The following is a 124,451-nucleotide window of genomic DNA, read 5'->3' as shown; positions in this document are numbered from 1 at the left end:
GTCCCCTCTGCAGACGTCTGAAGGATCGGCATCGCTGCTCTGCCTGCTGTCTGGCTACTCTCCACAGGGGGCGCTGGTGAGCTGGACAGTGGACGGCTCCGAGGTGAAGAACGGGGTTCTGACCAGCGCTGAAGAAGAGAAGTACGGCCGTTACAGCCGCAGCAGCACCCTGACCCTCAGCAAAGACCTCTGGGAAAAGGGGGTGGAGTTCAGCTGTAAGGTCTCCCATAACAACGCCAATCATCCAGTCACGTTCAGAAAGAGTCAGTGTGAAGGCTAGTGGATCCAAGATAGAGTTTAACATAGAGCTGCTTATCATCCATCCTAAATAGAGTTTCAGTTCTACACAATGCTGACATTTCTGTCTTTACTCTGTTCACTGTCCTGTTGCTCTTCCTGTAGTTTTTGCTGAAATAAAGCTGAGTTTTGGACGTTGTTTGTTCTTTTATTCCAGTTAATAGTGATGATCAGTGTGATGAGAGAGTGGGATTAGCTGTAGATTCAGTGCTGTGTGTTGTGCTTCAGTGAGTTTGACTGAAGGAAGTTGAACATCTGGTGAACTTTCTGCTCTATTCTGGGAGAAATGAAACTCTTCAGTCCTGTTCATGTAAATCTCACTTCCACCTCACTGCTCTCTCCATCTACCTCATTCTGACTTAACACTAACACTGACAGAATCAGTCATGAAGCTTCATTCATCACGTTCTTTTCAATGTTGAACACTTGCAAGATCTTCAATGTTGCTGCAGAAAAATAGTCTAAGACTTTAGAAGCATTCTTATCATCTGATATAAAGCCTAAACAAATCTAAGGACAGTGTAGAGGGTGAACAAGAACGGTGCCAGTACTGTTTCCTGGGGTGTAAAAGTGCTGCTCATCACCACATCTGACAAGGAGCTGTAATGCCTTATGCACTGTGTCCTGTTGGTGACCTAATCTGTATTATAGCGCACAAAGTCCTGATCCACCTTCATCACAGAGAACTCGAGTGGCTGGACTTTGTTAAAGGACTCGTCAATAAACATGATCCTCAAAGTGTTTTGCGGACTTTAAAAGTTTATATAAGCTAAATGGAGTGATTATTTGTTGGTATTTTCAAATCAACTCAAGCTTTATTGTCATTCTTCCACATACACATTATACAAAAGAACAAAATGCCATTTCTACAGACCAAGCTGCATAAGTAGTTACAGAACAAGTAAAAAACACAAATTAAAAGTCCACCTAAAGTGATCGGGGGTGTAGTCGCAAAGCCAAAGCTAAAGCTTGCTCTCGGAGCACCACTCCTCTCCGCTTCACATGTCTAACAGTTTTGCCCTCCTCAGTGAAGCACACGCTAAGATACCATGAAAGGGGTCTGGTTATAGGATACTTTATCTTAAAGCATGTGAATTTAGCTAAGCTTTTAGGAGCTCCAGCAGCACTGGTTAGGTGTATTCTGGGAGCCAGTGCGCTGGTGAAGCAGGTAATCTTAGGGTCTTAGACAAGCATAGGTAGTTTTCCACGTAGGAGCTAACGGTATACACCTTCTTCAGTCAGAGATTGCTAAGAGTAATTGTAATGAGTCTGTCTGTGTTTTGCCCTGTTTCTGTCTGCTGCTTTGCCCTGCTGTTAATTATTTGCCCCGCCCACTTGTTTGTTGCCATGGACACTCATTGAACTCATTCCTTCCCTCGGGTGTGTTGTCTTAGTCACTGATTGTCTCTGCTTGGTGATTGGTTCCTGTTTGTTATATCTACTCTGTTTGTTCACTTCCCTGGTGCTAGTCGTTGTCTATTGTTTAACGGCCTCATATTGTAATGTGGTCAGTCAGACATCACTACAACAACCTCAAAAATTTGTCATTCAATCAGAATTTGACATAATATATAAAAAACCCTGGAATAAACAGTACAATATCTAAAAGCACCAACTTGCAGCCTTGACACCCTCCCCACATTCTTTCTCAAAAAGGTACTTAACTGCTTAGAAACTGACCTCGTAAAAATAGTAAATACCTCTCTGCTCACAGGCACTTTTCCAGAGTCCCTAAAAACGGCAGTTGTTAAGCCTCTCCTAAAAAAGAGTAACCTAGACAAAACCATACTTAGCAACTACAGACCAATCTCTAATCTTCCTTTTATAGGCAAGATCATTGAAAAGGTTGTTTTCAATCAGCTGAACAAATTCTTAAACTCGAATGGCTATCTGAACAATTTTCAATCTGGTTTCCGCCAGCATCATAGCACAGAGAGAGTGCTCATAAAGATAATACATGATATTCGCTTAAACTCTGATTCAGGTAAAATATCAGTGCTGGTGCTACTAGATCTTAGTGCTGCCTTTGACACAGTAGATCACACCATACTCTTACATAGACTGGAAAACTTGGTAGGGCTTTCTGGGATGGTCCTCAAATGGTTTAAATCATACCTAAAAGGGAGAGGTTACTATGTGAGCATAGGTAACCATAAATCTGAGTGGACATCCATGACATGTGGAGTCCCACAGGGCTCAATTCTTGCACCGCTTCTCTTTAATTTGTATATGCTCCCAATTGGTCAAATAATGAAAAAGAACCAAATTGCTTACCACAGCTATGCAGATGACACCCAGATATACTTAGCCCTGTCCCCTAATGACTACAGCCCCATTGACTCTCTATGTAAGTGCATTGATGAAATTAACAGTCGGATGCGTCAAAACTTCCTCCAGGTAAACAAAGACGAAACCAAAGTCATTGTATTCGGAAATAAAGATGAAACTCTCAAGGTTAACACACACCTTGACTCTAGGGGTCTAAAGACACAAAAAAAAGTCAGAAATTTTTGTGTAATTTTAGAGTCTGACCTTAATTCCAGTAGTCATGTGAAAGCAATAAACAAATCAGCTTACTACCATCTCAGAAATCTAGCCAGAATTAGATGTTTTGTCTCAAGACAGGACTTAGAAAAACTTGTTCATGCTTTCATCACCAGCAGGGTGGATTATTGCAATGAACTCTATACTGGGATCCCCAAAAAGACCATTAGACAGCTGCAGCTCATACAGAACGCTGCAGCCAGAATTCTGACCAGAACAAAAAAATCTGAGCACATCACTCCAGTCCTCAGGTCCTTACACTGGCTTCCAGTTACATTTAGAATATATTTTAAAGTATTGTTACTGGTTTATAAATCACTTCATGGCTTAGGACTGAAATACATGACAGATATGCTAATTGAATATAAACCAAGCAGATTACTCAGATCATTAGGATCAGGTCAGTTAGAGATACCAAGGGTTCACTCAAAACAAGGTGCGTCAGCATTTAGTTATTACGCCACCTAGAGGTGGAATCAGCTTCCAGAAGAGATCAGATGTGCTTCAACAGTAGACACTTTTAAATCATGATTAAAAACACATCTGTTTAACTCTGCATTTACTGAATGAGCGCTGTGCTGCTTCACCCTGACTGCACACTTTTATCCAAATCATGTTTACTCCTGTTTTATTCTTTTTTTACCTTTTTTTAAATTGTTTTTATTAAAATCACATTTATTTTCTTTAATTGTTCTTTGTTTTTATTATGATTTTATCGTGTGTCTCTTATTTTTACATATTTTTTTCTCTCTTATAAATTGTTTTTCTAATTTCTATGTAAAGCACTTTGAATGACCTCTGTGTATGAAATATGCTATACAAATAAACTTGCCTTTCTTTGCCTAGCTTTTTGATATCGCTTATTTTGGGGGCTTGGCTACACGTGACATCACGTGAATACCTGGTGGGGTGCCAATACTTTTGGAGAAAAGTGTCTACTGAGGTTTTGGACATTTCATGTGAATACTACAGACATTATGGGATTCTACTTATTATTATACTGCATATAACAGTACATGCAATTCTTAATGTTGAACGAACAATAGATAGATAGATAGATAGATAGATAGATAGATAGATAGATAGATAGATAGATAGATAGATAGAGAGGTGGAAAATGTATTGACTGGGGGCCAATACTTTTGGAATAATTGGATTGATAGTGAGGAGTTGATAGTTACATGGATTGAGAGTCTCCTTTACATCTACAGTCACTAGGAGAACATAGAAGAGAAGCCGTGCCTGAGCTCTGTGCACGCTGCGTGTTTGAGAGCTTAAAGGAATTTTAGGAATTTCCCATTCATTTCTATGGGATTTGATTTTTTGGCCACTTTTCCGTCCGCTGTGCGAACATCGTTGGTTGGATCGTTTATAAAAGTCATAGCACACCTCTCCTCAATGAGCCGGTCAATTTGACACCTCATTCATGGGTCTAAGACAAAAGCTGCGGGACAAGTTACGCGCCGAATTATTGTCTGGCAAGATAATAAGAATGTTGCTTTGCAAACACCATTAATAATGTGAAATAATTTGTACATATGGTGTGTGTGTGTGTGTGTGTGTGTGTGTGTGTGTGTGTGTGCATTAGTGAGTTAGTGTGGTGTGTTTTCTCTGGTCCACAGTGTGTGTCATTGTGCTGTATCACATCCTCCCCCTCAGCACCTGCAGTCACTCCCAGCTGCAGCAGTGTTTCTCTGTGCAGTCTCACTGACCGAGGTTTTTGTACGACGCTCTAACACTGTGTGATCAGCAAGTTACCACTGATCCAATGTTTACTCTGACAGTAGTAATCTCCTGTATCTTCAGTCTGGACTCCTCTGATGGTCAGAGTGAAGTCAGTATTAGATCCACTGCCACTGAAACGATCTGGAATCCTTGAATGTCTGCTAGTAGCTCTGTAGATCAGGAGTTTAGGAGCTTCTCCAGGTTTCTGCAGATACCAGGCGAGGTCGGTACCATCATCCACTCTGCTACTGAATTTACAGTTGATGGTGACTGTGTTTCCTGGAGTAACAGTTTGCACTGAAGGAGTCTGAGTCACAGTCACCTGACCTCTGGATCCTGAAGAGAAACATAGATTGTGTTTCTGTGCTCTAAAGTGGTGTAGAATTAGTATGAAATGAAGTGTGTGAGGCTGTGAGTTGATGTTAAACTCTCACCTTGAGTCCAGAGGGCCAGTGTGCAGATGAAGACGCTGATCAAAGTCATGGTTGCTGTGCGTGAAGTTGCTGAGCAGCAGCTCTCAGTCATGAAGTGTTAAAGTCACAGGGCTATAAACACTCACAGAGCACTGAAGCATGGGCCACCAATGCAAAGTGTGTGTGTGTGTGTGTGTGTGTGTGTGTGTGTGTGTGTGTGTGTGTGTGTGTGTGTGTGTGTGTGTGTGTGTGCACTGTAGTGTGATGGAGGTTTTTGTACGATGGTTTCATTAGAATGTATCACTGTGGATGACTTTTGGTGGAGGCTCCAAACTCATTGTGAACAGTAAGTGTGTTTTCTTCTTTTTAAAACTAAACCAGTTTAGTTCATTACTAATTCCATGAAGAAATAAACTTAAACTAGATGATTTATGTTTAGAATGACATCATTGATGTTATTGTGTATTATTATGCTGTGTTGAGGAAAACATTTCAGTATCAGAACAGATCCCATATAAATGTTCTTCAACATTCAACAAATACACAATAATTGATGTTAAATATGTAATAATGACACACTTGCTATATATTCAACATGCAATAACTCTGCAGTTACTCTATAATAAACATTTAATAAATATAGTGACTTTGTGCTGATGTCAAATCCAGATGAAAGCTGCTGTGTGTGTTTGTGTTAAACAATGAATATTTCTGTAATCAGCTCCATTTGGATTTGCTGCAGTTAAATATGCTGAAGGTTTGAACTATAAAGTAATAAGACTTGTTATGAGAAATGATTTTTCCAGATAAATGACAGTGTGGAACATGTTTGTTTTGTCTCCGCACTGAAACTGAGGTCCAATAATAAAATACTCAATGAAACTCAGTCATGAAGTCAGACTTTATTAGACTTTATTACTCTGTAAGATCAGTCAGTTCCACAGAGTTACAGAAATATTTCAGAATCCTTTCTAACTGTGTGTGTGTGTGTGTGTGTGTGTGTGTGTGTGTGTGTGTGTGTGTGTGTGTTTGTGTGTGTGTGTGTGTGTGTGTGTGTATGTGTGTGTGTGTGTGTGTGTTTGTGTGTGTGTGTGTGTTTCTCCTCTACAGCTGGTCCTGTGGTGAATCCCTCCGTGTCTCTGCTCCCTCCGTCCCCTCTGCAGACGTCTGAAGGATCGTCATCGCTGCTCTGCCTGCTGTCTGGCTACTCTCCACAGGGGGCGCTGGTGAGCTGGACAGTGGACGGCTCCGAGGTGAAGAACGGGGTTCTGACCAGCGCAGAAGAAGAGAAGAACGGCCGTTACAGCCGCAGCAGCACCCTGACCCTCAGCAAAGACCTCTGGGAAAAGGGGAAGGAGTTCAGCTGTAAGGTCTCCCATAACAACGCCAATCATCCAGTCACGTTCAGAAAGAGTCAGTGTGAAGGCTAGTGGATCCAAGATAGAGTTTAACATAGAGCTGCTTATCATCCATCCTAAATAGAGTTTCAGTTCTACACAATGCTGACATTTCTGTCTTTACTCTGTTCACTGTCCTGTTGCTCTTCCTGTAGTTTTTGCTGAAATAAAGCTGAGTTTTGGACGTTGTTTGTTCTTTTATTCCAGTTAATAGTGATGATCAGTGTGATGAGAGAGTGGGATTAGCTGTAGATTCAGTGCTGTGTGTTGTGCTTCAGTGAGTTTGACTGAAGGAAGTTGAACATCTGGTGAACTTTCTGCTCTATTCTGGGAGAAATGAAACTCTTCAGTCCTGTTCATGTAAATCTCACTTCCACCTCACTGCTCTCTCCATCTACCTCATTCTGACTTAACACTAACACTGACAGAATCAGTCATGAAGCTTCTTTCATATATAACTATTACTTTTCTTTGATATTTGTTTGTTAAAAACATGTTTAAAAGTTGAAAAATGTTTAACCTTTTCAACTGCACCATCATTATTTCAGTTTTTCCCCTCATTAAAATGTATTTCATTTCAAAATGAAATCATATTTTTATCACTCACTGTATTTAAAAGTCAGTGTAATCATCAGTTAATCGTCAGTTGTGGCTCAACATGTTCCTAAGGATAAAAAAACGTTTCAGTAAATCCGTAAAATGGTTTACAATTTATTGTGTGCTGCTGCGCAACAGGACCCAACGCTCATCGTGTAGCAGGAGAGAAAATGGGCCCATAATAGTGTAATATGTTACACTGAGTTTTTATAAACATGATTCAAACACAGGATCTGAAGAAAGGAAAACATCATCTACCATTGGCTAGACAACACCTGATTACCTTATGATCAGGATAATCTTACCAAGGTCTGCCTAGAGTTATTTATGAGCTAACTTGGCTCCAACTCATTGTGACCCTCTAATAAGTTTCAACAAACAATCTTTGCTAATCACAATCCCTAGTCACATCCAATGTCTAGTCTTGTACACAGAAGGTCAGAACATCACAAACAGCTTCTTTGTAAAAATTTGTAAGGATGGTTGGTGGCAGGCTGTGGGAAGTAAAGATGTTGTTGTGCCCTCTCTACTGTGAGGTTGGTATTAATAATCCAGATACATTCATCAGAAATGTCAACCCCAAGAAAGCTGGCACTACTGACTCTCTAGTTAGTAACCCTTCAACTCCAGCGTTAGAGCCCTCACAGCAGGGCGAATGGGTGACGACTCGGTGGCATAGTCGCAAAGCCAAAGCTAACGCATTAGCTTGCCCATGGGAGCACCACTTCTCTCCTCTTCACGTGTCTAACAGGTTTGCTCTCCTCAGTGAAGCACCTTCTGAGAAACCTAATAGAGCTCTGGTTATAGAAGACTTCATCTTAAGGCATGTGAAATTAGCTAGGCCTTTAGGGCTTCAGCAGCACTGGTTAGGTGTGTTCTGGGAGCCAGGGCAAAAGACATAGCAGGTAATGTTGGGGTCTTAGACAAGCATAAGTACTCGAAGGTAGTTTTTTCACATAGGAGCTAACGGTATACGCCTTTGTCTATGGGTGGCTATGTTTTTTTTCAGTTTTTACAAAGACTTTCTGCCCCCACAGTGCAAGGTGCTACAACAGACAAAACACATTAACATTCAAAAATAACAGAACACACAATGACATAAAACAGAGGCAAGAAAACAGTTAAATATCAGAATCTAAATGTTTCATACAGATGTAGGTCTGAAGATATGAAGGAAAAATATCCAGGATGAGGACATGCCAGTGTTTTAGGGACATGCCAGTGGCAGACAATCAAATATGAGAATACAACACATAATAATGAGTGTGGGTTTTAATATTTGTTATGGGCTTCAGTGCTCTATGGAAAAAAGTGTGTAAAGCACTTGATAATACAGCTTTTAAGCTGGGCAGATCGCCATGGCAACATATACTGTACACAGCTAACCTGGTCTGAAGCAGCATCAATTCAAGACACACTGAGGAATTACAAACACTGAGCTTTAATAGAACATGAATATAAAGCTCAATCCTCCCTTTTTTCCTGTTCACACAAACCTGTGTTCAGTCCTGACTACCAGCATTAAGGCCAATGTCCTGAGTCAGGTCATGACCCATTTACTCAGAGAGTGTAGACTATATCACCATGTAGAGCTTGGAATGAACACTGACTCTCTTACTGTATGTATATGGATTTGATTTAAACATTTTTCTTCAAATGTTCCTGTCCATTCTGCATCGTAGTTCAGTTCCATTGGGCTACCTGGAGACACCTGAGAGGATTCACCTGCAAGAAGGTCCTGAAGGTCCTTGCTGGTTTTTCTTTATTTTTTCTATATTTTATGTTTTTTCTGCCGTGCACAAAAGCGGTGCACTGATTACGTACAACAGCAGGCATTACTGGACATCGCCAATTCGTCCAACCACCACAAATTTACTGATTTTATTCCTCCGGAGCTACAACACATCAGTCCCTCCCAGAACCACCACCACCATCATCAGGAAGGCCCCGAGGCAGCGAGTTCGAGTGTGATAGCTGACTTGAGGAGAGCGCTCTGGAGACGTTGACGCAAACAAGGCAAGAGGGGAGGGCTTCATGCTCACCTAAAAGCTTGTGTTAGCCGACCACCGTTACCAAGCCTGTTGTTAGCCAATGTGCGATCTCTGGAAAACAAACTGGATGAGCTGAGAGCTAGGACTATCACAGTGGGAAATACGAGAGTGCTGTGCTCTAATTTTTAACGAGACCTGGCTTTCAGATAAAGCTGCAGCGTCCGGTAAGGCCAAAGGGGGTGGTGTGTGTGTTTATTAACAAGTGTTGTGAGGACATACAAACTGGTTTTAGGCATTGCTCGCCTGATGTGGAGTTTTTATTGCTGAAATGCCATCCTATTATTTACCGAGGAAATTCAACACTGTTTTTATAGCCGATGTTTACATCCCCCCACAAGCTAACACCACAGTAGCGCTAGGCAAGCTCCACGATGTACTAAAAGCACTAGAGACGTCTCACCCTGATGCTGTCTTTATTGCACCTGGCAACTTTAATCAGTCTAAACTACAGACTGGTCTTCCCAAATATCATCATCATGTGGACAGTCCAACCCGTAAAAACACATTGAACAATGTTTATAGCAAGATATTGGCTGCAAACAGGGCTGCACACCGCCCCCACTTTGGACACTCAGATGACATACCTCTGTTTATATACCGGGTCTACAGACAAAGACTTATTAAGCAAACAAACCCTGTTAACAAACAGGTTAAGCTTTGGACCCCACAAACTGAGGGCATCTTGCAGGACTGCTTTTCTCTGACAGACTGGGATGTGTTTAAAACTGTAGCCACTTTGGAGGACTCTTCTGTCAGTATACAGGATTACGCTGAGTATGTGAACGGGTACATTAGCACGGGTGTTGATAACACTGTACCCACCATACAAATCAGGAAGTTCCCCAACGAGAAGCCCTGGATAAACAGTCAGGTACAACACATGCTTGATCACTTGCATTTACATCAGGCAACGAGACAGAGTACAAAGCTGCAAAAAGTACCGTCTGAGAAAAGCAGCCAAGTGTGGACTGATTACAGTGGCCAAGAGACGGTACAGAGAGAATCTGGACAGTTTCTACTCTAATGCTGAGGCCGGGCGCATGTGGCAAGGCATGCAGCACATCACAGACTACAGGACCACTGCAAGCACTAATTTCAACTCCTCAGACAGCCTACCGGATGACCTCAACACCTTTTATGCCCGCTTCGAAACCTCCAACACCAACACAGAGATGAGGCACACACACTCAGTCCACCCAACCCCCCTCCCTGCCCCCTACTGTCTCATCAGCTGAGGTACACAAAGCATTAAGGAAAATCATCCCCGCAAAGCAGCAGGACCAGACAACATCCCTGGGCAGGTCCTCAGAGCTTGTGCTACGGAGCTGACTGATGTATTCACTTACTTCCGTTTCAACCTCTCCCTCAGTCAGAGCATCGTCCCCACCTGCTTTAAAGGACAGGAACCTTTCGCACTATAATTTTGCCTAAATTCTGGGTCCTTTCTCACTCCCTGCACCTGCCTATCATTGGAGTCTTTATCTCTGAATTGAAAGAAACCAGAATATACCTCATGCTGCTGAGTATCGCTACTGCTTGCCAAACAGAATCTGCAGAACTTTTTAACCGTAAAGCTCTCCAGGAATCCTGCAAGAAATTGAGCACTCAGATTATCAGCAGCAACAAATAATACTGTCTAGTTTCTCCAGGGAAACTCTGTTTTGGTCCAAAAGCTTTAGATCACAGATAAGAGAACTGTTGCATAACCAGAGATTTTGACAGTGGAAGTATTGCATAGAGAAATCTGGATTCAGTTGAGGGTTGACCTACATTTTGCAGGTATGTTGGTAATGACTCAGTATACAGCACACATTTTGTGTTTCAGCTTTGATGCTCCTAGAGGATTTACGATTTGGAAATCATCAATGTAAAGTCCAAGAACAACTGTGAACTCATCGCTTGTAAGAAGAGAGTTTTCATTAAAGTACTGGCCATCTACAGATGATCTGTATTCATGTAGCACATGGACTTCTTCTGACATAGCATGCTTTAACACGTCAGTTTCGTTAAGCAACTTCTGTATCATGGGAAGAACAGAGACATATTGTTGTAAGAATGGGACCTTTAGTAGGAGTAGGTACAACACACATGAGGAAGGACTTAGTAAGATGGTATTGCAAGCTTGAGCTTTTTGAAAGGAAGTATACCTTATAAGGAATACAGCCGGTTGCTGACCACAGGGTCACCGACTTTGAGAGAAATGGTGGAGAATGTTAATTTTGTGAGAGAGGAATGGAAAGGAATGTTGGTTTTAAAGTCAGTAAGAATGGCATATTGGTGAAAGGCTTGAAAATGTATAAAAGCTTATCTTGAAGTACATTGTGTGTGCATTCTAGTGTGAACAAGCTCAGTACATGCTATACTCTGTGTGCATCAGAGAACAAACGCAAGCTTACACTTATTTATTAGGATATTACTAATATATTGTTATAATCTTTGCATTTTAATTACTTTTACTTAATACTGTTTGATTATTGAAGATTTTATTTGTAATTTTCTTTTATTTTACTTTACATATATTACACACATTTATCTGTATTTTGTTGCTTTTAATTAAAACAAGGCCTCCCGTTGTGAGGACCCTGAAAAGACAAAAAGGTCTAAGTTTGTCTCCTTCATTTAAAGATTCAAACAATAGATTTGGGGGAAGAACTTGAACCTTTGTTAGAAGACCGAGGGACTTTGAAAGAAACCTGCGTTCAAGGTGAGACCAACTCTGATAGTCGATCTTGTGTTTTCAAAACTAACCCGTGCAAACTAGGACACATCCCTTAGTGGGATTGTGGACTGGTTTCCTATCCAATAAAAAAACAAGTGTCACTATTGGACAAGTACGTCAGTATAAATTACTTCAATATGAAAACATTAGAAAAAGTTTCCACAAAACATTCAATGGGGTTTACCAGTGGAAACTCTCTGAGTACACCGGCTGCTCTCTTTTTAGCAGTTACTAAGGATCCATCTTTGGCAAAAAATGTCATGATATTACTTTCTGACACAGCACTTGTAACAGCTCTTACAATGGTTTGATCCATGTCTGTATGTATACTTAACACGGTCCTGACTCTGTTGTGCAATAGTGGCTGTGATAGCTTATGAATTTGACAAAGTCATTAAGATCATTATTGCTAGGTTCATCACTCAGCTCTTCTAAATCCTCTAACTCATCAGCATGTGATATTTGCTCTTAATCATCAGGGCTTATAAAATCTTGACAAACAATTTAAATCTCTGAGTTCTGTTCTTTGTGTACTTTACTCTTGTGGGCTCTGAAAGTGGAGTAGACAGCACTTGTCTGTAAGGACACATGACTTTATGATTTACTTTTAAATGTGCATTACGCAGGTGAGTGAAGTAATCAGCCTCAGAACAATACTCAGCAAACCCACATGACAAACTGATAAAGTTAACTGGTACATCTGCACTTGGCTGTTGATGTGATGATTTGGTGTGAAAGAAGGATAAATGCACTTTTCTGTCCTCACAAACAGCCCCCAATAAAAAACCCTAAAAACAATGAACAAATGACTGAGGAACTGGATTGGGGAGCGAGTGGGATCGTGTCTGCCGCACACGAGTGAAAACAAACTTGTTAACTAAAAGGTTAAATGTTTTTCACTGCTCACAAACATGACTTTAATGGGGAGATAAAGAAAAAACAATGAACAGAAAAAAAATATTTCTGCCAAATTCAGATGCAGATCTGGTGTAATTAATTTAAATAAAAAAAAAATACACAACTTAAAGTAACGTTAAACTTTTTACATATCTCACTGCTCTAAACTGAGAAACCAGTGTGAGGTTTTTTTTTTTTTTTAAGAAATTCATAAAGGGGTCAATTACCTATAAAGTTCAGGAACCTTGAATAAAAATAAACCTGCAGATCTAGTGTAAATAATTTAAATAAAAAAATATACAAATTAAAGTAACTTTAAACTTTACCCATCTAATAATGAAATAAAAAAGTGTAGATGATAACGTCTTGGGGGTCACAGGACATTCATAAAGGCCATTTGGGGTCAATTACCTATAAAGTTCAGTAACCCCTCAGGAACCCCTGTTCTATCTTCTCTTCAAACACAATCAGCTTTGCAGCTCATGTGCTAATGTGGTACATCAAAACAAGTACTTTCAAAATGCAGCATTATTTTGTGTTATAAAGTCTTTAGGTTAGAGAAAATACAGAGATCTTCCTTGTTTCCTACCAAGTTACAGTTCTGATTGTGTTTGTAGAAAAGTTTGATCATCAAATCATCAGAGTGATCATGTCATAAACAGCACAACCTTTAGACATGTATTTATCTGTGCTGAATTTGATGAAAAAAGAAGTAAAGCTATTTATTACATGTGAGTTATGTTGATGTAGTTTAGTGGTAGAGGTGGGTGTGGTTAAATTACATTAGTGTAGAATGGGACATACGGAGCAGTCAAGTGAAAGTTTGATACTTTGCTATGCAACATGTTCTTGTGCCAATACACTGATACTCAACATACAGAAGGTTCTGCAAATAAGTTGTATGGAAACGTTTGTTCTGTGAGACTGAGTGAAGTGGGATTCATCAGGAGCACAAGGGATTAATCACACTTTCTGTAAGACCTGGTGGGATTAGTCAAACTTTACATGTGGTTGTTATGTTCAGGTTGTTGACTGTGCTGCTGATTTTTTGTCTTTGATAACTTTATAAAGAAAATCCTAATCTAATAGTTTTAACTATAATAAATACATCCTTAAGATAATTAATACACAGTTAATCAGAATAATCAGGAATTGTTTGTATGCAGTGCTGTATAAAGTACTAGAAAGCAATACTATTTTTTCTAGAAGTAAAAGTACAAGTATCGTACTAGAAAAAGACTTTGGTAGAAGTGAAAGTTGCCTTTTAGAATATTACTCAAGTAAAAGTCTTAAAGTATCTGATATTTACTGTACTTAAGTATCAAAAGTAATTTTCTGATATTTAATGTACTTAAGTATTTGAAGTAAAAGTAAAAAGTAAAATTTCAGTGATTTTCAGTAGGCATAAGAGGCACTTCATCCGGTAGGAAGAATCTTTCATTCTAATGTACATTTCTTGCAAATACGGCCAAGGGTGTATAACGTTATCTTCTTCACTCTGTTCACCGAGTTCAACGCTATCGTCGGGGTGGTCGTCTACGGTAACGGGAGGTCCTCAAGTCGGTGCCTCCATGGCGGTTTCAGTTGTGCTTCCGCTACCTTTGGTAACATTACGCTGAAATAGAGCATGCGGAGCTGCGTAATGCAATCTAGGGGCAGTGATTGGCCAAACCTCCCTTATTGCAGTCGTACACATTTCTTCTGATTTTATTTTGTAGTAACGAGTACCGAAGATGCTTGGTGGAAATATAATGTAGTAAAAGTATACATTTTATCTAGGAAATGTAGTGGAGTAAAAGTGAAAGTTGACATGAATTTAAATAGTAAGTTAAAGTACAGATACGTGACATTTCTACTTAAGTACAGTAACGAAGTATTTGTACTCCGTTACATTACAACACTGTTTGTATGTGAGAAACGTGGGCTGTGTGTGTGTGTGTGTGTGTGTGTGTGTGTGTGTGTGTGTGTGTGTGTGTGTGTGTGTGTGCATTAGTGAGTTAGTGTGGTGTGTTTTCTCTGGTCCACAGTGTGTGTCATTGTGCTGTATCACATCCTCCCCCTCAGCACCTGCAGTCACTCCCAGCTGCAGCAGTGTTTCTCTGTGCAGTCTCACTGACCGAGGTTTTTGTACGACGCTCTAACACGGTGTTAACACCGGGCCACTATGTGCACTCTGACAGTAGTAATCTCCTGTATCTTCAGTCTGGACTCCTCTGATGGTCAGAGTGAAGTCAGTATTAGATCCACTGCCACTGAAACGATCTGGAATCCCTGACTGTCTGCTAGTAGCCAAGTAGATCAGGAGTTTAGGAGCTTCTCCAGGTTTCTGCAGGTACCAGTGTAGATAGCTACCACCATGCACACTGCTACTGGTTTTACAGTTGATGGTGACTGTGTTTCCTGCAGCAACAGTTTGCACTGAAGGAGTCTGAGTCACAGTCACCTGACCTCTGGATCCTGAAGAGAAACATAGATTGTGTTTCTGTGCTCTAAAGTGGTGTAGAATTAGTATGAAATGAAGTGTGTGAGGCTGTGAGTTGATGTTAAACTCTCACCTTGAGTCCAGAGGGCCAGTGTGCAGATGAAGACGCTGATCAAAGTCATGGTTGCTGTGGGTGAAGTTGCTGAGCAGCAGCTCTCAGTCATGAAGTGTTAAAGTCACAGGGCTATAAACACTCACAGAGCACTGAAGCATGGGCCACCAATGCAAAGTGTGTGTGTGTGTGTGTGTGTGTGTGTGTGTGTGTGTGTGTGTGTGTGTGTGTGTGTGTGTGTGTGTGTGTGTGTGCACTAGAGTGTGATGGAGGTTTTTGTACGATGGTTTCATTAGAATGTATCACTGTGGTTGACTTTTGGTGGAGGCTCCAAACTCATTGTGAACAGTAAGTGTGTTTTCTTCTTTTTAAAACTAAACCAGTTTAGTTCATTACTAATTCCATGAAGAAATAAACTTAAACTAGATGATTTATGTTTAGAATGACATCATTGATGTTATTGTGTATTATTATGCTGTGTTGAGGAAAACATTTCAGTATCAGAACAGATCCCATATAAATGTTCTTCAACATTCAACAAATACACAATAATTGATGTTAAATATGTAATTAATGACACACTTGCTATATATTCAACATGCAATAACTCTGCAGTTACTCTATAATAAACATTTAATAAATATAGTGACTTTGTGCTGATGTCAAATCCAGATGAAAGCTGCTGTGTGTGTTTGTGTTAAACATGAATATTTCTGTAATCAGCTCATTTGGATTGCTGCAGTAAATATGCTGAAGGTTTGAACTATAAGTAATAAGACTTGTTATGAGAAAGATTTTTTCCAGCTAAATGACAGTGTGGACATGTTTGTTTTGTCTCTGCACTGAAACTGAGGTCCAATAATAATAAGTACTCAATGAACTCAGTCATGAAGTCCAGACTTATAGACTTTATACTCTGTAAGATCAGTCAGTTCCACAAAGTTACAGAAATATTTCGAATCCTATCTAACTGTGTGTGGTGGTGTGTGTGTGTGTGTGTGTGTGTGTGGGTGTTGGTGTGTGTGTGTGTGTGTGTATGTTTTGTGTTGCTTCTCCACTCCAGCTAGTCCTGTGGTGATTCCCTCTGTGTCTCTGCTCCCTCCGTCCCCTCTGCAGCCATGTGAAGGATCGTCCATCGCTGCTCTGCCTGCTGTCTGGCTACTCTCCACAGGGGGCGCTGGTGAGCTGGACAGTGGACGGTTGTCCGAGGTGAAGAACGGGGTTCTGACCAGCGCTGAAGAAGAGAAGGATGGTCGTTACAGCCGCAGCAGCACCTGACCCTCAGCAAAGACCTCTGGGAAAAGGGGGAGGAGTTCAGCTGTAAGGTCTCCCATAACAACGCCAATCATCCAGTCACGTTCAGAAAGAGTCAGTGTGAAGGCTAGTGGATCCAAGATAGAGTTTAACATAGAGCTGCTTATCATCCATCCTAAATAGAGTTTCAATTCTACACAAGCTGACTTTCTGTCTTACTCGTTCACTGTCCTGTTGCTCTCCTGTAGTTTTGCTGAAATAAAGCTGAGTTTTGGACGTTGTTTGTTTCTTTTATTCCAGTTAATAGTGATGATCAGTGTGATGAGAGAGAGTGGGATTAGCTGTAGATTCAGTGCTGTGTGTTGTGCTTCAGTGAGTTTGACTGAAGGAAGTCGAACATCTGGTGAACTTTCTGCTCTATTCTGGGAGAAATGAAACTCTTCAGTCCTGTTCATGTAAATCTCACTTCCACCTCACTGCTCTCTCCATCTACCTCATTCTGACTAACACTAACACTGACAGAATCAGTCATTAATTTAACCTGATCGTGAGTTAATACTTGGTTTAAATTCTATTATCTGAACCAGATTTTCCTTTCAGATGATACAGGGCTACAAAACTAGTGTTCATCAAATTACATTTAACTTCAGATTTACATGAAAACACTGAACTCTTCATTATTAAATAGTGCATTATAAAACTATATATAGCTAATAATTGGCCCCAATATAGGCTTTGTTACTTAACCATTTAGCATAGAAAACTGCCTCTTGTTTAAGTTTAATCTCTAGCACTAGCAAAGATCAATGAAATCTGTGTTGTGTGTGTGTGTGTGGTGTGTGTGGGTGTGTGTGTGTGTGTGTGTGTGGGTGTGGTGTGTTTCATCAATTTTATTAGCTGATCTTGTGTTTTAAAAGGATTTAATTCTGAAGTAACTCCCCATAAGTAATATATGCTGCCTGCGCTGCCCTGATACTGAAAACACAGCACATTTCAACTCCCTGAATGTACTGGAAAGCGGAGGAGTGCAGAGCTGCATGGTTGGAGAGCGGCCTAAAACACATTAAAACTAAACAGAATTATAGCATTCACGGTGAAGTCTGCAGATGAAGTGTTTCAACCCTCATTGTGGCCAGGACCCGACAGCGAAATACTAGTTGCAATAGCAATGTAACAAAGTGTATATAAGGAAATGTCTGAAATGTCATCTGGGTGTGAATTCACTAGAGGCAAGCTTAGTATGTTATACTCAGTTATTGCTAATAGCGAGTGCATCATAAAACGAACGTAAGCTTACACTTGGAGAGTGTTTCTTGGTTTGTTAGTATCTTTGCATTTTAATTACTTTTACTTATTCTAATACTTTTGATTATTGAAGGAGATTTTATTTGTAATTTTCTTTCATTTTACTTACATATATTACACACATTTATCTGTATTACGTTGCTTTTAATAAAACAAGGCCTCCATTGTGAGGACCCTGTAAAGACAAAAAAGTCTAAGTCTGTCTCCTTCATTTAAAGATTCAAACAATAGATTAAGTAGAAGAACTTGAAGAGGATCCTTGTTAGAGACCGAGGGACTTCGAAGGACACCTGCGTTCAAGGTAAGACCAACTCTGATAGCTGATCTTGTGTTTTCAAAAATAACCCGTGCAAACTAGACACATTCCTTAGTGGGATTGTGGAAGGGTTTTCTACGCAATCCGAAAACATGTGTCACTAAAGGACATGTATGTCAGTATAAATTACTTAACATGTGATGTGATTTTGTAGCTATTTACGGCCTTATGCCCTGCCTCACGTGTCTGGGGTCCTGAAGTGATTGTTAATTTTCTGTGCAAAAATGGAGTTTGGGGGGGGCTTTCTTCATGGTTTGGAAAGCAGAAGCCCTTGAGTGACCTGAGAGTTGACAGTTTGCACTTTCTGTACATAAAAACATCATCAAAATTAAATTAATTTAAAATATAATAAAATGTATAACAAGACCAGGATCAATAAGAGTACATAACAGAATCAGATGAAGCATCTACACCTTATCGCCAAGCCATTTAAAATCCTTTAAAATCATATATAAACATAAGCTCCATAAATTTCAGGCAGCATGAACAGCACATTTAAATCCTTTTTTTCCCAGTTCGGTGTGCACCAATGGAACAGACAGTAGGACTATTCTTGTGATGGAAGGCTGTAGCTACCCACATGTTTCCTACAGATGTAGATCAGACACAGGATAGATTCATAAATGAGGACATGGCAGTGTTTTAGTCTGTGGATGGACAAGGCAGAGCATCAAAAACGAGAATACAACACACCATGATGAGCAATGTCTTTTATGAAGGTAGTGCCTCTATGAAAAAAATGTAAAAGCTTGTAACATTGAAAAGATGCATGCATATATATCACAATCTCAATAATACAGCACAAGCAAAAGAAAGGCAGGACTGTTTGTCATGGATGGTTTGGACTTTTCCCTGCCTGAACACCAGGGGGACATTCTGTAGGCTTTGTTTATGTCTTGTGCCAGTGAGTGTGTTTATGTTTTGGAGGATGTCACCAGCCAAATCTACTTTTTTTGTTTCCTCTGTGACCTGTGGCATCACTCCTCACCTGTTTCTGAGGGGTCGCTGCTTCACTTCCTGTATTTCGTGGAAGACGCAGCCCCACTTCTTGCATGCCAGGGATGTCCAGGCCTGATTTTTTTTCTTTTTTTCCCTTTCCTTTTTTGTGGACATTTTAATGCTCCTGTGGGGTAGATGGCTTGGTAACAGCATTTAGCAGAGGATTTTGCCCTTCTGCTCGGCTGTGGACTTCGCATAGCCCTTCTGCTCGACTTTTGCTCCCCCAACTTGTCTCACTGTGTTCCTCGCTTCACCCTACATGCCTTGCTGTGTTCCTTGCTCTGTTCCTTGCACTGTTATGGACATCTTGGACTATTCCCTGCCTGAACACCAGGAGGACATTCTGTCAGGCTTTGTTTATGTCTTTGTTTGTGTTTTTTTTTTTGGGTTGTATTTGTGCTCACGTGTTTGCCCTGCCCGATCCTTAATTTGTTCCCACCTCTGCACACCTGTTCCTTGTGTTTCTTTGTTTGTTTCCTCTATTTATATCAGTGTCTGTTTGTGTGCTTTCTGAGACTAGATGTTTCTTGTATGTCATTTATAAGCTATTCTTTTATATTCTTTTCATTTTGTTTGTAGATATTGTTAATTTTCTTAATAATGCCCCTTTTTATGTTATCCCTGTATTTGTGTCCATGGAGATGCCTGTTTTTCTGACATGGTTTTAAAATATAGTCCCCAGATTAAATTCTTTTTTCCAGTTGCTGTACATGGGGCACAAAGCAGAGAGTGTGTTAAAGGACGCTGTGATGCCTTTGGCCCTGTGGCACACTTTTGGTTACACTGAGTGAACAGGAGGTAAGATCTGCTGACTGTAATCATTGAGTTCTGTTTGAGAGAGCAATAGTATGTTTAGACAGTCCAGTGCTGATGAGCTGATGGTATGATCTACAGTATTGATGCTTTGGACAGATCAAAGAACAAGGCTGCTCAGTGTTGCTTGTTGTCAACAGATTTGATTAAATCATTTAGTACTTCTAAAGCTGCAGTAATTTTTCTGTGCTGCGGTGTGTTTTCTGAAACCATAAAAAAATCAGACAGGATGTTATTAGCTGTCATGGATCAGCTCGGACTTCTGGCCATGTGCTATTGTTGTTGTCATGTGTCTGCTCCACCTTTGTCTGTTCCTCCCTGTCTCCACAACTGTCCCTGATTGTCTCTTGTATTTAAGTGTGTCGCGTTGCCGATGGAGGGCGAATCATTTGTGTGTGTGGTCACGTCTAGTCGTGTTAACCGTTGTTAAGTGTCGTCATTTGTATTGTTTATTCCGCGTATTTTACCGTGTTGTCTTTATTGTTTATTAAACCCCTGTCATTTGAAACTATCCTGCGTATGGGTCTGTCTTCCGCCTACCCAGACTGTGACATTAGCAAAAATTAATTGATTGCTGACAAGTGATTTGAGAACTTTAACCAGGACAGACAGCTCAGAAATGGACAAGTAAATATTTAAGTCAGCATACCTGTGCTGCTAAAGAGACAACACTGTACTGTTAGCCTGGATAAGTTGAATTTACTTGGAGCAAACTTGTTGACCTAAAGAAATAAAGTAATGTGTAATTGATAACTTGAGAAAACGTAACTTAAAAATTCCAGCCCATCTAACAAAATCTGTGAAGAATACTCCTGAGAACATTTTCCCCATAAAACATGCTATATAAAGTCTATACTAATATAACATTAAAACTATAGTCTGCATTCATGCATTTGCATTCACCTGCATTCATTCAAAAATAAAAGTTATTATCTTCAATTGAACATCTTACTTACAATCCCAAGACTAACCTTCTTTTCTCTTTTTCAAGGGACCTAATCTCTGAAATTGTTCTTCTTCTGCAGATATAGTCAGTGTAAGGAAACTTGTGCAGAAACGTGTTATTCTCAAAGTGAAACAATGCAAAGATTCTCAGATCAGGAGGAAGAACTATGGACCTACTGATCAAAATAAATAAAAACAAACCTTTGGGTTGACCAACCAAACTTTGAAATGACCATGTAATATCTTGTTGATGAAGCCACATTACACTGTAACTGCAAGCTGGTTTTTTAGAGAGTGAATTTTAGATGTCAGCTCACCCTTTTCCCAGATTAAGAAATACATGCTGAATGAAGTGGAAAGTGTTTTTCATATACTTCAGATAGTCCAAGTGCAGGGCATAAGTGTTGCAGATTTCATGTAATTAATATAAATAAAAAATATACAAATGAAAGTAACTTTAAACTTTTTACTTATCTCACTACTCTAGACTGATAAACCAGTGTGAGGGTTTTTTCACAAGAAATTCATAAAGGGGTCAATTACCTATAAAGTTCAGGAACCCTGAATAAAAAATAATTCTGCCGATCTGTTGTAAATAATTTAAATAAAAAATATACAAATTAAAGTAACTTTAAACTTTACCCATCTAATAATGAATTAAAAAAGTGTAGATGATAACGTCTTGGGGGTCACATGACATTCATAAAGGCCATTTGGGGTCAATTACCTATAAAGTTCAGGAACCCCTCAGGAACCCCTGTTCTATCTTCTCTTCAAACACAATCAGCTTTGCAGCTCATTTGCTAATGTGGTACATCAAACAAGTACTTTTCAAAATGCAGCATTATTTTGTGTTATAAAGTCTTTAGGTTAGAGAAAATACAGAGATCTTCCTTGTTTCCTACCAAGTTACAGTTCTGATTGTGTTTGTAGAAAAGTTTGATCATCAAATCATCAGAGTGATGATGTCATAAACAGCACAACCTTTAGACATGTATTTATCTGTGCTGAATTTGATGAAAAAAGAAGTAAAGCTATTTATTACATGTGAGTTATGTTGATGTAGTTTAGTGGTAGAGGTGGGTGTGGTTAAATTACATTAGTGTAGAATGGGACATACGGAGCAGTCAAGTGAAAGTTTGATACTTTGCTATGCAACATGTTCTTGTGCCAATACACTGATACTCAACATACAGAAGGTTCTGCAAATAAGTTGTATGGAAACGTTTGTTCTGTGAGACTGAGTGAAGTGGGATTCATCAGGAGCACAAGGGATTAATCACACTTTCTGTAAGACCTGGTGGGATTAGTCAAACTTTACATGTGGTTGTTATGTTCAGGTTGTTGACTGTGCTGCTGATTTTTTGTATTTGATAACTTTATAAAGAAAATTATAATCTAATAGTTTATTAATAATAAAAATGTTGTCAGTGTCTTTAATTAATGAATGTTAATGTTATGTGCATTAGTCAGTTAGTGTGTGTGTGTGTGTGTGTGTGTGTGTGTGTGTGTGTGTGTGTGTGTGTGTGTGTGTGTGTGTGTGTGTGTGCATTAGTGAGTTAGTGTGGTGTGTTTTCTCTGGTCCACAGTGTGTGTCATTGTGCTGTATCACATCCTCCCCCTCAGCACCTGCAGTCACTCCCAGCTGCAGCAGTGTTTCTCTGTGCAGTCTCACTGACCGAGGTTTTTGTACGACGCTCTAACACTGTGTGAACACCCAGTTACTACTGATCTGATGTTCACTCTGACAGTAGTAATCTCCTGTATCTTCAGTCTGGACTCCTCTGATGGTCAGAGTGAAGTCAGTATCAGATCCACTGCCACTGAAACGATCTGGAATCCCTGACTCTAATGTATCAGCAGCGTAGATCAGGAGTTTAGGAGCTTCTCCAGGTTTCTGCAGGTACCAGTGTAGGTTGCTACCACTAGCCACACTGGTTTTACAGTTGATGGTGACTGTGTTTCCTGGAGCAACAGTTTGCACTGAAGGAGTCTGAGTCACAGTCACCTGACCTCTGGATCCTGAAGAGAAACATAGATTGTGTTTCTGTGCTCTAAAGTGGTGTAGAATTAGTATGAAATGAAGTGTGTGAGGCTGTGAGTTGATGTTAAACTCTCACCTTGAGTCCAGAGGGCCAGTGTGCAGATGAAGACGCTGATCAAAGTCATGGTTGCTGTGGGTGAAGTTGCTGAGCAGCAGCTCTCAGTCATGAAGTGTTAAAGTCACAGGGCTATAAACACTCACAGAGCACTGAAGCATGGGCCACCAACTGCTATTCTGGGAAAAATGTTCATGCAAATCTCTCTTACACCTCACTGCTCTCTCTCTCTCTCTCTCTCTCTCTCTCTCTCTCTCTCTCTCTCTCTCTCTCTCTTGATTGTCTTCTCATCGTGGTCTGACACTTGTCATGATCCACATCATGAACCTTATTCTGAATTAATAATCACACAGCAGGTCTTCAACACTACTACTGAAAAACTGTCTGTAACTTTATAAGGAATCAGATTTACACTTAATTCATGTCATTTAGTCTGAGACAGAACAGCAGCAGTAGGAGGAGGACAATCCTACAGAGTACAGAGGATTCATAACTTTGTGAGATTTTACCAGAACAGTTTAAACAAGTCCTGGATCCAGCTGCAATCATGAATCTGGTCTTTTATGAATTTCCAGCTGTTTAGCAGCTGCCTGATTTCAGCATTGAATGTATTTAAGGTGTCACACTGCACCCTGGTGGTTAAGATTCATGTAAATCTAGACACGTTTTTAACTTAATCTACAACCAACACAACTCCCATGATCCTCAGTGTGTAACTTCATCACATGATCTGACAGCCTGCTTCTCTTCCAAACCTGTGAGCTTTAGTTAGGGGCTCCTGTCTTTGCCCGTTTGTCACCTTCCCTGAACAAACAAAACGAACAAAGATGGAAGTGTCCAGACACCTGATGCATGCATAAGACGAATTCAGTTTAGAGTTAATGACTTGCAGAGTACACATCTCCATCTTGGAGCATGCAAAAATGAAAAGACGATTTAGGACAAGCCAAGCTCTGGATCATATCTTTGCTGAAAATGAGGCAGAGGACAGAGAACAGCATAGTGATATGGACAAGCAGGTTTCTGTTGACAAAGATGATGTAAAGTATTAACAGAAGACACAGACACTTTTGAGTCTGATGAAGTGGTTGCCAGTGCTGAAGCTGCTCCTGCTCCTGCTGAAACATTCAGATCCAAAAGTGGTAACATCTATTGGAGCTCAGTACCTCCTGCCTTTCATGGCAGGGCAACTGCTGCAAATGTCATCAAAATCTACAGATTTACACAGGAAAACTTGGGAGTGGCATCCCTGAGAAAAAACAAGGGAAACATGTAATACTCAATATGACTACTGGACTGCAGGATCACAATATCACGTTTGACATTTTTTTTTACCAGCTTTGACCTTGGACAAGAACTTCTTAGAAGGAAACTTACCATGGTGAGTAAAAAATAAAAATAAACCTGAGTTGCCCATTGAAATTTTGCAGGTGAAGCACAGGACTCCTCTTTCTTAAAAATTCATTTTTACAGACACCACCACTGTTGTTTCATATTGTCCAAAAAAAACAACCGGAATGTCGTACTTATGTCCACTTATCACAAAGATGCAGCTGTGTCATCATGAAGTGACAAAAAGCCCATACTGATCCTGGACTATAATAAAAACAAAGGAGAGGTGGACAACCTGGACAAACTGACTGCCACACAGAATCACCAGCAAATGACCAGGAGATGGCCAATGGTTGTGTTTTATAACATGCTAGATGTTTCAGCATACAACACATTTATGTTTTGGACCCACATCCACCTAGGGTGGAACCAAAAAAAAACAAGCAAAGAATTTTTCTTGAGAACGTAGGAATTTCCATTGTCAAGTCACACATTGAGCGAAGGGAACGGCTGCCCCGAGACCCAGCCGCGCGGCCTTGGTCAGACAGCTACAGAGTTCACCTAGCACCACATCCACGCCATCAGCAACACAAAGAGCATCACTGCCTGCCAGAGGTGGCAAAAGTACACACATCCTTTACTCAAGTAGAAGTACAGATACTCATTTTTTAAAAGACTCCAGTAAAAGTAGAAGTAGTGACTACACTCTTACTCAAGTTAAAGTAAAGAATTATGGGCTCTGACATACTCCGATACTACTACCTGTTTAGTGTCATGCTGGTAACTGGACGTCATGTTTTATATATACACACACACATATAATTATTCATTCATTCATTCATTCATTTTCTATCGCTTTATCCGAACTACCTCGGGTCACGGGGAGCCTGTGCCTATCTCAGGCGTCATCGGGCATCAAGGCAGGATACACCCTGGATGGAGTGCCAACCCATCGCAGGGCACACACACTCTCATTCACTCACGCAATCACACACTACGGACAATTTTCCAGAGATGCCAATCAACCTACCATGCATGTCTTTGGACCGGGGGGAGGAAACCGGAGTACCCGGAGGAAACCCCCGAGGCACGGGGAGAACATGCAAACTCCGCACACACAAGGCGGAGGCAGGAATCGAACCCCGACCCTGGAGGTGTGAGGCGAACGTGCTACCCACTAAGCCACCGTGCCCCCCACATATAATTATATATATATAATTTTGTGCAGATGGATATTTGTGTTCATCAGCCACAAGAGTGTTACAAAAGGCAGGCACTGATGTAGGTGAGGTAGGGTGGAGTCAGCGTTCACATTCATCTCAAAGGTGTTCAGTAGGGATGAGATCAGAAAACAACCACATATAGCAGGAAACGTCAGGTGACCCAATACTTTTGGAAATATAATGTATACCAAGTGTATCACCAAGGCCATATCCCAAACTGTAGGGAGATTCCAGATCTGTCCTTGAAAACAACTCAAAATTATTGTGATGTTTTACAAATGACAAAATTAATGTTCATTAAATTAAGCACTTTGTGGTTTTTTTTTCAATGAGAAGAAATAATATTAAAACTAACGAGTCCGTATGGAAAATGTAAGAAGTAAAAAGTACAGACATTTGTGTAAAAATGTAACGAGTAAAAGTAAAAAGTTGTCCGAAAAATAAATAGTGGAGTAAAGTACTGATACCAGAAAAATGTACTTAAGTACAGTAAGGAAGTATTTTTACTCCGTTACTTCCCACCTCTGCTGCCTGCGTCCCCCTCCACCAGCCCTGTATCAACCAGCACAGCCACAACCCACTGAGGACACCTGATTCTAAAAGAAAGCGGTGTCAGGTCTACCCTAGCAATAAGGACAGAAAGACAAATATATTGTGCTTCTACTGCAAAATATATCTCTGCAAAGAACACACTAAAAGTGTCATTTTTGCCACACATGCATCTAAACACTCAAACATACTCCTGCATATTTTTGCACACAAAGGCTTTTTTGGATTTAGAAGTAATATGTAACCTCAGGCTTAGGTTAATGTAATTAATAACTAATTGAACCTTCCTATTGTCCCTGGGTCTTTTTGACCCGGATGGAAGATTTTAATGTGTCATAACGGGTTTTCTTCCACATATTTGCCTGAAATTTACCAGGATTGTCCCAAATTATGAACTTTGCAAGCAAAATTAATTGTCTATTTTCGTTGGTCTATGTATTCAGAACAATATATACTTTGCGCCTTGGATCTGCTTGGGTCATTTTGACCCGGCCACATTTAGTGGGGCAATAGGTCACACTTTTGCCCTTTTTAACCCGATAAACATACATACAGACACAAAAATACACACATAAAATGTCCACTAACACACGCACCCAAAACACACACTAACACCCTCCCCCCCACACACACGCAAGCACACACACACACACACACACACACACACACAAACACACATTGCACACGCATTGCATTTCACACGCATTGCATTTCATTAGGCCTCCAGAAAAGAAAAAAAGGCAAATATTTGTAAATATTTGTAAATATGATCTACCAAAATGATGCTACACACACACACACCCACGCACACACACGCGCACACATATGCACACACAAACACACACACACACACACACACAAACACACGTATTGGGCATTGCATTTCTTTAGGCCTCCAGAAAAAAAAAGCTAAACATTTGTAAATATTTCTCACTTTTGATGTACCTTTGCCTAGCAGAGGGCAAATATGTTCTACCGAAATGATGCTACACACACACACACACACAAACACACACACACACACACACACACACACACACACACACACAAGCATTGGGCATTGTATGGAATAAAAACACTGTCAATAATAATCGTACGTAATACAAAACCATTTGTTCAAACCATTTGTGTGTAAATTTTTATTTAGTTGTGCGTAATTTAAAACTATTGTACGTAATTATGTTTTTTGTGAAGTTGGATCCCAAAACCTACGGCCACGACAGCTTACAGATACGAGATTTTGTGTGTTTGTTCAAATACGACTCCAAAATGTACGACTATGACAGTTTACACACACAACGCTTGTTTTCACAACACCTCTTTTTCACACACGAAAACGGTCTGCGAAACAACTGTCAGAAATACGTCATCACGTTCACAGGCATTACTATCCGAGGGAAGATAAATCGATTCCACGAAGTGCACATGTGCCCCGCCCTCTTCTAAAATACTGCCGCCGAAATGGCGTGTTAGTTATCATTAATAACAGAGAGAATTTTGTGCTAACACTTTAAAATAATGGTTTTTATTTTATTTCTTGACTTTTACAAGCCATTTGTTTCTGTTGAACATACTTTTTTATTTGAAATCTTAGATTTTTTAGGTTTTGGGAGTAATTTTTGTAAAATAATAAAGATGTTTTATACTGACATATAGTTCTGTGTCCCTGAATCCTAGTATAACTCCTAGGTTTGAAGTGCTCCGTATTAGGCAGGGATGCCTGATTTCTCCCAAACTGTTTATTCTGGCCACTCAATCACTTATATTACTCATTAATCATAACGCCGATTTGCATGGGATCTCAATATTTGACAAGGAATTTAAAATTAGTCAATTTGCAGACGACACAGCAATCCTTTTAAAGAATAAATTCATGGTTGATGTTGCCCTAAATTCAGTCTCTATTTTCTCTAAAGCTTCAGGATTTACCCTTAATATTAAAAAATGTGAGCTACTTCCCATTCACTCATCAACGGACTCTATCATCTCTTCAATTGAGGTTAAAGGCGGAGTGAAATATTTAGGAATAGTTTTGTCTAAAAATGCTATTAGAAGAGAAGACATTAACTTTTCTAACCAGTTAATAGATACGAGGAAATCTTTGAGCCGCTGGAGTCACTCTGTCTAAATCGGATGGTATTTCCAAAATAATCTCTCCATGCCACTCCCTGTATGTTTCTACAGTTAATGTTAAGAAAGCTAATTCGATCGTTTTCCAATTTCTGTGGAAAAACAAAACTCATTACATTAAGAAATCACAGCTGGTTAAAGACTATGATGTGGGTGGTATTAAAGCATTGGATTTTGAAGCAATGTTTGGGACATTCGAGATTAACTGGTTGAAAACATATCTATCACAACCAGATTCTATGTGGTTTCACATACCTAGAAATCTATTTAAACAAGTAGGAGGGCTTGATTTTCTTTTGCATTGTGATTTTGAGGTGACCAAAATTCCAGTTATGTTGTCAAAATTCAACAAACAAGTTCTTCAATATTGGAAAATGATATTCACCCATAACTTTTCTCCTCATGGATCTACCTTATGGAACAATAGGGTCATTATAATCAATAGGAAATCACTGTTCAGGTATGATTGGTATGAAAAGGGATTTGTTTTTGTGAATGATAGATGACAAGGGTATCCTTTTGGATTACAAAGCCTTCCTAGACAAATAATATTTGAACTGTACATATAGAAAATACAATATGATATGTAAAGCAATACCTGCACCGTTATTACAGTTAATTCAAAACACATTGTTAAATGCAAGTACAAGACCCTTACCAACAATACCAAATTTAGTTATTAATGATTGCACTTTATTTCACAATAAATGTAATAATAAATGTATTAGTGATGCTTTGAAATCTATACAGTATTGTTATTTGGTTACAACAGAGGAGTGTGTATACAGATTCTAAACATGGATACATTGTCCATAAAAAAATCACATTTTAATATCATTAAATGGCCCATTTCCACAAAAATTAAAGAGACTCACTTTAAAATAATCTATAAGATATATCCAGTCGCTGACATTCTTAGAAGAAGATTTAAATTTGATGTAGACCCTTGTGTTTTTTGTGAGGTGGCTGATGAGACTCTGGAACACATGTTCTTTTTTTGCCCCGTATCTAACAGTTTCTGGTCTGAGATACACAATTGGCTGTCACTTAAGATGGATAATATCCCTACTTTCAACCTGTCACACATACTCTTTTATATGAACAATACAGATTCATCAGTATCTGATTTACTCAATATGATTATTATGATGGGTAAATATCATATTCATTGCAGTAAGTGGAGGTGTTCTAAGCCTTCGTTTGTTTGGTTTATGAATGACTTTAAACTGTTATTTTCCTCACTGAAAAAGATCAAATCTGCTAAAATTGCAAGGAAAATGCTCTCTCCTTGTTCTAGATATTTGCTTTCTACCTTCTTTAGCCGTTTTTGATTTGTGTATTTAAGCGCCCCCCCCCCTATACTCTTTGTTCTTTTTTTAAGAGATTCTTTTGTACAGTGACAACATTTGTATTGTATATACACATGTATATCCTGTTCCCTAACGAGAGTTTTGTATGTTGGTGCTTTTGGTTAATAAAAATAAATAAATAAATAAATAAATAAATAAATAAATAAATAAATAAATAAATAATGGTCTGTTGGTAACGAGTGACTATGCAGGAAGTAATAGGTAGTACTGCATTAGCACTGAGCTTAATACTACTAACTAATATGGAAGCAAGATGAACTGTTGTGATTAGTAATTAAGTGGTTCTTTATTACTTTATCATAAATAGCAAGTAGTTCTTAATCAGGATATTTTTATTTGGTAATTATTGAATACCAAATAAAGAATTACCTTTGTCCTAAATGTGCTATTACTTATACTGCTTAGTTCATCTTGCTTCCATATTAGTTAGTAGTATTAAGCTCAGTGTTACCTATTACTACCTATTACTTCCTGCATAGTCACTCGTTACCAACAGACCATTATTTTAAAGTGTTAGCACAAAATTCTCTCTGTTATTAGTGATAACTAACCCGCCATTTCGGAGACAGTGGTTTAGAAGAGGGCGGGGCACATGCGCACTTCGTGGAATCGATTTATCTTCCCTCGGATAGTAATGCCTGTGAACGTGATGACGTATTTTTGACAGTTGTTTCGCAGACCGTTTTCGTGTGTGAAAAAGAGGTGTTGTGAAAGCAAGCGTTGTGTGTGTAAACTGTCATAGTCGTACATTTTGGAGTCGTATTTGAACAAACACACAAAATCTCGTATCTGTAAACTGTCGTGGCCGTAGGTTTTGGGATCCAACTCTGCAAAATTTAAATTTACACACAAATGCTTTGAATTAACTACGATTATTATTGACTTTTTTTTAATTCTATACATTGCAATACATTCGATCTCCAAAAAAACAAAAACAATCATTTGTAAATATTTCACACTGTTATATACATTTGTCCAGCTGGGGACAATATCTTCTCTTTTCATCTACCAACAATCTTTACACACACACACACACACACACACACACACACACACACACACACACACACACACACACACACACACATGTTGTGTTTTCTAATTCAAATCATATTTGTTTCCTGTCTCTTATTTATGAATTTAGTTGCATCAGTCAGCTTTGGCCTGGAGATATGCTGAGTAATGTTTGACATTTATCAGTCAGCGGTTATCCAAAATAATATGTAATAATTTCTGCTTATTTTACTCAAAACATGGCAAAATAAGGTTTATTGATCATAAATTAAGTATAATAAAAAACATAAGTAGGTAAACAAAGTTTTATTCACATGAAAGTGATAATTGTAGAATTTTTGATTTATAAGCATTCAAGTCAATTCGGCCTGGAAAAAAACAGGTTTTATTATTTACTGACTTTAAAAATGGTCAAAATGGTTTCAAAACAATCTCCTTCCTTTGAAATATACCAGCTTGTAATTCAGCATCAACTTTTGTGCCTCTATCGTGAAAATAATTCAAAATTTCTGTTTTTTTTTTTTTTTTTTTACTAAAGAACGAGGTATTTTTGTATATAAATAAGGTTTATTATACCAAATATAATTTGGAAACAAGTTAGACTAAAAAGGTGAAGAAAAAAAAGGCTATCATATGTACATCATTTTTAATAAGAGTCAAAACAGACAAGGCCGAGTTGACTCAGTGCTCCTAATTTGTATAGGAGGACAATAGGAGGGTTAAGTATTAAGAAATTAAAGCTGGGCTAGTATCAGAAGCTCTAGATCTGACAATGGAGCCTGAAATATTAAACGGTCATCAGAGAACAGACAACACAAAACAGATAAATTTGAAAATTGTATTATACAAAATGAATGGCAATTATTTACATCCCCTGCCTTCCTAAGTCGGCTTCCTGAGTGCACAATAAAATCAAAATAAAACCTCAAGTAAAGAAAGAGTCCATGGAAGTTCTTGATGTGTGTGTTTCCTAGAGTAAGTTCTCTTCATTACCCGGGTAGGTTTACGTGTGTTCTTATCTGTATCACAAATGAAGACACAGGATGATGCTAGTTCCAAAGATGCCACGGCTGGCCACACCGGGTTCTCGATCCGTTCACTTCTGCGGTTGGCTCGCCACTGACCGCCAGGGTCAGATTCAGATGGTCTATCCCTTTCTAAAAACCAATCAGAGGTATCTTGAGAAGCTCGCTGCCATGCGGCTTAACTCTCTCTCACACAGTCCTTGTTTGCTTTCTAGCAACATCTTTACTGGAGGAAAAGCGTGTTTGTTTTTACAGTAAGTGAACTCCCTGGGTGTATGCGCCACCTGCAGGCAGAGTAGAGAGTTGCACTCCAGTTACCTTGTGTGGGTTACAAATAGATTTCTATTGGTTTGATTTGCTTAATTGTTTGTTTGACCTTGTAAATCTACATTTTGTATTATTAATTGTTCTGCTTTTCATTTTATATTTGTATTAATGTTCTAGTTTAAAAAAAAAAAAAAGACTTTTTGTGAACTAAAAATATATGGGTCATAATTTACCCGTAACACCATTGATGCTAATTTAATTAAAATAAAATAATAAATATATATATATATATATATATATATATATATATATATATATATATATATATATATATATATATATATATAACAAATTTATTTAAGAGGTGTGTCCTACGGTAATACCTCTCAGTAATAGTCAGGAAACAAAACAACATTTCATTTATTTTTGTAATTCCTTTGAATTTTATCATTCACACCAAAATAGTAAAACCAATCTTTTTATGGATAAGGAAGCCTAACATGGTATCTAAGAGGTAAGAAACAAATCATATGATAAATAATTGTTTTGATGCAATTTTATGACTGATTTAGGACACAGTTCAAAACTGACCCGTTAACATAAGAGATAGTAACAAAGAGCTAACATAAGAGGAAGGTTAATAGAACATGAATATAAATCACAATCCTCCCTTTTTTCCTGTTCACACAAACCTGTGTTCAGTCCTGACTACCAGCATTAAGGCCAATGTCCTGAGTCAGGTCATGACCCATTTACTCAGAGAGTGTAGACTATATCACCATGTAGAGCTTGGAATGAACACTGACTCTCTTACTGTATGTATATAAATTTGATTTAAACATTTTTCTTCAAATGTTCCTGTCCATTCTGCATCGTAGTTCAGTTCCATTGGGCTACCTGGAGACACCTGAGAGGATTCACCTGCAAGAAGGTCCTGATGACTCCATTTCCTCTGCCACTGCTGGACCTCAGGGGTGATTTAAACAGATCAGGACAAGACTAGAATCAGGATAGAAATGAACTTTGGGATTCTCAAGACTCACTTCAGTAGTTTAAGGCTGTAAAGTGTCGACCCATCCAAGGCAGGTGACATGACAGTGGTGCACAGTAGAAGCAGGATTAGGAAGGAGAAACTCCCTGATGTGCTGCATCCTGTCACCGTGGACCAATCAGAGGGCAGGGCTGTGAGACAGAACTTTTACTGAACAATTCTTCTGTTACTTAATACATTTATGTTAGAGTTCAACATCACACATTAAACAGTGGAGACAGTCTTTATTTCACTAATTATAATTATATTTCAGAAAAAAGTCACATTAAGAAGTAGATTAAAGCACATTTCAACATGACAAAACTACACCGTTTATAAATCTGTTCAATTTACAGATTAATTTATTAAATTAAAATGATTAATAATGACTAATAATTTACTGCTGATTATTTCATTTCTTATTACATTAACGTCAAGTGTCTTGTGAATTGTAATAAAATAAAGTTCCACATTTATAGTCAGCTGTTTTTTCACACTCACCCTGGCAGCAGTGACAGTACTGATTTTTGTCCTTATTGTTTATCTTGAATTCTTGTTCTTCTGCAGCAAAATGTACAGATTTAACACAATACATCTCCAGTTTGTCCAACAAGTATTAGAAGCAGTGTGAGATGTGTTCTTTTTAAAGTGAATGTACACAGGAGCTGATGATGGAAGTCTGGATCACATTAACGAGTTGTTAACACACATCATGATACCAATGAACCCAGTTTATGAGTGTTTGTGAAGTGAAGTCGGCTCTCATACTGAGACCCCAAGTCTGCTGAGCTTGTTCTGTGGAACAGTCCTCAGGTGGGATTGGTCAAACTCTGAACAGGAGCAGGAGGTGATTGGTCAAACTGTCTGTAGAAAAGGCTGGGATTGGTTTCTGTAAGAGTGGGCGGAATTGTTTAATTATTCTGCAGGAGCAGATGGGATTGGTCAAATGTTCTTCAAGAGAGGATGGGATTGATCACACTTTATGCAGGAGTTGGTGTGGTGGGGTTTCTCAAAGGTTCTGCTTAAGTGGACAGGATTGGTCAGTTATTCTGTAGGTGACAGTAATATTGGTCAGCTTTCTTCAAGAGTGTGTGTGAAGGGTTAAACTTCATGTGTTTGTGGGTGAGAATGGAGATACTTTGAGCAGGAGAAGTTTGGGACTGGTCAGGAGCAGACAGGACTGGTCAGAGTTTCTGTGTGGTTCTTGTAGTGTTCAGGTTGGTGACTGTGCTGATGATGTTACAGTGTTTTTGTGAAATCTCTACAGAAAACCAGTTTTTTACATTTCACACTGAAATCATGTCAAAAACCTACAAATCACTGATGTTACTAATAATGTAGAAATACAACCCAGTGCCTTACAGAGTTTCTAATGAATGTCATCTAGTTACAGATAAAGAATCATTGTGATGTTTCACACAAACTGCTGTAGAACTCAAGGTCATCAGTGCAGATCTGAAATAAATGTATAGATTTTAAAAAGATATGTTTTGTCATATTTTATATAATTCTCTGGTTTATACTGGTTAAAAAATGTTAATTAATTCTTCTCAAATACTTTCTTAATAAACACGACATGTTCGGATAAAGTCCTAATTTGGGTATTAAAGTTAATGAAATAATGAAATGGAAAGTCTATATTAATTACACTAAGAACACTTATAATAATGTGTAATAATTTGTGTTTGTTGTGTGTGTGTGTGTGTGTGTGTGTGTGTGTGTGTGTGTGTGTGTGTGTGTGTGTGTGTGTGTGTGTGTGTGTGTGCATTAGTGAGTTAGTGTGGTGTGTTTTCTCTGGTCCACAGTGTGTGTCATTGTGCTGTATCACATCCTCCCCCTCAGCACCTGCAGTCACTCCCAGCTGCAGCAGTGTTTCTCTGTGCAGTCTCACTGACCGAGGTTTTTGTACGACGCTCTAACACTGTGTGAACACCAAGTTACTACTGATATAATGGAAACTCTGACAGTAGTAATCTCCTGTATCTTCAGTCTGGACTCCACTGATGGTCAGCATGAAGTCAGTATCAGATCCACTGCCACTGAAACGATCTGGAATCCCTGACTCTAATGTATCAGCATCGTAGATCAGGAGTTTAGGAGCTTCTCCAGGTTTCTGCAGGTACCAGGCGAGAGCGCTACCACTAGCCACACTGGTTTTACAGTTGATGGTGACTGTGTTTCCTGGAGCAACAGTTTGCACTGAAGGAGTCTGAGTCACAGTCACCTGACCTCTGGATCCTGAAGAGAAACATAGATTGTGTTTCTGTGCTCTAAAGTGGTGTAGAATTAGTATGAAATGAAGTGTGTGAGGCTGTGAGTTGATGTTAAACTCTCACCTTGAGTCCAGAGGGCCAGTGTGCAGATGAAGACGCTGATCAAAGTCATGGTTGCTGTGGGTGAAGTTGCTGAGCAGCAGCTCTCAGTCATGAAGTGTTAAAGTCACAGGGCTATAAACACTCACAGAGCACTGAAGCATGGGCCACCAATGCAAAGTGTGTGTGTGTGTGTGTGTGTGTGTGTGTGTGTGTGTGTGTGTGTGTGTGTGTGTGTGTGTGTGTGTGTGTGTGCACTAGAGTGTGATGGAGGTTTTTGTACGATGGTTTCATTAGAATGTATCACTGTGGTTGACTTTTGGTGGAGGCTCCAAACTCATTGTGAACAGTAAGTGTGTTTTCTTCTTTTTAAAACTAAACCAGTTTAGTTCATTACTAATTCCATGAAGAAATAAACTTAAACTAGATGATTTATGTTTAGAATGACATCATTGATGTTATTGTGTATTATTATGCTGTGTTGAGGAAAACATTTCAGTATCAGAACAGATCCCATATAAATGTTCTTCAACATTCAACAAATACACAATAATTGATGTTAAATATGTAATAATGACACACTTGCTATATATTCAACATGCAATAACTCTGCAGTTACTCTATAATAAACATTTAATAAATATAGTGACTTTGTGCTGATGTCAAATCCAGATGAAAGCTGCTGTGTGTGTTTGTGTTAAACAATGAATATTTCTGTAATCAGCTCCATTTGGATTTGCTGCAGTTAAATATGCTGAAGGTTTGAACTATAAAGTAATAAGACTTGTTATGAGAAATGATTTTTCCAGATAAATGACAGTGTGGAACATGTTTGTTTTGTCTCTGCACTGAAACTGAGGTCCAATAATAATAAAGTACTCAATGAAACTCAGTCATGAAGTCAGACTTTATTAGACTTTATTACTCTGTAAGATCAGTCAGTTCCACAAAGTTACAGAAATATTTCAGAATCCTTTCTAACTGTGTGTGTGTGTGTGTGTGTGTGTGTGTGTGTGTGTGTGTGTGTGTGTGTGTGTGTGTGTGTGTGTGTGTTTGTGTGTGTTTGTGTGTTTCTCCTCTCCAGCTGGTCCCACAGCTCCCTCCGTGTCTCTGCTCCCTCTGTCCCCTCTGCAGACGTCTGAAGGATCGTCATCGCTGCTCTGCCTGCTGTCTGGCTACTCTCCACAGGGGGCGCTGGTGAGCTGGACAGTGGACGGCTCCGAGGTGAAGAACGGGGTTCTGACCAGCGCTGAAGAAGAGAAGTACGGCCGTTACAGCCGCAGCAGCACCCTGACCCTCAGCAAAGACCTCTGGGAAAAGGGGGAGGAGTTCAGCTGTAAGGTCTCCCATAACAACGCCAATCATCCAGTCACGTTCAGAAAGAGTCAGTGTGAAGGCTAGTGGATCCAAGATAGAGTTTAACATAGAGCTGCTTATCATCCATCCTAAATAGAGTTTCAATTCTACACAATGCTGACATTTCTGTCTTTACTCTGTTCACTGTCCTGTTGCTCTTCCTGTAGTTTTTGCTGAAATAAAGCTGAGTTTTGGACGTTGTTTGTTCTTTTATTCCAGTTAATAGTGATGATCAGTGTGATGAGAGAGTGGGATTAGCTGTAGATTCAGTGCTGTGTGTTGTGCTTCAGTGAGTTTGACTGAAGGAAGTTGAACATCTGGTGAACTTTCTGCTCTATTCTGGGAGAAATGAAACTCTTCAGTCCTGTTCATGTAAATCTCACTTCCACCTCACTGCTCTCTCCATCTACCTCATTCTGACTTAAGAGAATCAGTCATGAAGATCTTCAACACCGCTGCAGAAAAATGGGTTTGTGTTCCACCTCTTTAATCAGCTGATATTGGGTTTAAAGCATGGGTGTCAAACTCATTTTGGTCTGGGGGCCGCATACAGCTTAATCTGATCTAAAGGGGGCAAGACCACTAAACTAATAGCAAAATTACATAGAGCTAACAATAAGTCCACGTTTTTCTTTGTATTAGTGCAAAGAAGAAGTAAATTATAAAAATCTTTATATTAAATGAATTGTCCTTTTACAAAAATATATTATGAACAACCTAAGTAGTATGTGCAACAACACTTTTACCCAGTTTAACATTTTTTAAGGGCATTATGCATAAAACTGAACACAGTTATTGTACAATGGTGCAAAACATTTAGTCACAGGTTTGTGGAACTTAAAAACACTGTCCTGCATTTTAACATAAATCAAACTTGAAAATATAGAAATTGTTTAAAATCCAATTTCCAATTCAGGGAAGTAATTCTGAATACATGAATTGACTCCACTCACTTAAAATCTTAAGTGGCAGCAGTTTTAAAAAGAAAATCTTTGTAAAAATTGTTAAGTTATACATAAGTATGAATGTTTTTTAAAGTAAACAAATTTATTTTATTATTTTGCCCCTGAAACTTGACATCTTTTAGCCTGCACAAGTGCATCATTATTAGGCATTATGTCCTGAGTAGCAGCCAATTTTAGAATCTCATTTAAAAGGTGGGGTCTCCGATATTTGAGAGATGCTTTAGAAAACTGCTTTGGGCCACCAAACAAAACAAAAATCAAAATAAATGTGTAGCCAATGAGCAGAAAGGGGCGTGTCTTGTCAATATGGGGAGAGAGTGTTCAGTGCACATGTGTGACGTTAGCAGAAAGCGGTTTTAACATCGACATGGAGGATAAAAACAAAGAAAGAAAGAGAAGAAAGACTTACGATAAGGACAAGAAGTAGGACGTGTTAATATAGGATCAGCTTTCCAGCGCTGGAGAGAACTGAAGGAGCAGGAAGTTGGCCACATATTCACAGGTTGGAGTTTCCCGAGTCAATAACTCCTGAGCTAAACGCTGTTACTACACAAAACGCCGGTTGTAGCTGCCTCTCTACATTACTACCATAGAAAAGAGGTGTTATTTATGTAGTAACAGCGTTTAGCTCAGGAGTTATTGACTAAAATGCCACTTAGACCCTTAAGCTCAGTACTACCATCTGCTGGTAGTTCCACCGAAAATGAAAATAATTTTTTCCATATTGCAGATTTTTCCCCCGGGTCGGACTGAACTCCCTGGTGGGCCTGTTCCGGCCCATGGGCCATATGTTTGACACCCCTGGTTTAAAGGGACTTGAATTTCATGTGAATCCTGCAAAAACTTTTTGAATATTTGTTAGAGTGTTTGATGTTTTGGAGTTTCCCCCAAGTTACATAAGCAAATATTTGAGATAATGGGATGAGATTAATTGTGCCTTTATTTATATTAATTAACATTCACACAGCAGTGCAAGTAGGTGGCACTGGGTACTGCTGCATGGTGGAATCTGGTGGTTGATGGAACTAAAGAGCCCCCCAGACATCTTGAGGCACAGGCCTGGATGAAGCTGTGGCTGAACTTGTTCCTAAGGATTATTTCTGATAGTTTTCAGCTTCTCTCTCATCCTCATATTATTCAATGTCTCCACACTGTTCAGTTCCATCCCCACCACACAGCTGGTCTTCCTCGTCAGCTTGCCCAGTTTGGACCACCGGTCCAAAAAAAACAACACAAAAAACCACACCAGAGCAAACACAACACTGGTTATCTATATCAGCCTAGTACACACATTATTAAAGTACCTGACACTACTCAAAAATAATATCCTGCTCTGTCTTTAACTTTAGAGGGACACAGTCTGATCAGTACAGTTTGTTCTTGAGTTTAACCCTTTTTCGGTTACTAGTAGCTTGACAGTGAAAGACCTCGGTGTTATATTAGACAGTAACTTGTCTTTAAAAATCATATCGCCCATACTACAAAAACAGCCTCCTTCCACTTTATAAATATTGCCAAGCTGAGAAACATCCTGTCTGTCTCTGATGCTGAGAAGCTAGTTCATGCATTCATGACCTCTAGACTGGACTATTGTAATGCATTACTAGGTGGTTGTCCTGCATCATTAATAAATAGGTTACAGTTAGTCCAAAATGCAGCTGCCAAAGTTCTCATTAGGACAAGAAAGTATGATCATATAACCTCAATTTTATCATCTCTACACTGGCTACCTGTTAAGTTTTGAATTGATTACAAACTGCTGCTACTTACGTACAAGGCTCTTAATGGTTTAAAGCTCCCATGTATCTAAATCAAGCATCACGTTAGTCCAGGCAGCCCACGTAGTAAGCTGCTTCAGCTGCTAATCAGCTTTTCTTCTTCCATCCCCGACTCCCCAGGCCAAGCCAGAACCCGTCGCTAGCGCCGATCGTATTCCTCACTTATTCGTCTTCCCCCCCTTTTCATTTCTATTAAAAAAAATAAAAATTCTGCACAGTAATGGGGGTCTATTCATTCCCCAGCACTTCCTCCCCGCCCCGTCCATGCATGCGCACGGACAGGCGCGTGGGAAAAATTCTCCCAGAACAGAACCATCCCGCCAACACTAACTGTATGCTTGCAATAAACCTTCATTGACAAACTACAAACCTTGTCCTGACTGAACTAGTCTTCTAACACATTACAATCCTTCATGCTCTCTGAGATCACAAAACTCAGGACTTCTGGTAGTTCCCAGAATATCTAAAAGAACCGGGTGCTGGTTCAGAGCTCGTGCTGGTGCTGGTTCAAAGTTGGTTCCACTGGCGAACCTTCTAAGAACCGGTTTGCCTTTTCACCGGCTAGAGAGCATCACAGAGCCGAGTTTGACGTCACTGTATACGTCTCACGTTTCCCAGCAACTTTGGCGCAACAACACAAACACAACAACAATGGCGGATGTTGCTTTACTGTTAATGGTCATGGCTTTGTGAACCTACATTGGCATCCAAACGCGGCGAATCCAACGTGTACGTGCAGCTCCGTGTAATCTGTATAAACGGAAGTTGTAATCGAGAAAGTATATAACATTATTTTATCATTAACACAGAAAAAATTTAGCCTTAGCATGTGGCTACCTACTATCATGTGTGCTGATAAGTGATTATATTGCGGTAAAGTAAAAGTGTATTAAACATTAGTAAACTTTAGGTACATTATCAAATGCACTAACAGTAGTCCCGCCCACAGCCCCTGACGCAAGCGGTTCTTAAGTCTAGACCAGCAACGTTTTGGTGCTACTTAAGAACCACTTTTCCTGGTTCAGAGCCGGTGCTTTGGCGGTCGAAACAGAAAGAACTGGTTCTAAATTAGGCTCTGGCTCCGAACCAGCACTCAAACTGCCTCTGTGGAAAAGGGGCAATAATGGACTATAAGATTTTCCCAAAGAGCTTTTTCTACAGTGCATGATTTCTGGTTATACGTAGGAACTGCAACTGCGTGTTTCGTAAAGAAATCAATAATTTCCAGAACATCCTTGGTGTTCTTAGAATCTGGTTCAATAGACAATAAATCCATGCATACCAGCTCAAGTGGTCAGGTCACTTTGATATTAACTACAGGAGCAGCTTTCTCAGGAAGGGACTTATGACAAACACATCTAGGGCATGTTCTAATCCTTTGCTCCACATCCACAATCATTATCATCCAGTAGAACCTAGATCTTACCAGATCAAGTGTACATTCTTTACCTAAATGTCCCATGTCATAATGTAGACATGCACGAACCATACCACACAAGGATTCAGGAAGAACCAATTGGTACTGGATGTGTTCTCCCTCCTGTCTCTTCCTATAGAGGATTCCGTTTTGTAACTCCAATTTTCCCAACTCCCTCATCAACAAAGGAAGTGTAGGAAGTTCTGTCCTTACAGAGAGAGGAATTGTCTCACCTGTCTCTAATTGTCTAATAATCTCATGAATCACAGGGTCAGATCCTTGTTTTTCCTTGAGTTCACCTTTTGTAACAACTGGGGTTCCAATATTATTATCACAAATCTAATTCTTATCAAAACTGCATGGAATTGCATCGACATGCATAGCAAGCGATTCAATCGAGGTAAAAGGAGAATCAGCACAAGTGGCTGTGTTATTATGGACTGTGTCTTCAGAAATAGTACGAACATCATCATCAAGCAGGTGACCGTTCACAATGAACTGTTGAACTTGTTCTTTTTGAGACACAACATCACTTATCAAACCTTCCTGAAGACGCCACGACAGACTGTCAGAGTCCACGTTTTGTTTTCCAGCTCTAAAATGTAGCTTGAAAGAGAATGTTGAAAGAGCTGAGAGCCATCTGTAGCTCGTAGAATCTAGCTTCAGAGGTCAGCACATAGGTTAATGGGCTACTGTCAGTGACAACCGTGAATTGGTTACCGTAAAGATAACCATAGGTCTTTTCAGTGAATGCTCATTTCAGGGCCAAGAATTCCAGCTTATGAGCTGGATAATGGGACTCACTCTGGGAAAGGTCTCTACTAGCATACGCAATAACCTTCATTTGCCCACCCTGCACTTGATATAGGGCTGCTCCAAGCCCTACAGTGCTTGCATCTGTGTGAAGGACATACAGAAGTGATGGATCAGTGAAACCAAGCAGTGGAGCAGTAGAAAGTGCTTTGATGATCGATTAAAATGCCTTTCGGCAACTGAAATTTGCCTCTTTAATTAAGAACCTGAACCTTGCTCATACTTGCAGCATACAAAGAGTAAGAGGAAGAGGACTGCTTGGACATACCAAGATGCTTCTTCATGTGATACAACTCTGTTTGTCGTCTATTGTGCGCAAGTTCTAAGAACATAGGAGGAACACCTTTCGATTGTTAAAGCAGAAACACTGAAATAAGGACATCCTATACAGAACTGTCTCAGCAAGTGTCGATCAGCCCCCACAGTGGACACACCACCTCATTTGAAGATGCTGCAAATACTGTAAAGGTTTCTCCCTGGTGTTCTGAAGTGTATTCAGGAAAGCTGAATCTAAAAAATCAAGATAATCTCGTAGTGAAGCTTGCTACCAGAGCGTTTTCACAATATCAGAAGCTGGAGGCAAATAATTAGAAACAGCAGAATCGCTGTTTAAAAGGGTACGTGGACCGATGTGTAGCAGTACTGAGAGACTGAACAGACAGAAAACATAAGGTGTGATAAATTTAACAAAAATATTTATGTGAAAATTGTAATATGTCAAATAATTTCAGAATCAAATCAAATTAAATCCAGATGTTATACTTCAGATGTTGTACTTTTGATTTTGGTTTGACCTATTTATAATGTAATTTAACTTTTGATCTATTTATAATTTTAATTTTCTACTCTATTTAATTGTAATATAATTATTACTCTATATAATTTTAAATGGCTAGAATACATATACTTTTCCCAACATGTTTAGATTTTTCTGATTGTTTTAAATTTAAACACCTGGTAAATCAACACAGGATAGGAAAAAGTGGGAAATTATTATTATTATTATTATTATTATTATTATTATTATTATTATTATTATTATTATTATTATTATTATTATCATTATTATTATTATTTAAATACAACAGTATACTTCTGTATAAACAATGATAAGGGGACAATTTAAACACTAAAGTACAAAAATGACTAAATAACAAAATATCAATAATAATTCAGATTCAATTAAATGTATAAACAGTTCTATGATCATTAAATTCAAATCAATTTTCCAACATCAGTTCTCTTTCTACAGAAAGTGATCCAACAAGTGCAGTGAGGTTAGCTGAATGTTCAGGCCTAGCGTTACATTGACAAAAAATGTAAGTAAGTAAATACTGTATCAGTCTTGAGGGGAAAAAAGTTTGTCAACTCATGATGTCCTTTCAACGCAGTTTTGTTCATCCAGGAGGAAAGAAAAAAATACAATTCACTGTTTTAGTAATTCACTGGGTAGCTCGCCATCACAGGACACTCGGTGGTTGCTGTTCAGTGTTGTCACCGAATCCACATGGAAAACTCTAAAAACCAGCTCAATATTACCATTGAAACAGAGGACTGTATCACTCATGTAGCTCTTCATTTTTAACAGTTATATACAGTTCTATTTTTTAAAAGTTAATTTTTAAGTTTATGTCTAGTTATACTTAAAAATTTCAGTTTCAGTTTCTCCTAAACCAAAACCAACCACGCTTCTCTCTCCTTGTCCCTCACACTCGTTTCTTCCACAACAGGTGACTTTTTTTTACTTCTGCTGATTCACTGAACCCTAAACTATTAAATTAAATAAACATTACAGTCTAATAACAAACATTTCTTATATCATCAACATGGAAAAAAAAATAAAAATAACAGAAAGAAAGAAAAACATCAACATTCTTATATTTACACCTAAAGAAAAAAAAAACAAATCAAATGTTCTATATAACAAAAATGTTTTTTTTTTCTCTCAAATATTAATTTATTTATTTCAATTCCCCTTAGCTCTACTTACTTCTATTTACAGTAACCCTGAGTTACAACAGTCTTTTTTTCACTAATTATTATTTAACTTTAAAAAAACGTCACATTAAGAAGTAGATTAAAGCACATTTCAACATGGTTAAACTACACCGTATAAAAATCTGCTGAGCTTGTTCTGTGGAACAGTCCTCAGGTGGGATTGGTCAAACTCTGAACAGGAGCAGGAGCTGATTGGTCAAACTGTCTGTAGAAAAGGCTGGGATTGGTCAAAGTTTCTGTAAGAGTGGGCAGAAGTGTTTAATTATTATCCAGGAGCAGATGGGATTGGTCAAATGTTCTTCAAGAGAGGATGGGATTGATCACACTTTATGCAGGAGTTGGTGTGGTGGGGTTTCTCAAAGGTTCTGCTTAAGTGGACAGGATTGGTCAGTTATTCTGTAGGTGACAGTAATATTGGTCAGCTTTCTTCAAGAGTGGGTGTGAAGGGTTAAACTTCATGTGTCAGTGGGTGAGAATGGAGATACTTTGAGCAGGAGAAGTTTGGGACTGGTCAGGAGCAGACAGGACTGGTCAGAGTTTCTGTGTGGTTCTTGTAGTGTTCAGGTTGGTGACTGTGCTCATGATGTTACAGTGTTTTTGTGAAATCTCTACAGAAAACCAGTTTTTTACATTTCACACTGAAATCATGTCAAAAACCTACAAATCACTGATGTTAATAATAATGTAGAAATACAACCCAGTGCCTTACAGAGTTTCTAATGAATGTCATCTAGTTACAGATAAAGAATCATTGTGATGTTTCACACAAACTGCTGTAGAACTCAAGGTCATCAGTGCAGATCTGAAATAAATGAAGAGATTTTAAAAAGATTTGTTTTCTCATGATTTTATATAATTCTCTCGTTTTTACTGGTTTAAAAATGTTATTTGGCGTTAATTATTGTCTAATAGTTTGTTAATAAACAGGAAATGTTCAGTTAAAAAAGTTCTAATGTGGGTATTAAAGTTAAGTAATAAAATATAAAGTCTATATTAATAACACTAGGAACACTGTTATCATAATAATGTTGAATAATTTATACTTATGGTTTTTGTGTGTGTGTGTGTGTGTGTGTGTGTGTGTGTGTGTGTGTGTGTGTGTGTGTGTGTGTGTGTGTGTGTGTATGTCTGCATTAGTGAGTTAGTATGGTGTGTTTTCTCTGGTCCACAGTGTGTGTCATTGTGCTGTATCACATCCTCCCCCTCAGCACCTGCAGTCACTCCCAGCTGCAGCAGTGTTTCTCTGTGCAGTCTCACTGACCGAGGTTTTTGTACGACGCTCTAACACTGTGTGAACACCGGGCCACTATGTGCACTCTGACAGTAGTAATCTCCTGTATCTTCAGTCTGGACTCCTCTGATGGTCAGAGTGAAGTCAGTATTAGATCCACTGCCACTGAAACGAGCTGGAATCCCTGACTGTCTGCTAGTAGCTCTGTAGATCAGGAGTTTAGGAGCTTCTCCAGGTTTCTGCAGGTACCAGGCGAGACGGTTACCACCATACACTCGGCTACTGGTTTTACAGTTGATGGTGACTGAGTTTCCTGGAGCAACAGTTTGCACTGAAGGAGTCTGAGTCACAGTCTCCTGACCTCTGGATCCTGAAGAGAAACATAGATTGTGTTTCTGTGCTCTAAAGTGGTGTAGAATTAGTATGAAATGAAGTGTGTGAGGCTGTGAGTTGATGTTAAACTCTCACCTTGAGTCCAGAGGGCCAGTGTGCAGATGAAGACGCTGATCAAAGTCATGGTTGCTGTGGGTGAAGTTGCTGAGCAGCAGCTCTCAGTCATGAAGTGTTAAAGTCACAGGGCTATAAACACTCACAGAGCACTGAAGCATGGGCCACCAATGCAAAGTGTGTGTGTGTGCGTGTGTGTGTGTGTGTGTGTGTGTGTGTGTGTGTGTGTGTGTGTGTGTGTGTGTGTGTGCACTAGAGTGTGATGGAGGTTTTTGTACGATGGTTTCATTAGAATGTATCACTGTGGTGGACTTTTGGTGGAGGCTCCAAACTCATTGTGAACAGTAAGTGTGTTTTCTTCTTTTTAAAACTAAACCAGTTTAGTTCATTACTAATTCCATGAAGAAATAAACTTAAACTAGATGATTTATGTTTAGAATGACATCATTGATGTTATTGTGTATTATTATGCTGTGTTGAGGAAAACATTTCAGTATCAGAACAGATCCCATATAAATGTTCTTCAACATTCAACAAATACACAATAATTGATGTTAAATATGTAATAATGACACACTTGCTATATATTCAACATGCAATAACTCTGCAGTTACTCTATAATAAACATTTAATAAATATAGTGACTTTGTGCTGATGTCAAATCCAGATGAAAGCTGCTGTGTGTGTTTGTGTTAAACAATGAATATTTCTGTAATCAGCTCCATTTGGATTTGCTGCAGTTAAATATGCTGAAGGTTTGAACTATAAAGTAATAAGACTTGTTATGAGAAATGATTTTTCCAGATAAATGACAGTGTGGAACATGTTTGTTTTGTCTCTGCACTGAAACTGAGGTCCAATAATAAAGTATTCAATGAAAGTCAGTCATGAAGTCAGACTTTATTAGACTTTATTACTCTGTAAGATCAGTCAGTTCCACCAAGTTACAGAAATATTTCAGAATCCTATATAACTCTGTGTGTGTGTGTGTGTGTGTGTGTGTGTGTGTGTGTGTGTGTGTGTGTGTGTGTGTGTGTGTTTCTCCTCTCCAGCTGGTCCCACAGCTCCCTCCGTGTCTCTGCTCCCTCCGTCCCCTCTGCAGACGTCTGAAGGAACGTCATCGCTGCTCTGCCTGCTGTCTGGCTACTCTCCACAGGGGGCGCTGGTGAGCTGGACAGTGGACGGCTCCGAGGTGAAGAACGGGGTTCTGACCAGCGCTGAAGAAGAGAAGAACGGCCGTTACAGCCGCAGCAGCACCCTGACCCTCAGCAAAGACCTCTGGGAAAAGGGGCAGGAGTTCAGCTGTAAGGTCTCCCATAACAACGCCAATCATCCAGTCACGTTCAGAAAGAGTCAGTGTGAAGGCTAGTGGATCCAAGATAGAGTTTAACATAGAGCTGCTTATCATCCATCCTAAATAGAGTTTCAATTCTACACAATGCTGACATTTCTGTCTTTACTCTGTTCACTGTCCTGTTGCTCTTCCTGTAGTTTTTGCTGAAATAAAGCTGAGTTTTGGACGTTGTTTGTTCTTTTATTCCAGTTAATAGTGATGATCAGTGTGATGAGAGAGTGGGATTAGCTGTAGATTCAGTGCTGTGTGTTGTGCTTCAGTGAGTTTGACTGAAGGAAGTTGAACATCTGGTGAACTTTCTGCTCTATTCTGGGAGAAATGAAACTCTTCAGTCCTGTTCATGTAAATCTCACTTCCACCTCACTGCTCTCTCCATCTACCTCATTCTGACTTAACACTAACACTGACAGAATCAGTCATCAAGCTTCATTCATATATAACTATTAATTTTCTCCAAAACAGAGATTTGTTAAAAACTTGTTTTAAAAGTAGAAAACTGTTTAACTTGTTCAACTGCACCATCATTAGTTCAGTGTTTCCTTCTTTAAAATGTATTTCATTTCAAAATGAAGTCATATTTTTATCACTCACTGTATTTAAAAGTCAGTGTAATCATAAGTTAATCGTCAATTGTGGCTTAACATGTTCCTAAGAATAAAAAAATGGTTTACAATTTAATTTGTTCTGCTGCACAATTAGGACCCAACGCTCCTCGTGTAGCATGAGAGAAAATGGGCCCTGATAATATGTTACACTGATTTTTTTTTTAAAACATGATTCAAACACAGGATCTCAAGAAAGGAAAACATCAGCTACACTTGGCTAAATGGACAACAGCTGATTACCTTATGATCAGGATAACCTTCCCCTTACCAACGTCTGCCTAGAGTTGTTTATGAGCCAACTTGCCTAAAGCTCATTGTGACCCTCTAATAAGTCTAAACAATCTCTGCTAATCACAATCCCTAGTCACAACTAACTTCTAGTCCTGTACACAGAAGGTCAGAACTTCACTAACAGCCTCTTTGTAAAAATTTCCATCACAGCATTTTAGAGTACAGCGAAAGTGGCTGAGTGCAGATGTGTGTTAGTGTCTACTTAGTGATTGTTATTGTTCGTAGTGTACAATAAAGCAGGTAGGAGCAAGGTCATGAGTGGCAGCAGGGTGTTCAGTGCTCTAATAGCTTGGAAAAAGGATCTGCTTCAGAACCTTGTAGTGTGGGTCCTAATGCTGTGGCACCTCCTTCCTGATGCCAGAGGTTTGAACAGATTGTGAGAGGGGTGGGAGGGATCCTCACGTGTCTAACAGGTTTGCTCTCCTCAGTGAAGCACCAGCTGAGAAACCTAATAGAGCTCTGGTAATGGAAGACTTCATCTTAAGGCATGTGAAATTAGCTTGGCCTTTAGGGCTTCAGCAGCACTGGTTAGATATTTTGGGAGCCAGGGCGCCAGACATAGCAGGTAATGTTAGGCTCTTAGACAAGCATAGGTACTCGAAGGTAGGATTTTTTTTCAAATAGGAGCTAACGATATACACTGTTACGTCCAGCTATGGGTCTAGAGGATATGCGGACGTAACACGTGAAAAAAACACATCAACTAAATCTCAGGTACGAATACTTAACTAACAAATGAAAACAGGAAAGCAACATCTTCAGCATAGAACGCCACTAACTACGCTGCCTAATAACAGAAGTACAAGGATTGGCATCCGCTCATAACCTAGTGTGTCTAAACAGTTTCGCTCTGCGTGATGAAATGTAAGTCACGTGACAAACTAACCTGGTCCCAATCACTATGTATCGGAGAAGGAATGGAATAGGCACCGTTAAAGTGACAGTCGAGTCACAGCATAGACCTCGATAACTGTATAGAACAGTTCACAAAGCGAACCACTTAACACACAATAACTAAACACAGAATTAGAAATAAACCAAGGCAAAACAGATAAGCAAACGCAGGTGAGCAAACAACCAGGTAAGTCAACGCCCCTCTCTCGCGCTCGTGTCACATCCGGGTCTTTATACCTGGCCAATAACACCGGATTGGTTCCTGGAGTGGTTAATGGAATGATGACTGGCGGCTGAATCATCCAATCACAGGGCCTGCAAGGCGGGACAGTGAATAAAGGAGGAAAGAGAGAGAGAAAACAATACGGGACGTAACATACGCCTTTGTTCACGGGTGGTTACGTTTTTTTTTCAGTTTTCACAAAGACTTTTTGCCCCCACAGTGCAATAGTAAATACAAATACAAACTGTTCACCACTTACAGTAGCTGACTGTCTTTTGTTAGTCCATATTTAGTTACTCACTCGGTCATTGTAGAAATGTGAGGGTTTCAACATAAAAGTCCCCAAAATTACAACCCCAAAACAAACGATGAACTTAAATTAAGGCCTGAAACACAAATAAAATTATATATATATATATATATATATATATATATATATATATATATATATATATATATATATATATATATATATATAATTCGTTATTTCCTTTATCATTAATTATGTTTACCTTCTGCTCTATGTTTATGTTCTGTAAAGCTGCTTTGAAACAATATCTATTGTAAAAAGCGCTATACAAATAAACTTGAATTGTATATATATATAAATATATATATATATATATATATATATATATATACGTATATATATACGTATATACGTATATATATACGTATATATATATATATATATATATATATATATAAACACACACACACATATATATATATATATATATATATATATATATATATATATATATATATATATAAATAAATATATATAGATATATATATATATATATATATATATATATATACGTATATATATATATATATATATATATGCATTAACAAATTTGTGCCTCTTTTTAACAATAAAAGAAGCAAAAGTATATGCATAATATTTTTTGTTGGCCTTAAAAATGTAGCAAGGTTACAGAGTCTGAACTCAGATAGCCAGTTGTCCCACTCTCTGTGATTTTCCCCCACATAAGAAGCCATCTGTTTTTCAGAGTTTTGTTGACTTGTTCAGTGAGGTTGGTCTGTGTTTGATAACTGGTAATCAGTTTCTAATTAAAGCCCCAGTTTTTGCACAGATCAACCAAGAGCTGACAAAGAAACTGTGGGCCTCTATGAGACAGGATGTACTTGGGCACGCCCCATCGATTGAAGATTTCATCCTTCAAAATCCGAGAGATGTGTGGAGTTTTACTATCTCTTAAAGGGAATAGCTCCACCCACTTTGTGAAATAGTCAACCACTACAAGGAGATAGATGTTGCCCTTCTTACTTTTTGGAAATTGCCCTATGAGATCGATGCCAAGCATGTGACCAGGTTCGTTCATTTCAGTTGATTGAAGAAACCCCAGGGGTTTGGTATTAGAAGGTTTGTACTGTTGACACCCAACACACTCTTTCACATGTTGCCACACATCCTTTCGGACATCTGGCCACCAGGCCACCTCCAAGATTTTAAGAAGAGTTTTAATTTCCCCCAGATGAGCTCCTAAGGGGTTGTCTTGGAAATAGCCTAGGAAAGTGGGAGTAAGAGATTTTGGGACTACCAGCTGGTACTTAACACCATCAGAGTTCAGAATAATTTGGTAGAGTAACCCTGCTGGATCTCCCATCTTATTCTATCACTTTTCTCATCCTTTCAATCAACTACCCAACTTAATTCCTTTACCTGCTCATCTTGTTCTTAGGCAACTCGTATCTCAGCCAGAGAAGTTGGTAAGTTAAAATTCCATGATGAGCCAGAACAGTGTGGTCTTCCACAGATCTAGATAGGGCATCTGGTACCACATTTATTCTGCCCTTTCTATATTGAACTTGGAAGTGAAACCGGTGTAGCCTCAGAGTCCTCCTAGTGAGCCGGGATGTTGTCTTTGGTGAATTAAAGGCCCACGTCAGTGCTGCACGGTCAGTGTATACTACAAAATATACACCCTCCAAATAATGATGCCACATTTCAACTGCCCACACAACAGCCAGACATTCCTTCTCTGAGGTTGAGTAGTTCAGTTCTGCTCCCATCAAGCTCCTTGAAGCAAACGCGATCACACGCTCCTCATTATCAAAGTTTTGGGAAAGTTTGCTCCAAGTCCTGTAGAACTGGCATAAGTTTGCACTTGAACAGGATGGCTCAGATCTGGTTGGGCCAGAACAGGGGCTTTCTGTAGGGCTACCTTCAGGCCTCTCCATACTCTGCTGACATTTTTTCTGTCCATTCCCATGTGAAACCTTTCCGATGTAACTGATACAATGGGGCAGCAAGCTCTGCAAAATGTGGGATGAATTTGTGGTACCAGACTATCATGCCTACAAACCTCTGTAATGAATGAATGTCATGAGGGATTGGTCAAATGTTCTTCAAGAGAGGATGGGATTGATCAAACTTTATGCAGGAGTTGGTGTGGTGGGGTTTCTCAAAGGTTCTGCTTAAGTGGACAGGATTGGACAGTTATTCTGTAGGTGACAGTAATATTGGTCAGCTTTCTTCAAGAGTGGGTGTGAAGGGTTAAACTTCATGTGTCAGTGGGTGAGAATGGAGATACTTTGAGCAGGAGAAGTTTGGGACTGGTCAGGAGCAGACAGGACTGGTCAGAGTTTCTGTGTGGTTCTTGTAGTGTTCAGGTTGGTGACTGTGCTGATGATGTTACAGTGTTTTTGTGAAATCTCTACAGAAAACCAGTTTTTTACATTTCACACTGAAATCATGTCAAAAACCTACAAATCACTGATGTTAATAATAATGTAGAAATACAACCCAGTGCCTTACAGAGTTTCTAATGAATGTCATCTAGTTACAGATAAAGAATCATTGTGATGTTTCACACAAACTGCTGTAGAACTCAAGGTCATCAGTGCAGATCTGAAATGAATAAACATATTTTAAAAAGATTTCTTTTGTCATGATTTTATATAATTCTCTGGATTATACTGGTTAAAATGTTATTTGTAGTTAATTATTGTCTAATAGTTTGTTAATAAACAAGAAATGTTCAGTTAATAAAGTCCTAATGTGGATTTTAAAGTTAAATAATAAAATATAAAGTCTATATTAATAACACTAGGAACACTCACTCACTCATTTTCTATCGCTTTATCCGAACTACCTCGGGTCACAGTGAGCCTGTGCCTATCTCAGACGTCATCGGGCATCGAGGCAGGATACACCCTGGACAGAGTGCCAACCCATCGCAGGGCACACACACACACACACTCTCATTCACTCACACACACACACTACGGACAATTTTCCAGAGATGCCAATCAACCTACCATGCATGTCTTTGGACTGGGGGAGGAAACCGGAGTACACGGAGGAAACCCCCGAGGCACGGGGAGAACATGCGGGAATCGAACCCCGACCCTGGAGGTGTGAGGCGAACGTGCTACCCACTAAGCCACCGTGCCCCCACTAGGAACGCTGTTATAATAATAATGTTGAATAATTTATACATATGGTTTGTGTGTGTTTGTGTGTGTGTGTGTGTGTGTGTGTGTGTGTGTGTGTGTGTGTGTGTTTTCTTGTCCACAGTGTGTGTCATTGTGCTGTATTACATCCTCCCCCTCAGCACCTGCAGTCACTCCCAGCTGCAGCAGTGTTTCTCTGTGCAGTCTCACTGACCGAGGTTTTTGTACGACGCTCTAACACTGTGTGAACACATAGCTACTACTGAACCAGTGACTGATCTCATGGTAACTCTGACAGTAGTAATCTCCTGTATCTTCAGTCTGGACTCCTCTGATGGTCAAAGTGAAGTCAGTATTAGATCCACTGCCACTGAAACGATCTGGAATCCCTGACTGTCTGCTAGTAGCTCTGTAGATCAGGAGTTTAGGAGCCTCTCCAGGTTTCTGCAGGTACCAGTGTAGATAGCTACCACCATGCACATCACTACTGGTTTTACAGTTGATGGTGACTGTGTTTCCTGGAGCAACAGTTTGCACTGAAGGAGTCTGAGTCACAGTCACCTGACCTCTGGATCCTGAAGAGAAACATAGATTGTGTTTCTGTGCTCTAAAGTGGTGTAGAATTAGTATGAAATGAAGTGTGTGAGGCTGTGAGTTGATGTTAAACTCTCACCTTGAGTCCAGAGGGCCAGTGTGCAGATGAAGACGCTGATCAAAGTCATGGTTGCTGTGGGTGAAGTTGCTGAGCAGCAGCTATCAGTCATGAAGTGTTAAAGTCACAGGGCTATAAACACTCACAGAGCACTGAAGCATGGGCCACCAATGCAAAGTGTGTGTGTGTGTGTGTGTGTGTGTGTGTGTGTGTGTGTGTGTGTGTGTGTGTGTGTGTGCACTAGAGTGTGATGGAGGTTTTTGTACGATGGTTTCATTAGAATGTATCACTGTGGTACACTCTTGGTGGAGGCTCCAAACTCATTGTGAACAGTAAGTGTGTTTTCTTCTTTTTAAAACTAAACCAGTTTAGTTCATTACTAATTCCATGAAGAAATAAACTTAAACTAGATGATTTATGTTTAGAATGACATCATTGATGTTATTGTGTATTATTATGCTGTGTTGAGGAAAACATTTCAGTATCAGAACAGATCCCATATAAATGTTCTTCAACTTTCAACAAATACACAATAATTGATGTTAAATATGTAATAATGACACACTTGCTATATATTCAACATGCAATAACTCTGCAGTTACTCTATAATAAACATTTAATAAATATAGTGACTTTGTGCTGATGTCAAATCCAGATGAAAGCTGCTGTGTGTGTTTGTGTTAAACAATGAATATTTCTGTAATCAGCTCCATTTGGATTTGCTGCAGTTAAATATGCTGAAGGTTTGAACTATAAAGTAATAAGACTTGTTATGAGAAATGATTTTTCCAGATAAATGACAGTGTGGAACATGTTTGTTTTGTCTCTGCACTGAAACTGAGGTCCAATAATAATAAAGTACTCAATGAAACTCAGTCATGAAGTCAGACTTTATTAGACTTTATTACTCTGTAAGATCAGTCAGTTCCACAAAGTTACAGAAATATTTCAGAATCCTTTTAACTGTGTCTGTGTTTGTGTGTGTGTGTGTGTGTGTGTGTGTGTGTGTGTGTGTGTGTGTGTGTGTGTGTGTGTGTGTGTATGTTTGTGTGTGCTTCTCCACTCCAGCTAGTCCTGTGGTGAATCCCTCCGTGTCTCTGCTCCCTCCGTCCCCTCTGCAGCCATGTGAAGGATCGGCATCGCTGCTCTGCCTGCTGTCTGGCTACTCTCCACAGGGGGCGCTGGTGAGCTGGACAGTGGACGGCTCCGAGGTGAAGAACGGGGTTCTGACCAGCGCTGAAGAAGAGAAGGATGGTCGTTACAGCCGCAGCAGCACCCTGACCCTCAGCAAAGACCTCTGGGAAAAGGGGGAGGAGTTCAGCTGTAAGGTCTCCCATAACAACGCCAATCATCCAGTCACGTTCAGAAAGAGTCAGTGTGAAGGCTAGTGGATCCAAGATAGAGTTTAACATAGAGCTGCTTATCATCCATCCTAAATAGAGTTTCAATTCTACACAATGCTGACATTTCTGTCTTTACTCTGTTCACTGTCCTGTTGCTCTTCCTGTAGTTTTTGCTGAAATAAAGCTGAGTTTTGGACGTTGTTTGTTCTTTTATTCCAGTTAATAGTGATGATCAGTGTGATGAGAGAGTGGGATTAGCTGTAGATTCAGTGCTGTGTGTTGTGCTTCAGTGAGTTTGACTGAAGGAAGTTGAACATCTGGTGAACTTTCTGCTCTATTCTGGGAGAAATGAAACTCTAAATGTAAATCTCACTTCCACCTCACTGCTCTCTCCTTAAGTGAGGTTTAATATGTAGGGTTTTATTTTTTTTCTCTTTCTATCGTTTAAAATTTCATTTTTATTCTCTATGATATCTTACATATTAAATGTTCTAACTGCAGTCTGCTGCATTGTTTATTTCCTGTAGGACTGAATCTGCCTCTCTAATAGCTCCTATAACACACCTCACACCTTCTGAACATCTGAATAAATAAACATTATAATTATTGTGACAGGACGGCTAATAGACACTTGAGAATGAGTGAAGGGGCAAACATGGTTTATAGAAGTGAATAATAAGGTTGCAGGAACAGTGTAAGTGTTATTAATGCACTTTCACTAGACAGACCTAAGTAAAGACCAAACCAGAAATCTCTGTGCTTCAAGACATGTGATCTACCTCCACACCACTGGGTGGAACAGATACAGGTGGAGCAGGAACACCTACAAAACAGTGTCAGGAAAAGGCAGGAAACCAAATGAAGGAGACACCAAACTGGATCACAAACAAAGGAATCTTTAATAAACTGGGACAAATTAAATATCAGAAGAGACAATAGACATGAGACACTTGGAACTCTTCAGAAAGGCTTGTTTTCTCCTGATAGCTATGAGATCGTTCTTGTGTTTTTTCTAACATATCTTTTCTTCTGATTTTTACTTTTTTTATTTCTTTTTGTTTATTCCCATTTACTCATGCAATGACTCAATTAGAACAATGCCTTCCAACACATCATGCATGATGTCAGTTGGATCCACATGAAAGTGATTGAGATTCTCAGTTAAAGGACAGGAACCTTTCACACCATAAGTTTGCCTAAATTCTCTGTCCTTTCTCACTACCTGCACGGGAGTCATGGGAGTCTTTGTCTCTGAATTGAAAGAAACCAGAATATACAACAGTGAAGCTCTCCAGGAATCCTGCAAGAGACTGAGCACCCAGATTAGCAGCAGCAACAAATAATACTGTACCTCTAACAGTTTTTACCTAGTTTCTCCTGGGAAACTCTGTTTTGCTCCAAAAGCTGTAGATCACAGATAAGAGGTTGCAGAAATGTTGCATAACCAAACTTTTTGACAGTGGAGGTATTGCATAGAAGAGCAAGCTGGACTGAGTTGAGGGTTGACCTACATTTTGCAGGTATGTTGGTAATGACCCAGTATACAGCACATATTTAGTGTGTCAGCTTTCATGTTCCTAGAGGATTTACGATTTGGAAATCATCAATGTAAAGTCCAAGAACTCATCCCTTGTAAGAAGAGAGTTTTCATTAAAGTACTGGCCATCTACACATGATCTGTATTCATGTAGCACATGGACTTCTTCTGACATAGCATGGTTTAATATGTCAGTTTGGTTAGGCAACTTCTGTATCATGGGAAGAATGGAGACATATTGTTGTAAGAATGGGACCTTTAGTATGATTAGGTAGAATGGATGATGAAGGAAATGAACGGTTAACGTCATGCTCAATAAAACAACCTTACCGATGCTATCCAACCTTAAACCCTTCTCTCATATTCCCATACAAAAAAAGTAAGATTCAGGCTACAAATACCAGGAAACGTAGAGCTAGGAGACAAAGACAAAGAGAAGCAAAAAAGAAGAGAATAGAACAAGCAGCAGCAGAAATAAAACAACTGGCGAACAAAATAAAGAATAAGAAGCTTGAAGAAATCAATGGATAAAACAGAATCTGACTCTGTACCGAGACGGAAATGAAGATTGGATCAAGATCAAGAATATTAAAGTGATTAAGTTTTCTTTCTTTTTTTTTTTACTTTTCTTTTAAAATATGTACGAAATAATATTGCTTGTGTTCTTAAAAGATAAGATGTGCTCAGTATGCTATATGAAGGCTCTCTTAAAAAGTCAACCCTCAGTGCTCAGAGTATACCACTGACAATAACCCTTGAAGAAAACCACAACGTGCCTGGGGGAAGGACTTAGTTAGTAAGATGATATTGCAAGCTTGTGCTTTTTGAAAGGAAGTATAGCTCATAAGGAATACAACCGGTCGCTGACCACAGAGTTACCGACTTTGAGAGAAATGGTGGAGGATGTTGGTTTTGTGAGAGAGGAATGGAAAGGAATGTTGGTTTTAAAGTCTATAAGACTGCCGTATTGGTGAAAGGCTTGAAAATGTCTTGTCTTGAAGTACATTGTGTGTACTTTCTATTGTAGACAAGCTCAGTAAATGTAAACTCTGTGTATATCAAAAAACAAATGCAAGCTTACACTTGGAGAGTGTTTCTTGGTTTGTTATAATCTTTGGATTTTAATTACTTTTACTTTTCTAATACTGTTTGATTACGTATTTGAACAAGATTTTATTTGTAATTTTATTTTATTTTACTTTATATATATATTACACACATTTATGTGTATTACATTGCTTTTAATAAAAACAAGGCCTCCCATTGTGAGGACCCTGAAAAGACAAAAAGTTCTAAGTCTGTCTCCTTCATTTAAAGATTCAACAGTTAGAGAAATAGATTAGGTAGGGAAACTTGAAGAGGAACCTTTGTTAGAAGACCGAGGGACTTCGAAGGAAACCTGCGTTCAAGGTGAGACCAACTCTGATAGTCGATCTTGTGATTTCAAAACTAACCCGTGCAAACTAGGACACATTCCTTAGTGGGATTGAGGAAGGGTTTCCTACGCAATCCGAGGATCCATCTTTGGCAAAAAAAAGTCATGATGTTACTTTCTGATACAGCACTTGGAACATCTCTTACTCTGACTCTGACTGTGCAATAGTGGCTGTGATAGCTTATGAATTTGACAAAGTCATTAAGATTATTATTGCTAGGTTCATCACTCAGCTTCTTCTAACTCCTCTAAATCATCAGCATGTGATATTTTCTCTTAATCATCAGGGCTTATGAAATCTTGATCAACTATTTAAATCTCTGAGTTCTGTTCTTTGTGTACTTTACTCTTGTGGGCTCTGAAAGTGGAGTAGACAGCACTTCTCTGTAAGGACACATGACTTTATGATTTACTTTTAAATGTGCATTATGCAGGTGAGTGAAGTAATCAGCCTCAGAACAATACTCAGCAAACGCACATGACAAAAAGCTAAAGTTAACTGGTAAACACTCACAGAGCACTGAAGCATGGGCCACCAACTGCTATTCTGGGAAAAATGTACATGCAAATCTAACTTACACCTCACTGATCTCTCTCTCTCTCTCTCTCTCTCTCTCTCTCTCTCTCTCTCTCTCTCTCTCTCTCTCTCTCTCTCTCTCTCGATTGTCTTCTGATCGTCGTCTGACAATTATTCTGAATTAATAACCTTAATTCTAACCTTGTTCTGAATTAATAATCACACAGCAGGTCTTCAACACTACTCCTGAAAAACTGTCTGTAACTTTATAAGGAATCAGATTTACACTTAATTCATGTCATTTAGTCTGAGACAGAACAGCAGCAGTAGGAGGAGGACAATCCTACAGAGTACAGAGGATTCATAACTTTGTGAGATTTTACCAGAACAGATTAAACAAGTCCTGGATCCAGCTGCAATCATGAATCTGGTCTTTTATGAATTTCCAGCTGTTTAGCAGCTGCCTGATTTCAGCATTGAATGTATTTAAGGTGTCACACTGCACCCTGGTGGTTAAGATTCATGTAAATCTAGACACGTTTTTAACTTAATCTACAACCAACACAACTCCCATGATCCTCAGTGTGTAACTTCATCACATGATCTCCAGTCAAGCTGTTCACATTTACCTGATTACTAATGACACTCAGCTGTTTGTACTCACTCTACTCCCTTTAAATAAACATAGGATGTACCACAAAGCAGGATTTCAGGGTTAAACTCGTAACCCAAAGTGAAACAATACAGCTTTTAGGCTGGGCAGGTCACCATGGCAACATACTGTACACAGCTAACCTGTGGGGTATTCTAGAAAGTTTGGTTAACTTACCATTTGATAAATCATAACCTCTGGGTTGATTTACCCCAAACAGGCACACCATGAGTATGTCGGGTCCAAAACACCTGAGAAGAGTTAGTTTAATCAACCTCCAACTGGTTACCCAGAGTTTATGCCCGTGCACGGTGCATAAATAAAGACATTTTCAAAGGATCGCCGATTTCACGAGTCACCATGGAAACTCAAAGCGAAAAAAAGAGAGCGGCGTATTTCACAGAGGCGGAGTTGGAGGTTTTAATGCACGCTTATGAGGAATATAAGCCAATAATATTAAAAAGAAGCGATACAGCTGCATCGGCTAAAGCAAGAGAGTTGGCTTGGCAAAATATAACGGACAGAGTAAATGCGTGAGTGTATTAAATTACAAATTTGGTATTGGCTCCTGTTTTATTATAATGCAAAATAATGAAGTATGACTTATACATCCTTTTGGATATATCACTATGAAAGCATTTACGTTTCCTGCCATTTATTTCTTTAGTTTAAAATAATAATGTATATTTCTTATTTAATAAGGTGTAATCCTTCAGGAGCCACAAGAACTTTAAGCCAAGTCAAAATGAAACACAAAAACATTCTGCAAAAAGGTAATATTTGATTACACAATTACCGAACTATTATTATAACAGGATTTAGTATATTCATTGTCATGTAGCTAATGGAAAGAAGACTGAAGCCCGTCTAACTGGCGGGGGCCCACCACCACCTCCCCTCACCCCATCTGAGGAGCTGGCTCTGTCCCTTATTAAAGGGCGACCAGTTGTTGCTGGCCTTCCAGGGGGCAGTTCCTCGCACACACCATGCACCACAAGTGATGGTGAAAAAATGGTGAAATGTAAGTTTACCTCTATGATTTGTTTAAATTTTTTTGTCCTAATAAATTACTATCTCTGTCACTTAAAGGCTTTTTAAACAAGATTAATTTTTACGTAGGCTTATTTTATTTAACTGCATATGATGTATAGGCTACTGTGATCTTAGTCTGACATGTTACTCTTTTCATGTATTATTTTCTTTGATAATATTGAGAATTTAATGGGTTGTGTTTTCTTATAGATACTGATGGACGATTGTATTATTGGACCCTCCAGAAAGAACACAGTCAGTCACACTTGTAAGTGATTTGTTGTCAGGTACCTTTAGTTGCTTTTAGGTTTTTTTTTGTTTTTTTTTTGTTTTTTTGCCAGATAATGTATACTTTTCTCCTGTAGGATGAAGATGACGATGAAGAGACTACATCTGTCACAGCACATTACAGTACATACCTAGGGATTTGCCCACAGATGAGGGTCCTTCAACCTCAGCACACAATCTAAGAAGGGTAAGAAAAGGTGACATGGAGATGGACCTTATACAGCTTCAAATGGAAGAGAAAAGGCTCCGCATTAAAAAAGCAGCACTTGAAATTGAATTACTGGAGCATCGCATTAGGGTGCGAACTTGTCTGAATATTAATCTGTTGCATGTGAAAAGTGTTGTATGTGTGTGTGTGTGTGTGTATATATATACAGTGCCTTGTGAAAGTGTTCAGCCCCCTTGAACTTTGCGACCTTTTGCCACAAGTGGGACACAATCATGAAGTGGAACGAAATTTATCGGATATTTCAAACTTTTTTAACAAATCAAAAACTGAAAAATTGGGCGTGCAAAATTATTCGGCCCCCTTAAGTTAATACTTTGTAGCGACACCTTTTGCTGCGATTACAGCTGTAAGTCGCTATGGGTACGTCTCTATCAGTTTTGCACATCGAGAGACTGAAATTTTTTCCCATTCCTCCTTGCAGAACAGCTCGGCCTCAGTGAGGTTGGATGGAGAGCGTTTGTGAACAGCAGTTTTCAGTTCTTTCCAGAGATTCTCGATTGGGTTTAGGTCTGGACTTTGACTTGGCCATTCTAACACCTGGATATGTTTATATTTGAACCATTCCATTGTAGATTTTGCTTTATGTTTTGGATCATTGTCTTGTTGGAAGACAAATCTCTGTCCCAGTCTCAGGTCTTTTGCAGACTCCATCAGGTTTTCTTCCAGAATGGTCCTGTATTTGGCTCCATCCACCTTCCCATCAATTTTAACCATCTTCCCTGTCCCTGCTGAAGAAAAGCAGGCCCAAACCATGATGCTGCCACCACCATGTTTGACAGTGGGGATTGTGTGTTCAGGGTGATGAGCATAACGTTTTGCATTGTTGCCAAAAAGTTCAATTTTGGATTCATCTGACCAGAGCACTTTCTTCCACATGTTTGTTGTGTCTCCCAGGTGGCTTGTGGCAAACTTTAAACGACACTTTTTATGGATATCTTTAAGAAACGGCTTTCTTCTTGCCACTCTTCCATAAAGGCCAGATTTGTGCAGTATACAACTGATTGTTGTCCTATGGACAGAGTCTCCCACCTCAGCTGTAGATCTCTGCAGTTCATCCAGAGTGATCATGGGGCTCTTGGCTGCATCTCTGATCAGTCTTCTCCTTGTATGAGCTGAAAGTTTAGAGGGACGGCCAGGTCTTGGTAGATTTGCAGTGGTCTGATACCCCTTCCATTTCAATATTATCGCTTGCACAGTGCTCCTTGGGATGTTTAAAGCTTGGGAAATCTTTTTGTATCCAAATCCAGCTTTAAACTTCTCCACAACAGTATCTCGGACCTGCCTGGTGTGTTCCTTGTTCTTCATGATGCTCTCTGCGCTTTAAACGGACCTCTGAGACTATCACAGTGCAGGTGCATTTATACAGAGACTCGATTACACACAGGTGGATTCTATTTATCATCATTAGTCATTTAGGTCAACATTGGATCATTCAGAGATCCTCACTGAACTTCTGGAGAGAGTTTGCTGCACTAAAAGTAAAGGGGCCGAATAATTTTGAACGCCCAATTTTTCAGTTTTTGATTTGTTAAAAAAGTTTGAAATATCCAATAAATTTCGTTCCACTTCATGATTGTGTCCCACTTGTTGTTGATTCTTCACAAAAAATTACAGTTTCATATCATTATGTTTGAAGCCTGAAATGTGGCAAAAGGTTGTAAAGTTCAAGGCACTGTGTGTATGTATATATATGCATGTATGTGTAAAGCAATATAAAAAAAAAACATTTTATTGAACTTTACCTTTATTGTTTTTCAGGAAATAAAGAAATAACCTGCCTGGCAGACCAGTGCAAAAAAAATTAATAAAAGTAATTTTGACAGATCCTGTCTCTCAAAAGTCTTCCGTCTCTGTTGGCCTCTAAAATCTGTAGGTGTTCCTCTGGGCCATCTTCCTCAATACAAGGAGGGTGGCTCTCTCCTCTTGTGAAGCACAACACAAGCCACTAAAATGTCGCATGCCCTCTCTGGACTAACCCGAAGCCCACGCAGACACTGAAACCGAGATTTGAGGATCCCTATAGTCATCTCCACCTTGGCCCGTGTTCGGCTGTGAGCCAGGTTAAACCGTGTCTGTGGTCCAGGCTCAGGTTCAGGGTAGGGTGTCATTAAATAGGTCAGACAAGAGTATCCTCTGTCCCCCAGCAAGTAACCATTGTACTGTCCTGTAATGCAAATATAGTTAAAAGGAAAAAAAAAAACAATTGTATAAAGCAAAACATACCCTGCTGAAATGTCTGGCATAATGATGACTCGCGGAAAATTCTGGCATCATGCACAGATCCTGGCCATTTTGCCTCGACATTGGTAGTGATTTGGGTTGCCTCACATATTACCTAGTTAGTGGAAAAAGTAATGACTTTAATGATTTTAAGAAGGGAAAAAATTAAGTTGTTACCTGCACATTGATACTATGAATAGATTTCCCATTAACATAGTCTCCCTCATTTATTGGTGGAGCTTTAATAGGAATGTGAGTGCCATCAATGCACACAATTACATTTGGAAACCATGAAACAGAAAGTTATGGAAGTATGAAGTGTGTGTGCACATAATGAATACATGTATAGATATAAATAATATGACTAAATATTAAATATGCGTCATAGCTTTTACTACAAAGGACAAACCTGCCACTCTGTGGAATTCGTCTTTAATAATAAGCAGAGGTTTATGGCCAGGGAACTGCACAAACGTGGGTAAGAACTGTTTAAGTGCCAGACATACTGTACGAACAGCTCTACACACAGTTGCCTTTCCCACATGATCTGAATCACCCACACTGTACAAAAAATGGCCAGACGCAAAAAACCTAATTGTTAAGCGCAGAACCGCGGTTTGTCACATTTGCGATATGCAGTTTTAAAAGAAGTGTTAAATAAACTAACAAATCTTTTGAAAAATGATAACGCTCTTTCAAATATTCATTAGGGTATGCAAACACATCAATACGCGGTCTTATAACCCTCTCCCGGTGAAATAAAAACTCGTATAATTTGTGCTTCTACGTCCACAGGATCCTCATCAAAAAGGCACGCCATGCTCAGCAACCTTCTGCAACGAAGTTACACTGAAACATAACCTGCTCCCGAGCAGGTTATCTTCAGAGAGTCAGTTGCTATGGTTACATACATACCCAGAAAGTTACCTCCGTTTTTGGAACCGAAAGTTGAGGTTATCCACGAACTTACCCTTAAACATACCCAGGTATGTCACATAACCTGTGTTCAGTCCTGACTACCAGCATTAAGGCCAATGTCCTGAGTCAGGTCATGACCCATTTACTCAGAGAGTGTAGACTATATCACCATGTAGAGCTTGGAATGAACACTGACTCTCTTACTGTATGTATATGGGTTTGATTTAAACATTTTTCTTCAAATGTTCCTGTCCATTCTGCATCGTAGTTCAGTTCCATTGGGCTACCTGGAGACACCTGACAGGGTTCACCTGCAAGAAGGTCCTGATGACTCCATTTCCTCTGCCACTGCTGGACCTCAGGGGTGATTTAAACAGATCAAGACAAGACTAGAATCAGGATAGAAATGAACTTTGGGATTCTCAAGACACACTTCCATAGTTTAAGGCTGTAAAGTGTCGACCCATCCAAGGCAGGTGACATGACAGTGGTGCATTTTTGTCCTTATTGTTTATCTTGAATTCTTGTTCTTCTGCAGCAAAATGTACAGATTTAACACAATACATCTCCAGTTTGTCCAACAAGTATTAGAAGCAGTGTGAGATGTGTTCTTTTTAAAGTGAATGTACACAGGACCTGATGATGGAAGTCTGGATCACATTAACGAGTTGTTAACACACATCATGATACCAATGAACCCAGTTTATGAGTGTTTGTGAAGTGAAGTCGGCTCTCATACTGAGACCCCAAGTCTGCTGAGCTTGTTCTGTGGAACAGTCCTCAGGTGGGATTGGTCAAACTCTGAACAGGAGCAGGAGCTGATTGGTCAAACTGTCTGTAGGAAAGGCTGGGATTGGTTTCTGTAAGAGTGGGCGGAATTGTTTAATTATTCTGCAGGAGCAGATGGGATTGGTCAAATGTTCTTCAAGAGAGGATGGGATTGATCACACTTTATGCAGGAGTTGGTGTGGTGGGGTTTCTCAAAGGTTCTGCTTAAGTGGACAGGATTGGTCAGTTATTCTGTAGGTGACAGTAATATTGGTCAGCTTTCTTCAAGAGTGGGTGTGAAGGGTTAAACTTCATGTGTCAGTGGGTGAGAATGGAGATACTTTGAGCAGGAGAAGTTTGGGACTGGTCAGGAGCAGACAGGACTGGTCAGAGTTTCTGTGTGGTTCTTGTAGTGTTCAGGTTGGTGACTGTGCTGATGATGTTACAGTGTTTTTGTGAAATCTCTACAGAAAACCAGTTTTTTACATTTCACACTGAAATCATGTCAAAAACCTACAAATCACTGATGTTAATAATAATGTAGAAATACAACCCAGTGCCTTACAGAGTTTCTAATGAATGTCATCTAGTTACAGATAAAGAATCATTGTGATGTTTCACACAAACTGCTGTAGAACTCAAGGTCATCTGGTTTATACTGGTTAAAAAATGTTATATGGAGTTAATTATTGTCTAATAGTTTGTTAATAAACAAGAAATGTTCAGTATAAATTCCTAATGTGGGTATTAAAGAATTATAAAGTTTATATTAATAACACTAGGAAGACTGTTATAATAATAATAATAATAATAATAATAATAATAATAATAATAATAATAATAATAATAATAATAATAATAATAATGTGTAATAATTTGTGTTTCATTTGTTTGTGTGTGTGTGTGTGTGTGTGTGTGTGTGTGTGTGTGTGTGTGTGTGTGTGTGTGTGTGTGTGTGTGTGTGTGTGTGTGTGTACATTAGTGAGTTATTGTGGTGTGTTTTCTCTGGTCCACAGTGTGTGTCATTGTGCTGTATCACATCCTCCCCCTCAGCACCTGCAGTCACTCCCAGCTGCAGCAGTGTTTCTCTGTGCAGTCTCACTGACCGAGGTTTTTGTACGACGCTCTAACACTGTGTGAACACCAAGTTAGGACTGAAAAAGCTACCCACATTATGGAAACTCTGACAGTAGTAATCTCCTGTATCTTCAGTCTGAACTCCCCTGATGGTCAGAGTGAAGTCAGTATTAGATCCACTGCCAATGAAACGAGCTGGAATCCCTGAATATCTGCTAGTAGCCAAGTAGATCAGGAGTTTAGGAGCTTCTCCAGGTTTCTGCAGGTACAAGTGTAGATAGTTACCATTATACACTCCGCTACTGGTTTTACAGTTGATGGTGACTGTGTTTCCTGGAGCAACAGTTTGCACTGAAGGAGTCTGAGTCACAGTCACCTGACCTCTGGATCCTGAAGAGAAACATAGATTGTGTTTCTGTGCTCTAAAGTGGTGTAGAATTAGTATGAAATGAAGTGTGTGAGGCTGTGAGTTGATGTTAAACTCTCACCTTGAGTCCAGAGGGCCAGTGTGCAGATGAAGACGCTGATCAAAGTCATGGTTGCTGTGGGTGAAGTTGCTGAGCAGCAGCTCTCAGTCATGAAGTGTTAAAGTCACAGGGCTATAAACACTCACAGAGCACTGAAGCATGGGCCACCAATGCAAAGTGTGTGTGTGTGTGTGTGTGTGTGTGTGTGTGTGTGTGTGTGTGTGTGTGTGTGTGTGTGTGTGTGTGTGTGTGTGTGTGTGTGTGTGTGTGTGTGTGCACTAGAGTGTGATGGAGGTTTTTGTACGATGGTTTCATTAGAATGTATCACTGTGGTACACTTTTGGTGGAGGCTCCAAACTCATTGTGAACAGTTAGTGTGTTTTCTTCTTTTTAAAACTAAACCAGTTTAGTTCATTACTAATTCCATGAGGAAATAAACTTAAACTAGATGATTTATGTTTAGAATGACATCATTGATGTTATTGTGTATTATTATGCTGTGTTGAGGAAAACATTTCAGTATCAGAACAGATCCCATATAAATGTTCTTCAACATTCAACAAATACACAATAATTGATGTTAAATATGTAATAATGACACACTTGCTATATATTCAACATGCAATAACTCTGCAGTTACTCTATAATAAACATTTAATAAATATAGTGACTTTGTGCTGATGTCAAATCCAGATGAAAGCTGCTGTGTGTGTTTGTGTTAAACAATGAATATTTCTGTAATCAGCTCCATTTGGATTTGCTGCAGTTAAATATGCTGAAGGTTTGAACTATAAAGTAATAAGACTTGTTATGAGAAATGATTTTTCCAGATAAATGACAGTGTGGAACATGTTTGTTTTGTCTCTGCACTGAAACTGAGGTCCAATAATAATAAAGTACTCAATGAAACTCAGTCATGAAGTCAGACTTTATTAGACTTTATTACTCTGTAAGATCAGTCAGTTCCACCAAGTTACAGAAATATTTCGGAATCCATTCTAACTTTGTGTGTGTGTGTGTGTGTGTGTGTGTGTGTGTGTGTGTGTGTGTGTGTGTGTGTGTGTGTGTTTCTCCTCTCCAGCTGGTCCCACAGCTCCCTCCGTGTCTCTGCTCCCTCCGTCCCCTCTGCAGACGTCTGAAGGATCGTCATCGCTGCTCTGCCTGCTGTCTGGCTACTCTCCACAGGGGGCGCTGGTGAGCTGGACAGTGGACGGCTCCGAGGTGAAGAACGGGGTTCTGACCAGCGCTGAAGAAGAGAAGTACGGCCGTTACAGCCGCAGCAGCACCCTGACCCTCAGCAAAGACCTCTGGGAAAAGGGGGTGGAGTTCAGCTGTAAGGTCTCCCATAACAACGCCAATCATCCAGTCACGTTCAGAAAGAGTCAGTGTGAAGGCTAGTGGATCCAAGATAGAGTTTAACATAGAGCTGCTTATCATCCATCCTAAATAGAGTTTCAATTCTACACAATGCTGACATTTCTGTCTTTACTCTGTTCACTGTCCTGTTGCTCTTCCTGTAGTTTTTGCTGAAATAAAGCTGAGTTTTGGACGTTGTTTGTTCTTTTATTCCAGTTAATAGTGATGATCAGTGTGATGAGAGAGTGGGATTAGCTGTAGATTCAGTGCTGTGTGTTGTGCTTCAGTGAGTTTGACTGAAGGAAGTTGAACATCTGGTGAACTTTCTGCTCTATTCTGGGAGAAATGAAACTCTAAATGTAAATCTCACTTCCACCTCACTGCTCTCTCCTTAAGTGAGGTTTAAAATTTAGGGTTTTTTTGTTTGTTTGTTTGTTTGTTTGTTTTATTTCATGTTCTATTATATCTTACATATTAAATGTTCTAACTGCAGTCTGCTGCATTTTTTATTTCCTGTGGAACTGAATCTGCCTCTCTAAGAATAATAGCACCTATAACACACCCCACACCCTCCTGGTCCTTCTGAAATAAATAAACCTTATAATTATTGTGACAGGACGGCTAATAGACACTAGAGAATGAGTGAAGGGGCAAACAGTGTTTATAGAAGTGAATAATAAGATTGCAGGAACAGTGTGAGTGTTATTAGTGCACTTTCACTAGACAGACCTAAGTAAAGACCAAACCAGAAATCTCTGTGCTTCAAGACATGTGATCTACCTCCACACCACTGGGTGGAACAGATACAGGTGGAGCAGGAACACCTACAAACCAGTGCCATTAAAAGGCAGGAAACCAAATGAAGGAGACACCAAACTGGATCACAAACAAAGGAACCTTTAATAAACTGGGACAAATTAAATATCAGAAGAGACAAGAGAAATGTGACACTTTTTAGAAAGGCTTGTTTTCTCCTGATAGCTGTAAGATCATTCTTGTCTTTTTTCTAACGTATCTTTTCTTCTGATTTTTACTTTTCTTTATTTCCTCTTGTTTATTCGCATTTACTCTTATATGTTTTCTTGGTAAAGTTTCATCTCAGGCAATGTTCTGATATACTGTACTGGTCACCCCTCTACCAAAGTGTGAGGAATAACATCCTCATGAGCTGGTCTTAAATGTCCTGAATAGCAGCTGCAGGTAAAGTTAATCATCCTGGAGGATTCTAGATAACTGACTTCCCTTTCGAGGGACGCTATGGAAATCCTTCTTTGAAGAATGATTCTTTGAGGACATGTGACGGAGTAATTACTCGCCAGTAAGTCCATATAAGGGCATCTATGTCACACTGCTCCAGCTTTCTTTGTCTTCAGGAAGCGCTCTGTGTATGTGTGTTATTTGTCTGTCTGTCAAGTGCAGGGAAAGAAAAAAATAGGGAAAGACTAGGCAATATGTTGCAGTCTAAGCACTTTAAGAGATGCGTGCATCCGTTCCCCCGCTTTATCACGGGGGGCGACGCACATTCTCTTTGCGTTGTGTGTTTGGGAGAGGAGCAGTTCAGGACTGGTTTGTCACGGTCGACCTCAAGGATGTTTATTTTCACATAAGCATCCTGCCAGAGCACAGGAAGTTCCTCAGGTTCGCTTTCGGTGGCAAAACGTACCAGTATCATGTACTTCCTTTTGGCCTAGCCCTTTCACTACACACGTTACGAAGTGCATGGACGCTGCCCAGGCACCGTTGCATCTCCAGGGCATCCGTGTACTGAACTACCTAGAAGACTGGCTCATTCTGGCCCAGTCGGAGGCTATGGCAGCCAGTCATCGAGATGCTGTGCTTGCCCACATGAGGTCCTTAGGCCTCAGGCTGAACCCATGAAAGTGTGTGCTTTCTCCTTCTCAGAAAACCACCTTTCTGGGGGTGGTTTGGGACTCCACCACGATGCGGGCTCATCTTTCTCCATGGGAGGGCCCCTGTCTCTCAAGGGCACATAAATTGCCTGGAGATGAGGGCTGTGTTTCTAGCATTGAAACACTTTCTCCCGCACCTCAAGGGCTGCCATGTCCTAGTGCAGACGGACAGCACCGCGGTGGTGTCCTATATCAATCATCAGGGCGGTCTGTGTTCACGCCCCCTGTTCAGGTTGGCGTGGCAGATTCTGCTCTGGGCAGAGACCAGGTTTCTTTTGCTGAGAGCGGTTTTTATCCCAGGGCGTGTAAATCGGGAGGCAGACTTCCTGTCGAGGCAGGTGCTGAGGCCCGGGGAGTGGCGTCTTCACCCCCACGTGGTGGAGCGGATCTGGCAGATTTTCGGCCGGGCAGAAGTGGATTTGTTCGCCTCAGAGGAGTCGACCCACTGTCCGCTGTGGTTCTCCCTCTCTCACCCGGCCCCGTTGGGCCTGGATGCCCTGGTATGGACGTGGCCGAGGCTCTGTCTGTACGCCTTTTCCCCGGTAGCTCTGCTCCCGCAAGTCCTAGCCAGTGTGTGCCACGACCAGGTCAACCTTCTCCTAGTTGCCCCTCGTTGGCCCTCTCGAGTTCGGTTCTTGAGAAGGGAACGAGATACTGCGTTGATGGCCACGCCCCGGGCGTCCGTTCGCGCTTCCTTCAGACAAATAGAAGCTGGAGCAGCGTGACGTAGATGCCCTTATATGGACTTACTGGCGAGTAATTACTCCGTCACATGTCCTTTCCGAGCCATTAAATGGCGTGTGTGCACACAGAGCTTCAGACACAACTTCCTCAAAGAAGCATTCCCATAGCGTCAGCACTGATGCAGCGTCTCGTTCCCTTCTCAGGGAACCGGGTTACATACGTAACTTGGTGTAGTTCTCCAGAGTGAGTTTCTCTCACTGTGCAAAGCCCACAGAACCGACTGTGAAAAAGTTTTGAAATTTGGCAGACTGATTGGGGAGGGTTTATGGAACATTCTGATTAAATTTGGCTCAAGTGCTATCAGCGCTCTAGCGCCACCATTGTCAAATTGTCAAATTAAGTCCTAATTTGGAGGTTTGTTTTGGTCGTAACTTTGGAACTTTTTAAATTTAAAAGCCAGGTATTCCTGCATCTTCCAGGTTTAGATGAGTTCATCATGCTCTATTATGTAAAATTACACCTAATTAGATCTTGAGTTTTATACAATGGTCCCCACTGTCACCAAATTTGGTACCTCACGTTTTCAGATTAAAACTCACAAAAGTAAGCAAAATAAGTTTAATACTCTAAAAGGCTTGTCTTTAATAGGCCAATAAGTCTGACAGCAATATACCAATATACAGTAAGTGAGTCTGTATCTCAATCCTAAAGAAAAACTTGGTCTTTATCTTTAGGACCATAACCTGAGACTATGCATGATTTTTCATGACAGCACCTACTGGTAAAAAGTTACAATAACAGACATAAAATGCTTACATCTATCTGACATCTTTGTGATTTCTCTTAAACGTTTTGTCAAATATTCACCAAATTTGACAGTCATTTTCTTGACACATGTCAGTAGTCTTATGAAAGGAATTTTAATATTCAAAACTATTCTCCTCTAATGAGCTCGTAAATGTGTCTATATTTCATCCTGACAGATTGACAGCATCATATGATGTTCAGAAAACGAACATCATATGACTCACATCTGTGACCCTCTGCATCAGCACTGATGCCCTTCAGGGATTCATTCTCGCTTCCCTGCTTTTCTCTCTGTACACAAATGACTGCAGTACTATGGTTAGTGGACTTCAGGAAGAACCCTCTAGCACTACCCCCTCCTCACTATTCTTAATAGTACAAAGGCTCCAGTGATGTCATTTAGATTCATGGGCTCTATCATCTTGTCGTAACTCAGAGCCGGTCTCCAAGTTGACACATCACAGGGTGATCTCCACACTAAGACTTTTTGGTTACTAAAGACTGTTTTAGTTAGACTTAACTGATAACTCTATAATTACTACAAAAAACACTGAGAAAACTCCTCAGACCTGGATGAGAATGAGCAAACTTTTTTATTGTGGTCAATCAGCCAACAATCTTCTAAGAGAAATTGCCAAGTTGAAAGTAACAAATGAAAACCCCAAAAAGAGAATGTCATGCAAAAATCAATCAAAAACAAAAACTCTCGCGACGTTCTTGCAAAATTAAAAAACACACACCTCCACACACACACACACCACACACGCACCCACACCACACACGCACGCGCGCGGGGCTGCCTCCTTCATCTGGCCAGAAGAATTTGACACACACACCTTCACCCACGAGCCCCAGATATCTTCTCAATATATATCCTGGCACTCCTAATAGCCTCCTCTTTGGTTCCCAGTATTTCTTGGAGTCAAACGGTGCCATATCACCTTATTTACCGGCATCACCTAATATGTTTTCTAAATACACTGACCTAATTTCCCCTTATTTCCCATCACCTTTTTCCCATATGCCCATTTAAGGATTTTCCTCCCCTTAGTTCTCAGGACCTAGGTCTGTGAACCAATGTCTTTTTCATTCTGCATAACAAGTTATAGTTATGAGCTAAGGTCTGAGAACCCTGGTCTTCTCCATTCTACATAACAATTTTGTATTTGTTATTACAAATGTGCTCAAAAGAGCCTTACTGCCTGGTCAAAGTGGAGGATTAATCCTTTTTTACAGCTACAATGAGCAAGTTCATTTCATTTCATTTCTGGCTATGATAAAAGTTCTTGATTTTATTGGTTATGTTGTATTACTGTTTTTGTTAAGCCCTTGCTGTTATAATGTTGCTTTGTATTTTGATTTTCACTTCCTCACACATTGTTGATCAGAGAGCTCAGACTGACTAGGCCTGACAGCCCCAAATCTGGTTACTTTTACTAAGTTTATGATTACAATAAACATCTTTGGCCTGCAACATCGCCTACATATGTCTTATGACACCAATTGTAATATTTTGCAAGGCCTAATACTTTACTTTGGTTATAGTATTGTAAGGAATAATACTTTAATTATTTCTACTAAGATTTTTCACAACAATCTCCCAGAGTGTTCCAAGCTCTGGGATACATACATTGACTCCATTGTGAAGAATGGTTAGCAGAGATTGTTCTTCCCTTCCCAGAGGAACTTCAACCTGCCACAGGATCTGAGACAGTGCTGACACAATGCTCGTCAGCCATCATTGAGTCTCTCCTATGTTGTTCTGTCATGGTTTGTTTCTACTCAGACACCAAATTGGATAGAAGGAAACTACAGACAGTTAGAACTGCTGAGAGGATTATTGGGCCTTCCTGCCCACCCACCAAGACCTGTATATCAACATATTTATGATTTACAGATCACTAAGCACCAGGACATCCAGGTACAAGAACAGGTTCATTTTGCCTTTGAACTCTCACCAGTGCAATATTCTAAAAAAATATCTAAGTGTAATATTGTAAATATCTTACATATTTGTGCCTACATGTTTGCATTTGCTTCTCCAATTTTTGTTCATTTGTCACCAAATTTGTCTCACATCATCTTAAGACCTGTCTAGACAAATGTCTACAGACTTTTATACAGACAGCTTATGACTAATAGGGTTAAATAATCATTTTTATTGAGCAATTAAAAAAAACATCATAGATACAATAGATACAATACAGATATGCAGATAATAGCACAAACAGTGAAAAAATCCCTTAGATGAATACCTTAGATGTTTTGAAATTGCAAGACCACCTGGCATAGTGGCAGCTTCTGCTGTTTGTGTCAGAGTGGATTTTGGATACTGTGGGTAAATTCTACAGAATCACTTTGCATCCCAAGTTCCTTCTTTCAACATTTGCTGACCACTGTCGTTAGCACAGACCAAACCTCGTTCCAACAGGAAGAACTTATTCAACATCCATTCTTATCTGAATCTTGTCAGAGCACATGAGACTCCTCAGGTTTGATTTTGGGGTCTGTACAGGTGCTGGCTTCTCTTTTTAGGTCTAGAATTATTGCTCACCTTCACAAAGTACGGTCCCTAGGCCTCAGGCTCAAGCCAAGGAAATATGTATTATCTCCTTATCAGAGAACCACCTTCTTGGAGTTTTTTGATTCAGCCACGATGCTGGCACTTGAGCCTCTCACTTGGGGGGATTCCATTCTTTCTGCCATATACAGTAGGACATCTGGCTAAGCAAATGCCACTCTGCAACCAAGGCACAGAGGTCCTGGCTCTCCTAGGCCTATGAGGTGTGCTGTGTGGCTTGCCATTGGCATCAGCTATGAGGTAGTGTCTCGTTCCTTTCTCAGGGAACCGGGTTATGTATGTAAGCTAGTGTAGTTTTCATCTGTAGTTAACACACTGATAAAAGTAAAATGTGTCATGTTACAGTGAGTGTCTGATATGAAGACTTGAATATACACTATAAAGCACAGATAGTTGTCTACATTCCGAATAGTAAGTTATGATAAATCTATTAATTAGCATTATACAAACTTTAACAGCAACAATGAAATAAATATGTAAAACATAAACATTATATGGATATCCCAATAAAGGAATCACAATTATCGAATGTCAAAATGTGTTCATGAAGTGTTTACTTCAGATCGTCTAAAGAACTAAATAAGATAATTACTGTTTTATTAACTGATGTTTACTATTGGCACATATCCTTTTACATACACTCCAATACTGTTAGCATTAGTGGATGTTAAAGACCTTCCATTTGAGGATGCTCCTCAGATGCTTATTAGGGTTTAGGTCTGGAGACATGCTTGGCCAGTCCATCACCTTTACCCTCAGCTTCTTTAACAAGGCAGTGATCATCTTGGAGGTGTGTTTGGGGTTGTTATCATGTTGGAATACTGCCCTGAGGCCCAGTCTCTGAAGGGAGGGGATCACTACAAACCTAGCATTTAAATTTTGAGTACAGAACAGAAACATGGCGTATTCATAGGAAAATAAATGTTTAGTTAAATTTAAGCATCAGTTCTCACTCACTCATTTCCTACCACTTATCCGATATTCTCGGGTCACGGGGAGCCTGTGCCGATCTCAGGCGTCATTGGGCATCAGAGCAGGATACACCCTGGACGGAGTGCCAACCCATCACAGGGCACACACACACTCTCATTCACTCACACACTAATTTTCCAGAGATGCCAATTAACCTACCATGTATGTTTTTGGACCGTGGAAGGAAACCGGAGTACCCGGAGGAAACCCCTGAGGCATGGGGAGAACATGCAAACTCCGCACACACAAAGCGGAGGTGGGAATTGAACCCCGACCCTGGAGGGGTGAGGCGAATGTGCTAACCACTAAGCCACCGTGCCCCCCCAGCATCAGTTCTATATTATTTCATTTAATAGTATGTTATAGTTAAAAATATAAAAATGTTAAATGCAGCAAAAAGTTTAACTATAATAAATACATCCTTAAGATAATTAATACACAGTTAATCAGAATAATCAGGAATTGTTTGTATGCAGTGCTGTATAAAGTACTAGAAAGCAATACTATTTTTTCTAGAAGTAAAAGTACAAGTATCGTACTAGAAAAAGACTTTGGTAGAAGTGAAAGTTGCCTTTTAGAATATTACTCAAGTAAAAGTCTTAAAGTATCTGATATTTACTGTACTTAAGTATCAAAAGTAATTTTCTGATATTTAATGTACTTAAGTATTTGAAGTAAAAGTAAAAAGTAAAATTTCAGTGATTTTCAGTAGGCATAAGAGGCACTTCATCCGGTAGGAAGAATCTTTCATTCTAATGTACATTTCTTGCAAATACGGCCAAGGGTGTATAACGTTATCTTCTTCACTCTGTTCACCGAGTTCAACGCTATCGTCGGGGTGGTCGTCTACGGTAACGGGAGGTCCTCAAGTCGGTGCCTCCATGGCGGTTTCAGTTGTGCTTCCGCTACCTTTGGTAACATTACGCTGAAATAGAGCATGCGGAGCTGCGTAATGCAATCTAGGGGCAGTGATTGGCCAAACCTCCCTTATTGCAGTCGTACACATTTCTTCTGATTTTATTTTGTAGTAACGAGTACCGAAGATGCTTGGTGGAAATATAATGTAGTAAAAGTATACATTTTATCTAGGAAATGTAGTGGAGTAAAAGTGAAAGTTGACATGAATTTAAATAGTAAGTTAAAGTACAGATACGTGACATTTCTACTTAAGTACAGTAACGAAGTATTTGTACTCCGTTACATTACAACACTGTTTGTATGTGAGAAACGTGGGCTGTGTGTGTGTGTGTGTGTGTGTGTGTGTGTGTGTGTGTGTGTGTGTGTGTGTGTGTGTGTGCATTAGTGAGTTAGTGTGGTGTGTTTTCTCTGGTCCACAGTGTGTGTCATTGTGCTGTATCACATCCTCCCCCTCAGCACCTGCAGTCACTCCCAGCTGCAGCAGTGTTTCTCTGTGCAGTCTCACTGACCGAGGTTTTTGTACGACGCTCTAACACGGTGTTAACACCGGGCCACTATGTGCACTCTGACAGTAGTAATCTCCTGTATCTTCAGTCTGGACTCCTCTGATGGTCAGAGTGAAGTCAGTATTAGATCCACTGCCACTGAAACGATCTGGAATCCCTGACTGTCTGCTAGTAGCCAAGTAGATCAGGAGTTTAGGAGCTTCTCCAGGTTTCTGCAGGTACCAGTGTAGATAGCTACCACCATGCACACTGCTACTGGTTTTACAGTTGATGGTGACTGTGTTTCCTGCAGCAACAGTTTGCACTGAAGGAGTCTGAGTCACAGTCACCTGACCTCTGGATCCTGAAGAGAAACATAGATTGTGTTTCTGTGCTCTAAAGTGGTGTAGAATTAGTATGAAATGAAGTGTGTGAGGCTGTGAGTTGATGTTAAACTCTCACCTTGAGTCCAGAGGGCCAGTGTGCAGATGAAGACGCTGATCAAAGTCATGGTTGCTGTGGGTGAAGTTGCTGAGCAGCAGCTCTCAGTCATGAAGTGTTAAAGTCACAGGGCTATAAACACTCACAGAGCACTGAAGCATGGGCCACCAATGCAAAGTGTGTGTGTGTGTGTGTGTGTGTGTGTGTGTGTGTGTGTGTGTGTGTGTGTGTGTGTGTGTGTGTGTGTGTGTGTGTGCACTAGAGTGTGATGGAGGTTTTTGTACGATGGTTTCATTAGAATGTATCACTGTGGTTGACTTTTGGTGGAGGCTCCAAACTCATTGTGAACAGTAAGTGTGTTTTCTTCTTTTTAAAACTAAACCAGTTTAGTTCATTACTAATTCCATGAAGAAATAAACTTAAACTAGATGATTTATGTTTAGAATGACATCATTGATGTTATTGTGTATTATTATGCTGTGTTGAGGAAAACATTTCAGTATCAGAACAGATCCCATATAAATGTTCTTCAACATTCAACAAATACACAATAATTGATGTTAAATATGTAATAATGACACACTTGCTATATATTCAACATGCAATAACTCTGCAGTTACTCTATAATAAACATTTAATAAATATAGTGACTTTGTGCTGATGTCAAATCCAGATGAAAGCTGCTGTGTGTGTTTGTGTTAAACAATGAATATTTCTGTAATCAGCTCCATTTGGATTTGCTGCAGTTAAATATGCTGAAGGTTTGAACTATAAAGTAATAAGACTTGTTATGAGAAATGATTTTTCCAGATAAATGACAGTGTGGAACATGTTTGTTTTGTCTCTGCACTGAAACTGAGGTCCAATAATAATAAAGTACTCAATGAAACTCAGTCATGAAGTCAGACTTTATTAGACTTTATTACTCTGTAAGATCAGTCAGTTCCACAAAGTTACAGAAATATTTCAGAATCCATTTTAACTCTGTGTGTGTGTGTGTGTGTGTGTGTGTGTGTGTGTGTGTGTGTGTGTGTGTGTGTGTGTGTGTGTGTGTGTGTGTGTGTGTGTGTGTTTCTCTTCTCCAGCTGGTCCCACAGCTCCCTCCGTGTCTCTGCTCCCTCCTTCCCCTCTGCAGCAGTCTGAAGGATCGTCATCGCTGCTCTGCCTGCTGTCTGGCTACTCTCCACAGGGGGCGCTGGTGAGCTGGACAGTGGACGGCTCCGAGGTGAAGAACGGGGTTCTGACCAGCGCTGAAGAAGAGAAATACGGCCGTTACAGCCGCAGCAGCACCCTGACCCTCAGCAAAGACCTCTGGGAAAAGGGGGAGGAGTTCAGCTGTAAGGTCTCCCATAACAACGCCAATCATCCAGTCACGTTCAGAAAGAGTCAGTGTGAAGGCTAGTGGATCCAAGATAGAGTTTAACATAGAGCTGCTTATCATCCATCCTAAATAGAGTTTCAATTCTACACAATGCTGACATTTCTGTCTTTACTCTGTTCACTGTCCTGTTGCTCTTCCTGTAGTTTTTGCTGAAATAAAGCTGAGTTTTGGACGTTGTTTGTTCTTTTATTCCAGTTAATAGTGATGATCAGTGTGATGAGAGAGTGGGATTAGCTGTAGATTCAGTGCTGTGTGTTGTGCTTCAGTGAGTTTGACTGAAGGAAGTTGAACATCTGGTGAACTTTCTGCTCTATTCTGGGAGAAATGAAACTCTTCAGTCCTGTTCATGTAAATCTCACTTCCACCTCACTGCTCTCTCCATCTACCTCATTCTGACTTAACACTAACACTGACAGAATCAGTCATTAAATTTAACCTGAACGTGAGTTAATACTTGGTTTAAATTCAATTTATCTGAACCAGATTTTCCTTTCAGATGTTTTACAGGCTACAAACTAGTGTTCATCAAATACATTTAACTTCAGATTTACATGAAACACTGAACTCTTCATTATTAAATAGTGCATTATAAAACTATATATAACTAATAATTGGCCCCAATATAGAGCTTTGTTACTTAACCATTTAGCATAGAAAACTGCCTCTTGTTTAAGTTTAATCTCTAGCACTAGCAAAGATCAATGAAATCTGTGTGTGTGTGTGTGTGTGTGTGTGTGTGTGTGTGTGTGTGTGTGTGTTTCATCAATTTTATTAGCTGATCTTGTGTTTAAAAGGATTTAATTCTGAAGTAACTCCCATAAGTAATATATGCTGCCCTGCGCTGCCCTGATACTGAAAACACAGCACAATTTCAACTCCCTGAATGTACTGGAAAGCCGAGGAGTGCAGAGCTGCATGGTGGAGCGGCCTAAACACATTAAAACTAAACAGAATTATAGCATTCACGGTGAAGTCTGCAGATGAAGTGTTTCAACCCTCATTGTGGCCAGACCCGACAGCGAAATACTAGTTGCAATAGCAATGTAACAAAGTGTATATAAGGAAATGTCATGAAATGTCATCTGGGTGTGAATTCACCTAGAGGCAAGCTTAGTATGTTATACTCAGTTATTGCTAATAGCGAGTGCATCATAAAACGAACGTAAGCTTACACTTGGAGAGTGTTTCTTGTTTTGTTAGTATCTTTGCATTTTAATTACTTTTACTTATTCTAATACTTTTTGATTATTTGAAGGAGATTTTTTTGTAATTTTCTTTTATTTTACTTTACATATATTACACACATTTATCTGTATTACGTTGCTTTTACTAAAAACAAGGCCTCCCATTGTGAGGACCCTGAAAAGACAAAAAAGTCTAAGTCTGTCTCCTTCATTTAAAGATTCAAACAATAGATTAAGTAGAAGAGCTTGAAGAGGATCCTTTGTTAGAAGACCGAGGGACTTCGAAGGACACCTGCGTTCAAGGTAAGACCAACTCTGATAGCTGATCTTGTGTTTTCAAAAATAACCCGTGCAAACTAGGACACATTCCTTAGTGGGATTGTGGAAGGGTTTCCTACGTAATCCGAAAACATGTGTCACTAAAGGACACGTATGTCAGTATAAATTACTTAACATGTGATGTGATTTTGTAGCTATTTATGGCCTGTATGCCCTGCCTCACGTGTCTGGGGTCCTGAGTGTAAAAGAAGTGATTGTTAATTTTCTGTGCATACTGGAGTTTTACTTTCTTCATGGTTTTGGAAAGCCGAGCCCTTGATGACCTGAGAGTTTGACAGTTTGCACTTTCTGTACATAAAAACATCATCAAAATTAAATTAATTTAAAATATAATAAAATGTATAACAAGACCAGGATCAATAAGAGTACATAACAGAATCAGATGAAGCATCTACACCTTATCGCCAAGCCATTTAAAATCCCTTTGAAATCATATATAAACATAAGCTCCATAAATTTCAGGCAGCATGAACAGCACATTTAAATCCTTTTTTCCCAGTTCGGTGTGCACCAATGGAACAGACAGTAAGGACTATTCTTGTGATGGAAGGCTGTAGCTACCCACATGTTTCCTACAGATGTAGATCAGACACAGGATAGATTCATAAATGAGGACATGGCAGTGTTTTAGTCTGTGGATGGACAAGGCAGAGCATCAAAAACGAGAATACAACACACCATGATGAGCAATGGTCTTTTATGAAAGGTAGTGCCTCTATGAAAAAATGTAAAAGCTTGTAAACATTGAAAAGATGCATGCATATATATCACATCTCAATAATACAGCACAAGCAAAAGAAAGGCAGGACTTATTTGTCATGGATGGTTTGGACTTTTCCCTGCCTGAACACCAGAGGGACATTCTGTCAGGCTTTGTTTATGTCTTGTGCCATGTGAGTGTGTTTATGTTTTGGAGGATGTCACCAGCCAAATCTACTTTTTTTGTTTCCTCTGTGACCTGTGGCATCACTCCTCACCTGTTTCTGAGGGGGTCGCTGCTTCACTTCCTGTATTTTCGTGGAAGACGCAGCCCCACTTCTTGCATGCCGGGGATGTTCCAGGCCTGATTTTTTTCTTTTTTTTCCCTTTCCTTTTTTGTGGACATTTTAATGCTCCTGTGGGGTAAATGGCTTGGTAACAGCATTTAGCAGAGGATTTTGCCCTTCTGCTCAGCTGTGGACTTCGCATAGCCCTTCTGCTCGGCTTTTGCTCCCCCAACTTGTCTCTCTGTGTTCCTCGCTTCACCCTACATGCCTTGCTGTGTTCCTTGCTCTGTTCCTTGCACTGTTATGGACATCTTGGACTATTCCCTGCCTGAACACCAGGAGGACATTCTGTCAGGCTTTGTTTATGTCTTTGTTTGTGTTTGTGTTTTTGGGTTGTATTTGTGCTCACGTGTTTGCCCTGCCCGATCCTTAATTTGTTCCCACCTCTGCACACCTGTTCCTTGTGTTTCTTTGTTTGTTTCCTCTATTTATATCCAGTTGTCTTGTTTGTGTTGCTTGCTGAGTCTAGATGTTTCTTGTATGTCATGTCTCCTGGTTTCTTTTTTATTCTTTGCCTTTTGTTTGTAGTTTTTGTTAATTTTCTTAATAATGCCCCTTTTTATGTTATCCCTGTATTTGTGTCCATGGAGATGCCTGTTTTTCTGACATTGGTTTTAAAATATAGTCCCAGATTAAATTCTTTTTTCCAGTTGCTGTACATGGGGCACAAAGCAGAGAGTGTGTTAAAGGACGCTGTGATGCCTTTGGCCCTGTGGCACACTTTTGGTTACACTGAGTGAACAGGAGGTAAGATCTTCTGACTGTAATCATTGAGTTCTGTTTGAGAGAGCAATAGTATGTTTAGACAGTCCAGTGCTGATGAGCTGATGGTATGATCTACAGTATTGATGCTTTGGACAGATCAAAGAACAAGGCTGCTCAGTTTTGCTTGTTGTCAACAGATTTGATTAAATCATTTAGTACTTCTAAAGCTGCAGTAATTTTTCTGTGCTGCGGTGTTTTCTGAAACCATAAAAAAATCAGACAGGATGTTATTAGCTGTCATGGATCAGCTCGGACTTCTGGCCATGTGCTATTGTTGTTGTCATGTGTCTGCTCCACCTTTGTCTGTTCCTCCCTGTCTCCACAACTGTCCCTGATTGTCTCTTGTATTTAAGTGTGTCGCGTTGCCGATGGAGGGCGAATCATTTGTGTGTGTGGTCACGTCTAGTCGTGTTAACCGTTGTTAAGTGTCGTCATTTGTATTGTTTATTCCGCGTATTTTACCGTGTTGTCTTTATTGTTTATTAAACCCCTGTCATTTGAAACTATCCTGCGTATGGGTCTGTCTTCCGCCTCCCCAGACTGTGACATTAGCAAAAATTAATTGATTGCTGACAAGTGATTTGAGAACTTTAACCAGGACAGACAGCTCAGAAATGGACAAGTAAATATTTAAGTCAGCATACCTGTGCTGCTAAAGAGACAACACTGTACTGTTAGCCTGGATAAGTTGAATTTACTTGGAGCAAACTTGTTGACCTAAAGAAATAAAGTAATGTGTAATTGATAACTTGAGAAAACGTAACTTAAAAATTCCAGCCCATCTAACAAAATCTGTGAAGAATACTCCTGAGAACATTTTCCCCATAAAACATGCTATATAAAGTCTATACTAATATAACATTAAAACTATAGTCTGCATTCATGCATTTGCATTCACCTGCATTCATTCAAAAATAAAAGTTATTATCTTCAATTGAACATCTTAATTTTTACAATCCCAAGACTAACCATCTTTTCTCTTTTTTCAAGGGACCTAATCTCTGAAATTGTTCTTCTTCTGCAGATATAGTCAGTGTAAGGAAACTTGTGCAGAAACGTGTTATTCTCAAAGTGAAACAATGCAAAGATTCTCAGATCAGGAGGAAGAACTATGGACCTACTGATCAAAATAAATAAAAACAAACCTTTGGTTTGACCAACCAAACTTTGAAATGACCATGTAATATCTTGTTGATGAAGCCACATTACACTGTAACTGCAAGCTGGTTTTTTAGAGATTGAATTTTAGATGTCAGCTCACCCTTTTCCCAGATTAAGAAATACATGCTGAATGAAGTGGAAAGTGTTTTTCATATACTTCAGATAGTCCAAGTGCAGGGCATAAGTGTTGCAGATTTCATGTAATTAATATAAAAAAAAAATATACAAATTAAAGTAACTTTAAACTTTTTACATGCCTCACTGCTCTAGACTGATATACCAGTGTGAGGGTTTTTTCACAAGAAATTCATAAAGGGGACAATTAGCTATAAATTTCAGGAACCCTGAATAAAAAATAAATCTGCAGATCTGGTGTAAATAATTTAAATAAAAAATATACAAATTAAAGTAACTTTAAACTTTACCCATCTAATAATGAATTAAAAAAGTGTAGATGATAACGTCTTGGGGGTCACATGACATTCATAAAGGCCATTTGGGGTCAATTACCTATAAAGTTCAGGAACCCCTCAGGAACCCCTGTTCTATCTTCTCTTCAAACACAATCAGCTTTGCAGCTCATGTGCTAATGTGGTACATCAAAACAAGTACTTTCAAAATGCAGCATTATTTTGTGTTATAAAGTCTTTAGGTTAGAGAAAATACAGAGATCTTCCTTGTTTCCTACCAAGTTACAGTTCTGATTGTGTTTGTAGAAAAGTTTGATCATCAAATCATCAGAGTGATCATGTCATAAACAGCACAACCTTTAGACATGTATTTATCTGTGCTGAATTTGATGAAAAAAGAAGTAAAGCTATTTATTACATGTGAGTTATGTTGATGTAGTTTAGTGGTAGAGGTGGGTGTGGTTAAATTACATTAGTGTAGAATGGGACATACGGAGCAGTCAAGTGAAAGTTTGATACTTTGCTATGCAACATGTTCTTGTGCCAATACACTGATACTCAACATACAGAAGGTTCTGCAAATAAGTTGTATGGAAATGTTTGTTCTGTGAGACTGAGTGAAGTGGTATTCATCAGGAGCACAAGGGATTAATCACACTTTCTGTAAGACCTGGTGGGATTAGTCAAACTTTACATGTGGTTGTTATGTTCAGGTTGTTGACTGTGCTGCTGATTTTTTGTCTTTGATAACTTTATAAAGAAAATCATAATCGAATAGTTTATTAATAATAAACATGTTCAATTAATTGTCAGTGTCTTTATTTAATGAATGTTAATATTGTGTGCATTAGTGTCTGTGTGTGTGTGTGTGTGTGTGTGTGTGTGTGTGTGTGTGTGTGTGTGTGTGTGTGTGTGTGTGTGTGTGTGCATTAGTGAGTTAGTGTGGTGTGTTTTCTCTGGTCCACAGTGTGTGTCATTGTGCTGTATCACATCCTCCCCCTCAGCACCTGCAGTCACTCCCAGCTGCAGCAGTGTTTCTCTGTGCAGTCTCACTGACCGAGGTTTTTGTACGACGCTCTAACACTGTGTGAACACATAGCTACTACTGATCACATGGAAACTCTGACAGTAGTAATCTCCTGTATCTTCAGTCTGGACTCCACTGATGGTCAGAGTGAAGTCAGAATCAGATCCACTGCCACTGAAACGATCTGGAATCCCTGACTCTAATGTATCAGCATCGTAGATCAGGAGTTTAGGAGCTTCTCCAGGTTTCTGCAGGTACCAGGCGAGACGGTACCCATCATCCACATCGCTACTGGTTTTACAGTTGATGGTGACTGTGTTTCCTGGAGCAACAGTTTGCACTGAAGGAGTCTGAGTCACAGTCACCTGACCTCTGGATCCTGAAGAGAAACATAGATTGTGTTTCTGTGCTCTAAAGTGGTGTAGAATTAGTATGAAATGAAGTGTGTGAGGCTGTGAGTTGATGTTAAACTCTCACCTTGAGTCCAGAGGGCCAGTGTGCAGATGAAGACGCTGATCAAAGTCATGGTTGCTGTGGGTGAAGTTGCTGAGCAGCAGCTCTCAGTCATGAAGTGTTAAAGTCACAGGGCTATAAACACTCACAGAGCACTGAAGCATGGGCCACCAACTGCTATTCTGGGAAAAATGTTCATGCAAATCTCTCTTACACCTCACTGCTCTCTCTCTCTCTCTCTCTCTCTCTCTCTCTCTCTCTCTCTCTCTCTCTCTCTCTCTCTCTCTCTCTCGATTGTCTTCTGATCATCATCTGACAGTTATTCTGAAATAATAACCTTAATTCTAACCTTGTTCTGAATTAATAATCACACAGCAGGTCTTCAACACTACTACTGAAAACCTGTCTGTAACTTTATAAGGAATCAGATTTACACTTAATTCATGTCATTTAGTCTGAGACAGAACAGCAGCAGTAGGAGGAGGACAATCCTACAGAGTACAGAGGATTCATAACTTTGTGAGATTTTACCAGAACAGATTAAACAAGTCCTGGATCCAGCTGCAATCATGAATCTGGTCTTTTATGAATTTCCAGCTGTTTAGCAGCTGCCTGATTTCAGCATTGAATGTATTTAAGGTGTCACACTGCACCCTGGTGGTTAAGATTCATGTAAATCTAGACACGTTTTTAACTTAATCTACATCCAACACAACTCCCATGATCCTCAGTGTGTAACTTCATCACATGATCTGACAGACTGCTTCTCTTCCAAACCTGTGAGCTTTAGTTAGGGGCTCCTGTCTTTGCCCGTTTGTCACCTTCCCTGAACAAACAAAACGAACAAAGATGGAAGTGTCCAGACACCTAATGCATGCATAAGACGAATTCAGTTTAGAGCTAGTGACTTGCAGAGTACACATCTCCATCTTGGAGCATGCGAAAATGAAAAGACGATTTAGGACAAGCCAAGCTCTGGATCATATCTTTGCTGAAAATGAGGCAGAGGACAGAGAACAGCATAGTGATATGGACAAGCAGGTTTCTGATGACAAAGATGATGTAAAGTATTAACAGAAGACACAGACACTTTTGAGTCTGATGAAGTGGTTGCCAGTGCTGAAGCTGCTCCTGCTCCTGCTGAAACATTCAGATCCAAAAGTGGTAACATCTATTGGAGCTCAGTACCTCCTGCCTTTCATGGAAGGGCAGCTGCTGCAAATGTCATCAAAATCTACAGATTTACACAGGAAAACTTGCGAGTGGCATCCCTGAGAAAAAAAAAGGGAAACTTGTAATACTCAATATGACTACTGGACTGCAGGATCACAATATCACGTGTGACAATTTTTTTTACCAGCTATGACCTTGGACAAGAACTTCTTAGATGGAAACTTAGCATGGTGAGTAAAAAATAAAAATAAACCTGAATTGCCCATTGAAATTTTGCAGGTGAAGCACAGGGCTCCTCTTTCTTAAAAATTCATTTTTACAGACACCACTACTGTTGTTTCATATTGTCCATAAAAAACAACCGGAATGTCGTACTTATGTCCACTTATCACAAAGATGCAGCTGTGTCATCATGAAGTGACAAAAAGCCCATACTGATCCTGGACTATAATAAAAACAAAGGAGAGGTGGACAACCTGGACAAACTGACTGCCACACAGAATCACCAGCAAATGACCAGGAGATGGCCAATGGTTGTGTTTTATAACATGCTAGATGTTTCAGCATACAACACATTTATGTTTTGGACCCACATCCACCTAGGGTGGAACCAAAAAAAAACAAGCAAAGAATTTTTCTTGAGAACGTAGGAATTTCCATTGTCAAGTCACACATTGAGCGAAGGGAACGGCTGCCCCGAGACCCAGCCGCGCGGCCTTGGTCAGACAGCTACAGAGTTCACCTAGCACCACATCCACGCCATCAGCAACACAAAGAGCATCACTGCCTGCCAGAGGTGGCAAAAGTACACACATCCTTTACTCAAGTAGAAGTACAGATACTCGTTTTTTAAAAGACTCCAGTAAAAGTAGAAGTAGTGACTACACTCTTACTCAAGTTAAAGTAAAGAATTATGGGCTCTGACATACTCCGATACTACTACCTGTTTAGTGTCATGCTGGTAACTGGACGTCATGTTTTATATATACACACACACATATAATTATATATATATAATTTTGTGCAGATGGATATTTGTGTTCATCAGCCACAAGAGTGTTACGAAAGGCAGGCACTGATGTAGGTGAGGTAGGGTGGAGTCAGCGTTCACATTCATCTCAAAGGTGTTCAGTAGGGATGAGATCAGAAAACAACCACATATAGCAGGAAACGTCAGGTGACCCAATACTTTTGGAAATATAATGTATACCAAGTGTATCACCAAGGCCATATCCCAAACTGTAGGGAGATTCCAACTCTTTCCTTGAAAACAACTCAAAATTATTGTGATGTTTTACAAATGACAAAAATAATGTTAATTAAATTAAGCACTTTGTGTTTTTTTTTTCAATGAGAAGAAATAATATTAAAACTAACAAGTCCGTATGGAAAATGTAAGAAGTAAAAAGTACAGACATTTGTGTAAAAATGTAACGAGTAAAAGTAAAAAGTTGTCCGAAAAATAAATAGTGGAGTAAAGTACTGATACCAGAAAAATGTACTTAAGTACAGTAAGGAAGTATTTTTACTCCGTTACTTCCCACATCTGCTGCCTGCATCCCCCTCCGCCAGCCCTGTATCAACCAGCACAGCCACAACCCACTGAGGATACCTGATTCTAAAAGAAAGCGGTGTCAGGTCTACCCTAGCAATAAGGACAGAAAGACAAATATATTGTGCTTTTACTGCAAAATATATCTCTGCAAAGAACACACTAAAAGTGTCATTTTTGCCACACATGCATCTAAACACTCAAACATACTCCTGCATATTTTTGCACATAAATGCTTTTTTGGATTTAGAAGTAATATGTAACCTCAGGCTTAGGTTAATGTAATTAATAACTAATTGAACCTTCCTATTGTCCCTGGGTCTTTTTGACCCGGATGGAAGATTTTAATGTGTCATAACTTGGGTTTTCTTCCACATATTTGCCTGAAATTTACCAGGATTGTCCCAAATTATGAACTTTGCAAGCAAAATTAATTGTCTATTTTCGTTGATCTATGTATTCAGAACAATATATACTTTGCGCCTTGGATCTGCTTGGGTCATTTTGACCCGGCCACATTTAGTGGGGCAATAGGTCACACTTTTGCCCTTTTCAGCGCGATAAACATACATACAGACACAAAAATGCACACATAAAATGTCCACTAACACACGCACCCAAAACACACACTAACACCCTCCCCCCCACACACACGCAAGCACACACACACACACACACACACACACACACATTGCACACGCATTGCATTTCAAACGCATTGCATTTCATTAGGCCTCCAGAAAAGAAAAAAAGGCAAATATTTGTAAATATTTGTAAATATGATCTACCGAAATGATGCTACACACACACACACACCCACGCACACACACGCACACATATGCACACACAAACACACACACACACACACACGTATTGGGCATTGCATTTCTTTAGGCCTCCAGAAAAAAAAAGCTAAACATTTGTAAATATTTCTCACTTTTGATGTACCTTTGCCTAGCAGAGGGCAAATATGTTCTACTGAAATGATGCTACACACACACACACACACACACACACACACACACACACACACACACACACAAGCATTGGGCATTGTATGGAATAAAAACACTGTCAATAATAATCGTACGTAATACAAAACCATTTGTTCAAACCATTTGTGTGTAAATTTTTATTTAGTTGTGAGTAATTTAAAACTATTGTACGTAATTATGTTTTTTACGGAGTTGGATCCCAAAACCTACGGCCACGACAGTTTACAGATACGAGATTTTGTGTGTTTGTTCAAATACAACTCCAAAATGTACGACTATGACAGTTTACACACACAACGCTTGTTTTCACAACACCTCTTTTTCACACACGAAAACGGTCTGCGAAACAACTGTCAGAAATACGTCATCACGTTCACAGGCATTACTATCCGAGGGAAGATAAATCGATTCCACACATGTGCCCCGCCCTCTTCTAAAATACTGCCGCCGAAATGGCGTGTTAGTTATCATTAATAACAGAGAGAATTTTGTGCTAACACTTTAAAATAATGGTTTTTATTTTATTTCTTGACTTTTACAAGGCATTTGTTACTGTTGAACATACTTTTTTATTTGAAATCTTAGATTTTTTAGGTTTTGGGAGTAATTTTTGTAAAATAATTAAGATGTTTTATACTGACATATAGTTCTGTGTCCCTGAATCCTAGTATAACTCCTAGGTTTGAAGTGCTACGTATTAGGCAGGGATGCCTGATTTCTCCCAAACTGTTTATTCTGGCCACTCAATCACTTATATTACTCATTAATCATAACGCCGATTTGCATGGGATCTCAATATTTGACAAGGAATTTAAAATTAGTCAATTTGCAGACGACACAGCAATCCTTTTAAAGAATAAATTCATGGTTGATGTTGCCCTAAATTCAGTCTCTATTTTCTCTAAAGCTTCAGGATTTACCCTTAATATTAAAAAATGTGAGCTACTTCCCATTCACTCATCAACGGACTCAATCATCTCTTCAATTGAGGTTAAAGACAAAGTGAAATATTTAGGAATAGTTTTGTCTAAAAATGCTATTAGAAGAGAAGACGTTAACTTTTCTAACCAGTTAATAGATACGAGGAAATCTTTGAGCCGCTGGAGTCACTCTGTCTAAATCGGATGGTATTTCCAAAATAATCTCTCCATGCCACTCCCTGTATGTTTCTACAGTTAATGTTAAGAAAGCTAATTCGATCGTTTTCCAATTTCTGTGGAAAAACAAAACTCATTACATTAAGAAATCACAGCTGGTTAAAGACTATGATGTGGGTGGTATTAAAGCATTGGATTTTGAAGCAATGTTTGGGACATTCGAGATTAACTGGTTGAAAACATATCTATCACAACCAGATTCTATGTGGTTTCACATACCTAGAAATCTATTTAAACAAGTAGGAGGGCTTGATTTTCTTTTGCATTGTGATTTTGAGGTGACCAAAATTCCAGTTATGTTGTCAAAATTCAACAAACAAGTTTTTCAATATTGGAAAATGATATTCACCCATAACTTTTCTCCTCATGGATCTACCTTATGGAACAATAGGGTCATTATAATCAATAGGAAATCACTGTTCAGGTATGATTGGTATGAAAAGGGACTTGTTTTTGTGAATGATAGATGACAAGGGTATCCTTTTGGATTACAAAGCCTTCCTAGACAAATAATATTTGAACTGTACATATAGAAAATACAATATGATATGTAAAGCAATACCTGCACCGTTATTACAGTTAATTCAAAACACATTGTTAAATGCAAGTACAAGACCCTTACCAACAATACCAAATTTAGTTATTAATGATTGCACTTTATTTCACAATAAATGTAATAATAAATGTATTAGTGATGCTTTGAAATCTATACAGTATTGTTATTTGGTTACAACAGAGGAGTGTGTATACAGATTCTAAACATGGATACATTGTCCATAAAAAAATCACATTTTAATATCATTAAATGGCCCATTTCCACAAAAATTAAAGAGACTCACTTTAAAATAATCTATAAGATATATCCAGTCGCTGACATTCTTAGAAGAAGATTTAAATTTGATGTAGACCCTTGTGTTTTTTGTGAGGTGGCTGATGAGACTCTGGAACACATGTTCTTTTTTTGCCCCGTATCTAACAGTTTCTGGTCTGAGATACACAATTGGCTGTCACTTAAGATGGATAATATCCCTACTTTCAACCTGTCACACATACTCTTTTATATGAACAATACAGATTCATCAGTATCTGATTTACTCAATATGATTATTATGATGGGTAAATATCATATTCATTGCAGTAAGTGGAGGTGTTCTAAGCCTTCGTTTGTTTGGTTTATGAATGACTTTAAACTGTTATTTTCCTCACTGAAAAAGATCAAATCTGCTAAAATTGCAAGGAAAATGCTCTCTCCTTGTTCTAGATATTTGCTTTCTACCTTCTTTAGCCGTTTTTGATTTGTGTATTTAAGCCCCCCCCCCCTATACTCTTTGTTCTTTTTTTAAGAGATTCTTTTGTACAGTGACAACATTTGTATTGTATATACACATGTATATCCTGTTCCCTAACGAGAGTTTTGTATGTTGGTGCTTTTGGTTAATAAAAATAAATAAATAAATAAATAAATAATAGTCTGTTGGTAACGAGTGACTATGCAGGAAGTAATAGGTAGTACTGCATTAGCACTGAGCTTAATACTACTAACTAATATGGAAGCAAGATGAACTGTTGTGATTAGTAATTAAGTGGTTCTTTATTACTTTATCATAAATAGCAAGTAGTTCTTAATCAGGATATTTTTATTTGGTAATTATTGAATACCAAATAAAGAATTACCTTTGTCCTAAATGTGCTATTACTTATACTGCTTAGTTCATCTTGCTTCCATATTAGTTAGTAGTATTAAGCTCAGTGTTACCTATTACTACCTATTACTTCCTGCATAGTCACTCGTTACCAACAGACCATTATTTTAAAGTGTTAGCACAAAATTCTCTCTGTTATTAGTGATAACTAACCCGCCATTTCGGCGCCAGTGGTTTAAAAGAGGGCGGGGCACATGCGCACTTCGTGGAATCGATTTATCTTCCCTCGGATAGTAATGCCTGTGAACGTGATGACGTATTTTTGACAGTTGTTTCGCAGACCGTTTTCGTGTGTGAAAAAGAGGTGTTGTGAAAACAAGCGTTGTGTGTGTAAACTGTCATAGTCGTACATTTTGGAGTTGTATTTGAACAAACACACAAAATCTCGTATCTGTAAACTGTCGTGGCCGTAGGTTTTGGCATCCAACTCTGCAAAATTTAAATTTACACACAAATGCTTTGAATTAACTACGATTATTATTGACTTTTTTTTTTATTCTATACATTACAATACATTGGATCTCCAAAAAAACAAAACCAATCATTTGTAAATATTTCACACTGTTATATGCATTTGTCCAGCTGGGGACAATATCTTCTCTTTTCATCTACCAACAATCTTTACACACACACACACACACACACACACACACACACACACACACACACACACACACACACACACACACACACACACACACACACACACACACACACACACATGTTGTGTTTTCTAATTCAAATCATATTTGTTTCCTGTCTCTTATTTATGAATTTAGTTGCATCAGTCAGCTTTGGCCTGGAGATATGCTGAGTAATGTTTGACATTTATCAGTCAGCGGTTATCCAAAAGTAATATGTAATAATTTCTGCTTATTTTACTCAAAACATGGCAAAATAAGGTTTATTGATCATAAATTAAGTATAATAAAAAACATAAGTAGGTAAACAAAGTTTTATTCACATGAAAGTGATAATTGTAGAATTTTTGATTTATAAGCATTCAAGTCAATTCGGCCTGGAAAAAAACAGGTTTTATTATTTACTGACTTTAAAAATGGTCAAAATGGTTTCAAAACAATCTCCTTCCTTTGAAATATACCAGCTTGTAATTCAGCATCAACTTTTGTGCCTCTATCGTGAAAATAATTCAAAATTTCTGTTTTTTTTTTTTTTTTTTTTTACTAAAGAACGAGGTATTTTTGTATATAAATAAGGTTTATTATACAAAATATAATTTGGAAACAAGTTAGACTAAAAAGGTGAAGAAAAACAAGGCTATCATATGTACATCATTTTTTATAAGAGTCAAAACAGACAAGGCCGAGTTGACTCAGTGCTCCTAATTTGTATAGGAGGACAATAGGAGGGTTAAGTATTAAGAAATTAAAGCTGGGCTAGTATCAGAAGCTCTAGATCTGACAATGGAGCCTGAAATATTAAACGGTCATCAGAGAACAGACAACACAAAACAGATAAATTTGAAAATTGTATTATACAAAATGAATGGCAATTATTTACATCCCCTGCCTTCCTAAGTCGGCTTCCTGAGTGCACAATAAAATCAAAATAAAACCTCAAGTAAAGAAAGATTCCATGGAAGTTCTTGATGTGTGTGTTTCCTAGAGTAAGTTCTCTTCATTACCCGGGTAGGTTTACGTGTGTTCTTATCTGTATCACAAATGAAGGCACAGGATGATGCTAGTTCCAAAGATGCCACGGCTGGCCACACCGGGTTCTCGATCCGTTCACTTCTGCGGTTGGCTCGCCACTGACCGCCAGGGTCAGATTCAGATGGTCTATCCCTTTCTAAAAACCAATCAGAGGTATCTTGAGAAGCTCGCTGCCCCATGCGGCTTAACTCTCTCTCACACAGTCCTTGTTTGCTTTCTAGCAACATCTTTACTGGAGGAAAAGCGTGTTTGTTTTTACAGTAAGTGAACTCCCTGGGTGTATGTGCCACCTGCAGGCAGAGTAGAGAGTTGCACTCCAGTTACCTTGTGTGGGTTACAAATAGATTTCTATTGGTTTGATTTGCTTGATTGTTTGTTTGACCTTGCAAATCTACATCTAATCTAATTTATCTTTGTATTATTAATTGTTCTGCTTTTCATTTTATATTTGTATTAATGTTTTAGTTTAAAAAAAAAAAAAGACTTTTTGTGAACTAAAAATACATGGGTCAAATTTACCCGCAACACCATAGATGCTACTATAGTTAATAAAATTAAAATAATAAAAACATATATATAACAGATTTATTTAAGAGGTGTGTCCTACGGTAATACCTCTCAGTAATAGTCAGGAAACAAAACAACATTTCATTTATTTTTGTAATTCCTTTGAGGTTAATTTTATCATTCACACCAAAATAGTAAAACCAATCTTTTTATGGATAAGGAAGCCTAACATGGTATCTAAGAGCTAAGAAACAAATCATATGATAAATAATTGTTTTGATGCAATTTTATGACTGATTTAGGACACGGTTCAAAACCGACCCGTTAACATAAGAGATAGTGACAAAGAGCTAACATAAGAGGAAGGTTAATAGAACATGAATATAAATCACAATCCTCCCTTTTTTCCTGTTCACACAAACTTGTGTTCAGTCCTGACTACCAGCATTAAGGCCAATGTCCTGAGTCAGGTCATGACCCATTTACTCAGAGAGTATAGACTATATCACCATGTAGAGCTTGGAATGAACACTGACTCTCTTACTGTATGTATATGGATTTGATTTAAACATTTTTCTTCAAATGTTCCTGTCCATTCTGCATCGTAGTTCAGTTCCATTGGGCTACCTGGAGACACCTGAGACGGTTCACCTGCAAGAAGGTCCTGATGACTCCATTTCCTCTGCCATTGCTGGACCTCAGGGGTGATTTAAACAGATCAGGACAAGACTAGAATCAGGAAAGAAATGAACTTTGAGATCCTCAAGACACACTTCAATAGTTTAAGGCTGTAAAGTGTCGACCCATCCAAGGCAGGTGACATGACAGTGGTGCACAGTAGAAGCAGGATTAGGAAGGAGAAACTCCCTGATGTGCTGCATCCTGTCACCGTGGACCAATCAGAGGGCAGGGCTGTGAGACAGAACTTTTACTGAACAATTCTTCTGTTACTTAATACATTTATGTTAGAGTTCAACATCACACATTAAACAGCGGAGACAGTCTTTATTTCACTAATTATAATTTTATTTCAGAAAAAAGTCACATTAAGAAGTAGATTAAAGCACATTTCAACATGACAAAACTACACCGTTTATAAATCTGTTCAATTTACAGATTAATTTATTAAATTAAAATGATTAATAATGACTAATAATTTACTGCTAATTATTTCACTTCTTATTACATTAACTTCAAGTGTCTTGTGAATTGAAATAAAATAAAGTTCCACATTTACAGTCAGCTGTTTTTTCACACTCACCCTGGCAGCAGTGACAGTACTTGTTGCGGATTGCCCGCTGTTACTGGTGATTGTGTTATTGACCGCCGCAGAACTCTGGTCAGGGAGTTTGAGTCATCAGATAGAGTTTAACCATTTATTACGCAAGAATACCATTACACACAGGGTCATGTGTGCGAGGTAGTTTCTAGGAATGAAATAAAGAAACAACTGCTTAACACATAATAATCATAACATGACATGTCTAGCACAAACATTAGCCAACTGGTACAACAGACACCGTACAGAATCATTAGTCTTACCTCCCAATACGTAACTGAAACAACATACTGCATAGTGCACTGAATTATTAAGAAACAGATGCTTAATACAATCAATAATTAACCATCACAGTAGTTACTGAACACCATTGTAGAAATATTACTGATGGGAAGAAACTAGTGGCATTCAGATTATATATATTTAACATCCTGTAGTCTTCTTTAACAATCTCTACGACTACAGAGGAACAGTGGAGCACACGTACAGCTCCACAAACTTTTTCCTGCACTCTAACACGGCATCACCTGTAATGCATCGAGAGTACCACTGCGTCTCGACTGCGCAATTTGTGCGCCGATGCCTACGCTCAGTGCGCCCGTGTCTGAGAAGACGCGCTCGAGATGCTGCGCATGTGCAACTTGTGCCGAAAAGAAGAGAATTCAGAGCTTGTTCTGTGGAACAGTCCTCAGGTGGGATTGGTCAAACTCTGAACTGGAGCAGTAGGTGATTGGTCAAATTCTCTGGTTTACACTGGTTAAAAAATGTTATATAGAGTTAATTATTCTTCAATAGTTTGTTAATGAATAACAAAAGTTAAATTAATAAAGTCCTAATGTGGGTATTAAAGAATCACAAAGTTTATATTGATAACACTATGAACACTGTTATAATAATAATAATGTGGAAAAATTTGTACTTATGGTATGTGTATGTGTGTGTGTGTGTGTGTGTGTGTGTGTGTGTGTGTGTTTGTGTTTGTGTGTGTGCATTAGTGAGTTAGTGTAGTGTGTTTTCTCTGGTCCACAGTGTGTGTCATTGTGCTGTATCACATCCTCCCCCTCAGCACCTGCAGTCACTCCCAGCTGCAGCAGTGTTTCTCTGTGCAGTCTCACTGACCGAGGTTTTTGTACGACGCTCTAACACTGTGTGAACACATAGTTAGGACTGAACACACTACAATAGCACCTATAACACACCCCACACCCTCCTGGTCCTTCTGAAATAAATAAACCTTATAATTATTGTGACAGGACGCCTAATAGACACTAGAGAATGAGTGAATGGACAAACAGTGTTTATAGAAGTGAATAATAAGGTTGCAGGAACAGTGTGAGTGTTATTAGTGCACTTTCACTAGACAGACCTAAGTAAAGACCAAACCAGAAATCTCTGTGCTTCAAGACATGTGATCTACCTCCACACCACTGGGTGGAACAGATACAGGTGGAGCAGGAACACCTACAAACCAGTGTCAGGAAAAGGCAGGAAACCAAATGAAGGAGACACCAAACTGGATCACAAACAAAGGAATCTTTAATAAACCGGGACAAATTAACCCTCTAAAACCCTAAAATTTAAAGGTTTTTCAAATTTTTTACATTTTAGGAAGTTCAATTCAATTTCAGTTTATTTGTATAGCACTTTTTACAATGGGCTTCATCTCAAAGCAGCTTTACAGAACATAAACATAGAACAGAAGTTAAACATAAGGAGAAAAAATAATTAATATAGTAAAAAATTAAGATATATATAGTTCACAGTATGTATGTATTTATTTATTTATTTATAAATAATTTCAAAATATTTTCAAAACAGAATTATAGGCAGAGGGGTTCTCTTTGTTATAGGACTTTTGAAATAAGCATGCAGTCCTTTTATACAAAGTTATACAGTAAAAAAAATAAACAAGAAAAACCTGAACGGACGGACATGTCCGTAGAAAAATATCCATATAAAATCCATTTTTGAGTCTTTTGACTTCATTTTTTTTTTGGTGAAAGCCAAGACATGTGGCTATGACCCTCAGTTGTTGTTTACCAACCATCATGAAATACAGCAATGTATGTAATCAGTTTATCAGGTAAACAACTCAGATGGCAATAAAAATCCTCAATTCTAGCCTCTATACCTCTGTGTCAGTAAGGCTTAGAATCAAGCTGACACTTGTGTCAGAAACTAGAGATTCTCTTCTTTCCAATGTGACCAAGCTCACCTCTGTGTGTCAAAGTATATGGGAGCTGTACCACTTTTTAGGTGGGTATGTCATCTAGGCGAAAATCATGAAAATGGGGGGGCGACATGTAAGGTACACTTTTACTTTACCGCAATATGATACATTATCAACACACACGATAGTAGGTAGCTACATGCAACGGCTATGTTTTTTTTCTGTGTTAATAATGAAATAAGGTTATGTACTTTCTCGATTACAACCTTCGTTTATACAAATTCAAAAATGGAGCTACACGTACACGTTGGATTCACCACATTTGGATGCTAATGTAAGTTCACAGAGCCATGAGCATTAACAGTAAAGCAACATTAGGCATTGTTAATGTGTTTGTGTTTGCCACTGCTGCGCTAACATTGCTGTGTAACGTGACACGTATACAGTGACACCAGACTCGGCTCTGTGATGGCTCGCTAACCGATGGAAAGGCAAACCGGTTCATAGAAGGTTCGATAATGGAACCAACTTTGAACCAGCTCCAGTGCTAGCTCTGCACCAGCACCCGCTTCTTTTTGGTGGAAAAGGGGTACACATACCTCAGAATAAATTACTTCAATATGCAAGTTTCCACAACATTTTCAATGGGGTTTACCAGTGGGAACATGGGCTGCTCTCCTTTTAGCAGTTCCTAAGGGTCCATCTTTGGCAAAAAAGTCATGATGTAACTTTCTGACACAGCACTTGTAACATCTCTTACAATGGTTTGACCCATGTCAGCATATTTACTTAACATGGTCCTGACTCTGTTGTGTAATAGTGGCTGTGATAGCTTATGAATTTGACAAAATCAGATCATTAAGAAGATCTTGTGAGCTCTGAAAGTGGAGTAGACAGAACTTCTCTGTAAGGACACATGACTTTATGATTTACTTTTAAATGTGCATTATGCAGGTGAGTGAAGTAATCAGCCTCAGAACAATACTCAGCAAACGCACATGACAAAAAGCTAAAGTTAACTGGTACATCTGCACTTGGCTGTTGATGTGATGATTTGATGTGAAAGAAGGATAAATGCACTTTTAAGGCATTGAATGATTTAAAAAGTACACAGACATTCCTGATGCAAACAAGGAAATGGTTCTGTTCTAGCATAAGTTTGAGTCTATAATGTTTAAATAGCTGTGATCTTTTTTCACAGTTAATGGGACAATGCTTACACTTCCAAAATATTTCTTTAAAAAAAATTAAAAAATGTACTCACCAGATTTAGGAACCTGTGGTCGTCCTGTCTCACTCCACTGAAAACCTTGTTGTATGTGTGTTGAACATACAGGGGTTAGAATGTGATCGCTGTGTTCGAGTAAAAAAAACACCTAGTTAACATGTGAAAAACTATCTGTTTAAAGCATATTTTCTGTCTTCACAAACAGCCCCCAATAAAAAACACTGATGAACTGGGCTGGGGATCGAGCGGGATCGTGAACAGACAAAACAATTTCTGCCAAATGTAGATGCAGATCTGGTGTAACTAATATAAATAAAAAATATACAAATTAAAGTAACTTTAAACTTTACGCATCTAATAATGAATTAAAAAAGTGTAGATGATAACGTCTTGGTGGTCACAGGACATGCATAAAGGCCATTTGGGGTCAATTACCTATAAAGTTCAGGAACCCCTCAGGAACCCCTGTTCTATCTTCTCTTCAAACACAATCAGCTTTGCAGCTCATGTGCTAATGTGGTACATCAAAACAAGTACTTTCAAAATGCAGCATTATTTTGTGTTATAAAGTCTTTAGGTTAGAGAAAATACAGAGATCTTCCTTGTTTCCTACCAAGTTACAGTTCTGATTGTGTTTGTAGAAAAGTTTGATCATCAAATCATCAGAGTGATCATGTCATAAACAGCACAACCTTTAGACATGTATTTATCTGTGCTGAATTTGATGAAAAAAGAAGTAAAGCTATTTATTACATGTGAGTTATGTTGATGTAGTTTAGTGGTAGAGGTGGGTGTGGTTAAATTACATTAGTGTAGAATGGGACATACGGAGCAGTCAAGTGAAAGTTTGATACTTTGCTATGCAACATGTTCTTGTGCCAATACACTGATACTCAACATACAGAAGGTTCTGCAAATAAGTTGTATGGAAACGTTTGTTCTGTGAGACTGAGTGAAGTGGGATTCATCAGGAGCACAAGGGATTAATCACACTTTCTGTAAGACCTGGTGGGATTAGTCAAACTTTACATGTGGTTGTTATGTTCAGGTTGTTGACTGTGCTGCTGATTTTTTGTCTTTGATAACTTTATAAAGAAAATCATAATCTAATAGTTTATTAATAATAAAAATGTTCAATTAATTGTCAGTGTCTTTATTTAATGAATGTTAATGTTATGTGCATTAGTGTCTGTGTGTGTGTGTGTGTGTGTGTGTGTGTGTGTGTGTGTGTGTGTGTGTGTGTGTGTGTGTGTGTGTGTGTGTGTGTGTGCATTAGTGAGTTAGTGTGGTGTGTTTTCTCTGGTCCACAGTGTGTGTCATTGTGCTGTATCACATCCTCCCCCTCAGCACCTGCAGTCACTCCCAGCTGCAGCAGTGTTTCTCTGTGCAGTCTCACTGACCGAGGTTTTTGTACGACGCTCTAACACTGTGTGAACACAGAGTTAGGACTGAAAAAGCTACCCACATTATGTACACTCTGACAGTAGTAATCTCCTGTATCTTCAGTCTGAACTCCCCTGATGGTCAGAGTGAAGTCAGTATCAGATCCACTGCCAATGAAACGAGCTGGAATCCCTGACTGTCTGCTAGTAGCATAGTAGATCAGGAGTTTAGGAGCTTCTCCAGGTTTCTGCAGGTACCAGGCGAGAGTCTTATCATCATACACTCCGCTACTGGTTTTACAGTTGATGGTGACTGTGTTTCCTGGAGCAACAGTTTGCACTGAAGGAGTCTGAGTCACAGTCACCTGACCTCTGGATCCTGAAGAGAAACATAGATTGTGTTTCTGTGCTCTAAAGTGGTGTAGAATTAGTATGAAATGAAGTGTGTGAGGCTGTGAGTTGATGTTAAACTCTCACCTTGAGTCCAGAGGGCCAGTGTGCAGATGAAGACGCTGATCAAAGTCATGGTTGCTGTGGGTGAAGTTGCTGAGCAGCAGCTCTCAGTCATGAAGTGTTAAAGTCACAGGGCTATAAACACTCACAGAGCACTGAAGCATGGGCCACCAATGCAAAGTGTGTGTGTGTGTGTGTGTGTGTGTGTGTGTGTGTGTGTGTGTGTGTGTGTGTGTGTGTGTGTGCACTAGAGTGTGATGGAGGTTTTTGTACGATGGTTTCATTAGAATGTATCACTGTGGCGCACTTTTGGTGGAGGCTCCAAACTCATTGTGAACAGTAAGTGTGTTTTCTTCTTTTTAAAACTAAACCAGTTTAGTTCATTACTAATTCCATGAAGAAATAAACTTAAACTAGATGATTTATGTTTAGAATGACATCATTGATGTTATTGTGTATTATTATGCTGTGTTGAGGAAAACATTTCAGTATCAGAACAGATCCCATATAAATGTTCTTCAACATTCAACAAATACACAATAATTGATGTTAAATATGTAATAATGACACACTTGCTATATATTCAACATGCAATAACTCTGCAGTTACTCTATAATAAACATTTAATAAATATAATGACTTTGTGCTGATGTCAAATCCAGATGAAAGCTGCTGTGTGTGTTTGTGTTAAACAATGAATATTTCTGTAATCAGCTCCATTTGGATTTGCTGCAGTTAAATATGCTGAAGGTTTGAACTATAAAGTAATAAGACTTGTTATGAGAAATGATTTTTCCAGATAAATGACAGTGTGGAACATGTTTGTTTTGTCTCTGCACTGAAACTGAGGTCCAATAATAATAAAGTACTCAATGAAACTCAGTCATGAAGTCAGACTTTATTAGACTTTATTACTCTGTAAGATCAGTCAGTTCCACAAAGTTACAGAAATATTTAAGAATGCTTTCTAACTGTGTGTGTGTGTGTGTGTGTGTGTGTGTGTGTGTGTGTGTGTGTGTGTGTGTGTGTGTGTGTGTGTGTGTGTGTGTGTGTTTGTGTGTGTGTGTGTGTGTGTGTGTGTATGTGTGTGTGTGTGTGTGTGTGTGTGTGTGTGTGTGTGTGTGTGTGTGTGTTTGTGTGTTTCTCCTCTCCAGCTGGTCCCACAGCTCCCTCCGTGTCCCTGCTCCCTCCGTCCCTTCTTCAGACGCCTGAAGGATCGTCATCGCTGCTCTGCCTGCTGTCTGGCTACTCTCCACAGGGGGCGCTGGTGAGCTGGACAGTGGACGGCTCCGAGGTGAAGAACGGGGTTCTGACCAGCGCAGAAGAAGAGAAGAACGGCCGTTACAGCCGCAGCAGCACCCTGACCCTCAGCAAAGACCTCTGGGAAAAGGGGGAGGAGTTCAGCTGTAAGGTCTCCCATAACAACGCCAATCATCCAGTCACGTTCAGAAAGAGTCAGTGTGAAGGCTAGTGGATCCAAGATAGAGTTTAACATAGAGCTGCTTATCATCCATCCTAAATAGAGTTTCAATTCTACACAATGCTGACATTTCTGTCTTTACTCTGTTCACTGTCCTGTTGCTCTTCCTGTAGTTTTTGCTGAAATAAAGCTGAGTTTTGGACGTTGTTTGTTCTTTTATTCCAGTTAATAGTGATGATCAGTGTGATGAGAGAGTGGGATTAGCTGTAGATTCAGTGCTGTGTGTTGTGCTTCAGTGAGTTTGACTGAAGGAAGTTGAACATCTGGTGAACTTTCTGCTCTATTCTGGGAGAAATGAAACTCTTCAGTCCTGTTCATGTAAATCTCACTTCCACCTCACTGCTCTCTCTCTCTCTCTCTCTCTCTCTCTCTCTCTCTCTCTCTCTCTCTCTCTCTCTCTCTCTCTCTCCCTCTCTCTCTCTCTCTCTCTCTCTCTCTCTCCCTCTTATCACATACTCTTAAGAGACCTAATCATGATTTCCTTGAGAAATTTTAATCTGGTCTCAGAACTGGACCTTCTACTTAACTCTGGATTAATCATTTTTTTCTTTTTTGATGTCTGACTCCAATTAAATGAGGTTTTCATAAATATTATTCTGACTTACTAATAACACTCACACAGTCGTTCTATTCTACCTGACTGTATGTGACATTTATCAAAATAAACCTGGCCTGGACTTTTCCTTGTCAGATTATACCACAGTAGTCCTGACCTAGGCCAAACACAGATTCTCCCTAAATGAACCCTATATACACCATCTAAACTCCCATCATCCTCAGCTTGCAGCGTTCTCACATTACCCTAGTCACACTGTTCTGTCCCCATTCTCAGACATCTGATTATTAATAACACAACTTTTTGCCCTCGCACAACTCCTTTTAATTACCTTGTTAAGTCTCGCTTCAGCAATGTATCTATAACAGTTTTAAGCAGGCTATCTGTCTGTTTTGATCCATGTAGACAAGAAGTCTTTATCCTCGGTTTTACATCTACATGTTAATGCCAAATGATGTTTGCTAACTGTTCGCGTTACGACATGTAAAACGAGGTTATAATAGCTGTTTATAAACGTATGTTAACGATAATGTTAAGGGCATATTTTTTACTAACTACGTTAACTTAAGTTACACCATCAACTGCAGTTGATAGGCTAACTTATGTAACGTTAAGCTAATATTTACCATTAGTCAGCAAAAGGAACCTTAACTTTTAAGGTCGAGGGGATAATAACGTGTGATTTTTCCGAGGAATATTACGTTAACCACTTTTCTTTCAGTTTGTTGGCTAAGATAAGTAAACCACGCTATTTGCTGTAACTTTAGTGCTTAATTTGTAAATCAAGAGGTCCTCGAACACAGCGAGCTCCGCTGCTGTCAGGGGGAGTGAAAAAGTCACGTCAGAAATCCCCAGTGCATGCAGCACGTTCGACTTCGCGACATTACATAACAGTAAACAAACATTCAGAACTTTGCCAGTTTCAAAGCCAGCAGGGATATTATTCCGATTAAGATTTGCACGGACGTTTAGTATAGTGTTCAGCGTGCTACACCAATAATAATGTTGAATATATTTTGACATTGCTTCGGTTTCTTTAGTTGTGCCCTCTCTTTTGGTTTGTCACTATGCATATGTGTCCTGTAATTGTTTTATTTGTTGATATTTTTCTAAACTGTGTACTTGATGCATTTACTAATTTAGTAACAAAGCTAGCTTTTTGAAGCTTTCCAAAACAAGTTATATATTTTTCAGAAACTAGATTGTGCAGTGATCACAGATAAATGAGTACATATAGCCTGTGTCTCAACACTATTGACCTTCTTGAGTCTAGCCTTCTCTATGATTTGAGTAATGTTACTGTTTAAGGTGAGCACATTCAAATGCTTAAGACAGTTGTCTTAGTGATAAGAAGTGATAGGAAAAGGCATATAGTTGCCTACCTATACAGTTGATGCATGAAACATCCATTTTTAGCAAGGTTATCACACTCTTGGCCAAAATACATTTTTGAGATATTTAAAGCAATTACACTTTTGAGGTTACAGTCCTAAATCGGTTTATATTTATGGTGCAACACATATTTACATAAATGCTGCCTTTTTCTGACATTTGTTCAGGGCCAGCTATGGCTACGTCTTCAAATACCCCCCTCCCACAAGATGATGGTCTGTGGATGTTTCTTCAGAGCCGAGGGATTCCTGAGAAAAATATTCAGAAAATGCAGCAAGATCTTGTAGGTGACCGCACATTCATTCCTGCGATATATTAATTTTAATTGTTTTACATTTTATTGAATCTGCAGATTATACAAGTAATCATCATAAATCGTAACCCTATCACATTTAGTGCCAGTGCTTCTGATTTCTTTTTATGCCGAGCACACCTGTCTCTCCCAACAATGTATTCATTTCTTCCCTATTCTAGTCCTGTAAAATAAGGTTTATAGGTATCTTTAGGAGTCAATTCACACTATATTTTGGTCTCTACCCTACATAAACAAGTAACAGTAGTTGTGCAGTAGCATCACCATTATACATTCAGGCAAAGTGCTGACTTGTATGTTTGAAATTATAAATAAATGCACAAAATATGTATTGTGCCCTTACAATTACTGCTGTCCATTTTGTTGTGATTTGATATTGTTTTAAAAGGATGGAGTAATGTTTAGATGCCAACACAGGCCTTGGTTGGGAGCTGAAGTATGGAATCAATATGGAATAGCAATATTATGGAGTACATAATAGCAGTAATATAAGGGAGACACAGCATTTCTGGATGGGCGAATTCTGTGTGTGTTCCAGAGGTGAACAACATCCTGCAGTACTTCTGTCAATGTGCTTTTCTTGTAAAGGAGGCAAATAGTTATGTAATTAAAGAGGAATACATGAAAGTCATCAGTCCCCTGACTAACTTTGATGTCAAGGATTTTCACTGTTAATACACTTTATTTTCAGCATCATTATGTCACTCAAACTTCATTGTTATGGTTACAACCATTTTTAGACAGCAGTTTTTGTGTTAAATTACTTAATAGTTCCCATGCGAAAAGAGAAACAAGCAAGTGAAGAAAAATAGAAATAAATTGCTGATTTGTAGCTACTGCTAAGAAATTAATTTTCACTCATATGGAAAAAAAACCATCTCTTAGATTTAAGATAACCGATATATCTTACTGTATTGTTTTGTTTTTATTACAGATTGACAGCTCGGTAGTTGGAGAAATAGATGATGCCACTATGACTGCTTACATTCCAGCATATGGTGATAGGATTGCTACAAGGCGTTTCTGTATGGAAAAACAGAGAAAGGGTGGTGATGATCTAAAAAGACAGTCCTTATTTGAAAAACTTAGAAGAAAGTTGGGCACATTGACAAGCAATAAAGACACAGATCAAGATTTTGAGGAGGAGCTTTCTATGCAGCCAACAAAGATACATCTGAGAAATAACAAAAGGGCCGTGAAGATGACAAGGAAAATAGAACTAGGATGGATACACGACAAGAAACAAGTGAGAAAACGCAATGGTGGAGGAACCAGAGTTCTTGATATTTCCAAGAAAGCCACAAAAACAGAGATTCTATCACAAGCTAAAAAGCTATTTTTCCCCAATGACAAATCGAGAAAGGGAAAGTGGGAAGAGTTCAGTCACAACATTGTTGACTTTCAGGAAGCATACCTTGATGAGGGTGTTAGTGTGGGAGAGCTCTATGAGACACATCAATTGGGGATTTTAAGATTTTACTTGTTCACAGAGCACCAGACAAATGAAGATGAAGTGTTCACAGAGATGACAAAAGGAACTGATGAACAGACAGATGCAGCGAGGCAAAATGAGCGACAGAAAAACGCAACAGAAGATAATGAGCAGTTGACACAAAAAACACATGACAGTGAACAGCAGACACATACTGTAGAAGATGTTGTCTCTACTGCTGTAGAGATTGTTGATCTTACATCTTTGTGTGATACATCAGAGGTCATTTTTTTGCCCTTTGCAAGGTGGACCATTTTTAGAAGATCTCGATGACACAATCTTACATGAGCCTATAGAAGAGGCACAGATAAACATCAACGCCTACAGCTCAACTCCTCTCCATTCTGACACAGTGCCTGCTGGCCCCTTAAGTCCTACTTATGAACCTTTGCATGTGATGGTGAAACTCCACAGAGTCAATCTCTTGGAGGAACTGATTACTCAATTCAAGGATGAAGTGATTATGTCCTACTCTGTGAAATACAGCTTCATTCATGAAATAGGGGCAGATGCTGATGGTGTGTCCAGGGATGTATATGCTGCCTTCTGGACAGAGTTTTTAGACTGTGCAGCAGAGGGTGCAGATATGAGAGTACCATCACTATCCCCAAAATGGCAAGAAGAAGAATGGAAATCTGTTGGTAGGATAATGGTCAAGGGATTAAAGGAACAGAACAGGCTGCGCAATTGTTTTATTGCGCAATTCTCAAATTTTTCACACTCTCACGCCTCAGGGTGTCAGGTTACAGGTTACAGGCCTTTTTACACAGCAGGCTTCTAGGCAGAGGGGTTCTCTTTGTTTTAGGCCTTTTAAACTCAGCATGCAGTCTTTCAATTCAAAGTTATACAGTAAACAAATAAACAAGAAAAACATGAACGGACGGACATGTCTGGAGAAAAATATTCATATAAAATCCATTTTTGAGTCAGACAGGAGGCTATGACCCTCAGTTGTTGTTTAGCTCCTAACATGTTTTATAGCAAAAATCATGAAAATAGGGGGCGATCCATAAGAGGTTTCCCACGCGTCCTGGAAATCCTGGAAAATTAATGACCAAAATTCCAGTCCTAGAAAACAAATGGAAAATGAGAGAAAACATAAATTGTCCTGGAAAAAATCTTGTTGTCCTGGAAAATTATTATTTTTAAATGTTCTTGATCATTTAAAGAACAGTTTACAACTGGTCAAAACAAGTAATGTTAGTAACGCTAGTTTTGATGGGTTTTTTGTTATGCTGTTTAATCTTTCTGTGACTGATGACACTGTCTTGTGTTGGCGGTTTCAGGTGCTAAGAATGGTATAAGTGCTCGAATGTTTTCAGCAAATGGTGACGGGTAATCAGGTTATATTATCCTTGTTAATCTGAATATTATGTGCAAGGGGAATGCACAGCAATCTAAAGCATGCATGACGGCATTGGCCTGGGAAAGGAAAGGGTATTAATATGTGCGGTCTTTTTATTTTATAAATGTTGAAGTTTCATTCACATGACAAATTGTCTTTAAAAGTATAGTTAAGTAATAGCCATGAAGTGTACATGGTTTTTAAGACTTCTGCAGAGATGAACATATTACTTTAGGCCATGAATCTATGATCCTTGTCTTTTTTTTTGATAAGTTTGAAATGTCCTGGAAAATGATCTCTGAAAAAGAGTGGGAACCCTGTTTAAGTTTCTGTCTAGTTGTACTTAAAAAATTCAGTTTCTCTTTTTGAAAATCCTAAACCAAAACCAACCACGCTTCTCTCTCCTTGTCCCTCACACTCGTTTCTTCCAAAGCAGGTGACTTTTTTACTTCTGCTGATTCACTGAACGCTAAACTGTTAAATTAAATAAACATTACAGTCTAATAACAAACATTTCTTATATCATCAACATGGAAAAGAAAAGAAAAAAAAGAAAGAAAGAAAAAACATCAACATTCATATATTTACACCGAAAGTAAAAAAAAAGTCAAATCAAATGTTCTATATAACAAAATGATTTTTTTCTTAATTATTAATTTATTTATTTCAATTCCCCTTAACTCTACTTACTTCTATTTACAGTAACCCTGAGTTACAACAGTATTTATTTCACTAATTATAATTTAACTTCAGAAAAAAGTCACATTAAGAAGTAGATTAAAGCACATTTCAACATGGTTAAACTACACCGTATATAAATCTGACTGAGCTTGTTCTGTGGAACAGTCCTCAGGTGGGATTGGTCAAACTCTGAACAGGAGCAGGAGGTGATTGGTCAAACTGTCTGTAGGAAAGACTGGGATTGGTCAAAGTTTCTGTAAGAGTGGGCAGAAGTGTTTAATTATTCTGCAGGAGCAGATGGGATTGGTCAAATGTTCTTCAAAAGAGGATGGGATTGATCACACTTTATGCAGGAGTTGGTGTGGTGGGGTTTCTCAAAGGTTCTGCTTAAGTGGACAGGATTGGTCAGTTATTCTGTAGGTGACAGTAATATTGGTCAGCTTTCTTCAAGAGTGTGTGTGAAGGGTTAAACTTCATGTGTCAGTGGGTGAGAATGGAGATACTTTGAGCAGGAGAAGTTTGGGACTGGTCAGGAGCAGACAGGACTGGTCAGAGTTTCTGTGTGGTTCTTGTAGTGTTCAGGTTGGTGACTGTGCTGATGATGTTACAGTGTTTTTGTGAAATCTCTACAGAAAACCAGTTTTTTACATTTCACACTGAAATCATGTCAAAAACCTACAAATCACTGATGTTACTAATAATGTAGAAATACAACCCAGTGCCTTACAGAGTTTCTAATGAATGTCATCTAGTTACAGATAAAGAATCATTGTGATGTTTCACACAAACTGCTGTAGAACTCAAGGTCATCAGTGCAGATCTGAAATAAATGAATAGATTTTAAAAAGATTTGTTTTCTCATTATTTATATAATTCTCTGCTTTAAACTGCTTTTTAAAAATGGTAATTGGAGTTAAATATTGTCTAATAGTTTGTTAATAAACACGAGATGTTTAGTTAATAAAGTCCTAATGTGGGTATTAAATAATTATAAAGTTTATACTAATAACACTAGGAACACTAGCAATAATAATAATGTGGAATAATTTGTACTTATGGTGTGTGTGTGTGTGTGTGTGTGTGTGTGTGTGTGTGTGTGTGTGTGTGTGTGTGTGTGTGTGTGTGTGTGTGTGTGTGTGTGTGTGTGTTTTCTCTGGTCCACAGTGTGTGTCATTGTGCTGTATCACATCCTCCCCCTCAGCACCTGCAGTCACTCCCAGCTGCAGCAGTGTTTCTCTGTGCAGTCTCGCTGACCGAGGTTTTTGTACGACGCTCTAACACTGTGTGAACACCCAGTTACTACCGAACTCATGGTAACTCTGACAGTAGTAATCTCCTGTATCTTCAGTCTGGACTCCTCTGATGGTCAGAGTGAAGTCAGTATTAGATCCACTGCCACTGAAACGATCTGGAATCCCTGACTGTCTCTTAGTAGCATCGTAGATCAGGAGTTTAGGAGCTTCTCCAGGTTTCTGCAGGTACCAGTGTAGATCATCACCATCATACACATCACTACTGGTTTTACAGTTGATGGTGACTGTGTTTCCTGGAGCAACAGTTTGCACTGAAGGAGTCTGAGTCACAGTCACCTGACCTCTGGATCCTGAAGAGAAACATAGATTGTGTTTCTGTGCTCTAAAGTGGTGTAGAATTAGTATGAAATGAAGTGTGTGAGGCTGTGAGTTGATGTTAAACTCTCACCTTGAGTCCAGAGGGCCAGTGTGCAGATGAAGACGCTGATCAAAGTCATGGTTGCTGTGGGTGAAGTTGCTGAGCAGCAGCTCTCAGTCATGAAGTGTTAAAGTCACAGGGCTATAAACACTCACAGAGCACTGAAGCATGGGCCACCAATGCAAAGTGTGTGTGTGTGTGTGTGTGTGTGTGTGTGTGTGTGTGTGTGTGTGTGTGTGTGTGTGTGTGTGTGTGTGTGTGTGTGTGCACTGTAGTGTGATGGAGGTTTTTGTACGATGGTTTCATTAGAATGTATCACTGTGGTACACTTTTGGTGGAGGCTCCAAACTCATTGTGAACAGTAAGTGTGTTTTCTTCTTTTTAAAACTAAACCAGTTTAGTTCATTACTAATTCCATGAAGAAATAAACTTAAACTAGATGATTTATGTTTAGAATGACATCATTGATGTTATTGTGTATTATTATGCTGTGTTGAGGAAAACATTTCAGTATCAGAACAGATCCCATATAAATGTTCTTCAACATTCAACAAATACACAATAATTGATGTTAAATATGTAATAATGACACACTTGCTATATATTCAACATGCAATAACTCTGCAGTTACTCTATAATAAACATTTAATAAATATAGTGACTTTGTGCTGATGTCAAATCCAGATGAAAGCTGCTGTGTGTGTTTGTGTTAAACAATGAATATTTCTGTAATCAGCTCCATTTGGATTTGCTGCAGTTAAATATGCTGAAGGTTTGAACTATAAAGTAATAAGACTTGTTATGAGAAATGATTTTTCCAGATAAATGACAGTGTGGAACATGTTTGTTTTGTCTCTGCACTGAAACTGAGGTCCAATAATAATAAAGTACTCAATGAAACTCAGTCATGAAGTCAGACTTTATTAGACTTTATTACTCTGTAAGATCAGTCAGTTCCACAAAGTAGAAATATTTCTTCCTTCTAACTGTGTGTGTGTGTGTGTGTGTGTGTGTGTGTGTGTTTCTCCTCTGCAGCTGGTCCCACAGCTCCCTCCGTGTCTCTGCTCCCTCCGTCCCCTCTGCAGGCGTCTGAAGGATCGTCATCGCTTCTCTGCCTGCTGTCTGGCTACTCTCCACAGGGGGCGCTGGTGAGCTGGACAGTGGACGGCTCCGAGGTGAAGAACGGGGTTCTGACCAGCGCTGAAGAAGAGAAGTACGGCCGTTACAGCCGCAGCAGCACCCTGACCCTCAGCAAAGACCTCTGGGAAAAGGGGGTGGAGTTCAGCTGTAAGGTCTCCCATAACAACGCCAATCATCCAGTCACGTTCAGAAAGAGTCAGTGTGAAGGCTAGTGGATCCAAGATAGAGTTTAACATAGAGCTGCTTATCATCCATCCTAAATAGAGTTTCAATTCTACACAATGCTGACATTTCTGTCTTTACTCTGTTCACTGTCCTGTTGCTCTTCCTGTAGTTTTTGCTGAAATAAAGCTGAGTTTTGGACGTTGTTTGTTCTTTTATTCCAGTTAATAGTGATGATCAGTGTGATGAGAGAGTGGGATTAGCTGTAGATTCAGTGCTGTGTGTTGTGCTTCAGTGAGTTTGACTGAAGGAAGTTGAACATCTGGTGAACTTTCTGCTCTATTCTAGGAGAAATGAAACTCTTCAGTCCTGTTCATGTAAATCTCACTTCCACCTCACTGCTCTCTCCATCTACCTCATTCTGACTTAACACTAACACTGACAGAATCAGTCATGAAGCTTCTTTCATATATAACTATTAATTTTCTTTGATATTTGTTTGTTAAAAACATGTTTAAAAGTTGAAAACTGTTTAACTTGTTCAACTGCACCATCATTATTTCAGTGTTTCCTTCTTTAAAATGTATTTCATTTCAAAATGAAGTCATATTTTTATCACTTACTGTATTTAAAAGTCAGTGTAATCATCAGTTAATCGTCAGTTGTGGCTCAACATGTTCCTAAGGATAAAAAAACGTTTCAGTAAATCCGTAAAATGGTTTACAATTTATTGTGTGCTGCTGCGCAACAGGACCCAACACTCGTGTAGCATGAGAGAAAATGGGCCCCGATAATATGTTACACTGAGTTTTTATAAACATGATTCAAACACAGGATCTGAAGAAAGGAAAACATCATCTACCATTGGCTAGACAACACCTGATTACCTTATGATCAGGATAATCTTACCAAGGTCTGCCTAGAGTTATTTATGAGCTAACTTGGCTCCAACTTATTGTGACCCTCTAATAAGTTTCAACAAACAATCTCTGCTAATCACAATCCCTAGTCACATCCAATGTCTAGTCTTGTACACAGAAGGTCAGAACATCACAAACAGCTTCTTTGTAAAAATTTGTAAGTATGGTTGGTGGCAGGCTGTGGGAAGTAAAGATGTTGCTGTGTCCTCTCTACTGTGAGGTATTAGTAATCCAGATAAATTTATCAGAAATGTCTACCCCAAGAAAGCTGGCACTACTGACTCTCTAGTTAGTAACCCTTCAACTCCAGCGTTAGAGCCCTCACAGTGGGGCGAATGGGTGACGACTCGGTGGCATAGTCGCAAAGCCAAAGCTAACGCATTAGCTTGCCCATGGGAGCACCACTCCTCTCCTCTTCACGTGTCTAACAGGTTTGCTCTCCTCAGTGAAGCACCTGCTGAGAAACCTAATAGAGCTCTGGTTATAGAAGACTTCATCTTAAGGCATGTGAAATTAGCTAGGCCTTTAGGGCTTCAGCAGCACTGGTTAGGTGTGTTCTGGGAGCCAGGGCAAAAGACATAGCAGGTAATGTTGGGGTCTTAGACAAGCATAAGTACTCGAAGGTAGTTTTTTCACATAGGAGCTAACGGTATACGCCTTTGTCTATGGGTGGCTATGTTTTTTTTCAGTTTTTACAAAGACTTTCTGCCCCCACAGTGCAAGGTGCTACAACTGACAAAACACATTAACATTCAAAAATAACAGAACACACAATGACGTAAAACAGAGGCAAGAAAACACAGTTAAATATCAGAATCTAAATGTTTCATACAGATGTAGGTCTGAAGATATGAAGGAAAAATATCCAGGATGAGGACATGCCAGTGTTTTGGGGACATGCCAGTGGCAGACAATCAAATATGAGAATACAACACATAATAATGAGTGTGGGTTTTAATATTTGTTATGGGCTTCAGTGCTCTATGGAAAAAAGTGTGTAAAGCACTTGATAATACAGCTTTTAAGCTGGGCAGATCGCCATGGCAACATATACTGTACACAGCTAACCTGGTCTGAAGCAGCATCAATTCAAGACACACTGAGGAATTACAAATACTGAGCTTTAATAGAACATGAATATAAAGCTCAATCCTCCCTTTTTTCCTGTTCACACAAACCTGCGTTCAGTCCTGACTACCAGCATTAAGGCCAATGTCCTGAGTCAGGTCATGACCCATTTACTCAGAGAGTGTAGACTATATCACCATGTAGAGCTTGGAATGAACACTGACTCTCTTACTGTATGTATATGGGTTTGATTTAAACATTTTTCTTCAAATGTTCCTGTCCATTCTGCATCGTAGTTCAGTTCCATTGGGCTACCTGGAGACACCTGAGAGGATTCACCTGCAAGAAGGTCCTGAAGGTCCTTGCTGGTTTTTCATTTTTTTTTTACTATATTTTATGTTCCCTTTCGAGGGAACTCGACGCTGCGTCAGTGCTGACGCTATGGGAATGCTTCTTTGAGGAAGTTGTGTCTGAAGCTCTGTGTGCACACACGCCATTTAATGGCTCGGAAAGGACACGTGACGGAGTTAATTACTCGCCAGTAAGTCCATATAAGGGCATCTACGTCACGCTGCTCCAGCTTTCTTTGTCTTCAGGAAGCGCTCTGTGTATGTGTGTCGTTTGTCTGTCCATCAAGTGCAGGGAAAGAAAAAAAATAAAAAAATAGGGAAAGACTAGGCAAAATGTTGCAGTCTAAGCACTTTAAGAGATGCGTGCATCCTTGCCCCCGCTTTATCACGGCGGACGACGCGCATTCTCTTTGTGTGGTGTGTTTGGGAGAGGAGCATGCCCGGTCGGCTCTCGAGGGAGCCGGCTGCGTGCATTGTGAGGGATTCCCTCTCCGCACGCTCCGATCCCGCCTGGCTGTGTTTTCAGCTTCGGCTGCGCCTCGTGGTTCGGGTCCTGCGTCTGCCGAGGCAGCGCGGTGGCTTCAATCATGGGGTTCCCAGGTTGAGTTAGCGGAGGCGGAGCAAGAGACGGGTGTTCCCCTTTCTCTTGCCCTCTCCCCTGACTCCGATCGCTCGGTTTCGCGTTCGGGAGCTCGCGCTGCGATTTCTCCCAACCCGGAAGAGAGCATGCTGCTTTCCGCATCCGGCTCTGAGGAGCTCGATGTCGAAGGGGAGGGGCTTTCCACCTCAGAACGGCCGACGCAATCAGTCGCGTTCGAGGAGCTCCTCGAGGTAATAACTCGGGCTGTTGAGAAGCTGAATTTAGATTGGCCTGAGGAGGTAGTTGGTGTCGCCCATTCTAAGCTGGACGACCGCTTTCTCACTTCAGGCCGTCAGCCACCTGCACGCAGGCGTCTGCCATTTCTTCCAGACCTCCATACTGAGGTATCGAGGTCTTGGAAAAATCCCTTTTCGGCGCGTGTATTTTCTCCAGCCATTTCAGACTATTCAGCCATTAATGGGCTTGAAGACCATGGGTATAGGACGATGCCGAGGGTTGAAGAGACGCTAGCCAGTTATCTCTCCCCTGCATCGCCCGCATGGAGAAGACCTGCCCTTCCATCCAAGCCATGTAGGACCACTTCGGCCATTGTGGGTAAGGCCTATGAGTCAGCGGGTCAAGCGGGTGCAGCGCTGCACACCATGGCGGTCTTGCAGGCCTACCAGGCTGATCTGCTAGCAGAGCTGGATGGCGGTGAAGGGCTGGGACCTCAGGCGGTGTCCGAGCTCTGCCGCGCCACTGATCTCGCGCTCCGTGCCACGAAGCAGACGGCCCGCTCTATAGGCCGTACTATGGCTGCGCTGGTTGCCGCGGAGAGGCACTTGTGGCTTAATTTGACAGGCATAAGGGAGAAGGATAAGTCCTTTCTCCTGGACGCCCCAGTTTCACCTCAGGGCTTGTTCGGCGACGCAGTTAGTACTGTCGTCGACAGGCATCAGGAGGTGAAACGCCAGTCAGCGGCATTCAAGGAGTTTCTCCCTCGCCGCGGGGAGCAGCCTGGGCCATCATCTAGCCGCCCCCCCCCTTCTAGCTCACTCAGGGCAGTGAGAAGAGCTAGTGTGGCGGCCCGAGCCCCCCCGTCTAAAACTAGGGAGGCCGGTTCACATGCCCGGACCCGGACCCGTCCGGTGAGAGAGGACCTTAGGTCTGTCCTCTCAGCCAAGCGGGTCATGAAGGAGTCCTGATGCCCGAGGGCAGGGGCTCCTGGGAGCGCCCTATTCAGAGACGCTCCCCCTACTGCCAGCCCCGCCGCCTTTGTCGTTTCGGGGGGCAGTGGGGCCTGTGTCGGCTCCCCTTTCTTGTGCCGATCTTCCCGGGTTCGCGCCTGCCGGTGCGCTGTTTCAGGGCGCCCGGGAGGTCTGCACAAGTTTGACGCCACTGTCAGGCAGCCTGGCAGCGTGGAAACTTCTGCCAGGGGTGTCTCAGTGGGTCCTGAATACTGTGGAAAGAGGGTACAGGATCCAGTTTTCCTCACGTCCTCCGTGTTTCCAGGGTGTGTTGCCCACAAATGTGGGCGGGCACCAGGCGGCGTTCCTCCGGGAGGAACTCCTCTCACTCCTGGAGAAAGGGGCCATAGAGCATGTTCCCCTCCCAGAGCGGGACTCCGGCTTTTACAGCCGATATTTTGTTGTTCCCAAGAAGGACGGGGGGCTGCGTCCGATTCTGGACCTGCGGGCTCTGAACTGTACTCTGAAGACTTACAAGTTCAAGATGCTCACGCTCAAGATGATCGTGTCCCAGATCAGATCCGAGGACTGGTTTGTCACGATCAACCTCAAGGATGCTTATTTCCACATAAGCATTCTGCCGGAGCACAGGAAGTTCCTCAGGTTCGCTTTGGGGGGCGAAGCGTACCAGTATCGTGTCCTTCCTTTTGGCCTAGCCCTTTCACCACGCACGTTCACGAAGTGCATAGATGCTGCCCTGGCACCATTGCGTCTCCAGGGCATCCGTGTACTGAACTACCTGGACGACTGGCTCATTCTTGCCCAGTCGAAGGCTATGGCAGCCAGGCATCGAGATGCTGTGCTTGCCCACATGAGGTCCTTAGGACTCAGGCTGAACCCAGGAAAGTGTGTGCTTTCTCCTTCTCAGAGAACCACCTTTCTGGGGGTGGTTTGGGACTCCACCACGATGCGGGCACATCTGTCTCCCACCCGGGTGGCCTCCATCTTGTTGGCGGTGAAAGCTATTCGGTTAGGCCGCAGCCTCTCTGTTGCCGAGGCACAGAGGGTGCTCGGACTCATGTCAGCAGCAGCCAACGTTATTCCTTTGGGTCTGCTTCACATGAGGCCATTCCAGCTCTGGCTCAAGGGGGCGGGCTTTCATCCTCACAGGCATCCCCTCAGGGTTATACGGGTTACGCGCCGTGGGCTTCGTACCCTCCTCATGTGGAAAAGACCCCGGTTTTTGGCCTTGGGTCCCATTCTAGGGGCGTGTCACCGTCGCAGGACTCTTTCGACGGACGCCTCGCTTTCGGGCTGGGGCGCAGCCTTAGATGGCCGCCCGGCCCAGGGTCTATGGGAGAGCCCCTGTCTCTCATGGCACATAAATTGCCTGGAGATGAGGGCTGTGTTCCTAGCGTTGCAACACTTTCTCCCGCACCTGGAGGGCTGTCATGTCCTAGTGCGAACAGACAGCACCGCGGTGGTGTCCTATATCAACCATCAGGGCGGTCTGCGTTCACGCCCCCTGTTCAGGTTGGCGTGGCAGATTCTGCTCTGGGCAGAGACCAGGTTTCTTTCGCTAAGAGCGGTTTTTATCCCAGGGCGTGTAAATCGGGAGGCAGACTTCCTGTCGAGGCAGGTGCTAAGGCCCGGGGAGTGGCGTCTTCACCCTCACGTGGTGAAGCGAATCTGGCAGATTTTCGGCCGGGCGGAAGTGGATTTGTTCGCCTCAGAGGAGTCGACCCACTGTCCGCTGTGGTTCTCCCTCTCTCACCCGGCCCCGTTGGGCCTGGATGCCCTGGTATGGACGTGGCCGAGGCTCCGTCTGTACGCCTTTCCCCCGGTAGCTCTGCTCCCGCAAGTCCTAGCCAGAGTGCGCCACGACCGGGTCAACCTTCTCCTAGTTGCCCCCCGTTGGCCCTCTCGGGTTTGGTTCACGGACCTAGTCTCCCTCCTTTATGGCACTCCATGGGAGGTTCCCGTCAGGAGGGATCTCCTCTCTCAGGCGCAGGGGGCAATTCATCACCCCCGCCCCGAGATGTGGAAGCTTTGGGTCTGGCCCCTGAGGGGGACCAGCTCCTAGACGCAGGCCTCTCAACTGAGGTGACAGAGACTCTGCTGAATGCTAGGGCTCCCTCCACTAGGAAACTGTATGCTCTGAAGTGGAGGCTTTTCCGCCTCTGGTGTGACGAGCACTCTCAGGATCCAGTTCACTGCCCGGTTGGTACAGTGCTGGAGTTCCTGCAGTCTTGCTTTTCTCGGGGCCTGTCCCCTTCTACTCTAAAGGTGTACGTGGCCGCAGTTGCCGCGAACCACGAACCTGTCCTTGGGGCCTCCTTGGGTAGGCACCCTTTAGTCTCTCGCTTTCTGCGTGGTGTCAGGCGGCTGAGGCCTTCCTCTAGGCCACGCCTTCCTTCCTGGGACCTCTCCGTGGTCCTGGAGGGGCTGTTGGAAGCCCCCTTTGAGCCCTTGGAGTCAGCCTCTGAGAAGTTTCTGACCCTGAAGTCTGCCCTGCTTTTTGCCTTGGCCTCTCTCAGGAGAGTCGGGGATTTGCAGGCTTTGTCGATCGCCCCCGCCTGCCTAGAGTTTGCCCCCGGTATGTCCAAGGCTATCCTGCACCCCAGGCCAGGATATGTCCCTAAGGTGCCCAGGATGGCGGGATGTCCAATCATCCTGCAAGCCTACTGTCCCCCGCCCCATGAGTCGGCGGAGCAGGAGAGGCTGCACTTGCTTTGCCCGGTAAGGGCCCTGAGGACTTACGTCCACCGCTCTAGCTCGTGGCGTAACTCCTCTGCCCTTTTTGTCTGTTTTGGGGGCCGGAATAGGGGTAATCCAGTTTCCAAACAGCGCCTGGCGCACTGGGTGGTGGAGGCCATTACTCAGGCCTATGAGGTGCGCGGTCATGCCTCACCTCTTGGCATCAGGGCCCACTCCACTAGGGGTATCGCCTCATCCAGTGCCTTGGCCAGGGGTGTCCCCATTGAAGATATTTGTGCTGCGGCAGGATGGTCCTCTCCGCACACCTTTATCAGATTCTATGACCTGGACTTGGACCCCACTCCAGGGTCCCAGGTACTGCGGGGCCTATGATGTGCTGTTCCCAGTCTGCTCGTGCTCTCTCACGGCCTCTGGCGCAGTCATCGACTGGTGCGTGGCGGCGTGGGTATTGGCATTCCCATAGCGTTAGCACTGACGCAGCGTCGAGTTCCCTCGAAAGGGAACTACACCAGGTTACGTATGTAACCCGGTTCCCTGAGAGGGGAACGAGACGCTGCGTTGCTGGCCACGCCCCAGGCATCCGTTCGCACTTCCTTCAGACAAAGAGAGCTGGAGCAGCGTGACGTAGATGCCCTTATATGGACTTCCTGGCGAGTAATTAACTCCGTCACGTGTCCTTTCCGAGCCATTAAATGGCGTGTGTGCACACAGAGCTTCAGACACAACTTCCTCAAAGAAGCATTCCCATAGCGTCAGCACTGACGCAGCGTCTCGTTCCCCTCTCAGGGAACCGGGTTACATACGTAACCTGGTGTAGTTTTTTCTGCCCTGCAAAAAAGCGGTGCACTGATTACGTACAACAGCAGGCATTACTGGACATCGCCAATTCGTCCAACCACCACAAATTTACTGATTTTATTCCTCCGGAGCTACAACACATCAGTCCCTCCCAGAACCACCACCACCATCATCAGGAAGGCCCCGAGGCAGCGAGTTCGAGTGTGATAGCTGACCCGAGGAGAGCGCTCTGGAGACATTGACGCAAACAAGGCAAGAGGGGAGGGCTTCATGCTCACCTAAAAGCTTGTGTTAGCCGACCACCGTTACCAAGCCTGTTGTTAGCCAATGTGCGATCTCTGGAAAACAAACTGGATGAGCTGAGAGCTAGGACTATCACAGTGGGAAATAAGAGAGTGCTGTGCTTTCAGATAAAGCCGCAGCGTCCGGTAAGTCCAAAGGGGGTGGTGTGTGTGTGTTTATTAACAAGTGGTGTGTGGACATACAAACTGGTTTTAAGCATTGCTCATCTGATGTGGAGTTTTTATTGCTGAAATGCCATCCTATTATTTACCGAGGAAATTCAACACTGTTTTTATAGCCGATGTTTACATCCCCCCACAAGCTAACACCACAGTAGCGCTAGGCAAGCTCCACGATGTACTAAACGCACTAGAGACGTCTCACCCTGATGCTGTCTTTATTGCACCTGGCAACTTTAATCAGTCTAAACTACAGACTGGTCTTCCCAAATATCATCATCATGTGGACAGTCCAACCCGTAAAAACACATTGAACAATGTTTATAGCAAGATATTGGCTGCAAACAGGGCTGCACACCGCCCCCACTTTGGACACTCAGATGACATACCTCTGTTTATATACCGGGTCTACAGACAAAGACTTATTAAGCCAACAAACCCTGTTAACAAACAGGTTAAGCTTTGGACCACACAAACTGAGGGCATCTTGCAGGACTGCTTTTCTCTGACAGACTGGGATGTGTTTAAAACTGTAGCCATTTTGGAGGACTCTTCTGTCAGTATACAGGATTACGCTGAGTATGTGAACGGGTACATTAGCACGGGTGTTGATAACACTGTACCCACCATACAAATCAGGAAGTTCCCCAACGAGAAGCCCTGGATAAACAGTCAGGTACAACACATGCTTGATCACTTGCATTTACATCAGGCAACGAGACAGAGTACAAAGCTGCTACTGTAAGTACGGTCTGAGAAAAGCAGCCAAGTGTGGACTGATTACAGTGGCCAAGAGACGGTACAAAGAGAATCTGGACAGTTTCTACTCTAATGCTGAGGCCGGGCACATGTGGCAAGGCATGCAGCACATCACAGACTACAGGACCACTGCAAGCACTAATTTCAACTCCTCAGACAGCCTACCGGATGACCTCAACACCTTTTATGCCCGCTTCGAAACCTCCAACACCAACACAGAGATGAGGCACACACACTCAGTCCACCCAACCCCCCCTCCCTGCCCCCTACTGTCTCATCAGCTGAGGTACACAAAGCATTAAGGAAAATCAACCCCGCAAAGCAGCAGGACCAGACAACATCCCTGGGCAGGTCCTCAGAGCTTGTGCTACGGAGCTGACTGATGTATTCACTTACTTCCGTCTTCAACCTCTCCCTCAGTCAGAGCATCGTCCCCACCTGCTTTAAAGGACAGGAACCTTTCGCACTATAATTTTGCCTAAATTCTGGGTCCTTTCTCACTCCCTGCACCTGCCTATCATTGGAGTCTTTATCTCTGAATTGAAAGAAACCAGAATATACCTCATGCTGCTGAGTATCATCGCTGCTTGCCAAACAGAATCTGCAGAACTTTTTAACCGTAAAGCTCTCCAGGAATCCTGCAAGAGACTGAGCACCCAGATTATCAGCAGCAACAAATAATACTGTACCTCTAACAGTTTTTACCTAGTTTCTCCAGGAAAACTCTGTTTTGGTCCAAAAGCTTTAGATCACAGATAAGAGAACTGTTGCATAACCAGAGATTTTGACAGTGGAGGTATTGCATAGTAGTGAAATCTGGATTGAGTTGAGGGTTGACCTACATTTTGCAGGTATGTTGGTAATGACTCAGTATACAGCACACATTTTGTGTTTCAGCTTTGATGCTCCTAGAGGATTTACAATTTGGAAATCATCAATGTAAAGTCCAAGAACAACTGTGAACTCATCGCTTGTAAGAAGAGAGTTTTCATTAATGTACTGGCCTTCTACAGATGATCTGTATTCATGTAGCACATGGACTTCTTCTGACATAGCATGGTTTAACACGTCAGTTTCGTTAAGCAACTTCTGTATCATGGGAAGAACAGAGACATATTGTTGTAAGAATGGGACCTTTAGTAGGAGTAGGTACAACACACATGAGGAAGGACTTAGTAAGATGGTATTGCAAGCTTGAGCTTTTTGAAAGGACGTATACCTTATAAGGAATACAGCCGGTTGCTGACCACAGGGTCACTGACTTTGAGAGAAATGGTGGAGAATGTTAATTTTGTGAGAGAGGAATGGAAAGGAATGTTGGTTTTAAAGTCAGTAAGAATGGCATATTGGTGAAAGGCTTGAAAATGTATAAAAGCTTATCTTGAAGTACATTGTGTGTGCATTCTAGTGTAAACAAGCTCAGTACATGCTATACTCTGTGTGCATCAGAGAACAAACGCAAGCTTACACTTATTTATTAGGATATTACTAATATATTGTTATAATCTTTGCATTTTAATTACTTTTACTTAATACTGTTTGATTATTGAAGATTTTATTTGTAATTTTCTTTTATTTTACTTTACATATATTACACACATTTATCTGTATTTTGTTGCTTTTAATTAAAACAAGGCCTCCCGTTGTGAGGACCCTGAAAAGACAAAAAGGTCTAAGTTTGTCTCCTTCATTTAAAGATTCAAACAATAGATTTGGGGGAAGAACTTGAACCTTTGTTAGAAGACCGAGGGACTTTGAAAGAAACCTGTGTTCAAGGTGAGACCAACTCTGATAGTCGATCTTGTGTTTTCAAAACTAACCCGTGCAAACTAGGACACATCCCTTAGTGGGATTGTGGACGGGTTTCCTATCCAATAAAAAAACAAGTGTCACTATTGGACAAGTACGTCAGTATAAATTACTTCAATATGAAAACATTAGAAAAAGTTTCCACAAAACATTCAATGGGGTTTACCAGTGGAAACTCTCTGAGTACACCGGCTGCTCTCTTTTTAGCAGTTACTAAGGATCCATCTTTGGCAAAAAATGTCATGATATTACTTTCTGACACAGCACTTGTAACAGCTCTTACAATGGTTTGATCCATGTCTGTATGTATACTTAACACGGTCCTGACTCTGACTGTGCAATAGTGGCTGTGATAGCTTATGAATTTGACAAAGTCATTAAGATCATTATGGCTAGGTTCATCACTCAGCTCTTCTAAATCCTCTAAATCATCAGCATGTGATATTTGCTCTTAATCATCAGGGCTTATAAAATCTTGACAAACAATTTAAATCTCTGAGTTCTGTTCTTTGTGTACTTTACTCTTGTGGGCTCTGAAAGTGGAGTAGACAGCACTTGTCTGTAAGGACACATGACTTTATGATTTACTTTTAAATGTGCATTATGCAGGTGAGTGAAGTAATCAGCCTCAGTACAATACTCAGCAAACCCACATGACAAACTGATAAAGTTAACTGGCACATCTGCACTTGGCTGTTGATGTGATGATTTGGTGTGAAAGAAGGATAAATGCACTTTTAAGGCATCGAATGATTTAAAAGTACACAGAAATTCCTGATGCAAACAAGGAAATGGTTCTGTTCTAGCATAAGTTTGAGTCTATAATGTTTAAATAGCTAGAATGGGATCGCCGTAAAAACACGTGAAAAACTACCTGATTAAAGCATATTTTCTGTCCTCACAAACAGCCCCCAATAAAAAACCCTAAAAACAATAAACAAACGAACAAATGACTGAGGAACTGGACTGGGGAGCGAGTGGGATCGTGTCTGCCGCACACGAGTGAAAACAAACTTGTTAACTAAAAGGTTAAATGTTTTTCACTGCTCACAAACATGACTTTAATGGGGAGATAAAGAAAAAAACAATGAACAGAAAAAAAAATATTTCTGCCAAATTCAGATGCAGATCTGGTGTAATTAATTTAAATAAAAAAAAATACACAACTTAAAGTAACGTTAAACTTTTTACATATCTCACTGCTCTAAACTGATAAACCAGTGTGAGGGTTTTTTTTTTTTAAGAAATTCATAAAGGGGTCAATTACCTATAAAGTTCAGGAACCTTGAATAAAAATAAACCTGCAGATCTAGTGTAAATAATTTAAATAAAAAAAATATACAAATTAAAGTAACTTTAAACTTTACCCATCTAATAATGAATTAAAAAAGTGTAGATGATAACGTCTTGGGGGTCACAGGACATTCATAAAGGCCATTTGGGGTCAATTACCTATAAAGTTCAGTAACCCCTCAGGAACCCCTGTTCTATCTTCTCTTCAAACACAATCAGCTTTGCAGCTCATGTGCTAATGTGGTACATCAAAACAAGTACTTTCAAAATGCAGCATTATTTTGTGTTATAAAGTCTTTAGGTTAGAGAAAATACAGAGATCTTCCTTGTTTCCTACCAAGTTACAGTTCTGATTGTGTTTGTAGAAAAGTTTGATCATCAAATCATCAGAGTGATCATGTCATAAACAGCACAACCTTTAGACATGTATTTATCTGTGCTGAATTTGATGAAAAAAGAAGTAAAGCTATTTATTACATGTGAGTTATGTTGATGTAGTTTAGTGGTAGAGGTGGGTGTGGTTAAATTACATTAGTGTAGAATGGGACATACGGAGCAGTCAAGTGAAAGTTTGATACTTTGCTATGCAACATGTTCTTGTGCCAATACACTGATACTCAACATACAGAAGGTTCTGCAAATAAGTTGTATGGAAACGTTTGTTCTGTGAGACTGAGTGAAGTGGGATTCATCAGGAGCACAAGGGATTAATCACACTTTCTGTAAGACCTGGTGGGATTAGTCAAACTTTACATGTGGTTGTTATGTTCAGGTTGTTGACTGTGCTGCTGATTTTTTGTCTTTGATAACTTTATAAAGAAAATCCTAATCTAATAGTTTATTAATAATAAATATGTTCAATTAATTGTCAGTGTCTTTATTTAATGAATGTTAATGTTATGTGCATTAGTCAGTTTGTGTGTGTGTGTGTGTGTGTGTGTGTGTGTGTGTGTGTGTGTGTGTGTGTGTGTGTGTGTGTGTGTGTGTGTGTGTGTGTGCATTAGTGAGTTAGTGTGGTGTGTTTTCTCTGGTCCACAGTGTGTGTCATTGTGCTGTATCACATCCTCCCCCTCAGCACCTGCAGTCACTCCCAGCTGCAGCAGTGTTTCTCTGTGCAGTCTCACTGACCGAGGTTTTTGTACGACGCTCTAACACTGTGTGAACACCAAGTTACTACTGATCACATGTACACTCTGACAGTAGTAATCTCCTGTATCTTCAGTCTGGACTCCTCTGATGGTCAGAGTGAAGTCAGTATTAGATCCACTGCCACTGAAACGATCTGGAATCCCTGACTGTCTGCTAGTAGCAGCGTAGATCAGGAGTTTAGGAGCTTCTCCAGGTTTCTGCAGGTACCAGTGTAGGTTGCTACCACTAGCCACACTGGTTTTACAGTTGAAGGTGACTGTGTTTCCTGGAGCAACAGTTTGCACTGAAGGAGTCTGAGTCACAGTCACCTGACCTCTGGATCCTGAAGAGAAACATAGATTGTGTTTCTGTGCTCTAAAGTGGTGTAGAATTAGTATGAAATGAAGTGTGTGAGGCTGTGAGTTGATGTTAAACTCTCACCTTGAGTCCAGAGGGCCAGTGTGCAGATGAAGACGCTGATCAAAGTCATGGTTGCTGTGGGTGAAGTTGCTGAGCAGCAGCTCTCAGTCATGAAGTGTTAAAGTCACAGGGCTATAAACACTCACAGAGCACTGAAGCATGAGACACCAAGTGCTATTCTGGGAAAAATGTTCATGCAAATCTCACTTACACCTCACTGCTCTCTCTTTCGATTGTGTTCTGATCATTATCTGACAGTTATTCTGAAATAATAACCTTAATTCTAACCTTGTTCTGAATTAATAATCACACAGCAGGTCTTCAACACTACTACTGAAAAACTGTCTGTAACTTTATAAGGAATCAGATTTACACTTAATTCATGTCATTTAGTCTGAGACAGAACAGCAGCAGTAGGAGGAGGACAATCCTACAGAGTACAGAGGATTCATAACTTTGTGAGATTTTACCAGAACAGATTAAACAAGTCCTGGATCCAGCTGCAATCATGAATCTGGTCTTTTATGAATTTCCAGCTGTTTAGCAGCTGCCTGATTTCAGCATTGAATGTATTTAAGGTGTCACACTGCACCCTGGTGGTTAAGATTCATGTAAATCTAGACACGTTTTTAACTTAATCTACATCCAACACAACTCCCATGATCCTCAGTGTGTAACTTCATCACATGATCTCCAGTCAAGCTGTTCACATTTACCTGATTACTAATGACACTCAGCTGTTTGTACTCACTCTACTCCCTTTAAATAAACATAGGATGTACCACAAAGCAGGATTTCAGGGTTAAACTCATAACCCAAAGTGAAACAATACAGCTTTTAGGCTGGGCAGGTCACCATGGCAACATACTGTACACAGCTAACCTGTGGGGTATTCCAGAAAGTTTGGTTAACTTACCATTTGATAAATCATAACCTCGGGGTTGATTTACCCCAAACAGGCACACCATGAGTATGTCGGGTCCAAAACACCTGAGAAGAGTTAGTTTAATCAACCTCCAACTGGTTACCCAGAGTTTATGCGCGTGCACGGTGCATATATAAAGACATTTTCAAAGGATCGCCGATTTCACGAGTCACCATGGAAACTCAAAGCGATAAAAAGAGAGCGGCGTATTTCACAGAGGCGGAGTTGGAGGTTTTAATGCACGCTTATGAGGAATATAAGCCAATAATATTAAAAAGAAGCGATACAGCTGCATCGGCTAAAGCAAGAGAGTTGGCTTGGCAAAATATAACGGACAGAGTAAATGCGTGAGTGTATTAAATTACAAATTTGGTATTGGCTCCTGTTTTATTATAATGCAAAATAATGAAGTATGACTTATACATCCTTTTGAATATATCACTATGAAAGCATTTACTTTTCCTGCCATTTATTTGTTCAGTTTAAAATAATAATGTATATTTCTTATTTAATAAGGTGTAATCCTTCAGGAGCCACAAGAACTTTAAGCCAAGTCAAAATGAAACAAAAACATTCCGCAAAAAGGTAATATTTGATTACACAATTACTGAACTATTATTATAACAGGATTTAGTATATTCATTGTCATGTAGCTAATGGAAAGAAGACTGAAGCCCGTCTAACTGGCGGGGGCCCACCACCACCTCCCCTCACCCCATCTGAGGAGCTGGCTCTGTCCCTTATTAAAGGGTGAACAGTGGTTGCTGGCCTTCCAGGGGGCAGTTCCTCGCACACACCATGCACCACAAGTGATGGTGAAAAAATGGTGAAATGTAAGTTTACCTCTATGATTTGTTTTAATTTTTTTGTCCTAATAAATTACTATCTCTGTCACTTAAAGGCTTTTTAAACAAGATTAATTTTTACGTAGGCTTATTTTATTTAACTGCATATGATGTATAGGCTACTGTGATCTTAGTCTGACATGTTACTCTTTTCATGTATTATTTTCTTTGATAATATTGAGAATTTAATGGGTTGTGTTTCCTTATAGATACTGATGGACGGATTGTATTATTGGACCCTCCAGAAAGAACACAGTCTGTCACAGTTGTAAGTGATTTGTTGTCAGGTACCTTTAGTTGCTTTTAGGTTTTTTTTTTTTTGTTTTTTTTTTGCCAGATAATGTATACTTTTCTCCTGTAGGATGAAGATGACGATGAAGAGACTACATCTGTCACAGCACATTACAGTACATACCTAGGGATTTGCCCACAGATGAGGGTCCTTCAACCTCAGCACACAATCTAAGAAGGGTAAGAAAAAGTGACATGGAGATGGGCCTTATACAGCTTCAAATGGAAGAGAAAAGGCTCCGCATTAAAAAAGCAGCACTTGAAATTGAATTACTGGAGCATCGCATTAGGGTGCGAACTTGTCTGAATATTAATCTGTTGCATGTTAAAAGTGTTGTATGTGTGTGTGTGTGTATATATATACAGTGCCTTGCGAAAGTATTCGGCC

General features: G+C 40.0%; 1 protein-coding gene, 8 long non-coding RNA genes and 10 gene segments (V, D, J or C); 9 read left to right on the top strand and 10 right to left on the bottom strand.

Moving 5' to 3' along the window:
• Positions 1-4,530: 4,530 nt before the first annotated feature.
• On the bottom strand, positions 4,531-5,142 carry LOC125139516. The segment is given in 2 exon segments: positions 4,531-4,902; positions 5,001-5,142. Coding segments are annotated over 2 exon segments (420 nt in total).
• Positions 5,143-5,177: 35 nt separating this feature from the next.
• Positions 5,178-6,560, top strand: LOC113655622. The segment is given in 2 exon segments: positions 5,178-5,325; positions 6,090-6,560. Coding segments are annotated over 2 exon segments (357 nt in total).
• Positions 6,561-22,397: 15,837 nt separating this feature from the next.
• On the bottom strand, positions 22,398-23,013 carry LOC125139517. The segment is given in 2 exon segments: positions 22,398-22,828; positions 22,927-23,013. Coding segments are annotated over 2 exon segments (372 nt in total).
• Positions 23,014-34,657: 11,644 nt separating this feature from the next.
• Positions 34,658-35,243, bottom strand: LOC125139514. The segment is given in 2 exon segments: positions 34,658-35,083; positions 35,182-35,243. Coding segments are annotated over 2 exon segments (372 nt in total).
• LOC125139528 lies at positions 35,006-36,709 on the top strand. Its single transcript, XR_007138551.1, has 2 exons — positions 35,006-35,506; positions 36,242-36,709. It is a non-coding gene; the product is annotated as an uncharacterized LOC125139528 (long non-coding RNA).
• An 8,651-nt stretch (positions 36,710-45,360) lies between these two features.
• LOC125139527 lies at positions 45,361-46,682 on the top strand. The gene is made up of 2 exons (XR_007138550.1): positions 45,361-45,506; positions 46,215-46,682. It is a non-coding gene; the product is annotated as an uncharacterized LOC125139527 (long non-coding RNA).
• Positions 46,683-52,788: 6,106 nt separating this feature from the next.
• On the top strand, positions 52,789-54,802 carry LOC125139526. 2 transcript variants are annotated; one of them, XR_007138549.1, is made up of 3 exons: positions 52,790-52,936; positions 53,673-54,755; positions 54,788-54,802. It is a non-coding gene; the product is annotated as an uncharacterized LOC125139526 (long non-coding RNA). The 2 variants fall into 2 exon arrangements; XR_007138548.1 differs by lacking the exon at positions 54,788-54,802 and having other exon boundaries at positions 52,789-52,936; positions 53,673-54,143.
• Positions 54,803-58,790: 3,988 nt separating this feature from the next.
• LOC125139535 lies at positions 58,791-59,359 on the top strand. The gene is made up of 3 exons (XR_007138560.1): positions 58,791-58,861; positions 58,930-59,109; positions 59,331-59,359. It is a non-coding gene; the product is annotated as an uncharacterized LOC125139535 (long non-coding RNA).
• Positions 59,360-64,654: 5,295 nt separating this feature from the next.
• On the bottom strand, positions 64,655-65,170 carry LOC113655510. The segment is given in 2 exon segments: positions 64,655-65,010; positions 65,109-65,170. Coding segments are annotated over 2 exon segments (390 nt in total).
• On the top strand, positions 64,923-66,636 carry LOC113655647. The gene is made up of 2 exons (XR_007138545.1): positions 64,923-65,457; positions 66,169-66,636. It is a non-coding gene; the product is annotated as an uncharacterized LOC113655647 (long non-coding RNA).
• An 8,088-nt stretch (positions 66,637-74,724) lies between these two features.
• LOC113655600 lies at positions 74,725-75,402 on the bottom strand. The segment is given in 3 exon segments: positions 74,725-75,164; positions 75,263-75,318; positions 75,395-75,402. Coding segments are annotated over 3 exon segments (384 nt in total).
• Positions 75,403-82,500: 7,098 nt separating this feature from the next.
• Positions 82,501-83,118, bottom strand: LOC125139513. The segment is given in 2 exon segments: positions 82,501-82,933; positions 83,032-83,118. Coding segments are annotated over 2 exon segments (378 nt in total).
• An 8,514-nt stretch (positions 83,119-91,632) lies between these two features.
• Positions 91,633-94,020, bottom strand: LOC125139531. Its single transcript, XR_007138555.1, has 2 exons — positions 93,029-94,020; positions 91,633-92,679 (listed from the first exon to the last, which is right to left on the bottom strand). It is a non-coding gene; the product is annotated as an uncharacterized LOC125139531 (long non-coding RNA).
• A 3,779-nt stretch (positions 94,021-97,799) lies between these two features.
• LOC125139520 lies at positions 97,800-98,365 on the bottom strand. The segment is given in 2 exon segments: positions 97,800-98,205; positions 98,304-98,365. Coding segments are annotated over 2 exon segments (390 nt in total).
• On the top strand, positions 98,118-99,901 carry LOC125139533. The gene is made up of 2 exons (XR_007138557.1): positions 98,118-98,618; positions 99,434-99,901. It is a non-coding gene; the product is annotated as an uncharacterized LOC125139533 (long non-coding RNA).
• A 1,945-nt stretch (positions 99,902-101,846) lies between these two features.
• On the top strand, positions 101,847-104,328 carry LOC125139512. Its single transcript, XM_047803764.1, has 2 exons — positions 101,847-101,990; positions 102,955-104,328. Exons 1-2 carry the CDS (start codon positions 101,847-101,849, stop codon positions 103,783-103,785), a joined length of 975 nt encoding a protein of 324 aa, XP_047659720.1. The 3' UTR covers positions 103,786-104,328.
• Positions 104,329-106,797: 2,469 nt separating this feature from the next.
• Positions 106,798-107,301, bottom strand: LOC125139524. The segment is given in 2 exon segments: positions 106,798-107,141; positions 107,240-107,301. Coding segments are annotated over 2 exon segments (378 nt in total).
• Positions 107,064-108,712, top strand: LOC125139530. Its single transcript, XR_007138553.1, has 2 exons — positions 107,064-107,570; positions 108,245-108,712. It is a non-coding gene; the product is annotated as an uncharacterized LOC125139530 (long non-coding RNA).
• A 12,783-nt stretch (positions 108,713-121,495) lies between these two features.
• Positions 121,496-122,129, bottom strand: LOC125139519. The segment is given in 2 exon segments: positions 121,496-121,925; positions 122,024-122,129. Coding segments are annotated over 2 exon segments (414 nt in total).
• Between the last annotated feature and the right edge of the window lie 2,322 nt (positions 122,130-124,451).

The sequence above is a fragment of the Tachysurus fulvidraco genome, chromosome 19 (assembly GCF_022655615.1).
Source record: "Tachysurus fulvidraco isolate hzauxx_2018 chromosome 19, HZAU_PFXX_2.0, whole genome shotgun sequence".
Lineage (NCBI taxonomy): Eukaryota > Metazoa > Chordata > Actinopteri > Siluriformes > Bagridae > Tachysurus > Tachysurus fulvidraco.
The sequence above is the reverse complement of the archived record's forward strand: the minus strand, read 5'-3'. Positions and strand labels throughout refer to the sequence as shown.

Bases quoted from the DNA above. Each gene is read 5' to 3' on its own strand.
- LOC125139512 (XM_047803764.1), top strand. From the start codon at position 101,847: ATGCTGCCTTTTTCTGACATTTGTTCAGGGCCAGCTATGGCTACGTCT. The intron at 101,991-102,954 runs GTAGGTGACCGC...TTTTTATTACAG, and splicing joins AGAAAATGCAGCAAGATCTT to ATTGACAGCTCGGTAGTTGG.